General features: G+C 40.1%; 3 protein-coding genes across 4 annotated transcripts in view; 2 read left to right on the top strand and 1 right to left on the bottom strand.

Moving 5' to 3' along the window:
- The window catches only part of polq (polymerase (DNA directed), theta), a 73890-nt gene extending 46774 nt beyond the window's left edge, over window positions 1–27116 (bottom strand). Inside the window, exons 1-14 of one of the 2 annotated variants that reach the window (XM_062027211.1) lie at window positions 26649–27116; window positions 26503–26572; window positions 21090–21370; window positions 20804–21018; window positions 18137–18313; window positions 15519–15649; window positions 8756–8912; window positions 8583–8694; window positions 6578–6779; window positions 6359–6500; window positions 4618–4764; window positions 2368–2580; window positions 2152–2294; window positions 1892–2081 (exon numbers count right to left, since the gene is read on the bottom strand). In XM_062027211.1, coding sequence (XP_061883195.1) covers window positions 1892–2081; window positions 2152–2294; window positions 2368–2580; window positions 4618–4764; window positions 6359–6500; window positions 6578–6779; window positions 8583–8694; window positions 8756–8912; window positions 15519–15649; window positions 18137–18313; window positions 20804–21018; window positions 21090–21370; window positions 26503–26572; window positions 26649–26719 — 2251 coding nt within the window. In that variant the 5' untranslated portion in view covers window positions 26720–27116. Of the gene's footprint in view, window positions 1–1891; window positions 2082–2151; window positions 2295–2367; window positions 2581–4617; window positions 4765–6358; window positions 6501–6577; window positions 6780–8582; window positions 8695–8755; window positions 8913–15518; window positions 15650–18136; window positions 18314–20803; window positions 21019–21089; window positions 21371–22881; window positions 23163–26502; window positions 26573–26648 lie in introns of those variants that run through there. The other variant, XM_062027212.1, reaches the window with a different exon arrangement.
- A 12092-nt stretch (window positions 27117–39208) lies between these two features.
- Window positions 39209–79133, top strand: ptpn9b (protein tyrosine phosphatase non-receptor type 9b). Its single transcript, XM_062027217.1, has 13 exons — window positions 39209–39365; window positions 51918–52061; window positions 54518–54607; window positions 54726–54850; window positions 54937–55042; window positions 55107–55217; window positions 59827–60698; window positions 63419–63515; window positions 63595–63664; window positions 63769–63847; window positions 70497–70647; window positions 71765–71972; window positions 76456–79133. The coding sequence occupies exons 1-13, from the start codon at window positions 39333–39335 to the stop codon at window positions 76677–76679; spliced, it is 2310 nt and encodes a 769-aa protein (XP_061883201.1). The 5' UTR covers window positions 39209–39332; the 3' UTR covers window positions 76680–79133.
- Window positions 79134–89601: 10468 nt separating this feature from the next.
- melk (maternal embryonic leucine zipper kinase) lies at window positions 89602–121158 on the top strand. Its single transcript, XM_062026201.1, has 18 exons — window positions 89602–89801; window positions 89967–90066; window positions 94457–94542; window positions 98072–98188; window positions 98264–98407; window positions 98493–98561; window positions 101096–101188; window positions 101320–101418; window positions 107401–107469; window positions 107547–107645; window positions 107759–107845; window positions 109477–109608; window positions 109696–109845; window positions 110546–110834; window positions 117262–117358; window positions 117440–117593; window positions 120534–120637; window positions 120714–121158. The coding sequence occupies exons 2-18, from the start codon at window positions 89988–89990 to the stop codon at window positions 120889–120891; spliced, it is 2046 nt and encodes a 681-aa protein (XP_061882185.1). The 5' UTR covers window positions 89602–89801; window positions 89967–89987; the 3' UTR covers window positions 120892–121158.
- The last annotated feature ends 4631 nt before the right edge of the window (window positions 121159–125789 follow it).

A 125789-nucleotide genomic window follows, 5' to 3' on the forward strand; every position in this document is an offset into this window, starting at 1 on the left:
CTTGTTCAACAGCCACACAGCTTACACTGACGGTAGCCGTACAAAAACAACTTTAACACTGTTACGTTACAAATATGCGCCACACTTTGAACCCACACCAAAAAAGAATGACAAACACATTTCTGGAGAACATCTGCACTGTAACACAACATAAACACAACACAACAAATACCCAGAATCCCATGCAGCCCTAACTCTTCCGCTCAACCGACGCACGGAGAGGGGGGGGTTGATGTGTGGGGGGGTTTGGTGGTAGCGGGGGTGTATAATGTAGACCGGAAGAGTTAGGGCCGCATGGGATTCTGGGTATTTGTTGTGTTGTGTTACGGTGCGGATGTTCTCCAGAAATGTTTTTGTCATTCTTTTTTGGTGTGGGTTCACAGTGTGGCACATATTTGTAACGTAACAGTGTTAAAGTTGTTTTATACGGCCACCGTCAGTGTAAGCTGTGTGGCTGTTGAGCAAGTATGCCTTGCTGTCACCTACGTGTGCAAGTAAAAGCAACATATAACATGTGGCCGGGCTGGCACGCTGTTTGTAAATGCTATAGAGGACAATTAATGCAGTGCCATTAGGGCATGCCCTTGATTAAGTAATTAGAGTGAAAATAGGATAATATTTGCCCTGGGAGATTTCTAGGAAAGGCAGTCTCCTGGGAAAATCGGGGGGGTCGTTAAGTATACTGGGAAAACCGGGAGGGTCGGCAAGTATGCAGCTGAGCCGCATCAGAGTGGTCAAAGAGCCGCATGCGGCTCCGGAGCCGCGGGCTGCCGACCTCTGCACTAGGAGTACCGAAAATTCCAGACAATAAGTTGCTATTTTTTTCCCTACACTTTGAACCCTGCGGCTTGGAAAGCGGTGCAGCTAATGTATGGATTTTTTCCTCTGACGTCCATAATTCAAATAGTTTTGATTAAACAGATGGTGTGTTATTGTCTGTGCTATGGAGCCATCTCTTGGATGAGTTTGCTCACTGCAGGTGCTGCGGGGCGAATGCCAAAAAGTAGAGATGTCCGATAATGGCTTTTTAGTTGATATCCGATAGTGTCCAACTCTTAATTACCGATACCGATATCAACCGATACAATATATACAGTCGTGGAATGAACACATTATTATGCCTAATTTTGTTGTGATGCCCCGCTGGATGCATTAAACAATGTAACAAGGTTTTCCAAAATAAATCAACTCAAGTTATGGAAAAAAAATGCCAACATGGCACTGCCATATTTATTATTGAAGTCACAAAGTGCATTATTTTTTTTAACATGACTCAAAACAGCAGCTTGGAATTTGGGACATGCTCTCTCTGAGAGAGCATGAGGAGGTTGAGGTGGGCGGGGCCTGGAAAATCGAGGCAAATCGAGAATCAATTCGATTTATACCAAATATATCGCAGGAATCTGTTTGAATCGAGAATCATTTTGATTTTTACCAAATACTGTACATTGCGGGAGGAGGCTACGCCGGATAGTCGAACCTCGGATTCAGGAGGAACAGTGTGGTTTTCGTGACCCGACCTCGGATAAGCGTAAGAAGATGGATGGATGGATGGACATTGCGAGAATCAATGTGAATTGAAGAATCGTATTAAATTGAGAATCAATTCGATTTTTACCAAATACATTGCGAGAATCGGTTTGAATCGAAAACTGTGTTGAATCGAGAATCAATTCGATTTTTACCAAATACATTGCGAGAGTCGGTGTGAATGAAGAATCGTGTTAAATCGAGAATCTATTTGATTTTCCCCAAATAATACATTGCGAGAATCGGTTTGAATCAAAATTGATTTTGAATGGAATAGTCATCAAAAGAATCAGATCGAATGGTGCCCAAAGATTCACAGCCCTACAAGCTAGTGTATTGTATTGTAGTTATATCACTGTACCTTCTCCATCTTTCTGCACACTGATGAACTCATTCTCCATCAGCCATTCAACACAAGCCTCAATCGCTCCCTTGCTGGTCCCTTCCTTGGACTCCTCTTTGCTGTTGCCTCTGATGCTGGCAGCCAGAAGTGAGCACGAGGCGTACGTCCTCACATCGCTCGGACTGCTGGCTACACCCCCCACGATGATCTGCCGGTTGTGGAATGACACGACTCAGCATAAAACCATCAAGTGCAACGTGATTTGATGACAAGCCGACCTCCAAAATGGCTCGCAGCATGCTGGTGGTGACGCCTTCTCCCTCCTTTCTCACTAAGCAGCTCCTGATTGGCTGAAGATCACCACTCAGGAGGGTGATACCTTTCTGACGCTCCGCCTCCTTACACACCAGCACACTCTCACCTGGGAAAAGAACAAAATCCTCCAGTTAAATCAATAAGTGGGTACAAAGACTATTTTTCTACAGTTGTCCTACCTGTGGTGTCCACTCCTTTCCTCCCCGCTCGTCCAGCCATCTGTTTGTATGTGAGTGGGTCCAGCAGGTGTCCGTTGAATGTCGGGGTTCTGATGATGACTCTACGGGCGGGGAGATTGACGCCTGATGAGAGGGTCGAGGTGGCGGCCAAGACCTTGACCATGCCCTGACGGAAGGCTCCCTCCAAGACGTCGCGTTCATCAAAGGTGAGACCTTGAAGACACACATACTGTAAGCTACTTGACAAACATTCCGGAGTGCAAACCTTGCATTGTTTGTAGAAGGCATCTTAAACACTTCAATGACCAAGCTTTTATCATGATTTGTCTATTGTGGACTGGGAACATATACACTATATTGCCAAAAGTATTTGGCCACCTGCCTTGACTCACATATGAACTTGAAGTGCCATCCCATTCCTAACCCATAGGGTTCAATATGATGTGGGTCCACCTTTTGCAGCTATTACAGCTTCAACTCTTCTGGGAAGGCTGTCCACAAGGTTGCGGAGTGTGTTTATAGGAATTTTTGACCATTGTTCCAAAAGCGCATTGGTGAGGTCACACACTGATGTTGGTTGAGAAGGCCTGGCTCTCAGTCTCCGTTCTAATTCATCACAAAGGTGTTCTATCGGGTTCAGGTCAGGACTCTGTGCAGGCCAGTCAAGTTCATCCACACCAGACTCTGTCATCCATGTCTTTATGGACCTTGCTTTGTGCACTGGTGCACAGTCATGTTGGAAGAGGAAGGGGCCCGCTCCAAACTGTTCCCACAAGGTGGGGAGCCGTGGAATTGCCCAAAATGTTTTGGTATCCTGGAGCATTCAAAGTTCCTTTCACTGGAACTAAGGGGCAAGCCCAACTCCTGAAAAACAACCCCACACCATAATTGCTCCTCCACGAAATTTCACACTTGGCACTATGCAGTCCGAAATGTAGCGTTCTCCTGGCAACCTCCAAACCCAGACTCGTCCATCAGATTGCCAGATGGAAAAGCGTGATTCATGACTCCAGAGAAGGCGTCTCCACTGCTCTAGAGTCCAGTGGTGACATGCTTTACACCACTGCATCCCACGCTTTGCATCAGACTTGGTGATGTATGGCTTAGATGCAGCTGCTCGGCCATGGAAACCCATTCCATGAAGTTGTCTGCGTACTGTACGTGGGCTAATTGGAAGGTCACATGAAGTTTGGAGCTTTGTAGCAACTGACTGTGCAGAAAGTCGCCGACCTCTTTGCACTATGCGCTTCAGCATCTTCTGACCCCTCTCTGTCAGTTTACGTGGCCTACCACTTGGTGGCTGAGTTGCTGTTGTTCCCAAACTCTTCCATTTTATTATAATAAAGACGACAGTTGACTTTGGGATATTTAGGAGCAAGGAAATTTCACGACTGGATTTGTGTGAAAGTGTGATCTACATCTAACATCCACTGTAATGATAGCACGTACAGTAGCGTATTTAGTCGATACTACAATGATTTTGTGATGTTTTCTAAAATCACAAAAACTTATTTCGTTTAAAAAAAAATTATATTATGTTTATAAACTTAGGAAATATTTACCTGGACACATGAGGACTTTGAATATGACCAATGTATGATCCTGTAACTACTTGATATCGGATTGATACCCAAATTTGTGGTATCGTCCAAAACTAATGTAAAGTATCCAAACAAGAGAAGAATAAGTGATTATTACATTTTAACAGAAGTGCAGATATAACATGTTGACACAGAAAGTAAGCAGATATTAACAGTAAATGAACAAGTAGATTAATAATTCATTTTCTACCACTTGTCCTTAATGATTTTGACAAAATAATAGGTAGATAAATGACACAATATGTTACTGCATGTCAGCAGACTAATTAGGAGCCTTTGTTTGTTTACTTACTACTAAAAGACAACTTGTCTAGTATGTTCACTATTTTATTTAAGGACTAAATTGCAATAATAAACATATGTTTAATGTACCCTAAGATTTTTTTGTTAAAAAAAAACAATAATGACATTTTTTGTGGTCCCCTTTATTTAAAAAAGTACCGAAAAACTTTTGATACCGGTACCAAAATATTGGTATCGGGACAACAATAGTACACACAGACCGAGCACCCACTTGCAGAAATGTAGATCGGCGCCTATGTCCTTGACGACTAATAATCGGTATCGGCCTTAAAAAAAACCATCTCGGTCGATCTCTATTATCTCCTACATCTGTCCAAATGGATCCAAATTGGTTGAGTGTGTTTACCAGCATGGTGGAAGCCCACGCCCCATGGGACAGTGCGTTTGAGGACGGGATCCAGCCCAGCTGGAGTACGACTCAACTGGGCTATGACATCCCCTAGTCGCTGGTGGTCCAGGCACACGGGTGGGGCTTCTGATTCACAGCCAAGTCCTGGAATAAACATAATGCATTAGAATATTTATTTTGTAAAATAAAGTAAACAGTTTTAAGACGATTTATGAAACGCTCTTTTTCAAAACCCTTTTTTTTTTTGTAATAATACTTTTTAAGACAAAAACAAAATACCTCAATTTTCTTAGGTGATGTGTCCGTGTACTTGTATACATTTAATTTAATTTCATTTTTATTTATCTCCTTCATTGATGTGCATCTTTGATCGATAGACAATTATACCTCAATTATTCAATTATACATTTACACACCAATGCCTGAGAAGGAGCAGGATGAAGAAAAATCTTATATTTTCCTGCCCCCTTCAACATAATACGTAGTCTTACTTAATGATATCATATAAACCAACAATTACATTAAAAATATAACGAAAACAAACAAAAAAACACAACAAGTGCAAAACTTCATGATGTACAAACCAAACAAAACAAAAAAAAGAAGTAATATACACCTCACGGGATGATACAATATATATATATATATACAATTTTTCCTTCATCTTAAATCACATGGACACAGATAAGACCTTCTGGAGGAAAGTTCTGTGGTCAGATGAAACAAAAATGGAGCTGTTTGGCCACAATACCCAGCAATATGTTTGGCGGAGAAAAGAGGAGGCCTTTAATCCCAGGAACACCAACCCTACCATCAAGCATGGTGGTGGTAGTATTATGCTGTGGGCCTGTTTTGCTGCCAATGGAACTGGTGCTTTACAGAGAGTAAATGGGACAATGAAAAAGGAGGATTACCTCCAAATTCTTCAGGACAACCTAAAATCATCAGCCCGGAGGTTGGGTCTTGGGCGCAGTTGGGTGTTCCAACAGGACAATGACCCCAAACACACGTCAGAAGTGGTGAAGGAATGGCTAAATCAGGCTAGAATTAAGGTTTTAGAATGGCCTTCCCAAAGTCCTGACGTGTGGACAATGCTGAAGAAACAAGTCCATGTCAGAAAACCAACACATTTAGCTGAACTGCACCAATTTTGTCAAGAGGAGTGGTCAAAAATTCAAGCAGAAGCTTGTGGATGGCTACCAAAAGCACCTTATTGCAGTGAAACTTGCCAAGGAACATGTAACCAAATATTAACATTGCTGTATGTATACTTTTGACCCAGCAGATTTGCTCACATTTTCAGTTGACCCATAATAAATTCATAAAAGAAGCAAACTTCATGAATGTTTTTTGTGACCAACAAGTATGTGCTCCAATCACTCTATCACAAAAAAACAAGAGTTGTAAAAAATGATTGGAAACTCAAGACAGCCATGACATTATGTTCTTTACAAGTGTATGTAAACTTTTGATCGCGACTGTATATGTTATATTTTATATTGCTACTATGGTACATTTTTTAGTGTACTTTATACCTGCATTATCCTTTCCAACCTTACCCTTTCCATCCTTTGTAACTGAGGTACTGTGTGGAACAATTTCCCTTGTGGATCAATAAAGTGTGTCTAACATATTTAATAAAATATGTAGCCAGTAAATGTCGCACTAAAAAATGCTGTCAATAAGCTCATGTCATGACAACATTTCATTAGTATTGTGGGAAAAAAGGAAAACCTACGAGTATGTTTGAGGTTGTAGAATTCCCTGGCGATGCTGTCGGACAGTTTCTCACACCAGTTCTTGGACGGACAGAAGAGCAACACAGAGTGGCCGTCCCGCACCGTCTCGTAGCACAAGCTGACGATGTGTTCGTCATCGCCCTTCACAAATAAACATGGTGGATTAAAATGAAGCTGCGATTGAGCAGCTCGAACGTTGGATCGTTAGTGTCGGTTACCTTAATCTGGAGTGCTGGAGTGAACTGTCGGACCACGGAGAGGCTCCTGTCAAAGATGTCGCGACCCACCTTAAGATGTTCCTGCAAGGGTACGGGTCTGTAGTCGGTCTGGTAGAGCTCTGCGCCTAACCAGTCGGCCAGGAGGGAGAGGTTGGGCAAGGTGGCGCTCATACCTACGATCTGTACGCCCTCAGAGGAGGATCTGTCACAAGAGGAAGGACACAACATTAGGTACAGCGGCGCCTGAACTTACAAGTGTTTTGAGATAATTGTGACAAAAGTTGCAAGGAAACATTTGAGTTACAAAACATCTGAGCTCACTCGCAAGCACTAGCTTATAGCGAGGGACGGACATAACCGTGGGAAGGAAGAGAGTGAGTGTAAAGGGCAGTGCTGAAAAGAAGTGGATTGTATTCATTGAATTTAAAAAAGAAATCATTAAAAACATGGCCAACTATGTTACCAACTCGGCAAAGCCATTTTAGCGTATCGCTGCTAGTCTGCAACGTACTGAAGCAGAATGAGTCTAACCCGAGACAAAAATGCTAAAATATTATCTAAACGACGAACCAGGAAAATTTGGAAAAGCTGCTTATAGTGTGTTTGACAGAGACGCAGCGAGAAGGAAATACATACATTATTATTAATTATTAGAGATGTCCGATAATGGCTTTTTTGCTGGTATATCCGATATTCCGATAATGTCCAACTCTTAATTACCGATTCCGATATCAACCGATACCGATATATACAGTCGTGGAATGAACACATTATTATGCCTAATTTTGTTGTGATGCCCCGCTGGATGCATTAAACAATGTAACAAGGTTTTCCAAAATAAATCAACTCAAGTTATGGAAAAAAATGCCAACATGGCACTGCCATATTTATTATTGAAGTCACAAAGTGCATTATTTTTTTTAACATGCCTCAAAACAGCAGCTTGGAATTTGGGACATGCTCCCTGATAGAGCATGAGGAGGTTGAGGTGGGCGGAGTTGGGGGGGCGGGGTTTTGAGGGGTAGCGGGGGTTGTATATTGTAGCGTCCCGGAAGAGTTAGTGCTGCAAGGGGTTCTGGGTATTTGTTCTGTTGTGTTTATGTTGTGTTACGGTGTGGATGTTCTCCCGAAATGTGTTTGTCATTCTTGTTTGGTGTGGGTTCACAGTGTGGCGCATATTTGTAAAAGTGTTAAAGTTGTTTATAGGGCCACCCTCAGTGTGACCTGTATGGCTGTTGACCAAGTATGCCTTGCATTCACTTGTGTGTGTGAAAAGCCGTAGATATTATGTGACTGGGCCGGCACGCAAAGGCAGTGCCTTTAAGGCACGCCCCCAATATTGTTGTCTGGGTGAAAATCGGGAGAAATTCGGGAGAATGGTTGCCCCGGGAGATTTTCGGTAGCGGCACTGAAATTCGGGAGTCTCCCGGGAAAATCGGGAGGGTTGGCGAGTATGACTGGGAGACGCAACTGCTCTGTACTTCTCCCTACATCCGTGTACCACTCCGTACAGCAGCGTTTTAAAAAGTCATACATTTTATTTTTTGAAACCGATACCGATAATTTCCGATATTACATTTTAAAGCATTTATCCGCCGATTATATCGGCAGTCCGATATTATCGGACATCTCTATTAATTATTATTACATTCCTTCATAAAACTACTACATTATATTGTATAGTTTCTAATACAGCATTTCTTACCTAAACCTTGTAAAAGGCATGTTAAATTTGTGCTGTTTTGGGGACCGAGCATCAAATAAATTGATTTCAATTTATTTCAACTGGCAACAATGATTCGAGATACCAGTGTTTTGAGTTCAAAGCTTTGTAACAGTACCAATTAAACTCTTAAGTCGAGGTACTACTCTACTTATGTAAAAACAGACACAAGGGGATTGTTTCGTCTTGGTGGATGGCTGCAGACTCTGCTCTTGGCCTCAGTTTTTTGTTGCGGCTTTCCATTCAATTGTGCAGTTTTCACAGGCAACGCGGGACACAAACCCAGCAGTGTTGCGCTTCTGCGCGATGTAGCGGATTTTGGTCAGGAGGAGTTCCAGTAGATACCCTCTTCCAGAGTCTCCAACCATGTGCAACTCATCCACCACCACCATACCTAAAACAAAACATATGCAGGATTTCATTTTGAATAATTCCACTGTCTAACGCCCACACACCTAGTGAAGGCATGTTGTCCTCCTCTATTAGCCGGTTAATGAGAGAGTTGGCCTTCTCTATGGTGCAAACAGCCACATCCACAGCTGCCAAGCCTCCAGCTGCTGATGTGCTTCCCATGAAGCCACCCACGCGCACTCCAGCCTCCTCAAATACGCTCTAAAAGGTCAAAAACAAGTCCGTGAATGAGACTTGTCACATGTGGGGCAAGCAATTGAATCAAATAAAATAGACTAAAGGCCAAAACAAGTCTGTGAATGACACTAGTCACATTTGGGGAAATCAGTGGAATAAAATAAAATAGACTAAAAGGCCAAAAACAAGTCTGTGAATGACACTAGTCACATTTGGGGAAAGCAATTGAATCAAATAAAATAGACTAAAGGCCAAAAACAAGTCTGTAAATGACACTAGTGAAATTTGGGGCAAACAGTAGAATCAAATAAAATAGATTAAAGGCCGAATGACACTCGTCACATTTGGGGCAAGCAATTAAATAAAATAAAATAGACTAAAGGCCAAAACAAGTCTGTGAATGACACTTGTCACATTTGGGGCAAGCAATTAAATTAAATTAAATAGATTAAAGGCCAAAACAAGTCAGTGAATGACACTAGTCACATGTGGGGCAACAGTAGAATCTAATAAAATAGACTGAAGGCCAAAAACAAGTCTGTGAATGACACTTGTCACATTTGGGGCAAGCAATTAAATTAAATAAAATAGACTAAAGGCCAAAAACAAGCCTGTGAATGACACTTGTCACATTTGGGGCACGCAATTAAATTAAATTAAATAGATTAAAGGCCAAAACAAGTCTGTGAATGACACTAGTCACATTTGGGGCAAGCAATTGAATCAAATAAAATAGACTAAAGGCCAAAAACAAGCCTGTGAATGACACTAGTCACATGTGGGGCAAGCAGTAGAATCAAATAAAATAGACTAAAGGCCAAAAACAAGTCTGTGAATGACACTTGTCACATTTGGGGCAAGCAATTGAATCAAATAAAATAGACTAAAGGCCAAAAACAAGTCTGTGAATGACACTTGTCACATTTGGGGCAAGCAATTGAATCAAACAAAATAGACTAAAGGCCAAAAACAAGTCTGTGAATGACACTTGTCACATTTGGGGCAAGCAATTAAATTAAATAAAATAGACTAAAGGCCAAAAACAAGCCTGTGAATGACACTAGTCACATGTGGGGCAAGCAGTAGAATCAAATAAAATAGACTAAAGGCCAAAAACAAGCCTGTGAATGACACTAGTCACATTTGGGGCAAGCAATTGAATCAAATAAAATAGACTAAAGGCCAAAAACAAGTCTGTGAATGACACTAGTCACATTTGGGGCAAGAAATTGAATAAAATAAAATAAACTAAAGACCAAAAACAAGTCTGTGAATGACACTTGTCACATGTGGGGCAAGCAGTAGAATCAAATAAAATAGACTGAAGGCCAAAAACAAGTCTGTGAATGACACTAGTCACATGTGGGGCAAGCAATTAAATTAAATAAAATAGATTAAAGGCCAAAACAAGTCTGTGAATGACAGTAGTCACATGTGGGGCAAGCAGTAGAATTAAATAAAATAGACTAAAGGCCAAAAACAAGTCTGTGAATGACACTAGTCACATTTGGGGCAAGCAATTGAATCAAATAAAATAGACTAAAGACCAAAAACAAGTCTGTGAATGACACTTGTCACATTTGGGGCAAGCAATTGAATCAAATAAAATAGACTAAAGACCAAAAACAAGTCTGTGAATGACACTAGTCACATTTGGGGCAAGCAATTGAATCAAATAAAATAGACTAAAGGCCAAAAACAAGTCTGTGAATGACACTTGTCACATTTGGGGCAAATAATTTAATCAAATAAAATAGACTAAAGGCCAAAAACAAGTCTGTGAAATACACTAGTCACATTTGGGGCAAATAATTTAATCAAATAAAATAGACTAAAGGCCAAAAACAAGTCTGTGAAAGACACTAGTCACATTTGGGGAAAGGAATTGAATCAAATAAAACAGAGGTGCTGTTGATGCCATCTCAACTAGTCTGTAATGTCAAGAATAACATGAGGAATTGAGCAACATCCTCCACCAGGGGTGTCCTAACTTTTTCCACTGAAAAATCAAAACATGCGGGGGAAATTTTGGTAATTTTCATTTTCAAAACCAATACAATATATACCGTATTTTCCAGACCATAGGGTGAACCAGATTATAAGGTGCACTGTCGATGAATGGTCTATTTTTTTATATATAAGGCGCACCGGATTATAGGGCACATTAAAGGCCTACTGAAATGAATTTTTTTTATTTAAACGGGGATAGCAGATCTATTCTATGTGTCATACTTGATCATTTCGCGATATTGCCATATTTTTGCTGAAAGGATTTAGTATAGAACAACGACGATAAAGATTGCAACTTTTGGTATCTGATAAAAAAAAGGCTTGCACCTACCGGAAGTAGCGTGACGTAGTCAGTTGAACATATATGCAAAGTTCCCTATTGTTTACAATGATGGCCGCATGAAGTGAGAGAGATTCGGACCGAGAAAGCGACAATTTCCCCATTAATTTGAGCGAGGATGAAAGATTTGTGGATGAGTAAAGTGCAAGTGAAGGACTAGTGGGGAGTTGAAGCTATTCAGATAGGGAAGATGCTGTGAGACCCGAGGGTGACCTGATATTCAGCTGGGAATGACTACAACAGTAAATAAACACAAGACATATATATACTCTATTAGCCACAACACAACCAGGCTTATATTTAATATGCCACAAATTAATCCTGCATAAAAACACCTGCGTGTTTGTTATGCTAGCTCCTAGCTCCTCTGCTAGCTCCTAGCTCCATAGAACACGCCAATACAATTCAAACACCTGATCAACACACACAATCACTCAGCCCAAAAGACAGTTTACCTAACCCAAGGTTCATAAAGCTTATATATTTTTAAAAAGTTACGTACGTGACGCGCACATACGGTCAAGTTATCGAATGTTTAGCAGCCAAGGCTGCATACTCACGGTACCTGATATTCAGCTGGGAATGACTACAACAGTAAATAAACACAAGACATATATATACTCTATTAGCCACAACACAACCAGGCTTATATTTAATATGCCACAAATTAATCCTGCATAATAACACCTGCGTGTTTGTTATGCTAGCTCCTAGCTCCTCTGCTAGCTCCTAGCTCCATAGAACACGCCAATACAATTCAAACACCTGATCAACACACACAATCACTCAGCCCAAAAGACCGTTCACCTAACCCAAGGTTCATAAAGCTTATATATTTTTAAAAAGTTACGTACGTGACGCGCACGTACGGTACGGTACGTGTTATGCTAGCTCCTAGCTCCTCTGCTAGCTCCTAGCTCCATAGAACACGCCAATACAATTCAAACACATGATCAACACACACAATCACTCAGCCCAAAAGACCGTTCACCTAACCCAAGGTTCATAAAGCTTATATATTTAAAAAAAGTTACGTACATACGCAAAAAAAAGCCAAAGCTGCATACTCACAGTAGCACGTCTGCGTCTTTGTCATCCAAATCAAAGTAATCCTGGTAAGAGTCTGTGTTGTCCCAGTTCTCTACAGGCGTCTGTGTATCCAAATCAAAAGTCCTCCTGGTTAGAGTCTCTGTTATCCGAGTTCTTCCATCTTGACTGCATCTTTCGGGAATGTAAACAAAGAAGCGACGGCTGTGTACTGTTGTGGCTGACTACGTTCGAAAAATACGTCCATTTCGCACCGACAACTTTCTTCTTTGCTTGCTTGGCTTCCTTCTCCATAATGCAATGAACATGATTGAAACAGATTCACGAACACAGATGTCCAGAATACTGTGGAATTATGAAATGAAAACAGAGCTTTTTCGTATCGGCTTCAATGTGGAAGGCATACCCGTGTTCGCCGGGCTACGTCACGCGCATACGTCATCCGCAGAGGCGTTTCGAACCGGAAGTTTAGCGGCAAATTTAAAATGTCACTTTATAAGTTAACCCGGCCGTATTGGCATGTGTTATAATGTTAAGATTTCATCATTGATATATAAACTATCAGACTGCGTGGTCGGTAGTAGTGGGTTTCAGTAGGCCTTTAAAGGAGTCGTTTTATTGTTTTTTTCTAAATGTAAAAGACTTCCTTGTGGTCTACATTACATTTAATGGTGGTTATTTGGTCAAAATGCTGCATGGATGATGTTTTACAGATCATCTTCAAGCCGCTTTCTGACAGTGGCTTCAGGATGCGCCGTTTTGTGGGCGGTCTTATTTACGTGCCTCACTTTCGACAGCGCCTTCTCCCCGTCATCTTTGTTGTAGCGGTGTACCGTGCAAGGATGGGAGTGGAAGTAGTGTCAAAAGATGGAGATAACTGTTTTAATGACATTCAGACTTTACTTCAATTAATAACAGAGCAGTATCTCCTCATCCGGAAACAACAACACTGGAAATGTGTCCCGTGAAAAACCGTCTGACTCTCTAACAACTAAAGTTCCTTGGGTGAATAATGTAAACTCACTACACCGGTATGTTTTAGTGCTTTCATGGCGAGTTTACTGACAGATATAAGTAAGAATTTTACACTACTTTATATTAGAAATGGCAACAGCGGAAGATGATTGTCACATAACAAGAAGATAGAGAAAAAGAAGAAGGTTATCGACTACGGTGTCTCCACGGACTACAAAGGCGGACGCGCGCAATTTTTCAGGATTCATGCAGATCCCAAATACAGATCAGCAGGTACCAGAAGGTAAGATCAGTTTATTTTGCATAATATTGCGAAACAAAACGCCAGATAATATGTCTTACCTTATACACACACCATAATAATACTCCTATGTTGAAGCACATCAAACGGTGCAGCCTACACTTATCTCTTATGTGTGACTACCATCTACTGGTCACACTTATCATTACGCCATGTACCAAATAAAATTGCTTTGAGGTGGGTAAGCTCAACCAAACATATTCCTTACATTAGGCGCACCAGGTTATAAGGCGCACTGTCGAGTTTTGAGAAGAAAAAAAAAAAGATTTTAAGTGCGCCTTATAGTCCAGAAAAAACTGTAGAATTTTTGTTTTGTTTTTTACTTTTAGGGCTCCTCTCAAGTTTGATCCAGGGGACCCAGAAGGGTCTCAATCATATAAATGGTAAAATAAGTCATATAGCTTTTTTTTAAAAATGTCAATATTAACTTCAGATCCTGCTGTTGATATGTTTTATTTTATTTTTTTTTATGTTCTTTTAGTTTAAGAAAGCCCAGTTTTTTGATGGCAAAAACACAAAATAAACAATATTTTCCCCCAATTTTTTCTCAAACTGGAATATTTGCAATGACAGTTTAGAAAAAATCCCCCAAAATGGCCCCACTTGTAAAAGTGTTATAAATAACACTTATTTGCAACACTCAAGTTTCTCGATCAATTTCAGATTTGTTTGTCGATTATACGTTTTTATAATTTTCCTATATGTTTGTTTTATTCCCTATTTTTCAAAGATGTTTTTTTCTTATTTTCATTATATATGGCAAACACTATGCAATATTTTCCCAAAAAAATATTTCCTTTTTGATGTGACGTAATTGGAGCGTTAAATCGGGCAAAAATTGAAGTGAATTATATTTATATAGCGCTTTTCTCTCACCACTCAAAGCGCTTTACATAGTGAAACCCATTATCTCAGTGAATTTTAAACAAAGGTGGGCGGCATTTAACATTGATTTTGATTAATTGTTTAAAAAAAATCCCAATAAAATTATCTAAAAAGTGTTAAAAATAAGTCATATATTGTTTTTTTTCTTTAAACACTAAAACCTCTAGCTCAACTTCAGGTTTTTTAATACCTTTTTATGTTTTTTGTTTGTTTTATGCTGTTTTTGTCATAGAAAACTTTGTTTTTTTATGGTAAACACACAAAATATGCAATATTTTCCCCCGAACAGTATTTCGATTATTGTTTCTCAGAGATTTTTATTTTATTTTTATTTTTAAATTGCAAACAAAATATTTTCTCCAAAAAATATTTCAAAGTAGAATTTTTGATGTGAAGTAATTGGAGCCTTTAATTGGTCCAAAATTCATAACATTGATTTTGATTCATTATTAACAACAATGACAGTTTAAAAAAATCCCACTAAAATTCTCAATTTTTAAAAAAAAATAAGTCTTTTTTTTTTTTTTTTTTACTTTCAACTGTAAAATCTCAAGCTCAATTTTTTTTGTTTGTTTGTTTAATGCTGTTTTTGTCATAGAAAACATTGTTTTTTTATGGTAAACACACAAAATATGCAATATTTTCCCCAAAAAAGTATTTGGATTAAATATAACTTTTAAATGTGTTTGTTTTATTCCCTTTTTTTCCAAAAAAAAAATATATATAAATATATATATATATATATTTTTTTTTTTTAATGGCAAACACACAAAATAATATGTAATATTTTCCCTAAAAATATATTTTAAAGTAGAATGTCTGGTATTTGGAGCCTTCAATAGGCCAATATTTTATAATAACATAAATTTTAATTCATTTTTATTTTCCGAGCAAATATCATTTTCAAAGAAAAGCTTTGGGTTATTAGAGTCAGCATTGCAATATTTCTTTTTTTGCCTGTTATAGTACTTTTAGAATGTGCTGCGGGCCGTTAAAAAATTAGTTCCGGGCCGCAGTTTAGACACCCCTGTCATGGCCATCAATTTATCCATCTCCTGCTCGTCTTCCTCACCTGAAGGTAGTGCATCTTCTCTTTGGCCACAGACACAAAAGGCAAAATAAAAAAGGCTTTCCTTTTAGTCTCTAGGATGCGTTTCAGCATCAGCAGCTCCGACACCAAAGTCTTTCCAGCACTTGTCGGAGCTAAAAATGGCAAAGAAACAAAAAAAGAAACCTCTTTTACCCTTCAAGAGACACATCATATCACAAAAGTGAGTACACCCTGACCAATTTACAGTTTAGTACGTACGTATAGGAGGTCAACTTTAGAGTAGTCAGTGCACAGCTTGAAGAGCATGCGTTAATCACAAAGATTATTATCAAGGCTTCGGGCAGGCTGATTAAAAAAATAATTACTAATTAAATATACTGCAAAAGAGGGGATTCATAAAAACTGATAAAAAAAAATTTTTTTATATACAATTATGCAGTGTTAAAATAAATACGGTACATAATAAATCATGATATATGTTTTTTAAATGAACATCATATAGACTAAAAAAAATAAATGTACATATGTATCAAAATGTATTAAAATTATTTAATACAATTTAAAAACTATGTTGTGCTAAAATAAACAAATGCTAGCTAACTTAAAAAATAAATAAATGATGACATGTGTTTCTAAAATAAACGTGTTGTGTGACTATCAGAAACAAATTAGTCATTGAGAGTAGAAAGCAGGGCTCTGTCTGACACGCTGGGTGCAAAGATGCAACATGAAGCCATTACTGCAGTTTTGAGGGTGATTTATTTTCCAAAATGCAACATGAAGTCATTACTGCAGTTTTGAGGGTGATTTATTTTCCCTTTGAGTAAAAAATAATACATTACATGCAGATGGATTTGCATGACTACATGGAGCAGACTATGATGGAAAAAGAACAACAGAACTAACGGCACCCTACCTCACTCTCTCTCTATACAAAACAAAAAGGATTCACAGGCAGGTGCAGGTGTTATTCATTCAGCACACACACACACGTAGCCACACCCACTATCCCAGGTGACAAAGTGAGAAACAAATCCCTGCCTCTACAAAACGGTTAATAAAATTTAAGTGCAAATGAAAATACAGCTTCACCAATTTGGTCATAATTTTTGCGCTTCAAAAACTTCTCTAAGACTTCAGCTCCAAACTTCTTCTGTTTGTTTGATATTGTCATTACTGCCACAAGTGGTGGACAAGTGAATTACAACTGAGTACAGAGAAACATTTCTTTTTTTACCGGCCCTCTACGGTGCGCTCATGGCCCAGCAATGGTTAAAGGTGCCATAAGTAATAATTTCATGTCAAGTCATCATTCAATGGCCCTGGGATGTCAAAAGGCATTAATAAATCATGTTCTTTTCCAATACCTCTATAACTGATAACGGTAGTTCAGCCGGGATATGCTCATTTCAAAATTAGATTTACAGCCCCAAAATATTGTTATTGTTTTCATTTCGATGTCCCACCCTCCACGGTTTGACCAATTAGAAAGTCTGTGAGTGTGTCACATCCATGTTGCCAGTTACGCACCGCCACCTTCGTCTGGCTACTGCCACTGGTAAAGTTACTAAACATGTCAGACCTTAGTAAATCTAAAAGGCCTCGTTAGGATTCTCAACTTATTCATGACAAAGCTCTTGACTTGCCATCAAAGTAGGCCTATGCGATATATAACATATATTATTAGATAATTATTTTGATGGTGGTCCGTGCAGGCAAACTAGACATTTTAGCAGGGTAATGCCAACAATGTGTCCCGACTAAAATATTGCTGCGTAACTTTACAAATACATTTGGCTAATCGGCAGCACCCCCCGCAACCCCAAAAGGGACAAGCGGTAGAAAATGAATGGATGGATGGACATCAGTAAAACGTGGCATAATTACTCAGTAAACCATCTTGCAAGAAGCATAAACAAAAAAACCCCACAGCCTTGATTGCCATTTGAAGTTCCTTGGAGTAGGATTCGGATTCGATTGCGTATCTGGCAACCTCAGTCATGGAGAGTGGGAGGGGACTATGGAATTTTGACCGGGATTGCAGTACCATTTCTGGCCACATTACTACATATGGCACCTTTAAGAAACACTGGCTTATAGCGAGAGAGCAAGAAAGAACTTGGTCAATCAAGAATGGGTTTAACGCCAGCCAAGAATGTTGAAATAATATCTAAACGGTGAACATTTATCCATGAAAACATGTAAAAGCTGGACGGAGAAGCAGCTGGAAGGAGATACCGTAGATTTCCAATCTCCAAGGTAAACGTTGACATTATTATTACATAACTTACTGTGGTTGTTAGTAGTACATTCCATTGTTTTAATATGTCTTATCTAAATGCTTCTTTTTCTTTTTAAAAACCGTGTGACATGTTGAAATTGAGCCGTTTTAAATTGATTCCAATGAGAAATATTGATTTAAGTGTTTTGAGTCAAGAGCTCCATCACAGAACCAATTAAGCTCGTGAATAAAGGTAATACTGTACAGCTACAAAAGCTGTACACAGATTACTCTAAAAGTATATCCAAGTCATTTCTACAGAAGTATCCCATGAAAAGATACAGTAAACACGGTTGCTGAAACGCTAAAAGGGAGTGTACTCACTTTTGGGTGATACCGTATACATGCAGTTTCTTACCAGAGTAGACCAGGTTGCCTCCCTGCAGAACCCGGCCTTGAGCAAGGCACTGAGCCTGCCAGTCAAACATGTGAGTCACTCTGTGTTTGTGGTAGCACTCCAACACTGCAGCGGGCAAGCCCCAATTCGATAGTAAAAGCTTGTCGGATTGCTCGTCGGGAGCGCGCAAAGCCAGGCCTGTGCAGCGGAGAACATAGAGAAATAATCACATAACTTAATCGATTATCAAATTAATCATTAGTTGCAGCCCTACTTTCAACACTTGCATCTCAAGATCAACTGCAGATTCATCTGTCAATTATACGTTTTTATTATTTTTGTAATGTTTTGTCTTTTTTTTTTTCCAAATACATCTTTCAAATATGCAATATTTCCCCCCCAAAAAATATTTCAAAGTGGAATATTTGATGTGAAGTAATTGGAGCCTTGAGTAGGTCAATAATTTGTAACAAAGCTGATTTTGATTCAGTATTTTTGAGCAATGACAGTTTTAAAAAAAATCTCACTAAAATTATTGGGGACCCAAAAGGGCCTCACTTATAAAAGTAATAAATAAATGATAAATGGGTTATACTTGTATAGCGCTTTTCTACCTTCAAGGTACTCAAAGCGCTTTGACAGTATTTCCTCATTCACACACACATTCACACACTGATGGCGGGAGCTGCCATGCAAGGCGCTAACCAGCACCCATCAGGAGCAGGGGTGAAGTGTCTTGCCCAAGGACACAACGGACGTGACTAGGATGGTAGAAGGTGGGGATTGAACCCCAGTAACCAGCAACCCTCCGTTTGCTGGCACGGCCACTCTACCAACTTCGCCACGCCGTGTGAAAAAGTGTGAAAAATAAGTCAAAGTGTGAAAAATAAGTCATACACTTTTATTTTTTACATTCGACACTTACATTTCTAGATCAACTTCAGATGTATCCGTCAATTATTGGTTATTTTGTTAAGGTTTTTTGTTTGTTTGTTTGTTTGTTTTATTCCCTTTTTTCAAATAAAACTTTCAAATATGCAATATTTCCTTAAAAAATAGTTAAAAGTGGAATATTCGATATGAAGTATTTGGAGCCTTAAATAGGTCAATAATTTGTAACAATGTTGATTTTGATTCATTATTATTTTTTGAGCAACTCATAAAAGTGTGAAAAATAAGTCATGCATTTTTATTTGTTTTTACTTTCAACACTTGAATCTCTAAATCAACTTCATATCCATCTGTCTATTATACATATTTATTATATTTATAATGTTTTTTTTGTTTGTTTTTTTGCCTTTTTTTCCAAATATGTAATATTTCCCCCAAAAAATATTTCAAAGTGGAATATTTGATGTGAAGTAGTTGGAGCCCTGAATAGGTCAATAATTTGTACAGTGCAACTTTTTCTCGTTATATTTCACCTGTCACTCTTTTATTCCACTTTTTTGTTTTGTTTTGTTAATAGTATTTTAGGCCGTACTCTGGCTCCCACACACACGGAGTCAAATATATTGTACATACAAATACACATATACTCACATACACACCGTTATTCACACATACATACAAACATACATACGTACCTACGCTCCCACGTAAATACACAAATACAGTACATACCTACATACTCAAAGTTCGTACATCCACACGCACATTCACTGTACAAACATACATACACATACATGTATATATACATTCACTGTACAAACATACATATACACATACATGTACATATACATTCACTGCACAAACATACATATACACATACATGTACATATACATTCACTGTACAAACATACATATACACATACTGTACATATACATTCCCTGTACAAACATACATACGTATACACATAATGTACATATACAAGTACATATACATACATACACTCATGCACATAATCACGTTTCATCAAACATAAATTAACGTTGTTACCCTAGGGTAAACTGGATAACACATGGCACACTGACAAAGCTTAACTTATTCTTACTATAACAATCTACAAGGTTAATATATGTTGCTTCTCTTTGTTCCCCTCCATTTTTCTGCTTTCTTTTGTATCTCTAGTTATCATTACGTATATGTATTGTTGCATTTGAACAACTGTATTGTTGATAATAAAGTTATAATTGGTATTATTAATTATCAATAGCGCTATTTCTATTGGTATTTGTATTGCTCCATTTGTAGTGTAATAATGCTCATTGTCATTTCTGTATTATTTATTTCCCTAACTGCTTCTTTGCTATCACTTTTACCATCATATTTGTACATATCCTATTTGCTGATGTTGCTCTATTGTTGTTGTTATAGTTGTGTTTGCTGCTGTTATTTTTGTCTGTCTTATCCCCCTCTTGTCCCCACAATTTCCCCCTCTGTCTTCCTTTTTTTCTCTTTCTATCCCCTCCTGCACCAAATGATAATATAAATACATTTAATTAAGTCATATACAAATAAGGCAACAAGAAAAGTATCCTACACTTCTCTTTTGTAAAGTAAATCTGTACAGCCGATATGGGCATCTACATCTACTATATGATTTGCCTGAGAAGCTGGACAGGACAAAAAATAAATAAAAATAGTATTTTTAGAATGCGCCGCGGGGCGTTAAAAAAAATCAGCCGCCCCTTGGACACCCCTGCTCTATCCCTTGTACTGAAAACACCAATAGTGTGCTGCTTCACCTGGCTGAGGTAAGGTGTCAGCGAGCGTGCTGAGCTCTAGGCCGCTGGGGACGGTGAGCACCGAGGCGGACTGATTCTGCAGCGACCGCTGCAGTTTGGACCTCTTCATAGCAGCAGCCACGCGTGTGGGACTAAACAAGATGTAGTCTCTTGAGACGTCATGAGAAGGACCCGGACTCGTATTCCCTTCTGGGTTTCTTGGAAGCTTGTGAATGCTGAAACATAAAAACAGTGAAAGCATGAAGAGCAGACAGTAGGAAGGAGCGGTTATGTCAGTGTGGCTCACCCGGGGAGTATTTCAGCTTGTTGGCCATTTTTTGTTTCTTTGCCAACGCAAGCTGGTATCGTCATGTCGCTTTTCAGGCCCCCAACAGGCTGTTGTGGTTCCTCGCAGTCCTCGCCGAAAAGGAGCCGCTGAGCGAGATCTTTGCAGTTGGCTCTCTTCGATGGTTTCTGTGCGTCCATGCCGCCGACGGTTGCTGCAGGATTCAATGCAGGCTCTGTGGCCTCCATGACCTGCAGTATCTCTTCATCAAGAGCCAGGGTAGATTCTCCCAGCACAACCCCCTGAAGCACAGGTGTCAAACTCCTTTTCAGTCAGGGCCACCTTGCCGTTACGGCTGCCCTCAGAGGGCCACTCGTAATAGTGAAAAATATGTGAAAATAAATGCAAGATATTATTATACAATTGCCAAAAGAAATCTGTAGGTTTTGCGGTCAAAAACTGGCAGCTTAGTCACCATTTTGCCGTAAAATGTATGGTGGTTTTTACAGCATATTACTGGAAATGGAAACACAGTACCACTCCTTTATTACTGTACACTCAATACAATTGACTTGATATTTTTAAAACCATAACATTTATGGTTGTTGTTTTTTTTAAATGGTGTGTTACTGTTAATCATGGGTGTCAAAATGTTTTGACGTGGGGGTCGAATTGGGCTAAAAATTTTTTTGCCAGAGGCCGACTGCATGTAAAGTAACAATAATATATATATATATATTAGGGCTGCAACAACTAATCGATTAAATCAATTAAAATTGATTATAAAAATAGTTGGCGATTAATTTAGTCATCGATTCGTTGGATCTGTGCTATGCGCATGCGCAGATGCAATTTTTTTTTTTTTTTTATTTGTAATTTATTTATTCTATTTTTTTATAAACCTTTATTTATAAACTGCAACATGTACAAACAGCTGAGAAACAATAATCAAAATAAGTATGGTGCCAGTATGCAGTTTTTTTTTCAATAAAATACTGGAAAGGATAGAAATGTACTTTGTCTCTTTTATCCGATTATTAATCGAAGTAATAATCGACATATTAATCGATTATCAAATTAATCGTTAGTTGCAGCCCTAATATATATATATATATATATATATATATACACATACATGAATATACATACATACATAGATATAAATACAGACATGTATGTATGTATATACATGTACACTGTTGGTGTTAACACACTTTTTGTGTCTTTTTACGCATTGAAATCAGAAAGGACGCGCATTTCTGGAAGTCTGCGCGTCCCTGGGACGCAGAGTTTTTATTTTTTCCAGACCCTGCCTACTCCGGTTTGCTTGTTTTTTTTTTGTTTTTTTTTAATCAATTATCGCTTCTCGCTGGTGTTTTGTTTATATCTGCCAAGCCCGTTTATCGCGTTTTTCGGTAGGTAGAGCGGCCGTGCCAGCAACTTGAGGGTTGCAGGTTCAATCCCCGCTTCCGCCATCCTAGTCACTGCCGTCGTGTCCTTGGGCAAGACACTTTACCCACCTGCCCCCAGTGCCACCCACACTGGTTTAAATGTAACTTAGATATTGGGTTCAGCTATGTAAAGCGCTTTGAGTCACTAGAGAAAAGCGCTATATAAATATAATTCACTTCACTTTTTATTGGCCGTCTTCAAAGTAATGAACTTTACGGTACAATTTCTTAAATTTTGATTTGCCGAAAGTTTTATCAATCACAAATACTGCCTCAGTTTGCACTCAGACAGACAACTTTAGCGCGAGGGGCTGTCAAAAGAAAGACTTCATGGTAAACACTAAGGTGAGTGTAAAGTCAACCTTTTCAACTTCATCCTGTGCCATGTCTCCAGTAAATGACTTGTTTTAGTCTTTGTGAGTCCATGGAAACTTCACTTTTATCTCCCGCTGGATCGACATCATTCGAGGATGGAGACAGGCTAGCTGTTAGCTTCAAGCTAACCAGCACCCGACCAGACTCCTCCACCCCAAAAACATACTTTGCAGGTCAACAAATATGTGCCTTTTGAAGTGTTAATGTGCGAGGAGTGTTCAAAAGGAGTCTCTTGGAGAAGTGGCTGACAAGTTAGCATTGCTGACAGTGAAGTCATCACCGTCATTGTTTACTGAAGCAGAGACTGTGCGTTATGATAAACGCGCATGCGTCGCCAGGCTCTGCTTTTTAACATTAGACATATTAGATTTAATTTTTTATTATCTATAGCAGGGGTGTCAAAAGTGTGGACGGTTGATTATAAGTTTTTATTATTTTTTAAATGCTTTTTTTGTTTAATGCAATTTTCATCAAAGAAAACTTAGTTTATACCTGGCAAAAATGTTTCAAAGTGGAATTTTTGATGTGAAGTAGTAGGAGTTGTCCATATGTCAATAATTCATAACACCGTTGATTTAGATTTGTTGAGCAATGACAGCTTTAAAGAAAAAAACAAACCTGCATGGCAGCTTTACGTTATTAGAGTCAAAATTGCAACTTATTTTTATTACAATTCACCTACTTGCTCTTTTATTCCACTTTTTAATGTTTTTTAAGTAATATTATTTGTTTAATGTTCTGCGGACACCTCTGCTATATTGGCTTAAAATAGTATAAAGGTGAACTAAAGGGTGTTATTTCCTGTCTACAGGGCTCTCATAATGTTGAAAACATATTTTACATGTGTTGTTATACACTAGCTATGAAAATATTGTATTTTTACAAAACACAAAACCAGTGAAGTTGGCATGTTGTGTAAATGGTAAATAAAAACAGAAGACAATGATTTGCAAATCCTTTTAAACTTATATTCAGTTGAAAGGACAGCAAACACAAGATATTTAACGTTGGAACTGGAAACTTTGTTATTTATTGCAAATATTAGCTCATTTGGAATTTGATGCCTGCAACATGTTTCAAAAAAGCTGGCACAAGTGGCAAAAAAGACTGAGAAAGTTGAGGAATGCTCATCAAACACTTATTTGGAACATCCCACAGGAGAACAGGCTAATTGGGAACAGGTGGGTGCCATGATTGAGTATAAAAGCAGCTTCCATGAAATGCTCAGTCATTCACACACAAGGATAGGGCGAAGGTCACCACTTTGTCAACAAATCCGTGAGCAAATCGTTTAAGAACATTTCTCAACCAGCTATTGCAACCAGCTATTTAGGGATTTCACCATCTAAGGTCCGTAATATCATCAAAAGGTTCAGAGAATCAGGAGAAATCACTGCAAGTAAGCAGCAAGGCTGAAAACCAACATTGAATGCCCGTGACCTTCGATCCCTCAGGCGGTACTGCATCAAAAAGCGACATTGGTGTGTAAAGGATATCACCACATGGGCTCAGGAACACTTCAAAAACCACTGTCAGTAACTACAGTTGGTCGCTACATCTGTAAGTGCAAGTTAAAACTCTACTATGCAAAGCGAAAGCCATTTATCAACAACACCCAGAGACGACGCCGGCTTCGCTGGGCCCGAGCTCATCTAAGATGGACTGATGCAAAGTATAAACGTGTTCTGTGGTCTGACGAGTCCACATTTCAAAATGTTTTTGGAAACTGTGGACGTTGTGTCCTCCGGACCAAAGAGGAAGAGAACCATCCGGATTGTTATAGGCGCAAAGTTCAAAAGCCAGCATCTGTGATGGTATGGGGGTGTATTAGTGCCCAAGGCATGGGTAACTTACACATCTGTGAAGGCACCATTAATGCTGAAAGGTACATATAGGTTTTGGAGCAACATATGTTGCCATCCAAGCAACGTTATCATGGACGCCCCTGCTTATTTCAGCAAGACAATGCCAAGCCACGTGTTACAACAGCGTGGCTTCGTAGTAAAAGAGTGCGGGTACTAGACTGGCCTGCCTGTAGTCCAGACCTGTCTCCCATTGAAAATGTGTGGCGCATTATGAAGCCTAAAATACCAAAACGGAGACCCCGGAATGTTGAGCAAGAATGGGAAAGAATTCCACCTGAAAAGCTTCAGAAATGTGTCTCCTCAGTTCCCAAACATTTACTGAGTGTTGTTAAAAGGAAAGGCCATGTAACACAGTGGTAAAAATGCCCCTGTGACAACTTATTTGCAATGTGTTGCTGCCATTAAAATCTAAGTTAATGATTATTTGCAAAAAAAAAATTACATTTCTCAGTTGGAACATTAAATATCTTGTCTTTGCAGTCTATTCAATTGAATATAAGTCGAAAAGGATGTGCAAATCATTGTATTCTGTTTTTATTTATGAATTACACAGCATACCAACTTCACTGGTTTTGGGTTTTGAACATAATGATTCCTACTTTGCCATCGTGCCCCAACTCTGCCAGAGCTGCCTTTTGTCACCGATTCTGTTCATAACTTTTATGGACAGAATTTCTAGGCGCAGTCAAGGCGTTGAGGGGATCTGGTTTGGTGGCTGCAGGATTAGGTCTCTGCTTTTTGCAGATGATGTGGTCCTGATGGCTTCATCTGGCCAGGATCTTCAGCTCTCACTGGATCGGTTCGCAGCCGAGTGTGTAGCGACTGGCATGAGAATCAGCACCTCCAAGTCCGAGTCCATGGTTCTCGCCCGGAAAAGGGTGGAGTGCCATCTCCGGGTTGGGGAGGAGACCCTGCCCCAAGTGGAGGAGTTCAAGTACCTCGGAGTCTTGTTCACGAGTGAGGGAAGAGTGGATCGCGAGATCGACAGGCGGATCGGTGCGGCGTCTTCAGTAATGCGGACGCTGTATCGATCCGTTGTGGTGAAGAAGGAGCTGAGCCGGAAGGCAAAGCTCTCAATTTACCGGTCGATCTACGTTCCCATCCTCACCTCACGCATGAGCTTTGGGTTATGACCGAAAGGACAAGATCACGGGTACAAGCGGCCGAAATGAGTTTCCTCCGCCGGGTGGCGGGGCTCTCCCTTAGAGATAGGGTGAGAAGCTCTGCCATCCGGGAGGAGCTCAAAGTAAAGCCGCTGCTCCTCCACATGGACAGGAGCCAGATGAGGTGGTTCGGGCATCTGGTCAGGATGCCACCCGAACGCCTCCCTAGGGAGGGCACATCCGACCGGTAGAAGGCCACGGGGAAGACCCAGGACACGTTGGGAAGATTATGTCTCCCGGCTGGCCTGGGAACGCCTCGGGATCCCCCGGGAAGAGCTGGACGAAGTGGCTGTGGAGAGGAAAGTCTGGGCTTCCCTGCTTAGGCTGCTGCCCCCGCGACCCGACCTCGGATAAGCGGAAGAAGGTGGATGGATGGATTCCTACTTTGCGTACATTATTTAATCACGGTCATGTCTGAAACCAATTAACAGGATATACGAGCCATTACTTTGGTATGAAAAGATAGGTGTGCTTTTTTGATTATTTGTGGCGGGCCAGATCTGGTCCCCGGGCCTTAAGTTTGATACCTGTGCCCTGTGACAGGGTGTGTCTTCAAAAGGTGAAAAACTGTCCAACTCACCATTGTGACGCCTGTGTTTATGGTCCCCGATCCGTCTGCCTTTTTTGACACCTTGTCTATTAGCTCGTCGCTGTTAAATGAGGAGTGCGGCACTTGGTAAGAAAGATGCAAATGGTTACATTCCAGGACTATTGAAGAGAACTTACCATGTTTTCTTTTTGATCTGGTGCTGCCCCATGTAGCTTTTCCTTTTCGAAGGATGGCAGGGGGCACTCATGTCGTAAATGTGCGGCTTTTAACAAACGTCTTCTTGGGAGGTTGTCGTTACTTAACATGACATCGGCTTGAATCTTGTCGCGGGTTGATAAAACTATTCTAACGACGCTCGGATAAAGTCAAGAACATGAACAGTGAACTATTAACATTGGTGAGAGTAAAAAAAATTCGTTTGACAATCAAAAATTCCGCCATTAAGGCTGACGGTGCTTCACAGAAAACAGTCCGTCGGGAAATAGCGGCACCGCAAAAACGTGTCTGGGTAGCAAAAAATATCATCTTTGCATTTTAAATTCGTAGATACATTACGAACAACTTAAAACAACATATTTAAATTTAAAATAATTAACTATATGGACATATACACATTCTATTTGACGTTTACCTACAAACAAGGTGACGGTCAAATCAAATGTCAGTCCAAGTACGTTATTGTCGGGCGGACCTACGTCACTTCCGCCTACCAATCCCCTAGCAACCGGGAATTCGTTGAAAACAAACCAGCTCACAGCGAACACAGCATTGACAGAAAAAGCATTTAACGAGCGTTGTGGCTTGGAAGTCGGCGTTAAATCCTTCATTTACGCATTTTTACTTATTCGCATATCGTGTGAAAAAACGAAAATGTATTATTTGCGTCAGACTCGTCTCAGTGAACTTTAAAGCTTCTCAGGCTTAGCTTAGCTTGCTAGTTAGCTTAGCCTGCGCGCTACTAAGAAAGAGACGCGGAAGTTATCAACAACAAGATCAAGTGTTAGTGTATAAAATATTGAGAGATTTGAGGGCTACATGTATTGTTTAAGTACAACAAAGAAGAGTTTAAACAGAGAAGGGGGAGGTGGCAAAATAACCTAATAAGGAAAGTAATACCAAGATTACGGGTAAATAATACTGGAATGTCCGGCAAAAAACCCCAAAAGAAAGCAGACTGACCCCTAGTAGCCTGGTCCTTGTAAGTTGTAGCCTTATGAAGGCGCAGTACAGCAGGCGAATAATGTACAAAATATATGTCTTTGTATTGAAAATTCTTGCAGACAGCATTTTGCAACTGTCTTGAAAAGTTGATTAAATGGCAAAATGAAAATTATAGGGTTTATTGGTTTTTAAAAACCCAACTGTTAAGTGCAAATTTAAACGAAACCGGTTTTCGAAAATAGCCAGCTACGCTATAGACTATATAGTATATACCGCATGTTATTTTTGTACAACAACAACTTCAGCTGTCGAACGTTATAAGGTACAAATTCAACAAGTACAACATTAGCACGGACGGTATAGCCAGGTTAAGAAGGTGGATTTTTGTTCCTTATATTTACCAGAAACGAAGTGATCCGAACACACGACCCAGGACTTTGGGGGACTCCAGTGAGAACCGTCCTTGTTTTCCCGGTGTAAAGCTGCGAGCCATTTGTCTCGTCTCTGTGGGCTTTTATCACGCTTTGGCAGAACAAAATACAACCTTTGTTTTCCCTGTTTCCAGTTGTGGTTAGCACAACCAAAAACAACACAGTTTTTCGGCATTTTGGAGGCAGAATGACGGGTTTAACCAGCATAGGTCGACAGGTTAAAGAGTAATGGCAACGGTTTGTTTTCAACGCCAGTCTGGTTGCTATGGCTCGAAGAACCCGTATGTAGCTCAGTTGCCCAGATGTCGGCCCTCACCTTTAAATACCTATACAACAATGTTAAATATGGAGGCGTATTATATAATTTTCATGAATTGATCGATTGTATCAACTACAGAAAAGAGCTATAAGGATTATTCATAAAGCAGATTATCTAGATCAGTGGTTCTTAACCTGGGTTCGATCGAACCCTAGGGGTTCGGTGAGTTGGCCTCAGGGGTTCGGCAGAGCCTCCGACGCGGAGGTCAAGACACGCCCGACTCATCGTGTAAATAAAAACTTCTCCCTGTCGGCGTATTATGAACACCCCCAAACAATGTTCCCTCTAATTTTCCATATGTGTGAGCAAACGCAAAAACTCCTTGAGCATTCAGTATAGCACATGTGAGCGACGTCAGACCTGCAGCACACCCGTCCCAAACCTGACTAAATAACAAGCTCAATGTTTTATTATTGTAATCAAATGACAGCAGTCATTTCCATGAGATTATTTTCTAATATAAGTGTTTTGGCCCAGTTACAATGACTATAACATATTGTTTTTCATGAGCTGTGTACTAGTATTATATGTATGGGTGGGGGTCCTGCTTTGGAAATAATATGTATCCTTTTCAGATATCACATTTAGTTCCCACTAAAACACACATGTTGCACAATGAGATGTAAACATGGGATCATGTGTACATTCCTGTAACTTTGTTTGTAAAATATATCTTTATTAGTATTTCTTTAATATAATAACATCATTTTATGATTACGGTTCGGGTTCGGTGAATGCGCATATGAAACTGGTGGGGTTCGGTACCTCCAACAAGGTTAAGAACCACTGATCTAGATTATATATTACCATGAATTGATTTACGTGGACCCTGACTTAAACAAGTTGAAAAACTTATTCGGGTGTTACCATTTAGTGGTCAATTGTACGGAATATGTACTGTACTGTGCAATCTAATAATACAAGTTTCAATCAATCAAACAATAGAACAGTGTTTTTCAACCACTGTGCTAGTGTGCCGCGAGATCCAGTCTGGAGTGCCGTGGGAGATGATCTAATTTCACCTATTTGGGTTAAAAATATTTTTTGCAAACCAGTAATTATAGTCTGCAAATGATGTGTTGTTGTTGAGTGTCGGTTCTGCCCAGACCTCGGCAGAGTAACCGTGTAATACTCTTCCATATCAGTAGGTGGCAGCCGGTAACTAATTGCTTTGTAGATGTCGGAAACAGCGGGAAGCAGTGTGCAGGTAAAAAAGATGTCTGATGCTTAAACCAAAAATAAACAAAAGGTGAGTGCCCCTAAGAAAAGGCATTGAAGCTTAGGGAAAGCTATGCAGAACGAAACTAAAACTGAACTGGCTACAATGTAAACAAAAACAGAATGCTGGACGACAGCAAAGACTTACAGCGTGTGGAGCAGACGGCGTCCACAAAGTACATCCGTACATGACATGACAATCAACACCAAAATAGGAGCGTAAGACAAGAACTAAAACACTACACTCAGGAAAACACAGAAAAACTCAAAATAAGTCACGGCGGGATGTGACAGGTTGTGACAGTAGACCTAATTTGAGACAAGTGCTATAGTGATGCATGCTTGGTTATGGTTTTAATTCATATCCAACAATTGCGACAACGACTTTTTACTGTCAACTGAGTTGAAATAAACAAATTATCCAAATATGTTGGGCTGTTCTTTCACCTTCATCATTATCTTCCTCTTTATGCTCTACTTACTCTATATAAAACTCTCTTTGAACCACATCTAAACTACTGTAATGTCATCTGGTGTAACACCTTCCCTACCTACCTTCACAAATTAGAATCCATGCAAAAGAAAATCATACGGGCCCTGTCATGGTCCAAGTTTAATGCCCCCACTCGACATCTATTCCATAAATATCATCTCTTAGGACTGACAGAGTTCAATATTTATCACAATGCTTGTCTAACCTATCAAGTCATCCACAGGCTGAATCTTAGGCTCTGTAGCTTGGTTCCTATCTACTATCCCCAGCATGCCCACAACACTCGTAACTTAGATCTGATATCAGGTAAACATCGTCTACTGGCTTGTACTGCTCAAAGTGTTGTATGCAGGGGACCAAAGATTTGGAACCGGCTTGATGAGAGCCCCAGGATGCTGTATTCATTCTCCAACTTCAAAAAGAAACTGAAAACTTACCTATTAACCACCTATCTCTAATGCCTCATGTGGGGTAGACTACTGTTGGGTTTTGCATGGTTGAATGAATGTATGTGTGTATGTGAATGCTTGCTTTAGTATTATTATCTTGTGTTTATCATATAGCGTTGTTTTTTTGTTGTTGTTTTTTTGTGCTTGCCACCATGTTTCATCATTCCATGTATATACTGTCCTCTGGACCCCCTGCCAAAAGCTTCTTCTAGCTTATTTGGGGGACCCTTTTACTTACCAACATCCTTAAATGATATTCACTACTATTGTAATTGTTCTATGGTATTGTGAATAAAACTTGAATTTAATTGAGTTTCGTTTTTTAACGATTTCTGCTGGTGGTTATGCCTCCGCATTTTTTTAACGCAAAAAATGTTCCTTGGCTCAAAAAAGGTTGAAAAAAACTGATCTAGAACACACTAACATCCATCAATCCGAAATTAGACAAATCAATATCCAAATTTTTATGGGGGGCCGGATCGGCCCGAATCCGCAAGTCGGTCCTACAATCTCTCAAATCTGAAGGAGGGCTTGCACTCCCCAATTTTAGACAATACTATTGGACGGCTAACATACAGAAACTCCTATACTGGATGGATGGAGGCTCTCAGACCCTCCCGGCCTGGGTATCCCTTGAAACGGCGATCCCACACTCCTCATTGCATTCTTGCTTATGCTCATCACTCCCTTTCCCATTTAAACTTGAAGGCGCAAACACCATTGTATCGATCTCCATTAAAATATGGAACCACCTACGTAAACACTTGGGTTTTCAGGGCCCATCTATATTGACCCCGCTACTTAAAAACCAATTATTTAAACCTTCCCGTACTGACCCCGCGTTCATGACTTGGCACGATCATGGTATCACCACTGTGAAAGACCTCTATGCAGACGGAGTGTTCTCATCCTTCACTGAACTCTCTTCCAAATACGATCTGCCGAACTCCCACCTTTTTCGTTTTTTTCAGGCGAGGGACTTCGTAAAGAAACAGTTCCCACACTTTCCGAATCGTCCTCCGGAAACTCTTATGGATACATTGTTATCTTTGAGCCCTAATCATAAAAAATGTATCTCTGTGTTGTATACCTCTTTAAGTTCAGTTGCTCCAAACTCTCTATCAGTGATAAGAGCCTCGTGGGAGAGCGATCTTAATACCAACATATCCGATCAACACTGGGACTCTGCCCTGAAACTGGTCCACTCCTCCTCAATATGTGCCCGTCATAGTCTCATCCAAGGCAAAGTAATCCATCACATTCACTACACTAATTCAAAACTATCCATAATCTACCCCACTGTTAGCAATACCTGCAATAGATGCAAACAATCTCCGGCCGATCATGTCCATATGTTCTGGTCCTGCTCTAAACTATGTTCCTTTTGGGAGGACATTTTTGACACCATCGGAAAAGCATACGGTCAAAACTTCCCCCCCAACCCATTATCAGCCATTTTTGGCGTATGCCCCGATAACATGTGCCCGGTATCACTAAAACGCGCTGTTGCTTTTACGACCTTGCTGGCCAGGCGATTGATCTTGTTTAATTGGAAGCTGGCTCGCCCCCCATCACACGGCCGTTGGATTAGAGAGGTTCTCACAATCTAAAACTGGAAAAACTTAGGTTTTCGCTAAAGGGCTCGGCTCAAGCGTTTGAAAGCTCATGGAGTCCTTTTTTGCTGTATGTCAACTCTCTTGATTTATCCCCAGACGCAGATGAGGAATAATCTCGCTTTTATTTATTATTATTATTTTATTTTAATTTAATTTAATTTTAATTAGTAAGTCGGACACGTTTCCAGTGAGAGTTGGACTCCGCCAAGGCTGCCCTTTGTCACCGATTGTGTTCATAACTTTTATGGACAGAATTTCTAGGCGCAGTCAAGGCGTTGAGGGGATCTGGTTTGGTGGCTGCAGGATTGGGTCTCTGCTTTTTGCAGATGATGTGGTCCTGATGGCTTCATCTGGCCAGGATCTTCAGCTCTCGCTGGATCGGTTCGCAGCTGAGTGTGAAGCGACTGGGATGAGAATCAGCACCTCCAAGTCCGAATCCATGGTTCTCGCCCGGAAAAGGGTGGAGTGCCATCTCCGGGTTGCGGAGGAGACCCTGCCCCAAGTGGAGGAGTTCAAGTACCTCGGAGTCTTGTTCACGAGTGAGGGAAGAGTGGATCGTGAGATCGACAGGCGGATCGGTGCGGCGTCTTCAGTAATGCGGACGCTGTATCGATCCGTTGTGGTGAAGAAAGAGCTGAGCCGGAAGGCAAAGCTCTCAATTTACCGGTCGATCTACGTTCCCATCCTCACCTATGGTCATGAGCTTTGGGTTATGACCGAAAGGACAAGATCACGGGTACAAGCGGCCGAAATGAGTTTCCTCCGCCGGGTGGCGGGGCTCTCCCTTACAGATAGGGTGAGAAACTCTGCCATCCGGGGGGAGCTCAAAGTAAAGCCGCTGCTGCTCCACATCGAGAGGAGCCAGATGAGGTGGTTCGGGCATCTGGTCAGGATGCCACCCGAACGCCTCCCTAGGGAGGTGTTTCTGGCACGTCCGACCGGTAGGAGGCCACGGGGAAGACCCAGGACACGTTGGGAAGACTATGTCTCCCGGCTGGCCTGGGAACGCCTCGGGATCCCCCGGGAGGAGCTGGACGAAGTGGCTGGGGAGAGGGAAGTCTGGGCTTCCCTGCTTAAGCTGCTGCCCCCGCGACCCGACCTCGGATAAGCGGAAGAAGATGGATGGATGGATTTATTTTTTTCCCTTTTCTCTCCTTTCAGCCTGTTTGTCTGTCTCTGGGCTCGTATGTGTGTGTGTGTGTGTGTGTGTGTGGGAATGTCTGTCTTTGTCGTCTTACTTGTTATATGATTGTGCCATATGTCCCTTGTTAGTGTGACCTGAGTGAGGTGGGAGGGTGGGTGGGGGATTTGGGTTTTAAAGGCCTACTGAAACCCACTACTACCGACCACGCAGTCTGATAGTTTATATATCAATGATGAAATCTTAACATTATAACACATGCCAATACGGCCGGGTTAACTTATAAAGTGACATTTTAAATTTGCCGCTAAACTTCCGGTTCGAAACGCCTCTGAGGATGACGTATGCGCGTGACGTAGCCCGGCGAACACGGGTATGCCTTCCACATTGAAGCCGATACGAAAAAGCTCTGTTTTCATTTCATAATTCCACAGTATTCTGGACATCTGTGTTCGTGAATCTGTTTCAATCATGTTCATTGCATTATGGAGAAGGAAGCCAAGCAAGCAAAGAAGAAAGTTGTCGGTGCGAAATGGACGTATTTTTCGAACGTAGTCAGCCACAACAGTACACAGCCGGCGCTTCTTTGTTTACATTCCCGAAAGATGCAGTCAAGATGGAAGAACTCGGATAACAGAGACTCTAACCAGGAGGACTTTTGATTTGGATACACAGACGCCTGTAGAGAACTGGGACAACACAGACTCTTACCAGGATTACTTTGATTTGGATGACAAAGACGCAGACGTGCTACTGTGAGTATGCAGCTTTGGCTTTTTTTTGCGTATGTACGTAACTTTTTTAAAATATATAAGCTTTATGAACCTTGGGTTAGGTGAACGGTCTTTTGGGCTGAGTGATTGTGTGTGTTGATCATGTGTTTGAATTGTATTGGCGTGTTCTATGGAGCTAGGAGCTAGCAGAGGAGCTAGGAGCTAGCATAACACGTACCGTACCGTACGTGCGCGTCACGTACGTAACTTTTTAAAAATATATAAGCTTTATGAACCTTGGGTTAGGTGAACGGTCTTTTGGGCTGAGTGATTGTGTGTGTTGATCAGGTGTTTGAATTGTATTGGCGTGTTCTATGGAGCTAGGAGCTAGCAGAGGAGCTAGGAGCTAGCATAACAAACACGCAGGTGTTATTATGCAGGATTAATTTGTGGCATATTAAATATAAGCCTGGTTGTGTTGTGGCTAATAGAGTATATATATGTCTTGTGTTTATTTACTGTTGTAATCATTCCCAGCTGAATATCAGGTACCGTGAGTATGCAGCCTTGGCTGCTAAACATTCGATAACTTGACCGTATATGCGCGTCACGTACGTAACTTTTTAAAATATATAAGCTTTATGAACCTTGGGTTAGGTGAACGGTCTTTTGGGCTGAGTGATTGTGTGTGTTGATCAGGTGTTTGAATTGTATTGGCGTGTTCTATGGAGCTAGGAGCTAGCAGAGGAGCTAGGAGCTAGCATAACAAACACGCAGGTGTTATTATGCAGGATTAATTTGTGGCATATTAAATATAAGCCTGGTTGTGTTGTGGCTAATAGAGTATATATATGTCTTGTGTTTATTTACTGTTGTAGTCATTCCCAGCTGAATATCAGGTCACCCCCGGCTCTCACAGCATCTTCCCTATCTGAATAGCTTCAACTCCCCACTAGTCCTTCACTTGCACTTTACTCATCCACAAATCTTTCATCCTCGCTCAAATTAATGGGGAAATTGTCGCTTTCTCGGTCCGAATCTCTCTCACTTCATGCGGCCATCATTGTAAACAATAGGGAACTTTGCGTATATGTTCAACTGACTACGTCACGCTACTTCCGGTAGGTGCAAGCCTTTTTTTTATCAGATACCAAAAGTTGCAATCTTTATCGTCGTTGTTCTATACTAAATCCTTTCAGCAAAAATATGGCAATATCGCGAAATGATCAAGTATGACACATAGAATAGATCTGCTATCCCCGTTTAAATAAAAAAAATTCATTTCAGTAGGCCTTTAAGGGAAAGGGTGTGAAGAATTTTCTGACTTTAAAATTGTACTGTTTCGACTTGCACTTTTTTCTGTATTTGAAAATGCCAATAAAAAAAGTTGGATTAACATCCATCAATCCATCCATTTTCTACCGCTTGTCCCTTTCGGGGTCGCGGGGGGTGCTGGAGCCTATCTCAGCTGCATTCGGGCGGTAGGCGGGGTACACCCTGGACAAGTCGCCACCTCATCACAGGGCCAACACAGATAGACAGACAACATTCACACTCACATTCACACACTAGGGACCATTTAGTGTTGCCAATCAATATACTATTTATTAATTCTCGTTTATTGAAACTGCAGGAGATACCGATATGGAAGAGTATTACACGGTTACTCCGCCGAGCTCTAGGCAGCACCGACACTCAACAACAACACATCATTTGCAGACTATAATTACTGGTTTGCAAAAAATATTTTTAACTATAGAGATGTCTGATAATGGCTTTTATGCAGATATCTGATATTCCGATATTGTCCAACTCTAAATTACCGATTCCGATATCAACCGATACCGATATATACAGTCGTGGAATTAACACATTATTATGCCTAATGTTGGTGTGATGCCCCGCTGGATGCATTAAACAATGTAACTTTACCATGAATTGATTAACGTGGACCCCGACTTAAACAAGTTGAAAAACTTATTGGGGTGTTACCATTTAGTGGTCAATTGTACGGAATATGTACTGTACTGTGCAATCTACTAATACAAGTTTCAATCAATCAATCAAAAACAAGGTTTTCCAAAATAAGAGAACAACTTCAAGTCAAGTTTTGGAAAAAATGCCAACATGGCACTGCCATATTTATTATTGAAGTCACAAAGTGCATTATTTTTTTTAACATGCCTCAAAACAGCAGCTTGGAATTTGATATACAGTATGCTCTCCCTGAGATAATCCTGATACCCACTACAACTATGGGAAATACTATACTTTTGACTTTCACAAAGTGCATTATTTTTTTAAATTTTTTTAAACATGCCTCAAAACAACAGCTACAAAAACAATGAAGGCACACAGCTTCAGTCCAGAGTATACCAGCCTACGTCCGTGCTTACTTGCCAACCCTCCCGATTTTCCTGGGAGACTCCCGAATTTCAGTGCCCCTCCCGAAAATCTCCCGGGGCAACCATTCTCCTGATTTCCACCCGGACAACAATATTGGGGGCATGCCTTAAAGGCACTGCCTTTAGCGTCCTCTACAACCTGTCGTCTCGTCCGCTTTTCATCCATTTAAACAGCGTGCCGGCTCAGGCTCTCAATATGTGCGGCTTCTACACACACACACTCAAGTAGGGATGTCCGACAATGGCTTTTTGCCGATATCCGATATTCCGATATTGTCCAACTCTTTAATTACCGATACCGATATCAACCGATACCGATATCAACCGATATATACAGTCGTGGAATTAACACATTATTATGCCTGATTTGGACAACCAGGTATGGTGAAGATAAGGTACTTTTAAAAAAAATTAATAAAATAAAACAAGATAAATAAATTAAAAACATTTTCTTGAATAAAAAAAAAAGTAAAACAATATAAAAACAGTTACATAGAAACCAGTAATTAATGAAAATTAGTCAAATTAACTGTTAAAGGTTAGTACTATTAGTGGACCAGCAGCACGCACAATCATGTGTGCTTACAGACTGTATCCCTTGCAGACTGTATTGATATATATTGATATATAATGTAGAGAACCAGAATATTAATAACAGAAAGAAACAACCCTTTTGTGTGAATGAGTGTGAATGGGGGAGAGAGTTTTTTTGGGTTGGTGCACTAATTGTAAGTGTATCTTGTGTTTTTTATGTTGATTTAATAAAAAAAAATTAAAAAATGATACCGATAATTTCCGATATTACATTTTAACGCATTTATTTACATCCCTACACTAAACAGAATGCAAGCATACTTGGTCAACAGCCATACAGGTCACACTGAGGGTGTCCGTATAAACAACTATAACACTGTTACAAATATGCGCCACACTGTGAATCCATACCAAACAAGAATGACAAACACATTTCGGGAGAACATCCGCACCGTAACACAACATAAACACAACAGAACAAATACCCAGAACCCCTTGCAGCACTAACTCTTCCGGGACGCTACAATATACACCCCCGTTACCATCTCCCAAATTCGGAGGTCTCAAGGTTGGCAAGTATGCGTCCGTGTTTTACCGGATAGTAGGGCTGTGAATCTTTGGGTGTCCCACGATTTGATTCAATATCGATTCTTGGGGTCACGATTCGATTCAAAATGGATTTTTTTTCAATTCAAAAGGATTCTCGATTCAAAAACGATTTTTTTCCCGATTCAAAAGGATTCATTCGATACATAGGATTTCAGCAGGATCTACCCCAGTCTGCTGACATGCAAGCAGAGTAGTAGATTTTTGTAAAAAGCTTTTATAATTGTAAAGGACAATGTTTTATCAACTGATTGCAATAATGTACATTTGTTTTAACTATTAAATGAACCAAAAATATGACTTATTTTATCTTTGTGAAAATATTGGACACAGTGTGTTGTCAAGCTTATGAGATGTGATGCAAGTGTAAGCCACTGTGACACTATTGTTCTTTTTTTATTTTTTTTTAATATAAATGTCTAATGATAATGTCAATGAGGGATTTTTAATCACTGCTATGTTGACATTGTAACTAATATTGATACTGTTGTTGATAATTTTCTTTTTTGTTTCACTACTTTTGGTTTGTTCTGTGTCGTGTTTGTGTCTCCTCTCAATTGCTCTGTTTATTGCAGTTCTGAGTGTTGCTGAGTCGGGTTTGGTTTTGGAATTTGATTGCATTGTTATGGTATTACTGTGTATTGTTTTGTTGGATTGATTAATTTGAAAAAATAGAAAATAATTTTTTTTTTTTTTTTAAATAAATAAATAAAAAAATCTATTTTTTTCAAAATGAGATTAGATTCTGAATCGCACAACGTGAGAATCGCGATTCGAATTCGAATCGATTTTTTCCCCACACCCCTACCGGATATGCTGCTCCTCCACATGGAGAGGAGCCAGATGAGGTGGTTCGGGCATCTGGTCAGGATGCCACCCGAACGCCTCCCTAGGGAGGTAGGAGGCCACGGGGAAGACCCAGGACACGTTGGGAAGACTATGTCTCCCGGCTGGCCTGGGAACGCCTCGGGATCCCCCGGCAAGAGCTGGACAAAGTGGCTGGGGAGAGGAAAGTCTGGGCTTCCCTGCTTAGGCTGCTGCCCCCGTGACCCGACCTCGGATAAGCGGAAGAAGATGGATGGATGGATGGATGGATGGATGGATGGATACCGGATATGTACCGCTCCGTACAGCGGCGTTTTAAAAAGTCATTAATTTTACTTTTTGAAACCGATACCGATAATTTCCGATATTACATTTTAAAGCATTTATCGACATCTCTATTTTTAACCCAAATAGGTGAAATTAGATCATCTCCCACGGCACACCAGACTGTGACTCACGGCACAGTGGTTGAAAAACACTGGTCTATTGATCAAAAATGCACATCAATGAAGGAGATAAATTTAAAAAAATGAAAAGAAATGATATTAATTGGAGCAGTGGTCCCCAACCTTTTTGTAGCTGCTTGAAAATTTGTCCCACGGACCAAGGGGAGGGGGATTTTTATTTTATTTTATTTGTTGTTTTTTTTCATAAAGAAATACAATCATGTGTGCTTACGGACTGTATCCCTGCAGACTGTATTGATCTATATTGATATATAATGTATTTTTGTGTTTTTTTACGTTGATTTAATTAAAGAAAAATATGTATCTATTTTTTTTTAATTTTTTTTTTACATTTCTTGTGCGGCCCGGTACCAATTGGTCCGCGGTCCGGTGGTTGGGGACCACTGAATTGGAGTGTGTATGTATGGACCGGGCCTGGGACAAGGACGAAGGCGAGCGGTTGGTGGGCGCGGCCGTCGCGAAGTGGCTGCCGGGGCGTCAAGATGGCGGAAGCCCTGACAGCTCAGGAGCACCTGGTAAGCGCGTCTTGACCGACGTTTTATCTTGTTTTTTTTAATCCTCTCTATATCATCTTGTTGCCGTTCATTTAGTCCCTAACCTTGCCGTAAAAAATATTAGGTGATGAATAAGTCTGTGTGGCCCCACTCGGACCCTCCTGGAGGGGCGATAGACTCCCGTGTGCCTTTAGCATAACGGCGCTTCGCTAATACAAGCCGGGGACGGTAAACCCAGCGTGAAATCATTCTAATAACACTTGTTAAACCCCTCCAACTTAATAAATCCAGATAGTCCTACTTATGTCTTCCATATTTACTCATAAACGCCTTCATTTGGTAAGCAAGTCTACCAACGTTGATGAGTGGCTATCGTTAGCATTTAGCTACCACATGCAAGTTAGCATCTAGCAAATGCAAATCGCTATCAGCAAGGATATTCATCGCCGTCACGCTTTTATAAAACACAATGAACTACGCTCCAACAGCGCGAAGCTTCTATTCGAGTGTCGCTCATATATATATATTTTTTTTTTTCAAACCGTGGCTGCTAGTGTCATATTTACTAACGAGAGTTGTGAAGTGAATGGATGACTAGATTGTGGGTATCTATATCCGTATCGCAAGTGGATCGATAGTAAACCGATAATCTGATAAACCTCATTTAGAATCCACACTTTGTTCGGTCTAGGGATGATGTTTGATAAGAAATTATCGAGTTCGAGCCTATTATCGAATCCCCTTATCGACCCGATTTGATTGATTGATTGAGACTTTTATTAGTAGGTTGCACAGTGAAGCACATATTGCGTACAATTGACCACTAAATGGTAACACCCGAATAAGTTTTTCAACATGTTTAAGTCGGGGTCCACTTAAATTGATTCATGATACAGATATATACTATCATATATATACTATCATCATAATACAGTCATCACACAAGATAATCACATTGAATTATTTACATTATTTACAATCAGGGGTATGGAGGGGGATTGGGGGGGTAGGATATGGACAGCAAGTAGTGGACATAGAGAGAGAGAGATCAGAAGGCATAAGAAAAAGTATCTGCATTTGATTGTTTACATTTGATTATTAGCAATCCGGGGAAGGTGTTAGTTTAGGGTTGTAGCTGCCTGGAGGTGAAATTTTATTGCGGTTTTGAAGGAGGATAGAGATGCCCTTTCTTTTGTACCTGTTTGGAGCGCATTCCACATTGATGTGGCATAGAAAGAGAATGAGTTAAGACCTTTGTTAGTTCGGAATCTGGGTTTAACGTGGTTAGTGGAGCTCCCCCTGGTGTTGTGGTTATGGCGGTCATTTACGTTAAGGAAGTAGTACTTCGGTATCAGGGAGGTGTAGTGGATTTTATAGACTAGGCTCAGTGCAAGTTGTTTAACTCTGTCCTCCACCTTGAGCCAGCCCACTTTAGAGAAGTGGGTAGGAGTGAGGTGGGATCTGGGGTGGAGGTCTAGAAGTAACCTGACAAGCTTGTTCTGAGATGTTTGGAGTTTAGATTTGAGGGTTTTGGAGGTGCTTGGGTACCAGGAGGTGCATGCGTAATCGAAAAAGGGTTGAACGAGGGTTCCCGCCAGAATCCTCAAGGGGCTTTTGTTGACCAGAGAGGAGATTCTGTAGAGAAATCTCGTTCGTTGGTTAACCTTTCTGATTACCTTGGTTGCCATTTTATCACAGGAAAGGTTAGCCACTAGAATGGAACCTAGGTAGGTGACCTCATCTTTCCTGGTGATAACAATGTCACCCACTTTTATGGTGAAGTCATTGACTTTCTTAAGGTTGATGTGGGACCCAAACAGGATGGATTCTGTTTTACCCAAGTGTATGGATAGCTTGTTGTCAGCGAGCCAGGTGCAAGTTCTACACAGCTCAGCACTGAGGGTTTTCTCCACCTGTGATGCAAGTATCGCAAGTGGATCGATAGTAAACCGATAATCTGATAAACCTCATTTAGAATCCACACTTTGTTCGGTCTAGGGATGATGTTTGATAAGAAATTATCGAGTTCGAGCCTATTATCGAATCCCCTTGTCAACCCGATTCCTTATCAATTCTCTTATCGAGTCCAGATAGGTTGTTGAAATGGAAAAAAACACAATATTTGGTTCAACAAAATCACTTCACATTCTCTACTGTTCGCTACTATAGTATTACCATATCTGAGTTATTGTGCAGAAATGTGGGGAAATAACTACAAATGTGCGCTGCATTCATTAACCGTGTTACAAAAAAGATCAATTAGACTGATACATAATGTTGGATAGAGAACATACAAACACTGGATAGAGAACATACAAACACTATTTATTGAGTCAAAAATATTAAAGTTCGATGATTTGGTAAAATTGCAAACAGCTAAAATTATGTGGAATTAAATGATGGAATGGATTAAGTCAAGGGTGTCCAAAGTGCGGCCCGGGGGCCATTTGCGGCCCGCAGCTAATTGTTTACCGGCCCGCCACACATTCTGAAAATGCTATTGCAGAAATAAAAAAAAAACATTAAAAAAAAGTAGGATGAGATGAAATCTGACTAGAAAAAGTTGCAATGTTGACACAAAGCTGCCATGCAGGCTGTTTTTTTTCTTTTGTCTATATTTTTCTTTTTTGCCATTGCTCAAAAAAACAAAAAAAAGTCAATGATATAATGAATTATTGACCTATTCAAGGCTTCAATTATTTCAAATATTTTCCTTTAAAATGTTTTATGTGGAAAATATTGCATATATTGTGTAGTTGCCATACAAAAACATTGTTTTCTTTGACAAAAGAGCATGAAACAAACAAAATAATAGTTCAAACGTAAAATCGACAGATATATCTGAAGTTGATTTCGTAACTTAAGTGTTGAAGTAAAAAAAACAAAAACTAATACAAATGTATCACTTTATGAGTGGGGCACCTTTTGGATCCCAAATATATTTCATGGGATTTTATTTATCTTTTCACTGTGATTACTCAAGAATAACAATTAATTAAAATCAATGGTGTCCTGCATTATGGATCTTTTTAAGGCTCTAATTACTTCACATCAAACATTGGTTTATGAATGTTTTGGGCAGTGGGGCAAATACTGCATATTTCAGTTTTATTATAAAAAACAAAGTTGTCTTGACAGAAAAGGCATAAAACCTTTTTGTTTTTTTTAACTTTATATCAACCTGAAGTTGATATACTGTAGAGATTTACTGTAAGCGTTAAATAAATAAATACAAAATAATAATTTGACATGTTTTTAACATTTTAATGACTTAGACCCTTTATGGTCCCTGGGAGCCCTAAAGATAAAAAAAAAACCCCAAAATCCATATATTTTGTTATGATTTAAAAATGTAAACTATCAAAATGGCCCCCGCATGCTTTAATTTTTCCGTGTGCGGCCCTCAGTGGAAGAAGTTTGGACACCCCTGGATTAAGTAAAGAAGTGAAACATTGTACTTATATGATCCAGTTTAAGAGGTTGTTCAAATGAATAGTGCTTTCAAAGTACAAAGAAGAAGAATTATGAGAAATACTTTCAACCTTATTGAAAATAAGATATTCTTCATCTCAGTATATTAATAATGACTGAATTAATTAATTACATATTACAAAACTGTTGTATATACTAATTCACAGAAAATTTATAATAAAAAGGTCAGTAAATGATGTATATATTTGTAAACGCTATGAAGTGGTAAAGGGGTAGGATTAAATAAGCTTTACTTCTTCCTACTTCTGTAAAGTGAAATGATATGAAACTGTGATGTATTATGATGTGGTCGGATCATGTTTTGTTTAATTATGTTCTGTTAGTTTTGGACTTCCTTAGTTGTTTTGTGCACTTCGGGGGTTTGTTTTAGTCACCATGGTTACTGGTTATTTTCACCTGCCTTGTACGCGCACCTGTTGCCCATCAGAGACTCTATTTAAGCCTGCCTTTTCCGGTCACTCGTCGTGGCTTCATTGTTTGCATTTACAACAGTTACGTTGGCATTGTAGTTTTCGAGCTTATAATTCCTGTGCTAAAGTTACCTTAGCTTCTAGTATTTCTGTGCTAAGTAAGTTTTTGCTTTAGCTTCTCGTGCGAACGGCACGCTTTCCTTTTTGTTTCGTTCCTGTGTGTTGTAATGTGTATGATTTATGAGAAATAAATCATCTCCTACCTGCATGCTTTCGTCCGGAGCCGTCAGTTTTGTGTCCCGGGAGAACGAACCGCAGCACGCTGCACCCCACCGTGACAAATGACTGAGCTACGTGACGTAATTTCTTGTGATGTCCCACGGGGCATTTCTTGTCGGGACGGGATTCGTTCCCAGGGATTCGAATAAAAAACAACTCTTTTTCTTTACTATAGTGGTCTCGATAACGGGTAACGGTTCTCAAAAAGGGATTCGAGTCAGAGGACTCTGTTCTTTTCTTATCGAACAACCGGGAAAAACGGTTTCGAGCATCATCCCTAGTTCGGTCGCCATCAAGCTTAGACGTGAACAATTTACTACGAAACTGTAATATCTATTGCACCATCTGCAAAACCAGTGAAGTTGGCACGTTGTGTAAACCGTAAGTAAAAACATAATTTAATGATTTGCAAATCCTTTTCAACTTATATTCAATTGAAGAGACTGCAAAGACAAGATATTTAATGTTGGAACTGGTAAGCTTTGTTATTTTTTGCAAATATTAGCTCATTTAGAATATGATGCCTGCAACATGTTTCCAAAAAGCTAGTACAAGTGGCAAAAAAGACTGAGAAAGTTGAGGAATGATCATCATACACTTATTTGGAACATCCCACAGGTGAACATGCTAATTGGGAACAGGTGGGTGCCATGATTGGGTGTAAAAGCAGCTTATTCGACTCCGCTCCCCTAGACTGGAGTGTGATCTGCATGCTTTTCTCGTCGTGGTTTCGTAAAATTTTTACTCTCCCGCCCTTCTTGATTACCTCTTGAGGAACTCTGAAGAAACGTTTAAATTTTTCGTGATTTTAAACTATTGGTGCAGACAAAAACAACGCCAGCATAGTGTATTTTTCTTCGAGAAAGTGTGAGAGAGAGAGATTTAGCCTAAGTCGTTTAACCCCTTAAAAGAATAATTATTTAGCCTAAGCCTCGTTTCAGCCACACTAAACCAGCGTTTAAAGTCCCCCTCCTCGGACAAATTGTATTTTATTTTATTATTCAACAACATTATTTTATTATTCAAGAATTACACGGCAGACTTACCCGTGTAATTCTTGAATAACAATAATACATTTTATTTGGTATAGCCCTTTCTAGAGTACTCAAAGACGCTTTACAGGATAAAAAATTAAAATATAAAACGGTTCAAAGTAATAATATAAAATACAGGAAATATAAAAGCAGTACATTGTAAAATTCATAATAATACAAGACAGGACATTACAAGACACAGAACACTAATCACTGCTTAAAAGCAGATCTGAAGAGGTGTGTTTTGAGAAGGCTTTTGAAGGTAGGAAGGTCTGAGCAGTCACGGATGGGTTTGGGAAGAGTTCCAGAGGGTGGGAGCAGCGATGGAGAAGGTTCTATCACCCCAGGTCCGGAGCTTGGTTCTGAGTGGTGGGGAGAGGAGGTTGGCATCAGAAGAGCGGAGGCTGTGTGAAGGGGTATGGTGGTGAAGCAGGTTGGTGAGATAGCAGGGGGCCTGGTTGTGGAGGGCTTTGTGGGTGAGGAGGAGGATTTTAAAGTGGATCCTGGGAGCCAGTGGAGTTTCTGAAGGACTGGGGTGATGTGCTCACGGGAGCGGGTGTGGGTGACCAAGCGGGCGGCAGAGTTTTGAATGTATTGGAGTTTATTGAGAATTTTGCAAGATGAGCCGTAGAGGATGCTGTTGCAGGAATCAAGTCTGGAGGTGATGAAGGCATGGATCAGGGTTTCAGCGGCAGAGAAGGAGACGGATGGACGGAGACGGGCAATATTTTTGAGGTGGAAGAAAGCAGTTCTTGTAATGACTCCGAGGCTGCGAATGTGAGTGGATCTCAGGCCCTTAGCTTTGTATGGCCTCATTGATAGTTTACAAAGTGAGTTCGGAGAGGAAGTGACACCAGAAAGACCCCGCCCACACGGGAAGTGAGGCCAGAAAGCCCACGCTCCACACGGGAAAAGACATCAGAAGGAACGCGCCACAGGCAGCTTCATAACAAAGATGGAGGCGGATCATCCGGACATGCCTGTGTTTCTCCATCTTCTAGATCAGTGGTTCTTAACCTTGTTGGAGGTACCGAACCCCACCAGTTTCATATGCGCATTCACAGAACCCTTCTTTAGTGAAAAATAAAAAAATTTTTTTTCAAATTCAAGACAAAGTTAAATGTTTTTGGTAACACTTTAGTATAGGGAACATATTCTAAGTAATAAAGACTTATTTTAGAGTTATTTGGTTAGGGTTAGGGCATACTTGCCAACCTTGAGACCTCCCAATTCGGGAGATGGGGGGGGGGGGGGGGGGGTGTATATTGTAGCGCCCCTGAAGAGTTAGTGCTGCAAGGGGTTCTGGGTATTTGTTCTGTTGTGTTTATGTTGTGTTACGTTGCGGATGTTCTCCTGAAATGTGTTTGTCATTCTTGTTTGGTGTGGGTTCACAGTGTGGCGCATATTTGTAACAGTGTTAAAGTTGTTTATACGGCTACCCTCGGTGTGACCTGTATGGCTGTTGATCACGTATGCATGGCATTCACTTAAGTGTGTGTAAAAGCCGCAAATATTGTGCGACTAGGCTTGCACGCTGTTTGTTTGAACAGCGGACGTGAAGACAGGTTGTAGAGGACGCTAAAGGCAGTGCCTTTAAGGCACGCCCACAATATTGTTGGCTGGGTGGAAATCGGGAGAATGGTTACCCCGGGAGATTTACGGGAGGGGCACTGAAATTCGGGGGTCTCCCGGTAAAATCGAGAGGGTTGGCAAGTATGGGTTAGGGTCAGGGTTAGAGTGTTAGGGTTATAATAAGGCCATGCCGAATAAGTACTTAAAAATGACTAGTTAAGAGCCAATATGTTACTCATTTGCATGTTAATAAGCAACTAATTAATGGTGAATATGTTCCCCATACTAAAGTGTTACCATGTTTGTTTTACTGGTGCATAAAATGAACCGTGCATGAACAACAAAACCAACACAGTGCATACACTCACAACAAATTACAAACTTGCAAATCAGTCAGCTGTTGCCGTATGCGTAATACGCCGATAGGGAGAAGTTTGTATTTACACGATTAGTCGGGTGTGTTTTGACCTCCGCCGAACCCCTGAGGCCGACTCACCGAACCCCTAGGGTTAGATGGAACCCAGGTTACGAAACACTGTTCTAGATGTACAGGCGCTTTGGGAAACCACAAATCAATACCTTAAGAGAAGACGAACGTGCGATTGCAGCTATTTCAGATACAACACTTCTCAGACGCAAGAGAACTTTCAAATGTCCGCGTCACCTGTGATTTTATTTACTGAAAAACGCTGTCCCTTCCTCCCGTGGATGTGATCGGGATAGCTAGTGTGTGACTAGAAGATGATCCGCTCCCTGTTTTTCTTTGGGGTGACCCAGCTTATCCCCTGACGCCATATCTCACAAAAGAATACTCCAACGGCGGAGTCAACCCACAACAACAATACTTTGGGTATTCTCTGTCTAGATTGTTGTAAAATGTTCTTTATCACATTGTTTACGTGTCCAATAAAGATTTGATTAATTTACGATGTCTCAGGTGTGATTCACTACAATAGACACACTGGATTCTAGTTAGTTGAAATACCACAACACTTGATATTTTTCAAAGGAGATACATTTTAATTTAATAAATTGCACACAAAACACCGCAAACTATTTACAATATAGCTCTTTTAAATAACTTCACAGTGAAGTAAAGTCATCTACTGGAGAGCAGATTTTTTTTCGCACATGCGTACTAGGTCGCGTTGCGCCGGTGGACGGAGGGTTGCGGGGGTCTTAAACGGTGGCATTGTTGTGTATGTGGACACAGATAAGGTTAGGTGGGATTTACTCTGGATAACTTTAGCCGGCTTAGTGTAAACGGGGCCTAAAAAGCTGGCACAAGTGGTAAAAAAGACTGAGAAAGTTGAGGAATGCTCATCAAACACTTATTTGGAACATCCCACAGGTGAACAGGCTAATTGGGAACAGGTGGGTGCCATGATTGGGTATAAAAGCAGCTTCCATGAAATGCTCAGTCATTCACAAACAAGGATGGGGCGAAGGTCACCACTTTGTGAACAAATGCGTGAGCAAATTGTTTAAGAACATTTCTCAACCAGCAATTGCAAGGAATTTAGGGATTTCACCATCTACGGTCCGTAATATCATCAAAAGGTTCAGAGAATCTGGAGAAATCACTGCACATAAGCAGCAAGGCTTGAAAACCAACATTGAATGCCCGTGACCTTCGACCCCTCAGGTGGTACTGCATCAAAAAGCGACATCAGTGTGTAAAGGATATCACCACATGGGCTCAGGAACACTTCAGAAAACCACTATCAGTAACTAGTTTGTCGCTACATCTGTAAGTGCAGGTTAATTCAATTGAATATAAGTTTGAAAAGGTTTTGCAAATCAATGTATTGTGTTTTTGTTTACCATTTACACAACGTGCCGACATCACTGGTTTTGGGGTTTTGTACATGTCAGTAGGTAATCAAGACCCAAAGGGGAACTGCACTTATTTTTGGAATTTTGCCTAGTCAGCTAACAATGAGCCTATAAAGCGCTCTAAAAATATATTTCCCAAAGCCTCCATCGTTGTATATACCTGCTGTAAGTATAAATGTAATGTAGTAGCAACCATAATAAAATCAAATATTTACCTATTTTGCTGATTTTAAGCATACAGTGGCGTATTGGTTTCACCTAGGCATCACAACGTTCGCTTTCCCATTCAACAACACTACTAATCATGTCAGACTTCATAAGAGACAAAAAAGGCTACTTTGGGACAAATGATTATACAAACTATGAACACAATACAACAGTCACTTACTGTACAATGTCTGCTCTCACTGGGATGTTTATATCTTCCCATTTAGACGAAGAATTGATTATAAGGTTCCGCAAACGAGCGTCTTTTTGCTACTTTCTCGCCTTCTACGGGTCTAAGTTGGATGTCAAAGTTGACCAACTTCTCGGTTTATAAGCACAACCTTGTACTATCCAGGTGAGAGGCATGATTTTAAAAACCCAAGAATTGACTTTCACCAACTCCGAGGCGATGCAGCAGCTCAACATGTCAATATAGCAGCATAAGCTAGTTAGTTAGCTCTCTGTTTGTCTGCGTTTGCACTTATAACAACAATATCGCTAATACTTGGTGATATTAAAAAAAAGTTGAGTATTTTTGGCGTTTTTGTGGATGTTTTTCAGAGGGCTTTATGGGAGCGCGATAGTGTACTCTAGTTGTTAGCTGACTTTGAAATGCATAAAAAGGGAAAACCTAAGCGTTCTGGTCGAACATAAGGATTGTGAATGATAAGCAAAATTCCAAAGAAAGTGCAGTTCCCCTTTTAAAACTTTATCTTGCCTCGGGTAGTTTCCTGTTTTTCAGCGCAGCCTCGCGTGTGTGACTGTACAGTTTTGTTTTTAGTAGTGTACAACACATCACTCTAAAATCAGGGTAGGGATTTTATTTTAAATTGTAAAAATGTCTTAAGCAGGGCTGGCCAAATTTAGTCTCCCAAGGGCCAAGGTGAAAATGTGCCAATAAGCCACAGGCCAAGCAGACTGATTTTAAGCATGAAACACAAATAGTCTTAACTGTAAATAATACAGTTATTTTAATTAGTGCAAATAACATGTTACATTTGCACTGTTGTTGTAACGCACTTTTTGTGTATTTTTACGCATTGAAGACCGAAAGGATACACATTTCTGGAAGTCCGCGCGTCCCCGGGACGCAGATTTTTTATTTTGTATTTTTTTTTAACGACCCTGCCTTCATCCTTCCATCTTCTTCCGCTTATCCGAGGTCGGGTCACGGGGGCAGCAGCCTAAGCAGGGAAGCCCAGACTTCCATCTCCCCAGCCACTTCATCCAGCTCTTCCCGGGGGAATCCCGAGGCGTTCCCAGGCCAGCCGGGAGACATAGTCTTCCCAACGTGTCCTGGGTCTTCCCCGTGGCCTCCTACCGGTCAGACGTGCCCTAAACACCTCCCTAGGGAGGCGTTCGGGTGGCATCCTGACCAGATGCCCGAACCACCTCATCTGGCTCCTCTCCATGTGGAGGAGCAGCTGCTTTACTTTGAGCTCCTCCCGGATGGCAGAGCTTCTCACCCTATCTCTAAGGGAGAGAACCGCCACCCGGCGGAGGAAACTCATTTGGGCCGCTTGTACCCGTGATCTTGTCCTTTCGGTCATAACCCAAAGCTCATGACCCCATAGGTGAGGATGGGGAAGTAGATTGACCGGTAAATTGAGAGCTTTGCCTTCCGGCTCAGCTCCTCCTTCACCACAACGGATCGACCCTGCCTTCTACGGGTCAAAACTCATGTTTACTTGTTTTTTTTATCGATTGTGGCTTCCCACCTGTGTTTTGTTTTATTTATATGTGCCGAGTCAATTTCCGTCCCCGTTTATTGCGTTTTTATTGGTGGACGAAGTTGGTAGAGTGGCCATGTCAGCAATCGGAGTGTTGCTGGTTACTGGGGTTCAATCCCCACCTTCTACCATCCTAGTCACGTCCGTTGTGTCCTTGGGCAAGACACTTCACCCTTGCTCCTGATGACTGCTGGTTAGCGCCTTGCATTACAGCTTCCGCCATGTGTGTGTGAATGTGGAAATACTGTCAAAGCGCTTTGAGTACCTTGAAGGTAGAAAAGCGCTATACAAGTATAACCCATTTATCATTTATCATTTATAATGAACTTTCCTCTGCAATTTCTTAAATTTTGATTCGCCGAAAGTTTTATCAGTCACAAATACTGCATTTCCGGTATTATGACTCCTGCGTGTTATTGTTTTGGTCATGGCGAGCAATAAACTCTAGAAGCTTCAATGAAAAGTGGCTTCAGGAGCCAGTTTTCTGCAAATGGCTCACTTATGAAGATGCAAATGGTTTTGCACGCCATGTAAACGGGCTAATTAAAAAAAAACACCTTTACGACCGGGTGCACTGGTTTTCAAAGATCCAGCCTCACCAGGCACCAAGAAACATCATGTTACACCTTTCCTGCTTGTCTGCTCCCAGACCGTGGTCGAGGAGCGCAGGGGAGACGTTCCCTCTAGTGTCGGGGGTAACACCCTCCACTTTACCCGGCAGTGGGTCCCTACAGTTCCGATCTTAGGTCGGAATGACAAGGCCGTCTATTTGTTACAACTCTTTATTTATGTTTTCCACAATGCCAACCAGACATTCACCATGCTATTAACACTTCTGAACATGCTAGTGCTCCCTCTCCTAACTTGCCCGCTCACTACCCCACATACTGCCATTCTTAAAGGGGAACACACAGCTTATGGCCATCACCAAGCCAGAGATGAAATGCTAGAGGCATTGAGTGCCATTCTATTAAATGATATTGAAACTAACTTGCCAAATTCTAAGTTTGTTGGCAATATTTGCCATGAAAGTGTAGATGTGGTGGGTTGTAAACGACCGATCTACATACAGGTGAGAATAATCAATTTAATTTGTCATGTGTGCCCTGGCACACCATTGTCATTTCATAACCGAAGCAGAAAACTTTGTACACTTTTATACTGAAATAAATACACTTGCAACTTATTAAATGACAATATAGAAAAAAATACAGGGAACGGTAATGTTTACCCCATTTTTATGACTTGATGGGGTCTCTGGGACCCCATTTAAAAAAATTCCTAGCGACAACACTGCATTTAATCATAAATATAGTGAGACGTGTGCAATGAAGTGTATATTGTCAAACAGCAGCACACACTAACATTTATTTTTATTTTTTTTAGTCGCTTGTAAAACCCAATGTACAAAAATGGAACCATTAAAACCATTAAAAACATGAGATAATGCTGCACTTTTTCGTATCCAAACCAGCTGACTGCCATTGGCGCTGGTAGGAGTGTTGCAAAACCCATTTTGATGGGTCCTTTTTTTTTTTTATCAATGTAGAGTGAAAATAGCAACATGTTTACATTCAAACCAGGCTTAGGCGATATATCGATTTCTGGGGAGGCAGGATCTCCTCCCCAACTCGCGGATGGCACGGCACCCTTTTCCGGGTGAGAACCATGGACTCGGACTTGGAAGTGACGATTTTCGTCCCAGTCACTTCACACTCAGCTGCGAATGGATCCAGTGAGAGCTGAAGATCCTGGCCAGGTCAACCCAGCAGGACCACTTGACCCGCAAAAAGCATAATTTTGCAATTAAAAACATCACTTTTGTTTGGAATTCTATGAACCCCCCCGGGGGGCCCACCCACATACACTTTAAGACCAGTTAGCATGGATGTAGCCTTATTGGCATGTTTAACTGTCTGTTGATCTTAAATATGACCGACTGTATCATTTTCCAGGCATTGGGTTATGCTCTTTTTGTTTTTAATCTGTCTTTATATCTCCGTCTCCTGCTAGGCTGTGGAGGAGTTCCTGAGTGAGGTGCGTCTCAGAGAGCAGCCTCACAGCGCCGGGCTCGTCTCCCGGCCCACAGCCGTCAAGTTTCTCATGGCCCGCAAGTTTGACGTCTCTCGTGCCATCGACCTCCTTCAAGCGTACAAGGTAAACCTGTCTTTTTTTTCGTCTGCTGAATTGATGCAAATATATGTATTGATTAGAGATGTCCGATAATGGCTTTTTTGCCGATATTCCGATATTGTCCAACTCTTGATTACCGATTCCGATATCAACCGATACCGATATATACAGTCGTGGAATTAACACATTATTATGACTAATTTTGTTGTGATGCCCCGCTGGATGCATTAAACAATGTAACAAGGTTTTCCAAAATAAATCAACTCAACTTATGGAAAAAAATGCCAACATGGCACTGCCATATTTATTATTGAAATCACAAAGTGCATTATTTTTTTTAACATGCCTCAAAACAGCAGCTTGGAATTTGGGACATCCCTGAGAGAGCATGAGGAGGTTGAGGTGGGCGGGGTAGGGGGTGGCGGGGGATGTATATTGTAGCGTCCCGGAAGAGTTAGTGCTGCAAGGGGTTCTGGGTATTTGTTCTGTTGTGTTTATGTTGTGTTACGGTGCGGATGTTCTCCCGAAATGTTTGTCATTCTTGTTTGGTGTGGGTTCACAGTGTGGCGCATATTTGTAACAGTGTTAAAGTTGTTTATACGGCCACCCTCAGTGTGACCTGTATGGCTGTTGACCAAATATGCCTTGCATTCACTTGTGTGTGACAAGCCGTAGATATTATGTATAGTATATATTACTCCAAAACCTGTATGTACTTTTCAGCATTAGTGGTGCCTTCACAGATGTGTAAGTTACCCATGCCTTGGACACTAATACACCCCCATACCATCACAGCTGGCTTTTGAACTTTGGGCCTTTAACAGTCCGCATGGTTCTTTTACTCTTTGTTCCCAAGGACACAACGTCCACAGTTTCCAAAAACAATTTGGAAATGTGGACTCGTCAGACCACAGAACACTTTTCCACTTTGCATCAGTCCATCTTAGATGAGCTCGGGCCCAGCGAAGCGTTTCTGGGTGTTGTTGAAAAATGGCTTTCGCTTTGCGAAGTAGAGTTTTAACTTGCACTTACAGATGTAGCGACCAACTGTAGTTACTGACAGTGGTTTTCTGAAGTGTTCCTGAGCCTATGTAGTGATATCATTTACACACTGATGTCGCTTTTTGATGCAGTACCGCCTGAGGGATCGAAGGTCCGTAATATCATCGCTTACGTGCAGTGATTTCTCCAGATTCTCTGAACTTTTTGATGATATTACGGACCGTCGATGGTGAGATCCCTAAATTCCTTGAAATAGAATGTTGAGAAGTGTTTTCTTAAACTGTTGGATGCTTGTTGCTAAGCTTGCCGCTAGTCCATCTTGAAACAAAAGAAATAGGTGCTAAATAAACTTTAAGAAGTGTAGATGGAACAGCGTTACAGCAGAAAACATGCAGATATTAATAAGTAGATTATTGAGAGGCTAATATTACAGCAACCTATTGTGCTCTGTTGGAATGTCTGCACTGTTGCAGCCAGGAGTAGGCAAGGGGGGTGGATCGATCCCTAAATAGGTGGTGCCGATACCATGGGTACTATGAGTACATGATCAATACTATGATTGGATCAATATATTTTATCAAAATAGTTTTTTTTTGTTCTTATTTACAAAATCGGGGAATAAATTACTGGACACAAGTGGACTTTGAGGGCAAAATCCAAATGATTTGAATAAGTATAGATTGTAGTTTTTTTTTAAAAATATTGTGTGCTATTTTGTTTTGCTCTAACAACTGCATATGATAAAGGAAAATAAGGAACTAGTTCAAATATTAGTTGATATTGTTACACCGTCAATTGCACCCACTGTAAATTCATTAAAAAATTTACCAATTTCACTCCTGGATGATGGGTGCTAGGGATGTAACGATAAACGGTATAATGAGAAACTTCCTACAGTTACTATAACCGGTTTAAATTAAAATGATCATGAATGGATTGATAAAACTTTGATGAACTCATGGACCGGTAACACTGCTCATTTACTGAAGAAGCAAACCAGCGCTAACTAGCTTAAGTGCTAACATGAAAGCAAGAGACAAAGTATTCCTCCATCCCCCATTCTAAACTTGTACAGACACATTACTGTCTGAGCAAACACTGCCTTTGGTTGCAGAAGTGACAGTAAAAAAGTAGAAGTCTCAGAAATAGCTTCAGGCAAATGACAAAAACTTGCCACATGATTTGTGCTGTGGAGGCTTACATAACATGATGCACCCAGCAAATGAAAAACCGCCTGATTCAGCACTTTGCCTCCGTCTCCAAGATGTGACGTGTATTGCTAATCCACTTACGAAGGTGGAAACACAAGCCAGATCATGGTTTACACTTTGGAACAGTATCATAATTGTAATTTGAAGACGATATTTTGTTTTAATCGACATGACTTGACGCTGCTCTTTTTTTGCGGCTGTGTGAGTAGTGTAGTAAATGTTGGTTTTACGACATGCTGCTCACCAAAGACTCGCTCGTTCCCTCAGAACACAAGACTCAAAGAGGGGATCATCAATATCAATCCAGACGAGGAGCCCCTCTGCTCTGAGCTGCTCGATGGAAAATTCACAGTCCTGGTGAGTAGTGCAGACCTGAATATCATTTTTACAATTGTCTACCTCCGGTTAGATACTATTTGTATATTACGCGTGCGTGATTTGCTTGCCATTACCAACGGTGACGTGTTTCCTCCAGCCTGGGCGTGACGCAAATGGTGCCGCCCTAGCTCTTTTCACAGCTCGTCTCCATCGGCCAGACGTAACCACGCACAAAGCGGTGCTGCAGGCCATCATCTATCAGCTGGATAAAGCCATAGAGAGGTGATGCACCCGTTGAGTCTGCTTTTATGCTGATGAAGTCTTCAACCTCTTGCTCATTTCCTAATGGTCTTTGTTTTTCTTGCCAGTGTTCAAACCCAGAGAGAGGGACTCATATTTATCTATGACATGACCAACTCCACCTATGGGAATTTTGACTACGAGCTCTGTGTGAAGATCCTCAATCTGCTCAAGGTTCATAACATTAGGGTATTTATTATAAGACGGCTTACTCATGCTTACCATTTGCTTCTTCCAGGGGGCGTTTCCTGCTCGTCTAAAGTGTGTCTTCATCGTATCATCGCCTCTTTGGTTCCGAGCACCGTTTGCGGTGCTCCGCCTCTTTGTGCGGGAAAAACTGAGAGAACGGGTTTGTCTGTTTTCAGAACATTATGTTTTAGAGATCGACTGAAATGTTTTTTTTTAGAACTGATACCTATTACTGATACGTATTAGTAGTCAAGGAGTATGATAACCCATATTTGGAGCCGATAGTCATTTTGTAGTAATAACATGAATATTATACGTCAGTAAACAGCTGGACTAGGCTTTAAGTTAAAAAAAATAAATAAACAAAAATGATTACGTGTCTAAAAGGAGCATCAACATTTGTATTTTGAAATATAGAACATTTCCTGGGAAAATTGGTAAAAAAAAATTGGCATTTCTCTACATCACAATAACTGACTCAATTTTATAGCAGGTTATGGATTTATTACATTGTAAGGTTTTCTCGTGAGGAATCCTGAATTATTGTGAAAAATCCTGGGCTCCTTCACGTAGATTACAGTTGAGACATTTATCAAGCTGGCTGACTTTCTTCCTGGCTGTTACAGAAAGTATGAGAATGTGTAAGCTGCGGCCTGTTCTTTACTTATATAAAACCTCCTATTTGTCAAGATATTTACACAAAGTTTGGATTTTTGGTACCGTATTTTGCGCACCATAAGCCGCCCCGTGTTGTAAGCCGCACCTTCAATGAATGGCATATTTCAAAACTTTGTTTACCTATTAGCCGCCCCGTGTTATTAGCCGCACCTACGCTACGCTAAAGGGAATGTCAAAAAAACAGTCAGATAGGTCAGTCAAACTTTAATAATATATCACAAACCAGCGTTCTAACAACTCTGTTCACTCCCAAAATGTAATGTGCAAATGTGCAATCACAAAAATAGTAACACTCAAAATAGTGCAGAGCAATAGCAACATCAATAACTCAACGTTGCTCATACGTTAGTGTCACACAACACACAAAATAAACATTTAAAGCTCACTTTCTGAAGTTATTACTCATCCACAAATCCCTCGAATTATTCTTCTTCGGTGTGCTTCACTTGTTTTTTGACACCATCTATGATGTGGACGCGCATGCAGTCATAGATCAACAGGGACAGAGCTGCGTGAAAAAAGTCACCCGGTGTCTTCGCTCATTTTTCCTTCATCCATCCATCCCTTCGAGTTAGCTTTTATGATGACGCCGGCTGGAAAGTTCTCTTTTGGCAAGGTCTTCCTTTTGAATATCACCGTGGGTGGAAGTTTCTGGCCGTTAGCATGGCAAGCTAGAACCACAGTGAAGGAGGACTTCTCATTCCCTGTGGTGCGAATATTCACCGTACGTGTTCCCGTTGTATCCACGGTGCGGTTCACATGAATATCAAAAGTCAGTGGAACCTTGTACGCGTGTCTCTTAGTAGGAGACATTTTGTGGTCTTTACAGAAACACACAAATGAAATGAAACGAAACGTAATATCCGCGCGCTTCTTCTTCTACGGGGGCGGGTGCTCACCTTGGCGGTTGCTTACAGTAGAAGAAGAAGCGCTTCCTCTTCTATGGAGGCGGTTGCTTACCGTAGAAGAAGAAGCGCTTCCTCTTTTACAGGGAAAAAAGATGGCGGCTGTTTACCGTAGTTGCGAGACCTAAACTTTATGAAAATAAATAGTAATATTAATCCATATATAAGGCGCACCGGGTTATTAGCCGCACTGTCAGCTTTTGAGAAAAATTGTGGTTTTTAGGTGCGGCTTATGGTCCGGAAAATACGGTATATCTTTTTTGTAGTCCTTATGTCCATCCATCTCTGTCGCGTGACTTTATTCAATCACGGAACGTGAAACTCGCCACATTGCTTTAATGAGTCCACGTTCCGAATGTTGCGGACTGAGGGTTGTCGAGCGACTCCCATCGCTGCAGTAGCGAAAACAACCAAAACGGGAGCAGGAACGAAGGAAGAAAAACCTGGATTTCCATGCAAATGAGGAGGTTGGAGGTTTGGACAGTTAAGGAGAGATGACGTACTGTAGGCGGCTAGCACTGCAGGAGGGACAAAAGGGGGGGGGGGGTGTGGCAGCTTAGCAGAAGAATTCTCACCAGAAGACAAATAAATGCTATTGTCAGATATCAGAACACATTTGTGGAGAATTACTGACAGAGTCATTTTTATTCTTAAATAAAAACAAACATTTTTATGGAACTCTAATGCAGGGTAAAAGTGCTGGTGCTTGAGCAGTGGTTATAACTATACACTTCACTAATTATTTTTTAAATACTCGTATATGTGTATAGGCCTGGGCCCATCTTCGATAAGTCAATTAACTGCCGATAAATGAAAATTAAAGTCGATTAGTTTTCCAGCGTCAATAAATCACCATGTGCATGCTTCAAGAGCATTCACACTTTTTGTAGCTTTTAGAGGCTACGCTCGTTTGGGCCATAGCGAGAAGAAGGGGGTGAATTATCTTGTCCTCATGAAGTGTCTTTGACTCTTTGTTCAGTGACGCGGAGCGCTTACCCGGTAGCATCACACAGTGCAACTAGTTAGCATGTAGCAGCTAACATGGACAAAATGATCACAACACCAAACGCCACCGCACCAGTGTGGGAATATTTCGGTTTAAACCTTTGGAACGAGATGAGACTATCAACACCGAGAAGCCAGTCCACCCTTACTTTGTACTCACTTTGCGTTTGGTGAAAAAGCCTGGTCAGTGTCAACAAAAATGGGGTGCGTTCACAGAACGTGTGGTTAAATACATCTCCAAAGACATGCTGACATTTAATACTAGAGCATTTTTAAAAGTACTGTCATGTCTGTGTTCCTCGGTTGGAATCTGCAAAACTCAATTTTGTTTTGCATGTGACCTGTTTTTACATCTGTTTAAACTGTAGTGTTTATTTTGTTACGCTACACTTTTGTTTAAGAAGGTCCTAACTTGCTTGTCAGTTAAGTAACGTACAACTCTGCCTACACGTTCAGTATTGAAGTGCAACTTTGTTTGTCAATACTATATACAGCTTTTTTTGGTATTATGATTGTGTATATTTGACCCCCCCCAATCCCCTCAAGATATTTTTTTGCTTTTGGTTGTAATTTTTATTCAAGTGCAACATTTTGCAAACAGACTAAATATGTAGAGATGTCCGATAATGGCTTTTTTGCCGATATCCGATATTCCGATATTGTTTAACTCTTAATTACAGATTCCGATATCAACCGATATACAGTTGTGGAATTAACACATTATTATGCCTGATTTTGTTGTGATGCCCCGCTGGATGCATTAAACAAAGTAACAAGGTTTTCCACAATAAGAGAACAACTTCAACTCAAGTTATGGAAAAAAGTGCCAACATGGCACTGCCATATTTATTATTGAAGTCACAAAGTGCATTATTTTTTTCAACATGCCTCAAAACAGCAGCTTGGAATTTGGGACATGCTCTCCCTGAGATAATCCTGATACCCACTACAACTATGGGAAATACTTGACTTTGACTTTCACAAAGTGTAATTTAAAAAACATTTTTTAAACATGCCTCAAAACAACAGCTACAAAAACAATGAAGGCACACAGCTTCAGTCCAGAGTATACTAGAGTAATAAAGTAAACAATAACATAGTCCTCCTTTAGTAGACTGCCTGGCATACTGTATAACAGGGAATAAACTGGGCTCAATCTGCCCTGCTCTTAACGTATTTGTATGAGTAACACAAATGTGCTGCAAGCTAGTGGTGAGTGCTTGAAGTGGCCTACCAGTCAGTCAGAGCTTCTGAAATGCTGCGTTGAGACAGGGCACCTCCGCTCACTGCAAGCTGCTTTCGGTGTTTGCTTTTCGTCCATCTTCCGCTTGTATTCATCGTGTATCTCCTTATTATTCTTGAAGAGGTGGGAGATCAAAATGCTTGTATTAAAGGAAGACGTCTTGGTTCCTCCTCGCATAACCAGTTTTTTATCCGTCAGACACACTTTAAAATAATCCCAAACCATAGACATGGTGTCATTAGTCAGTCACCGAGCGAGCTCGCTTGTTAGCCAGGCTACAGCACCGGCAACAACACACTCTTGTTGTTGTCATGCTGCAGTCGTCAACTCCTGTGTTGTGTGTGGGAGAGGGGAGAGGGGAGGGGCTGCTGACTGGAAGACGCAACTGCTCTGTACTGCTCCCTACGTCCGTGTTTTACCGGATATGTACCGCTCCGTACAGCGGCGTTTTAAGAAAGTCATTAATTTTTACTTTTTGAAACTGATACCGATAATTTCCGATATTACATTTTAAAGCATTTATCGGCCGATATCGGACATCTCTATAAATGTGTTTTATTTAACTTGGAGATTTAAACATTTTCATTCCAATTACAATATTAAAATACATGAGAAATACACATTTATTGAATGTGAAAGGATATATACATGCATTATGTATTATCATTACATCAGTGTATAACTTGGTGTAGTAAAAATAATGGCAATAAGATCGTTCATTGGCAATAATTCGTAGGTCAATATATCCACCCGACCTTTATGTGTATATATTGTATCTGCTGATAAAGCTCTGTTGTAGTTGCAAACAAAAACAAAAAACGATTGATCTAAGTGAAAGTGCCAAATATCGGCGCTGATAATCGGTCGATCTCTACAATGTAGAAAAGATTGTGATCTCTTCTCCCGTCAGTCAACTAAAAATGTTTTCCATCTGCCAGGTTTGCACCGTGAAGGCTTCCGAGCTGGCCACTCATATCCCAGTCTCCTCCCTCCCGGAAAACCTCGGCGGGACCTCGCAGTGCAGCCACGTGGCTTGGATCCAGTCCTGCGTCAACGCAAACACAGTCGAGGGGGACACACAAGTGCATGACCCCCACGACTGCGTGGGAAGCCTCCTGCGCTCTTACAGCCAGGACTGTGGCGACCCGAGCATCGGTGCTACACTGTCACACACCCATTCGAATACGCAGCTGGGCTCAGAGCTCGCCGCGGCGAACTCTAATTGCTACGGCGATAACAACGCCAACCCACACAACCCCTGCGGTGATGAGGAAGGCAGGACTGGAGGAAGTCCTCAGCACAGCCCTGCAGCCAACAGGCTACAGGGGAACTACAAACACTGGAACGGATCGGCTGTGAGCGGAACCAACATGAGCCCGAATTCTAACATGAATGGTCGTGGCCACCAAGCACCGCCCCAGTCAGACACGCCGCCTGACACCCCCCTCTCTCACAAAGGCGACGACGACGCAGCACGCGGCACAACCACAGACTATGAACATAGACATCTGAATGAGGATATAAAGGAGGTGGATGAGGAGGGCGAGGGAGATGAGGGAATCCCGCCGTTGCCCCAAAAATCTTTGCCTCGACCACCCCACCAGCCCACCTCACAGTCACCACCCTTGACCTCGTCTTGGGGTCCCGATGAGGACTGCTGCATGGAGGAGTCCATTCACGTGCCCGAGCAAGGGGGAATGGCGGTGCGGGAGCTGGTGGAGCACATAAAGAGGAAGAAGAAGAGAGGGATCTATCAGGAATATGAAGAGATCCGCAAGGAGCCGCCAGCAGGCACCTTTGACTACTCCAAGTAAGATATTTCAGTGTTTCCCATAAACTGTCAAGATACCTGTGGCGGTGGGGGCGTGGCTATGGGCGTGGTTACCATGACATCATCGAGTAATTTGCATAATTTACTACAATGATATGATTTTCTCTAAAAAGGCTCAAAAAATGTATACTTACTAATTAATAATAACAGTTTTGTTTTAAAGGTCCATCCATTCACCCATCCGTCCATTTTACAATATGATTACAACACTTTATGTACATATTTATATACAGATTTGAACAATAAGTTATTCACTGAAATATATTTATTAATTGTGGTTCTTACAAAAAATATATCTTATAAAATATAAAAGCTAAAATGTCTCTTAAAGCTCTGCCCCTTTAATTAGTGCATTCTAAATAATTTAACTTTAGTCTACTACTACAACCATATTATTTACCAGCAACATAAAGTGAAACAGAGGCAGAGGTGTCCTGCCACAGTCAGTAACAAATAAACAGAAAACAGTAGTGGTCAAATACAAATAAGGCAACAAGAGAAGTATCCTACACTTCTCTTTTGTAAAGTAAATCTGAACAGCATATATGGGCATCTACATCAACTATATGATTTGCCTGAGAAGCTGGACAGGACAAACCAAAAAAAATTGTTTTTTTAATTTTTTTATTTTATTTGTGGCGGACGTAATTCTTTCGTGGCGGGCCGCCACAAATAAATGAATGTGTGGGAAACACTGTATTTTGTCAAACTACGGCTGGGTAGTAATAATGCAAATTATGTAATCGCCACATGTATATTTGCAAGCTGGGGGGAACCATGCCGTGTGTACATATATGCCAGTGATTCCCCCAGAAAATGTGTTAGTTAAGGTGGTGTCTCTCCACGGGGAAGGGGGTGGGTGGGCGTAAGGAACAGCGTAACTCGGCCTGTCTCCATCTCATCGCTGTAGTAGGCCGGCTTCGTTGCGTGAGTAAGCCTACAGTTGTTGGCGAGCTTGTTTCGGTGCTCCTGGTCGTCTCCCCGTCCTGGAAATCAGTGCAGCGTTTAAGCAAGAGGAACAGTGCGTACCTGCGGCTGAGGCAAACATACTTCATCTACGTTCCGCTTGGTTGTGTTTTCCGCTTCATATGCTGAATGCCGATATACTATATATATCTCGATATTTTTTCCGTAAAGTAAAAACAATACACAAAACAGTCCTAGTTACGAGATACTATGTCATTATTATGACTTAGTAAGTCAATATTTTGACTTAGTAATTTACTAAGTAAAAAATATGACTAAATAATGACTTACTAAGTCAAAATAATGACTTAAGTCAAATTAATGACTTACTGTAAGTAAGCGTTTGCAATAAGCGTTTGAAAAAAGAGTTAAAAGTGGGGCCACATGCTGACATATGCTCAACTCATCATGCTTAATTTATTACAGCATTTGGGAAGCCTGTAGTTGATTTTTATTATGTAAATGTTATATTTTTATCAACATGTGATAGCAGGGACCCTGTCATTCAAAACTAGGCTGCTACATTACTAATGATTAATGTAACTGAAAAAATAGTACAATAGCAATAGAAGAGACTATTCATCCCTGTATACCATGGAGTTCATGTAGGCTTTATGATGCAGTTACATTATTATATCAACTATCAGAGACAGCTTTGTTGTTGAGGTGGCCGCCTTAACAACAGAACGCTGCGGGAAACCCTATATACTGTGTATATATCTATATTAAACCAACATAACAATGGAGTAACAGCTCAACAATCTGTTTTTTGTATCCAAACAACACAAAATTGGAGAAAACTTAAATGTCAACACTGAGCACACACACACACACACACACACACGTCAGTTCATCTCAAAAACAAAAAAGAAATATAATTTTTACCTTGTCTGAGAATATTTGTGGTATTGTTTAACACTATAGAAGTGATAAACTAGCAGTGGTTTCACGTTAGCACAAGCTGGCATTGTGAGGCGATCCTTCATCTGCTTGTGTCCCGGTAGTGCCTTCTCCTTCGCTGTAATAAAGGTCCGCTGCTGTGTCTTTTTAAAATCATCAAAAGGAAGGTGCTGCAAGCTGCAAGCAAACAACGTAGCTAAAATGCTACGTCAGTGGTTGTCCAACAACCTGACACAATAAGGCGAGACAGAGTCTGGACACATTAAAAGCGTTTCTGATAACACAAAGTGATCTCTAAGACAGACTGACACACCTCTGAGCGGCGCAAGGTACAACAATTGTGGAAATAAACTCGTCAGAAGTGCCGCTAGCTTCGAAGATGTTCGAAATGGCCGTGTTGGTGTGTACAGGATGCAAAAAGGATGTGACATAGGGGGCCCCGCCTCTTCAAAATAGCGGTGTGCGTGTGTACAGGAAGTGATAGCAGCAAAATGGCAGCCCCAATAAGGCTTCCAGCGATACACAAAAAAATAAATGACTGAAGCGTTTATACGCTGAGACATGGTCCGCACACGGAGGTCTATTTGGCGCAATGTAAAGATTCGCAGACCGAAAAGGACGCAAATAGAAGCGCTTGTATATCGAGGTTCCTTTGTACTTTTTGGGGCAATTTTCTTCACGATCTCAGACCCGTTCTAACTCACCACTTTCAATTGGACATTTTAAATTGGCTGCTCATATTTCTGATGTTCCTCATTCTGTGTAACGTCCACACAGTGCCACCAGCGGTTGACAGCTGATGTTTATTCACTTATTTCTATCTTTCTGCTCAGGAAACTGTCCAATCAGCTGAAGAACCGGTACAGCGATGTTCTCTGCCTCGACCAGTCCAGAGTGCGTCTCTGCGAGCTCAGTGACAACGAGGACGAGGTAATGATGAATCCGTCCAAGCAAGTGATTCACTGCCAAGCTAGTACATCACCCACCCTTCTGCTGCTGTGTACCGCAGACCTCGGATTACATCAATGCCAGTTTCATGGACGGCTATAAGAGGAGAAAGGCGTACATCGCTACTCAGGGTGAGCACCACAGATTCTACTCTTCATTAGCTTAATGACATTCTGCAGTGCAAACACTTGCTGGCTCAGCCCGATTTCAGAAACTGACAGTATTTGTGCCTCAGGTCCTTTGCCCAAAACATTTGGAGACTTTTGGCGCATGGTGTGGGAGCAGATGGTTCTTATTATTGTAATGACAACCAGGTACGTTTTCTTTTAACACCTGTGCACTGCTTGGGTTCAAAACAGCCATAACATGGATTTGCTTATGTGATATGACCATTCAGTTTGAAGTAGGGCTGGGCGATATGGCCTTTTTTTTAATATCTCAATATTTTTAGGCCATGTCACGATACACGATATGTATGTCGATATTTTGCCTTAGCCTTGAATGAACACTTGATGCATATAATCACAGCAGTATGATGATTCTATGTGTCTGCATTAAAACATTCTTCTTCATACTGCATTAATATATGCTCATTTTAAACTTTCATGCAGAGAGGGAAATCACAACTAACTCAATTTAGCAAAAGTGTATTTATTAAACAGTTATTAAGCAGTGGCACAAACATTCATGTCATTTCCAAAACAGAAAGTGACAAACAAGCTATTAGTGCACTTTTGTGCATGATGTCACTAAGATGACATTTCAAAACAACACTAAATTAAAGTGCACTTTTTGTACAGAACGCCACTACAATAGTTAAAAACAAATAAAGCGCACTTTTGTGCATGATGTCACACAAGATATTTCAATAACTGTCAAATAAAAATGAGCTGCATATCAAATAGTGTATGTCCTACGGTGTTGATGTGGAAATAGTTGCTTCGGCATTTAATTCCCGCTTGAAGCCAAACCACCGTCAGACGATGAACCCCGTGCTGTTTTTCTTGGGAATTAATTATTCCTCCATTTGTTACCAGATTCGCACCTTCTTTCTCTCGTATTACCACTCGCACCACACCGTTAGCTGTTAGCATCACAGCTAACGTTACCATGTCGCTACCTGTCTGCTCCGCGGGAGCGTGTGACGTACAGTGGGGCAAAAAAGTATTTAGTCAGCCACCCGGGTGGCTGACTAAATACTTTTTTGCCCCACTGTATGTAAGAAGGTGCGCTTGTTTAAGTCTCTGTGAGAAGGAGAGACAAGAAAGAGTGAGAAACGCATGCAGTGTAATGCCCCGCAGCTAAAAGCAACTGCGTGAGAACGTATACTCGAATATCACAATATAGTCATTTTCTATATCGCACAGAGACAAACCCGCGATATATTGAGTATATCGATATATGGCCCAGCCCTAGATTTAATACAATGTAAAATTTCCTCGTGAGGAACCCTGAAGTATTGTGAACATTTAAATAAAAAACATTCTGGACTCTGTCACGCGTAGATTACAGTTGAGACATTTTTAAAGCTCGCTGACATAATTTCTTCCTGGATGTTACAGAAAGTATGAGGATGTGTGAGCTGCTGCCTGCTCCTGTTTAATTATACATTAATGTCCTATTTGCCAAAACATTTACGCAAAGTTGGAATTCGCAAAAACTCTAGTGTTGCGGATGGAGGCTTGTCGAGCGACTTGATCGCTGCAGTAGCGAGAACAAACAAACAAAAGGGAACCGGGAAGGCACAAGGAAAGAAGGACAAAAACTAACTTCCTGGCAACATTTTTTTAGTTTTGACAGGTCATCAGAAGAGACGTACTGGAGGAAACCAGCAATGCAGGAGGGAGATAAAGGGAAGGGGGTGGAGGGTTTAGAGGAGGGGGTGTGGCTGTGTGAGTGTTGCAGAAGGGAACTTCTTCATGCGGGGCAGACGGGCTGGTGCTTGAGCAGTGGTTATTAATGTAAAAAAAACTAACAAAAAAGGGCAGATACGATGATATAGGTCAAAATCTGCACCGAGAATCGGTTGATCTCTAGTACAGTGTTTTTCAACCTTTTTTGAGCCAAGGCACATTTTTTGCGTTGAAAAAATGCGGAGGCACACCACCAGCAGAAATGACAAAAAAACGAAACTCAGTCGACAGTAAAAAGTCGTTGTCGCAATTTTTGGATATGACTTTAAACCATAACCAAGCATGCATCAATATAGCTCAAAGTATTTGTACTGTCACCACCTGTAACATCACGCCGTGACTTATTTGGTATTTTTTGCTGTTTTCCTGTGTGTAGTGTTTTACTTCTTGTCTTGCGCTCCTATTTTTTTTTGGTATTTTCCTGTAGCAATTTCATGTCTTCCTTTTGAGCGATATTTCCCGCATCTACTTTGTTTTAGCAATCAAGAATATTTCAGTTGTTTTTCCGAATCGGAAAATTGAAAGATTTGGAACAACAACATAAAACAGTGGGAACCTCTGAGATAATGGATCAGATTAAAGACATGAGAAAAAAAGTAAACGAAATGCTTATGGATGAGGTCGAAAAAAAGACCAGGTTTGTGAAACAAACATACTACGAGGGAGGCTCTAAAGCAACAAAGATGTTAGCTAGGAGACTGAAAAAACAACAAACATTAAATAATATTCACAAAATAAGGGACCCCAAGACCAACAACCTATTATACGATCCAGAAGCGATTGAAAACGTATTTGAAAATTATTATCGAACACTATATACACAACCAGTTGCGGCAAGAGAGGAGGAAATGGAACTTCTCTTAAATTCATTGGACCTGCCTTCATTGGGAGTTAGCCAAAACAAGATGCTAAACGCTAATATAACAATTGGGGAAATTGAAGAAGCAATACAAAGGACCAAAAATAACAAATCCCCGGGGACAGATGGCTTTAGTGCCGAATTTTACAAGACATTTAAAGAAGAGTTGATTCCCTTATTACAGACCTCCTTTAATTACACCCTTAAAAAAGGAAAAATTCCCCCCTCATGGAAAGAAGCGATTATATCAGTAATACATAAAGAAGGTAAAGATAAAGAAGACTGTAACAATTATAGACCTATTTCGCTACTGAATGTGGACTACAAGTTGTATACATCTATTATTTCAAAAAGGTTTGAAAACTTTATGTCGGATCTAATAGAGGACTGCCAAACTGGATTTATTAGGGAAAGACAAACTCAGGATAACATAAGGAGAGCCTTACATTTAGTTGATGAAATACAGAAGACAAAAACAAGTGCTATGCTCGTGAGTGTTGATGCTCACAAAGCATTCGACAGTGTAAATTGGTTATACCTGTATAAAGTAATGGAAAGACTAGGCTTTAACAAAAAATCAGTACAGATAATAAAGTCACTATACCAAGAACCATCAGCTAGAGTCAAAATAAATGGAAGTCTTTCGAAAAGCTTCAAATTGGAGAGGTCTACCAGGCAGGGTTGCTGTTTATCCCCGACGTTATTCGCATTATTTATAGAACCTTTAGCCCAACTGATTAGAGAAAACAAGGAAATTAAAGGTATACAGATTAGACATAATGAACACAAGGTGGGGCTTTTTGCAGACGATGTACTGATCTATCTCCGAGATCCAGAAGAAACATTCCCTAGATTAATGAGAACCCTCGAAGATTATGGACGATATTCGGGGTATAAGTTAAATGTCACAAAAACACAAATATTATTGTTAAACTATAACCCCTCATTAGAAATTAGAGAGACGTATAAACTAAATTGGGACCTGGAAATGGTCAAATATTTGGGAGTTAATATAACAAAGGAAAGAGATAAACTATATGAAGCCAACTATGGGTCGATAAATCTGAGGCTTAAAATGGATCTGGAGAGATGGTCAGTGCTGTGTCTGGACTTAAGCTCAAGAATAGAAATAATCAAGATGAATGTGTTGCCGAGACTCTTGTACTTGTTTCAATCCCTACCAGTAGCAGTACCACAAATACAATTTGATGAGTGGGATAAAAATATATCGAGATTCATATGGGGGGGTAAAAGACCCAGAATTAGGTTCGAAACTCTCCAGCTGCCCAAGGTAAAAGGGGGAATGGCATTGCCAAATCTGAAAGAATATTTCCATGCAGCCCAACTTCGGTATCTAGTATGCTGGTGTAGACCAGAATACGAAGCGAAATGGAAGGGAATTGAATTAGACCAGGGGAGAGATCTTATCCAAAACTTGTTGGCAAATAAAACAATAGAAAAGAGAGTAGAGGCAGAACTGAGTCCGATTACTAAATTTACAATTGGAATTTGGAATAATATCTCAAAAAAATACAAATTAGAGGATGAAAGAAAGATACTAGGATGGTTGACACGTGATCCCAATTTCAAGCCTGGGTTCGAAGATCATGGGTTTAAACAGTGGGAACGAAAAGGCTTGACGGCAATGTGCACACTGTTGGAAGATGGGCAGATGAGGAGTTTCGAAGACCTACGGGCGACATATGATCTAGACAAACATGAGTTCTTCCGGTATTTACAGATAAGGGACTACTATATTAAAAAAATTAAAAGGGCATCAATGAACCCGCTAATTAGAATAATGGTACAAGCTTATAATAATAAAAAATGTAGAGTGATCTCAGCTGTTTACCAGGGATTGATGACAAGCAAGGGGACTTCAACCATGTACATTAAAGAGAAATGGGAAAGAGGATTTGGGGAGCAGATCACTGAAAAGGACTGGTATAATATTTGTAAAACGCAGTGCACGGCCACGAGTTCTAGGGTATGGAGGGAGTTTTGCTGGAAAAACATGACTAGATACTTTATAACTCCAAAAATAAGCGGAAGAGTCGCAGCAAAGAAACAACCATGTTGGAGGCTATGTGGAAATATGGACGCTGACCACGAACATGTGTTCTGGAACTGTCCCAATATTGAAAAATATTGGTATGACGTGTGGTCAGTGATAAAAGAAGTACTACAATATGACATTCCAAAAACAAGTATGATACTATACTTGGGAAACTTGACGCAGGAATATATGCAATTCGATGATTTCTATTTAGTCAAGGTTTTGTTAGCAGCCAGCAAAAAGGCAATTACAAGACTGTGGCGTAGTAGCGGCTCACCGACCTGTGAACAGTGGCTGTGCATTGTGGAAGAACTATATGTAATGGAAAGATTTACACATAGACTCAGAATACAGGAGGAACTATTTCTTGAGAAATGGACAAAATGGACTGAATACAAAACTCAGGAAAATGACACCACAAATGCTTGATATGGAATATAAATTGACTATGTATATATTGTAAGATGTTGACCCTGTTGATATATGTATGCATGTGACAGAATAAAAATTTAAGTTTAAAAAAAAAAAAGAATATTTCAGTTGTTTTTATCCTTCTTTGTGGGGACATTGTTGATTGTCATGTCATGTTCGGATGTACATTGTGGACGCCGTCTTTGCTCCACAGTAAGTCTTTGCTGTCGTCCAGCATTCTGTTTTTGTTTACTTTGTAGCCAGTTCAGTTTTAGTTTCGTTCTGCATAGCCTTCCCTAAGCTTCAATGCCTTTTTTAGGGGCACTCGCCTTTTGTTTATTTTTGGTTTAAGCATTAGACACCTTTTTACCTGCACCCTGCCTCCCGCTGTTTCCGACATCTACAAAGCAATTAGCTACCGGCTGCCACTTACTGATATGGAAGAGTATTACACGGTTATTCTGCCGAGCTCTAGACCGCACCGACACTCAACAACAACACATCATTTGCAGACTATAATTACTGGTTTGCAAAAAATATTTTTAACCCAAATAGGTGAATTTAGATCATCTCCCATGGCACACCAGACTGTATCTCACGGCACACTAGTGGTTGAAAAACACTGCTCTATTACACACACTATCTCTTTTGAACTCGACTGCTGGTATAACTGCTATTTTTACCAGAATGTAATTCTTGTTTAACTTTCTTTTTCCATGAAAACGGAATAAATCTCGCTCTTGCCAATCGGCAAAACAAATATTGTGTGGTGTAATTGTGCTCCTTAACCACCGGATGGCGCCAGAAATCCATGAGCATAATTCTCTGAGCTTTGATGAGCGTAAATGGGGGTTAGGGTTAGGTCATTTGTGAAAGACTTGTGTGAACCAAGTGCTGCCTGCTTTCTCTCTCATTCTAGCACATTAGGCACTGTAAAAATACTATTTTCTGTCTCCTGTAACCAAATAAATGTCATGATTTACTGACCTATTCAAGGCTGGAAATCCCAACCTCAAATATTCTACTCTGAAGCTCTTTTGTAGAAATATTGCGTATTTCACCTTTTCCCACTATAATAATCTTTTTTTTTTTTTTGACAAAAGTCCATGAGTTATAGGAAACTGTGCAAAATAATAAAAACTATTTGATTTGATAGATTTTTATTTCAAATATGCAAAAAAAACAAGAGCAAGCCTGATCCAATACAGTGCTATAGCCTTAGCAGCCATTATAACAAAATCAAAACAATGGAGAATAAAAAAACGAAAAAAATAGAGCAATGGACTTTCTTTTATTTTTAAACTTTTTTTTTTTTTTTTTACAGGAGTGAGAAGAAGTTTACACTTATTTAATCCCACCCCTTTTCTTTAAATCATAAATTACTCTGAGCTACAACTACCTGTTCACTCTAAGTACAAACTTAATGAACTTGTATATACATGTTCATTAAGTTTGTACACAGAGTGAACAATATATCAATAGATCGATGTAGAGGTGCAGTAAGTTTTCAATCATTGAAAGTAAAATAAATAAATTATTGCTGACTTATGACACCTTTTTTGAGCGGGTCCCTTTTGGGTCCGAGGAGTAAGTGTGTCTAGTCAGTCTTAGGTTTGCTGAAGGCGTAATGTGCAATAGATGCACACATCATGCATAAAGATGTAATTATATTCACAAAGGTAGTGGCAATGTGGTCATATGTGTATACATTATTTCCGTTTCAGAGTAGTGGAGCGAGGGCGTGACAAGTGCGGTCAGTACTGGCCGATGGAGGAAGGCAGAACCGAGCAGCACGGATGTTTCCTGGTCAGGAACACTCACATCCAGGTGTTCCAGGACTTCAAACTCTCCCATTTGGAACTCTACAATACTCAAGTGAGTTAGTACTTCTGCATCATTTTATTTTTTTATTTAGCCTTTATTTAACCAGGTAAAAATCCCATTGAGATCAAAGATCTCTTTTCCAAGGGAGAGCTGGCCAAGAGGTCAGCAGCGAGGTTACATTAAAAACGGTAAACACATAAAACATCAAATTTACAATATTAAAACTTGCTCACATGACACATGTGCATACAGACAAGGTAGACTGCAGTCCTTTCACAGAAGCTTTAAACTCATTCAATGTAACAAGGGTTTGAAGTTGAATATTCGATTGTAGGTTATTCCAAGCCATCGGCGCTGAAAACCTAAATGCTTTCTTGCCCAGTTCAGTTCTTACTTTGGGGACGACAAATTGCAGAACATTCATTGAACGAAGATTGTGACTTCCTTGTTTCTTTGTTAAAAGACAAGACAGATAAGATGGAGTGATACCCAGAATGGTTTTGTAGATGAAAATATACTAATGATTGAGGCGTTGAGCACATATAGATGTCCAATTTACCATTGAGTATAACACACAATGATGAGTAAGGGGAGCGCAGTTGGTGATGAATCTCAGTGCACCGTGGTACACACTATCCAGCTTGTGGAGACAACCAGCAGTAGCATTCACGTACAACACATCTCCATAGTCCATAACAGATAAAAAGGTTGTTTCCACCAATTTCTGTTTTACAGTAAAAGAAAAGCAAGACTTGTTTCTATAATAAAATCCCAGTAAATGTTTGTTTTCTTACAACATACTGAATGTGCTCCTTAAAACTCAAGTGGTCATCAATTAAAAATCCTAAATATTTAAAAGCAGATACTAACATAATTTGTTGCCCATTTCTTGTTAAAATGTTCTCACACAGTGCTGATCTTACAATTTTTGATGTGGTAAAGAACATACACTTTGGGCAACCATCCGCTCATTATTGTATTTGGTAGTGTTAATTAAACCGTCACTTATCAAAAGAAAAGAACATACTTGTTATATATGAGAATAATGTACACTCTCACACTGTATTGACGAGCTTGGTAATAATCTACCTTTTAGTTGGGTAACCAAACAAAAACATTAATATCGCTGTCAGTGAATATTAATTGTCGGCTTTTCTTTTTGTCTTAGTCTGGGGAGAGACGAGACGTCTGCCACTACCTCTATGTCAGCTGGCCAGACTTCGGGGTGCCCAAAAGTGCGTCCGCCATGTTGGACTTTCGCGAGCATGTACTTCAGAGGCAGGACGCCGCCGTCCAGAGTCTGGGCTCCGATTGGAACGGGGATCCGGGGGGCCCTCCTGTGGTGGTACACTGCAGTGCCGGCATCGGCCGTACAGGTAACATAAATTGTGCAAGTCTTGTGGAAATCTTTTGCAAGCACTCAGAGGGCGGCGTGTAATGGTTAACGATATATGAATATACCGTATTTTCTGGACTATAGAGCGCACCAGTATATAAGCCGCGCCCACTATCTGCTGTAGGACACGGGCATTAAAAGGGTAGTAAAACATGAAATTACCATATTTTCTGGACTATAGAGCACCGGTATAAAAGCCGCACCCACTAAATTTTAGTAAAAAAATGTTTCCATATATTAGCCGCACCAGACAATAAGCCGCAAATATATACGTTGTGAAATTAGTTATTTACACAGAAAAATTCTGTACATGTTTATTTAAATACTTTAAAGGCATACTGAAATGAATTTTTTTTATTTAAACGGGGATAGCAGATCCATTCTATGTGTCATACTTGATCATTTCGTGATATTGCCATATTTTTGCTGAAAGGATTTAGTATAGAACAACGACGATAAAGTTTGCAACTTTTGGTCGCTGATAAAAAAAAGCCTTGCCTATACCGGAAGTAGCGTGACGTCACAGGAGGAAGGATTCCTCACAATTCCATGTTGTTTACAATGCAGCGAGAGAGATTCGGACCGAGAAAGCGACGATTACCCCATTAATTTGAGCGAGGATGAAAGATTCATGGATGAGGAACGTTAGAGTGAAGGACTAGAGTGTAGTGCAGGGTGTATCTTTTTTCGCTCTGACTGTAACTTAGGTACATTGGATTCCACACTTTCTCCTTTTTCTATTGTGGATCACGGATTTGTATTTTAAACCACCTCGGATACTATATCCTCTTGAAAATGAGAGTCGAGAACACGAAATAGACATTCACAGTGACTTTTATCTCCACGACAATACATCGGTGAAGCTCTTTAGCTACAGAGCTAACGTGATAGCATCAGGCTCAAATGCAGATAGAAACAAAATTTAAAAAAACCCTGACTGGAAGGATAGACAGAAGATCAACAATACTATTAAACCATGAACATGTAAATACACGGTTAATAATTTCCAGCTTGGCGAAGCTTAACAATTGAAGCTAACATAGCTACGGAGCGGCGGCGGGCGTTGTAGCTTTCGACGACACCCCGGCCGCCATCAGAGTCGGCAAGAAACATATATTTCCCCAAAGTTACGTACGTGACATGCACATAGCGACACGCACGTACGGGCAAGCGATCAAATGTTTGGAAGCCAAAGCTGTACTCACGGTAGTGCGTCTGCTATCCAGCTCAAACACAACACAACCACCTGGTTGTGTTGCTGTAGTCCGCTGCTAATACACCGATCGCACCTACAACTTTCTTCTTTGCAGTCTCCATTGTCCATTAAACAAATTGCAAAAGATTCACCAACACAGATGTCCAGAATACTGTGGAATTTTTCGATGAAAACAGAGCAGTTTGTATGGTGACACGTTGGGTACGAATACTTCCGTTGCCGTCGTGACGTCACGCGCATACGTCATCATACATAGACGTTTTCAAGCGGAAGTTTCCCGGGAAATTTAAAATTGCACTTTATAAGTTAACCCGGCCGTATTGGCATGTGTTGCAATGTTAAGATTTCATCATTGATATATAAACTATCAGACTGCGTGGTCGGTAGTAGTGGCTTTCAGTAAGCCTTTAAGTAAAGAATGTAATACAAAATATCAATAGCTAACTAGACAATCAGATGGACAGTGGCTATACAGTATTATACAAGTCTAAATTTAGTCTAGCTTCAAGTAACAATATTCAAATACTAACATTCTTGGGTAAGACAGAATTTGGTTTTATTCTGAATCCAGTGAAACAGATTGGTGGTTTTAGCTGATATAAAGACTTTCAGGTGTTTATATATGTTTATGTTGAAGTATTTGGCAGACGCTTTTATTCAAAGCGACATACATAAAAAATACATATAAAACAATCACTGTAAACATTATCATTTAAGTAAAGAATGTAATACAAAATATCAATACAAAGTGTCAAGACAGAATAAACTCTCTGCTGCTGCAGCAACAGAGATACAGTCTATAAGTCCCTAAGATATATACCGGTAGATATCTAATGTATTCATACATTGTTTATGTAGGATATACGCATGTATAAATAACCTAATCATATTGTTTGTTCAATTTAAAAATAGTTGACCGTTTTTTCCCCCCTTCTCTGGGATTATATTCCCAGTTTTGATCTTGGACGTCTGGTCACTTATAGCATATAAGAATATTCTATTACTGTTAAGCAAACTATGAATAATAAAACATGTGTCCTTTATCATAGCTACACGTATGACAAAAAAACGTGTGAAAATCAGTGGTATTCAGTGAGGTAAGATGAATTAAATGCGCTGACCGTTCATTGCTCCTGCCAAATGAATTGCACTGAGTGGAGCGGATCACCACTCCAAGATGGCGATGCTGCGTCTACTTATAAGATGTCTATGGATATGGACCCACTAGCTGCGGAAGCTGAACAGACTCAATAACTCCACGGTGACGTTTTGGTGAATTCACTGAGGAATTTGGGAAACTGAAACAATACAAAAAGAATGGCATTGTAAGTTAATAACACTAACACAGACACTCAATCATGTTAGCATATTAGCTAATGCTAACGACACTGACGTTATTACATTACGATAGCCCGTACAAATATGCATGAAAACATTCCTGCAGACATCACACATGGGACGGTTTAGTAAGTAGCTATTGTTTTAGTTATATTGTAAAACTTACAAACGTCGCTTGGAGTGATGAATGAAGAATCCACACGAGTAGAAACTCTATGGACGGCTAGAAGACGGAACGGCATTTTTACTTCCGGTGGAAATTACTAAATGAAAGGACACTCCAGCACCTGCAGTGAGCAAAGTCGTCCAAAAGATGGTGCCATAGCGCAATAAAAACAACACATTTTCAATGTATTTGATCTTTTTTTTTCCTTTTTCTTTTTTTTAACTATTTGCATCATGGACGTCAGTAAAAAAAAAAAACATAAATTAGCCGCACGGTTTTATAAGCCGCAGTGTGCAAAGCGTAGGAAAAAGGGTAGCAGTTTATAGTCTGAAGCTTTTTGTTTACATGCTTTTTTAATTTCTCTTTGCTATTTGGGCTTATTGGACCCTAATTACAATAAAAAGTAAGAATCATCTTTTTTTTTTTTTAAATAATTTATTAATCAAACAAAACAATACACAACAATACCATAATAATGCAATCCAATTCCAAAACCAAACCCAACCCAGCAACATTCAGAACAGCAATAAACAGAGCAATTGAGAGGACACACAAACATGACACAGAACAAACCAAAAGTAGTGAAACAAAAATTAATATTATCAACAACAGTATCAATATTAGTTACAATTTCAACATAGCAGTGATTAAAAATCCCTCATTGACATTAACCTTACAGACATGAGTAAAATAATTGAAAAAAAAAGAAAATTAACAATAGTGTCACAGTGGCTTACACTTGCATCGCATCTCATAAACTTGACAACACACCGTGTCCAATTTTTTCCACAAGGATATAATAAGTCATATTTTTGGTTCATTTAATAGTTAAAAGAAATTTAAATAATGGATCCCATATTCCAATATATGACTCATTATTATCTAAACTAAATGCAGTTTAAAAAAGAAAAAAAAAGGAATCATCTTTTGATATGATGTCCATAAGTAACAAACGTTTACCGTATTTTTCGGGGTATAAGCCGCTCCGGAGTATAAGTCGCACCGGCCGAAAATGCATAATAAAGAAGGAAAAAAAACATAAGTCGCATTTTTTGGGGAAATTTATTTGATAAAAGCCAACACCAAGAATAGACATTTGAAAGGCAATTTAAAATAAATAAAAAAATAGTGAACAACAGGCTGAATAAGTGTACGTTATATGAGGCATAAATAAGCAACTGAGAAGGTGCCTGGTATGTTAACGTAACATATTATGGTAAGAGTCATTCAAATAACTATAACATATAGAACATGCTATACGTTTACCAAACAATCTGTCACTCCTAATCGCTAAATCCCATGAAATCTTCTTCCTCGGTGTCGCCTCTAAACAACTCTGCCAACTCCTAAGGTAGACAATGCGCCGTAATGTATTAATCATTTCACACATAAGTCGCTCCAAAGTATAAGTCGCACCCCCGGCCAAACTATGAAAAAAAATCTGCAATTTATAATTTGAAAAATACGGTACTTCATGTTTAGTGACATGCTAATTCTTATTTTTACACTTTTTTTTCCAAATTCCATTGTATGTTGTACTCTTCTGACACCACCAGATGGCAGTATAAATGTCCACATAAGCGGCCATAAGACCCCAATTCAGTAGTGTACACAATTTTATGATAGATTTTGCTGACACCAGCTGAAACCCTGAATTGGCTAATGAAAGTATCTCTTTTACCGTTTTTTTTCCCCCCGCCGATATGGACTTCCTCTCCTATCCCCGCCTCCTGACCGGCTCAGGCACCTTCTGCACACTGGACATCTGCCTGTCCCGGCTGGAGGACATCGGCACAGTGGACGTGCGTCAGACAGTGCGGCGCATGCGCACGCAGAGGGCCTTCAGCATCCAGACCTGGGACCAATACTACTTCTGCTACACCGCCGTCATCGAGTACGCCATGCGCCGGGGCAAGCTGAGCCCGGTGCAGTGGTCCGACTCGGACATAGAGACGGACAGCGAGTGAGTGACGCGTTCCCAAACGGAGTGGTCCGACCTAAGCCATTAGCGCGGACGTCGTGTTTTTGCTCCGGATGCTGCGATACTTGCTCGTCACTCACGCCAACGCAGAGAGAGACAGACAAAGTGCTTCCTGGGAGTGGAAATACAGGAAGTGGAGAATGCGCGCTGCATCTGTGATCAATTCCTGCCAATTTCCGAGTCAAAGCGCAGGGGAGCTGGGCCCGACCTGCACTTGTCTTCTTGACAAGAACCTTGTAGCATTTTTCTATTGACTTGCACATGAGGAGCGGCAAACTTGAAGCCGCCATGACCCTCATCCAGGTTCCTCTCCGCATCCTTCTCAGCCTCAAAACTATTCCTCCACGTCTCAGATCGTCTGGATTTTTATTGGATTATTTGATTTTCGCCCCGTGTTTTTCCTTCATATGGTGTGCATATGTAGACTAGACTTCGCAAAGCCAAAGTCATCCCCTCCAATGGTTGGATGTAGTCCTTACTCAGACTGAAACATGTATATTCTTGTAACATACAGTCCGTTTATACGCCGTTGTGCAGAATAACCTCTTGGAAGAAGTGCAGAAATGCCTTGTTTTAGGCCGTAAGAAAAAGAGTTGTATTGAAAGTGATGTCATGCCAAGTCTGACATTTTTACTCTTTGTTCATTTCACATCATTTGGCCTAGAAGTGTTTCTCCTCTTTCTGCATTGAGACATTTTGCCTCAGATAATTGTGCCTTCAAATTTTTATTTTTTAATGTTGCTGTTCAACAGGTATCTAACCGCCCGTTGGTCACGGTTTACCTGACACATGAAACGTGACAAATTAGGAGGTGGATACCTTTTGCCTTCAGTGCTGCCGCTTAAGAGTAATAGGACATACAGTAGGAAGGGGATTCATATGGCCTTGTTTGTCACGGTTTACCTGACACATGAAACGTGACAAATTAGGAGGTGGATACCTTTTGCCTTCAGTGCTGCCGCTTAAGAGTAATAGGACATACAGTAGGAAGGGGATTCATATGGCCTTGTTTGTCACGGTTTACCTGACACATGAAACGTGACAAATTAGGGGGGAGGGGGGCATGTTTTGCCTTAAGTGCTGCCACTTAGAATAGAACATACAGTAGGAAGGGGATTCATATGGCCTTGTTTGTCACGGTTTACCTGACACATGAAACGTGACAAATTAGGGGGTGGATACCTTGTGCCTTCAATGCTGTCGCTTGGAAATAATAGGGCATACAGTAGGAAGGGGATTCATATGGCCATGCTTGTCACGGTTTACCTGACACATGAAACATGAACAATTAGGGGGTGGATACCTTTTGCCTATAGTGCTGCCGTGTATAAAAAATAGGACATACAGTAGGAAAATGATTCGTATGGTCTTGTTTGTCACGGTTTACCTGACACATGAAACGTGACAAATTGGGGGTGGGCATGTTTTGCCTTCAGTGCTGCCACTTACAAAAGAACATACAGTAGGAAGGGTATTCAGGTGGGCCCGTTTGTCACAGTTTACCAGACACATGAAACGTGACAAATTAGGAGGTGGATACCTTTTGCCTTCAGTGCTGCCGCTTAGAAGTAATAGGACATACATTAGGAGGGGGATTCATATGGCCATGTTTGTCACGGTTTACCTGACACATGAAACGTGACGAATTTGGGGTGGATGCGGTTTACCTGACACAAGAAACGTGACAAATTGGGGGAGGACATGTTTTGCCTTCAGTGGTGCCACTTACAAAAAACATACAGTAGGAAGGGTATTCAGGTGGCCCCGTTTGTCACAGTTTACCAGACACATGAAACGTGACAAATTAGGAGGTGGATACCTTTTGCCTTCAGTGCTGCCGCTTAGAAGTAATAGGACATACAGTAGGAGGGGGATTCATATGGCTATGTTTGTCACGGTGTACCTGACACATGAAACGTGACGAATTTGGGGTGGATGCGGTTTACCTGACACATGAAACGTGACGAATTTGGGATGGATGCGGTTTACCTGACACATGAAACGTGACAAATTGGGGGAGGACATGTTTTGCCTTCAGTGGTGCCACTTACAAAAGAACATACAGTAGGAAGGGGATTCATATGGCCATGTTTGTCACAGTTTACCTGACACATGAAACGTGACAAATTAGGGGGTTGATCCCTTTTGCCTTCAGTGCTTTCGCTTTGAAGTAATAGTACATACATTAGGAGGGGGATTCATATGGCCATGTTTGTCACGGTTTACCTGACACATGAAACGTGACGAATTTGGGGTGGACACGTTTGACCTTCAGTGCTGCCGCATAAAAGTAATAGGATATATAGTAGAAAGGGGATTAATTTCGTCTTGGCTTACCTGACTCATGACAAATGAGGGCTGGACACATTTTGCCTTCAGTGCGGCCACTTAGATGTAATAGGACATATAGTAGAAAGGGGATTCACTTCGTCCTGGTTTTTTACCTGACACATGAAACGTGACAAATTGGGACGATGGCGTTTTACCCTCAGTGCTGCCGCTTAAAAGTAATAGGAGATACAGTAGGGAGGGGTATATAGTTTCATCCCGTTTACCTGACACATGAACCGTGACAAATTGGGGGTGGATACCTTTTGCCTTTCAGCACTGCCACGAGGAATAGGACATACAGTAGGAAGGGGACTCGTCAGGGTTGACCCGACACATGAAACGTGACAAATTTGGGGAGGTTTCTATCCACTTTAGCCGGCCATAGAACGTTGAATATCCTAAAAATGTGTTTCATGGCAAGTGCTACGTGGAGTGGTGCTCTCCATCATTTTCGGCAGACTAACTCCTCCTCTCTTCCTCTCGCGCGAGACCCGTATGAATCCCTTCCCTGCGCCACAGCGAGTGCTTCCTGTTATCATTTGACCTCAGGGTGCAATTGTGTTTTGTTCCTCAAAGATCCGTTACTGCACTGTGCATCTCAATGATCATAAACCATACGTCTTTGTTTTGTTTTTTTTGTCCTGCTATATTTATGTCTTCGTAAAAAAAAAAAAGAACAGTATCCAAAAAAAAACAAACCCTGGAATGTTGGTACGGACCCCAAGAGAATCATGTGACGAGCTGAACAAATGGGACGTCCACTGGCCCAGTATTTTCACAAGAGACATGAGACCCAGGAAGTCTGTTTGTTTGCATGGACCAGAGAGCCTTGAATGTTCTAAAGGGGACTCTTGCTGGCTTCATATTTGTAACGCCAAAGCCCCAGACTCGCCCTCCATGTCCCCCAGCATGGACCTCCCAAGTCCCGGCCTCACTTCCCTCACAGTCTCAGGAGCATAACAAAGGACACGCTACGTGCGTTTCTTTAATGCGTCACACCAACAAAGATCACGGTCACCATGGATGTTCTTGTGACTGAATGGTTTTACACCCTGTATGCCTGGCTGGCCCATTAAAGCAACGCTCTCACTAAAAGTCTCCTCTTCGACCTTTTTATGGAAGCCAAGGGACGATATTGGATTGAAGTATTTATTTCAAACCTGCACAATACAACACTTTTTACATCTTGGCAGAGACATTTATGCAAGGCTTGAAAAGGGGTTGGATGAAGCAGATGCTTATAATATCCCAACCCTCTCACTCAAGCCACATTTAACATAAACAATATACAAACCCCGTTTCCATATGAGTTGGGAAATTGTGTTAGATGTAAATATAAACGGAATCAGGCCTGGCCCTAACCAATCTGGCGCCCTAGGCAAGATTTTAGGTGCCCCCCCCCACATCGGCAGTGAAGTGTATAGCAAATTAACATATTTTATGAGAATGTTATGTTATGATTATCTTTAACCGAATCACAGCAGTGCTCAAATTAAAAAAACAGCATTCCCTCTCATGTGATATTGCTTAATCAACATTACTGATGTGCATTTTAACAACTAGGCTTACAACTATACCTAATATATGAAGGGGTGGAAAAGTGACTATTACCTGCAGGGCAAACATTAGCTAACCAGAAGGCAATAACAATGTAAACAAAAAACACCTGCTTAAAAGATCTAATACAAATGTCCCTGAGGAATGTAAGGTGGGAGTACTGTAATTACCTAACGTTACATTATTATTTTCTATAACAATTTAGCCCCCTCCACAATATTAACCCGACGTTAAAACAGAACTAGCTATTTATTGATTAGCAATTGCCGAATCATGTAACATTAGCTTAATGCTAAAAAGCCAGGTTACTATCACATTCTGTAACAGACAAATAATTCCATGTAGGCTAAAGTTACCTCCCTGCTACCTCTGTCTTTTTCTCGTTTCTCCTCCTCTTCTTTTCTCTTCCCTGGGCACCTGACAGTTTTGGCTGTTTGACATCTTGTGTTGATTTTTTGATGTGGTGACATCCAAAAAAAGTCATGATACGGGAAGGGAGGGGGCGCACCGTGCGGGGGGAAGGGGGGCGTGATGTTGTAACAAATAATATTTCTATTAAATGGGCTTTACTTTGCATTTTAATTAACGTGGGATTATTTTTTGTATTTAGAAATAATAGTACCAACTTTATTTTTTTTTTTTTCCTCCAACATTTCTGGCACTGGCGTGGCGCCCCCTGATGGACGGCGCCTATAGCATTTGCCTATACAGCCTATGCCACGGGCCGGCCCTGAACGGAATACAATGATTTGCAAATCATTTTCAACCCATATTCAGTTGAATATGCTACAAAGACAACATATTTCATGTTCAAACTGATAAACTTTTTTTTTTTTTGCAAATAATCATTAACTTTAGAATTTGATGCCAGCGACACCTGACAAAGAAGTTGGGAAAGGTGGCAATAAATACTGATAAAGTTGAGGAATGCTCATCAAACACTTATTTGGAACATCCCACAGGTGTGCAGGCCAATTGGGAACAGGTGGGTGCCATGATTGGGTATAAAAACAGCTTCCCAAAAAATGCTCAGTCCTTCACAAGAAAGGATGGGGCGAGGGTCACACCTTTGTCCACAAATGCGTGAGCAAATTGTTGAACAGTTTAAGAACAACGTTTCTCAAAGTGCAATTGCAAGAAATTTAGGGATTTCAACATCTACGGTCCGTAATATCATCAAAGGGTTCAGAGAATCTGGAGAAATCACTGCACGTAAGCAGCATGGCCGGAAACCAACATTGAATGACCGTGACCTTCGATCCCTCAGACGGCACTGTATCAAAAACCGACATCAATCTCTAAAGGATATCACCACATGGGCTCAGGAACACTTCAGAAAACCACTGTCACTAAATACAGTTGGTCGCTACATCTGTAAGTGCAAGTTAAAGCTCTACTATGCAAAGCGAAAGCCATTTATCAACAACACCCAGAAACGCCGCCGGCTTCTCTGGGCCTGAAATCATCTAAGATGGACTCATGCAAAGTGGAAAAGTGTTCTGTGGTCTGACGAGTCCACATTTGAAATTGTTTTTGGAAATATTCGACATCGTGTCCTCCGGACCAAAGGGGAAGCGAACCATCCAGACTGTTATCGACGCAGGAGCGCAGGCTGAGCAGTCTAGGAGCCAATTCTAGGTAGAAGGAGTTGACGCAACTCAACCGGGGGTATAAAGTTGGGTGTTTGGGGGCATCTTGGGAATCTTTGTTCAGCGATCCACACCGGCGTCATCCTTCATCCCTTCACACATCCACACCGCCCTTCAGCCTGGGAGAAGGGAGCAAGGCCAGAGACAAAGAGTTCTGTCACATCATAGACAAAAGGATCACGAGTCACCTGCGAGCGTAGATCTTTTGAAAGGAGTGTGGGTAAGTGCTGGGTGCTCGGCTGCACGAGGCGCAGCGGACGCTTTTGTAGTAGGAATAAATGCAGAGGCGGGCTTGGGTCGCCACCATGCAGTTGGGGTACTTACTGGTCGCTGCAGGACGGCTCTGCAAAAAGGACAACATAGAAAAGTGAGGAGGGGCCTTGGTCAAGTTGGCCCCTCTTTTTGCAAATATTTAAATAACACTGCTATTACAAAACCAGGGAAATGGTAAATAAAAAGACAATACAATGATTTGCAAATACTTTTCAACTTATATTCAATTGAATAGACTGCAATAATAGTTAATAACATAAAAACTATAATCATTATTAATATACAAACTATAATAGTTAATAACATTACAACTATAATAGTTAATAAAATACAAACTATAATAGTTAACGTAGAAACTAATAGTTAATAACACACAAACTATAATAGTTAATAACACACAAACTATATTTAATGACCTCAAAACTGTAATATTTAATAACGTCAAAACTGTAATATTTAATAAGATACAAACTATAATAGTTAATAACATACAAACTATAATAGTTAATAACATAACTATAATAGTTAATAACACACAAACTATATTTAATAACGTCAAAACTGTAATATTTAATAACATACAAACTATATTAATTAATAACATACAAACTATAATAGTTAATAACATACAAACTATAATAGTTAATATAACTATAATAGTTAATAACATAACTAATAGTCAATAACATAACTAATAGTTAATAAAATAACTATAATAGTTAATAACATAATTATAATAGTTAATAACACAACTATAATAGTTAATAACATAACAACTATAATAGTTAATAACATAACTATAATAGTTAATAACATCCATCCAATCCATTTTCTACCGCTTATTCCTTTCGGGGTCGCGGGGGGTGCTGGAGCCTATCTCAGCTACAATCGGGCGGAAGGCGGTGTACACCCTGGACAAGTCGCCACCTCATCGCAGGGCCAACACAGATAGACAACTATAATAGTTAATATAACTAATAGTTAATAACATAACTAACAGTTAATAACATAACTAATAGTTAATAAAATAACTATAATAGTTAATAGCATAACTATAATAGTTAACATAATTATAATACTTAATAACACAACTATAATAGTTAATAGCATAGTTATAATAGTTAATAACATAACTAATAGTTAATAACATAACTACTAGTTAATAACGTAACTATAATAGTTAATAACAAAACTATAATATTTAATAACATAACTATAGTATTTAATAACGTCAAAACTATAATTGTTAATAACATACAAACTATAATAGTTAATAACATTACAACTATAATAGTTAATAAAATACACATTATAATAATTACACACAAACTATAATAAGTCTATAACATACACCTTATAATAGTTAAATAACATACAAACTATAATAGTTAATAAAATAACTATAATAGTTAACATACAAACTATAATAGTTAACATACACACTATAATAGTTAATAAACTAACTATAATAGTTAATAACATACAAACTATAATAGTTAATAAACTAACTATAGTAGTTAATAACATACAAACTATAATAGTTAATAAACTAACTATAATAGTTAATAACATACAAAACTATAATAGTTAAACTAACTATAGTAGTTAATAACATACACACTATAATAGTTAATAAACTAACTATAATAGTTAATAACATACAAACTATAATAGTTAATAACATACAAACTATAAAAGTTAATAACATACAAACTATAATAGTTAATAAAGTAACCATAATAGTTAATAATATACAAACTATAATAGTTAATAACATACAAACTATAATAGTTAATAACATACATACAAACTATAAGAGTTAATAACATACAAACTATACTAGTTAATAACATACACACTATAACAGTTAATAACATACAAACTATAATAGTTAATAACATACATACAAACTATAATAGTTAATAACATACAAACTATAATAGTTAATAAACTAACTATAGTAGTTAATAACATACACACTATAATAGTTAATAAACTAACTATAATAGTTAATAACATACAAACTATAATAGTTAATAAAGTAACCATAATAGTTAATAACATACAAACTATAATAGTTAATAACATACACACTATAATAGTTAATAACATACAAACTATACTAGTTAATAACATACACACTATAACAGTTAATAACATACAAACTATAATAGTTAATAACATACATACAAACTATAATAGTTAATAACATACAAACTATAATAGTTAATAACATACACACTATAATAGTTAATAACATATAAACTATACTAGTTAATAACATACACACTATAACAGTTAATAACATACAAACTATAATAGTTAATAACATACATACAAACTATAATAGTTAATAACATACAAACTATAATAGTTAATAAACTAACTATAGTAGTTAATAACATACACACTATAATAGTTAATAAACTAACTATAATAGTTAATAACATACAAACTATAATAGTTAATAACATACAAACTATAATAGTTAATAAAGTAACCATAATAGTTAATAATATACAAACTATAATAGTTAATAACATACAAACTATAATAGTTAATAACATACACACTATAATAGTTGATAACATACAAACTATACTAGTTAATAACATACACACTATAACAGTTAATAACATACAAACTATAATAGTTAATAACATACATACAAACTATACTAGTTAATAACATACAAACTATAATAGTTAATAACATACACACTATAATAGTTAATAACATACACACTATAATAGTTAATAACATATAAACTATACTAGTTAATAACATACACACTATAACAGTTAATAACATACAAACTATAATTGTTAATAACATAACTATAATAGTTAATAGCATACACATTATAATAGTTAATAACATAACTATAATAGTTATTAAGATAACAACTATAATAGTTAGACAAAAACATGTTTACAACACAAAGTGTTATTTCTATATTTGCAACAATAAGGAGGGCCAACTCAGTGTGTCAGACAACACACCTCACGCACGCTACTCTCCATTGCAGGAGCGGGAGTACTGTCATTGCACCAAACTATATTTGTTTACTTTATACAACATGATGCATGTACAGTCCTGGTCAAAAGTGGACATACACTTGTAAAGAACATGATGTCATGGCTGTCTTGACTTTCCAATCATTTCTACAACTCTTATTTTGTTGTGATGTAGTGATTGGAGCACATACTTGTTGGTCACAAAAAAACATTCATGAAGTTTGCTTCTTTTATGAATTTATTATGGGTCTACTGAAAATGTGAGCAAATGTGCTGGGTCAAAAGTATACATACAGCAATGTTAATATTTGCTTACATGTCCCTTGGCAAGTTTACCTGCAATAAGGCGCTTTTGGTAGCCATCTCACACACGACTGAAATGCTCTCATACTCACGACTGAAACGCTGTCATACACATAACTGAATTGCTCTCACACACACGACTGAAACGCTCTCATACACAAGACTGAAACGCTCTCGAATACACTACAGAAACTCTCTCATACACACAACTGAAACAGTCTCATACACACGACTTTAACGATCTCATACACACGACTGAAACGCTCTCATACACACGACTGAAACGCTCTCATACACACGACTGAAACGCTCTCATACACACGACTGAAACACTCTCATACACACGACTGAAACGCTCTCATACACACGACTGAAACGCTCTCATACACAAGACTGAAACGCTCTCGAATACACTACCGAAACGCTCTCATACACACGACTGAAACAGTCTCATACACACGACTTAAACGATCTCATACAAATGACTGAAACTCTCTCATACACACAACTGAAACTCTCGTACACACAACTGAAACTCTCTCACAGACGACTGAAATGCTCTCATACACACTATTGAAACATGACAAATTGTGACGTATCATGTTGTATGCATGCAGGTTCGAAATAAAAACAAACTCAACTCAACCCTCATACACACGAATAAAACGCTCTCATGCACACTTTTGGAACACTGTCATAGACACACAACTGAAACACTCTCATACACACGACTGAAACACTTTCATACACCCATGCACACTATTGAAATGCCCTCATACACACTATTGAAACACACTCATACACACGACTGAAACGCTCACATACACACGACTGAAACGCTCTCATACACACAACTGAAACACTCTCATACACACGACTGAAACACTCTCATACACATGACTGAAAAGCTCTCAAACACACAACTGAAATGCCCTCATACACACTATTGAAACACTCTCAAACACACAACTGAAACGCTCTCATACACATGACTGAAACACTCTCATATACACTACTTAAACTCTTTCATACACATGACTGAAACACTCTCATATACACTACTTAAACTCTTTCATACACATGACTGAAACACTTTCATACACATGACTGAAACAATCTCATACACACAACTGAAACTCTCTCATATACACGACTGAAACGCTCTCATACACCCAACTGAAACGCTCTCATACACACTATTGAAACATGAGAATTGTGACATATCATGTTGTATGCATGCATGTTCGAAATAAACACAAATTCAACTCAACTCTCATACACACTACTGAAATGCTCTCATACAGTACACACTACTGAAAGTATGAGAGGTCGGGACTTTGCCAAATAGTGTACCGACAATGATGCAAATAGTGCATGAAAGACATAAATCATGCGTTGGAAGAGCGGACATCCTACCTTGGCTACGGGAGTGTTCCAAGGACCACCAACACCTGCTGTTGGCTGGATACACAAAAGGTCTGGAGGAGAACCAGCTGCAAGGAGCAAACGTGCTGCCACCATCCAGCCATGGAGAGACTGAGGGAAGGTACACACACACACACACACACACACACACACACACACACACACACACACACACACACACACACACACACACACACACACACACACACACACACACACACACACTCGTGTTTCTTACCTTCTTGAGGCCTGAGGAAAATGCCTCCCTCTTTAGGACCACCCTTTCTAGATATATAAAGATGTGTATTGACAACATTAATAATATATACATACTATGCAAATATAAAAAGTTTGTTGTGAAAAATTTGTTGGAATTTCACAAGAAAAACTTTTGGCAGTATTATAATAAAAGTCGTCATTTTACTCAACGCAAGTCCAAATTTGACAAAAAAGGTTTCACAAACTCAAAATAATGTTTCACAAACTCAAAATAATTTTTCACAAACTCATAAAAAGGTTTCACAAACTCAAAATAATGTTTCACAAACTCAAAAAAAGGTTTCACAAACTCAAAATAATGTTTCACAAACTCAAAATAATGTTTCACAAAGTCAAGAAAAGGTTTTACAAAGTCAAAAAAAGGTTTCTCAAAGTCCAAAAAAGGTTTCACAAACTCAAAATAATGTTTCACGAACTCAAAATAATGTTTCACAAACTCAAAAAAATGTTTCACAAACTCAAAACATGTTCTATAAACTGAAAAATGTTTCACAAACTCTAAATATTGTTTTACAAATTTAAAAATGTTTTTCACAAACTGAAAAAAATGTTTCACAACCTCAAACAAGTGTTTCACAAACTCAAAATAATGTTTCACAAGCTCAAAATAATGTTTCACAAACTGAAAAATGATTCACAAACTGAAACAAATGTTTCACAACCTGAAACAAATGTTTCACAAACTCAAAATAATGTTTCACAAACTCAAAATAATGTTTCACAAACTCAAAAAAAGGTTTCACAAACCCAAAATAATGTTTCATAAACTCTAAATGTTTCACGAAGTCAAAATAATGTTTCACAAAGTCAAAATAATGTTTCATAAACTAAAAAAAAAGTTTCACAAACTCAAAATAATGTTTCATAACTCAAAAAAAGGTTTAACAAATTTTAAAAAAATGCTTCACAAACTCAAAATAATGTTTCTCAAACTTAAAAAAAAAGGTTTCACAAACTCAAAAAAAGTTTTCACAAAGTCAAAATAATGTTTCACAAAGTCTAAAAAAGGTTTCACAAAGTCAAAAAAAGGCTTCACAAAGTCAAAAGAATGTTTCACAAAGTCAAAAAAAGGTTTCACAAAGTCAAAAAAAGGTTTCACAAACTCAAAAAAAGGTTTCACAAACTCAAAAAAAAGTTTCATGAACTCTAAATGTTTCACGAAGTCAAAATAATGTTTCACAAACTCAAAATAATGTTTCATAAACTAAAAAAAAAGTTTCACAAACTCAAAATAATATTTCATAACTCAAAAAAAGGTTTAACAAACTTTAAAAAATGCTTCACAAACTCAAAATAATGTTTCACAAACTTAAAAAAAAGGTTTCACAAATAAAAAAAAAGGTTTCACAAACTCAAAAAGTTTTCACAAAGTCAAAAGAATGTTTCACAAACTCAAAAAAAGTTTTCACAAAGTCAAAAGAATGTTTCACAAAGTCAAAATAGTGTTTCACAAAGTCAAAATAATGTTTCACAAAGTCTAAAAAAGGTTTCACAAAGTCAAAAAAAGCTTTCACAAAGTCAAAAAAAGCTTTCACAAACTCAAAAAAAGGTTTCACAAACTCAAAATAATGTTTCATAAACTCTAAATGTTTCACGAAGTCAAAATAATGTTTCACAAAGTCAAAATAATGTTTCATAACTCAAAAAAAGGTTTAACAAACTTAAAAAAAATGCTTCACAAACTCAAAATAATGTTTCACAAACTTAAAAAAAAGGTTTCACAAACTCAAAAAAAGGTTTCACAAACTCAAAAAGTTTTCACGAACTCAAAAGAATGTTTCTCAAACTCAAAAAAAGTTTTCACAAAGTCAAAAGAATGTTTCACAAACTCAAAATAATGTTTCACAAAGTCAAAATAATGTTTCTCAAAGTCTAAAAAAGGTTTCACAAAGTAAAAAAAAGGCTTCACAAAGTCAAAAAAAGCTTTCACAAAGTCAAAAAAAGCTTTCACAAAGTCAAAAGAATGTTTCACAAAGTCAAAATAATGTTTCACAAAGTCAAAATAATGTTTCACAAAGTGAGTTGCAACATTTAATCCTTCATTGCTTCATGGCTGCAGTACCTATGCCCACCAATAGGCGGCTGGGGGCGTGACCTTAAGCGGAAGTAGGAAGTTAAGGATGACGCCGTGCGAAATTCAAATTAGTTTGACAAACCATTTCGGACAAAGTGACTTTTTGTCAACTGTTGCTTCACCGAAGACGGATTCCATCGCTTTTTAGGCGTCTTGTGCATCCTCTGGCATATTTATAACTCCAACAAACGCCATCTGTTGTAAGTTATGTTTCTTTGAATCTTTTGTTTACGCGCCTCACCGGGACGAACCTAGCAGAGCTAATTGGTGTTAGCTGCTGGTCCTGACATTTTAGCAACGCACTGGTTTATAAAGGCAACTATTTATCATGTCTCTGCTTTAATATCAGTGATTTGTCCCCCCAGCGAGCGGCTGGAGAAGCGAGGATGCCGGTGGAAAGGAGCGAGCCCCGCTCGGCCGAGGAGCTTCACAAATACTACGAGCTTTATGAAACTATCGGCTCGGGTAAAGTTTGTTGATGCAACAAATGCTGTTATTGCCGGTGTAAATGTAACATTACAATAGTTTTGTTCATAGACATGTTATAAGTAGACACAGCATTGGCTGCTGTGACGCGAGAAATTGGGCCGCCATCTTGAAGTGGTGATGAGGAGCCGGCGAGCAGCCTAAACTGACAGTTGACAGCTAGAAAACAAAGATGCTAAACTGACAGTTGACAGGTAGAAAACAAGATCAAAATCAAGATGCTTTATTTTTGTCCATTCTTTAACATGTACAAGACACATAAGAACTGAAATGTCATTTTCGGCACAGTCCCACTAAGAGCAGACATACGTTACAGGGAGACAAGACGGGACCGCCAACGGATCAGCCACTTATGGCGCTCCTTAAAAAAGGTGGGAAGAAGGTGATATTGGGAAAAGGGGGGAAGAGTAAAAAATATCAGTCAAAGGCTGGACCCTCGGGAAGGGGTCCAGACTGAGTCCAAGGAAAAAAAACTCATTTAGCATAGCACACATAAACATGTTACATATAATCACAGCAACTCGCAACAGAGGGGGGGATTTGGGGCCATGGAGGCCGGCCTGCTGCTATTAAAGCGCTACTAGCCATCCATAACCCCGGAGGAATTAAGCAGTGGTGGTGAGGGGCGTTGGATGGGGGTGGGGAGTGTGTTTGTATATATGCCCGTTGTCTTTAAGTGAAGTGTAAATGTTCATAAGCCCAGAGTCGTTCTCATGCAATGCAAGCAAAGTTCGATTCCCAGGTGTCGTTGAGGAGGGAGGGAGGTCAAAAAGCGTCCATCTTTGAAATTCCTCAGGGGATGATTACAGAACAGCCTGTTCTTGTCTCAAGGCCATTCAGGGGAGTCAAATCGTAGATAAGCATTTTTGTTTTTTCTCAAACAAGCATTAACAATGACTTGTCTGTTGTATTCGTCCATGCTGTCTCTCATATCCAAACCTTCCTTTATAGCAAGCTTTTCCATGATGTGATCCATTTTGCGATTCAGTTCAGAAATCGCCACAGACTGTGTTCCTACAGCCCGGCCCAATCCGTCCATTGCGACGAACAGCCTTTGGGCTCCTTGAGTGGCTGCCATCGTCTTACGAATTTTACGATACACCAGAGCAAAGCCCAGCCCAATCAGCAGGTGCCCCGCGATCATGGTTCCAAATAGGTAGATGTCTTCCACGTCCTCGATGGAAAGGACTGAGAGGCACATGATTCTCCATTTGTCCCAGGAATCTCTCATGTACCCCGCAGCAATGGTTCCATCAGGGCAGCCAGGCTCCCCAGAACCTCTTTTCCTCGTTGAAAAGATTGTGTCAATAGAGTCGAGAGTCCAGCTAATCAATTCCATGTCTGATGATTAGATTTAGAGGACAGCGCAAAGAAAGAGGCTTCCAAAAAAAAGTTTAAACAAGACAAGACAAAAAGAGAGAGCAAGCCAGGAAAAGACGGGAGGAGTTGACAGGTAGAAAACAAAGATGGTGTTCAGCGTTTTCCTGCTCAAATGAGCGCATTGATGAAAATAGGAATCGGGAGATTACTTTTCACAAGTAAGATTTAACATTAACGTACTATTGGTTGTATTTTGTGAAAAGAATATTACCACAGAGTTGAGAAGGAGCAAAGATCTTCAATAGTACTGAAATCGTAGCCGCTAACAAACAAGAGTATGACCATAAGAGAATTGCTTGTCAATGAAATTAATCAAATTTTAAAATGTCATACTTGAATGACATAAAGTTGAAACCTATGGTGGCATCATGCCTTCAGTGTGCATATTGTATATAGTTCTCTGCAAACCTATATAATGTTCTATTTTGTCTTCATTATTTTGTCAGAATGCTTCATTTGTATGTGAAAATCACAAAGAAATCTTCTGGTGGAGGATGACCCCCCCCTACAGGGGTTTGGTTTACAAACTTTCAGCCCCACCTAAAATAAAATTCACCGGCCGGCACTGATTATGATGCATTCTCATTTTAGGCAAAGTATAAGACAATACTTTCTTAACAGTATAATTGTAACCAGGAATAAGTCTTCAAGTAACAATATTCAAATACTTACATTGTTGGGTAAAACAGAATTTTGTTTTATTCTGAACAGAGATACAGTCTATAGGTCCCTAAGATATATAGATATCTAATGTATTCATACATTGTTTATGTAGGATATACGCATGTATATTCTGTATAACCTAATCATATTGTTTCTTCAACTTAAAAATAGCTGACCGTTTTTTCCCCCCTTCTCTGGGATTATATTCCCAGTTTTGATCTCGGACGTCGGGTCACTTATAGCATATAAGAATATTCTATTACTGTGAAGCAAAACTGTGAATAATAAAACATGTGTCCTTTATCATAGCTACACAAAAAAGCGTGTGAAAATCAGTGGTATTCAGTGAGGTAAGATTAATTAAATGCGCTGACAGTTCATTGCTCCTGCCAAATGAATTGCACTGAGTGGAGCGGATCACCACTCCAAGATGGCGGCCCGCGTCTCGTCAGCGCCAGTAGGCAATAGCACTCGATGCTGCGTCTACTTATAAGATGTCTAAGGTTTTGTTGATGCAACAAATGGTGTTATTTCCGGTGTGAATGTAACATTACAGTGGTTTTGTTGATGCAACAAATGGTGTTATTTCCGGTGTGAATGTAACATTACAGTGGTTTTGTTGATGCAACAAATGGTGTTATGTCCAGTGTAAATGTAACATTACAATGGTTTTGTTGATGCAACAAATGGTGTTATTTCCGGTGTAAATGTAACATTACAGTGGTTTTGTTGACGCAACAAATGGTGTTATTTCCGGTGTGAATGTAACATTACAGTGGTTTTGTTGACGCAACAAATGGTGTTATTTCCGGTGTAAATGTAACATTACAGTGGTTTTGTTGATGCAACAAATGGTGTTATTTCCGGTGTAAATGTAACATTACAATGGTTTTGTTAATGCAACAAATGGTGTTATTTCCGGTGTGAATGTAACATTACAGTGGTTTTGTTGATGCAACAAATGGTGTTATTTCCGGTGTAAATGTAACATTACAGTGGTTTTGTTGACGCAACAAATGGTGTTATTTCCGGTGTGAATGTAACATTACAGTGGTTTTGTTGACGCAACAAATGGTGTTATTTCCGGTGTAAATGTAACATTACAATGGTTTTGTTGATGCAACAAATGGTGTTATTTCCGGTGTAAATGTAACATTACAGTGGTTTTGTTGATGCAACAAATGGTGTTATTTCCGGTGTAAATGTAACATTACAATGGTTTTGTTAATGCAACAAATGGTGTTATTTCCGGTGTGAATGTAACATTACAGTGGTTTTGTTGACGCAACAAATGGTGTTATTTCTGGTGTGAATGTAACATTACAATGGTTTTGTTAATGCAACAAATGGTGTTATTTCCGGTGTGAATGTAACATTACAATGGTTTTGTTAATGCAACAAATGGTGTTATTTCCGGTGTAAATGTAACATTACAATGGTTTTGTTGATGCAACAAATGGTGTTATTTCCGGTGTAAATGTAACATTACAGTGGTTTTGTTGACGCAACAAATGGTGTTATTTCCGGTGTAAATGTAACATTACAATGTTTTTGTTGACGCAACAAATGGTGTTATTTCCGGTGTAAATGTAACATTACAATGGTTTTGTTGACGCAACAAATGGTGTTATTTCCGGTGTAAATGTAACATTACAGTGGTTTTGTTGATGCAACAAATGGTGTTATTTCCGGTGTAAATGTAACATTACAATGTTTTTGTTGACGCAACAAATGGTGTTATTTCCGGTGTAAATGTAACATTACAGTGGTTTTGTTGATGCAACAAATGGTGTTATTTCCGGTGTAAATGTAACATTACAATGGTTTTGTTGATGCAACAAATGGTGTTATTTCCGGTGTAAATGTAACATTACAGTGGTTTTGTTGATGCAACAAATGGTGTTATTTCCAGTGTAAATGTAACATTACAGTGGTTTTGTTCATGCAACAAATGGTGTTATTTCCGGTGTAAATGTAACATTACAATGGTTTTGTTGATGCAACAAATGGTGTTATTTCCGGTGTAAATGTAACATTACAGTGGTTTTGTTGATGCAACAAATGGTGTTATTTCCGGTGTAAATGTAACATTACAGTGGTTTTGTTGATGCAACAAATGGTGTTATTTCCGGTGTAAATGTAACATTACAGTGGTTTTGTTGACGCAACAAATGGTGTTATTTCCGGTGTAAATGTAACATTACAGTGGTTTTGTTGACGCAACAAATGGTGTTATTTCCGGTGTAAATGTAACATTACAATGGTTTTGTTGATGCAACAAATGCTGTTATTTCCGGTGTAAATTTAACATTGCAATGGTTTTTAGGCGGCTTCGCCAAAGTGAAGCTCGGTCGACACATCCTGACAGGCGAGAAGGTGGCCGTTAAGATCATGAACAAGAAGGACCTCGGGGTAAGTCTACAAATTATGGATCATTTGTTCATTGTTGGGCACCCACTCTGATGAGTTAAGCCGCAATAATATTACCTTATCAATCAATCAATCATTGTTTACTTATATAGCCCTAAATCACGAGTGTCTCAAAGGGCTGCACAAGCCACAACGACATCCTTGGCTCAGGACCCACATCAGGGCAAGAAAAAACTCAACCCAATGGCATGACAATGAGAAACCTTGGAGGGGACCGCAGATGTGGTCGGGAAAATGCTGTTTCTCAGAAAAGTTAACAGTTTAACTTTTAATAATGTAAATGCCTCACAAACTGATGTTTAGCTTCAATGGTTTCAAATATCTTTTCCGGGTGACGGTTTATGAGGAGGCGACTTGTCTGCCTTTTGCCCGAGAGCAGCTGGATAGGCTCATTAAGAGAGACATGCGGTGGAAAATAGATGGATGGACGGATCGAGGATATTTCAAATAGTTTTTGAGTTTAGTCATATCTCCCGCGCTGTATGTCGACTTGGAAACGCTCAAGACGAAGGTGGTGCGCTTTGCTTTGCAGAACACAGACTTTCTTACCTCCGCCAAAGAGGTTATGTTTTTGCCAGGGTTTGTTTGTGTGTTTGTTAGCAACATAACTCAAACCGTTATCGAAGGATTGGATTTTGATGAATTTTTCAGAAAAAGTCAGAAAAAACAGTTCCTATCTACTACGAACACGCTCCACTTTCTGCTTACGGCGTCCCACGCAGAGCCGGGTTATGCACCCCACCAAGATTCTGGCAGATGTAGTTCATTTTCAGACCCGGCCAACGCTAAAGCGCCACACATAAGACTAAAAACCACGTTTTTGTTTGATACTGTCACACATCACAGCATTATTGTGAAGACTTTGAAACAGCAATACCGTGGTATCTATCTATTGAAACGCCCACCCTCTCCAAAAGTTTCCGAACATATCTTTTGAAAATGTACGATGTTTAAATATATCTTAAAGACGAACATCACATTAGTTAGACCTGTCCAGTCTGGGATCCACACAGAGCAGCATTAAAAAAGTGGATGTTGCACTTTATCCTGCCTTCTCTTTTGTTTCCTCAAACTAAAAGCTAATGTCGCAAAGGTGCCGACGGCTTTAAGCGATAATCCAACTTGGTACTTACTGGTCCATGTGGTAGACAAAACAGTCCCGTTTAAAATGTAGTGGACAGGGCGGCACGATTTTGATACAAAAAAAACCTAGTCACGATTTTTCTCTTAAATTGTTATTCGATTTTTATATTTCATACATAAAAATGCATAAACTGCGAGAATAACGAGTAAAATAAAAAACATTTGAACCTTTTTACTCCACTTTTTGTTTTGAATGGATTGGAAGAACTTTGCAAATGTTTGTTTACTGTAAAAAATGTCCAAGAAAAGACATACATTATGTCATTACCATGAATTGATTTACGTGGACCCCGACTTAAACAAGTTGAAAAACTTATTCGGCTGTTACCATTTAGTGGTCAATTGTACGGAATATGTACTGTATAATCTACTAATACAGTGACAGGTTAGACCGGGGGTCGGCAACCCGCGGCTCTAGAGCCGCATGAGGCTCTTTAGCGCCGCCCTAGTGGCTCTCTGGAGATTTTTCAAAAATGTATGAAGAATGGAAAAAGATGAGGGGGAAAAAAAAAATATTTTTTTGTTTTAGTATGGTTTCTGTAGGAGGACAAACATGACACAAACCTCCCTAATTGTTATAAATCACTCTGTTTATATTAAACATGCTTCACTGATTCGAGTATTTGGCGAGCGCCGTTTTGTCCTACTAATTTTGGCGGTCCTTGAACTCACCGTATTGTTTGTTTCCATGTATAACTTTCTCCGACTTTCTAGGACGTGTTTTATGCCACTTCTTTTTCTGTCTCATTTTGTCCACCCAACTTTTAACGTTGTGCGTGAATACACAAAGGTGAGTTTTGTTGATGTTATTGACTTGTGTGGAGTGCTAATCAGACATATTTGGTGACTGCATGACTGCAAGCTAATCGATGCTAACATGCTATTTAGGCTAGCGATATGTACATATTGCATCATTATGCCTCATTTGTAGCTATATTTGAGGTCATTTACTTTCCTTTAAGTCCTCTTAATTAAATTTATATCTCATGACACATGAAATATGGCTTTTAATTTGTTGCGGCTCCAGATCGATTTGTTTTTGTATTTTTGGTCCAATATGGCTCTTTCAACATTTTGGGTTGCCGACCCCTGGGTTAGACAGAACAGGAAGACTGATGGGTCGCCCGTAAAAAAAGGTAGGAAAAAAGTTAAACATGGGGTCAGGCGAATGGGGAGAAAAAAGCAAATCCCAATTTAAGCTCCTATAGGGGGCTTAGTTTGAGACCAGGAAAAAACCTTGAACAAAGCATATATACACATTACAACACACAAAACTCAAGATTTGCAGTGGGGGCAAGAGGACCGGCATCAGGCCCGGATTTGCTGCCACCAGGGGGCACACTGCTCCCTTCATCATAACACAGGGGTGAGCGGCGAAGGCGTGGGATGGGGGGTGGGGTGTACTGTATGCGTGCGTAACTGTGGAGGTCGTCCATGGGTGCGTGTTTGTCCGTATGCCTGGAAGTCGCTCCGTTCGGCATCACGGAACAGAGTCAACATTCCAGGTGTCTTTGAAAAGGGGGAAGGGATTTAGGGGGTCTTTCTGCGGTGTTTGCTGCCAAGGCCAATGCCTAGGGAGCTAAATTGTAGATAAGGATTGTTTTGGTTAGGGCAAACAAACACATTCCAATGTTTTTTGTGCGTTTAGTTATTTGTTCCGGCTGTCAAATTATAATAATTTCGCTTCGCAGAGCTTCTCGAAGGTGTTATCCAGTTTGCGATTTAGGCCAGAAACCACAAAAGTCTAGGTACCCAAAGCTTTGACCGTTTTTCAATCGTTTGTAGAGTATCGTGAACGACTGCTAGCATCTTCCAATTCATCGATACACCAATGTAAGGCTTACTCCAATCAACATATGTCCTGTTATCATGGTTACAAATAGGTTTGATTGATTGATTGAAACTTTTATTAGTAGATTGCACAATGCATATTCCGTACAATTGACCACTAAAAGGTAGCACCCGAATACGTTTTTCAACTTGTTTAAGTCGGTGTCCACGTTAATTAATTCATGGTAGATGTCTTCAACGTCCTTGACTGAAAGAATCACCAGGCTCACGACCCGCCACTTCTCCCAAGAGTCCATTGTGCGTCTAACAGACACTCTGTCAGGACAAGCGGGTCGAGAAGATCTTGTCAATTTAGTTGAGAGAGCAGTTGATCAATTCCATTGTTTAGATTTTGGAGAGGGGTGTGAAAAGAGGGTACAAGAAAGTTAAGACAAGACAAAACAAAGTTGCAAAGCGGGAGAGATCAGGGAGAGGGGAGGGAAAGGGAAAGTGTCCACCTAAGTTGAGAGCCAGATTGAAGCACAATTTATCCCAGAGTTTTAGATATATCACACTGTATTGCTGACTGTCTTTCCAGGATGATTTGCCTCGTGTGAAGGTGGAGATGGAGGCGATGAAGAACCTGAGTCATCAGCACATCTGCCGTCTCTACCAAGTCATTGAGTCGCCCACCCAGATCTTTATGATACTAGAGGTGAGCATCCATGCTGTCGTAATAAACACCCCTGTCCTGTATGTCTTCTCTTATGTTTCTTTTTGTCTCTTGCAGTACTGTCCTGGGGGAGAGTTGTTTGATTACATCATCGCCAAGGACCGGCTGTCAGAAGAGGAGACGAGAGTGTTTTTCAGGCAGATTGTGTCTGCCATGGCCTACGTTCACAGCCAAGGTTACGCGCACAGAGACCTGAAACCGGTAAAAGCAGCTGTCATGTTGAGACAGAACTAGGATTTATGGGCCTGCTCTGCTGTCTAAAACCTGCTGTCCTTCTGAACTTTAGGAAAACTTGTTGATAGATGGAGACCACAACCTGAAGCTTATAGATTTTGGCCTTTGCGCCAAACCCAAGGTTGGTCAACATATTAGGGATGTCGCGGTATGAACATTTCTTATCACGGTTATTGTGACCAAAATGATCACGGTTATCATTATTATAGCAGTCATTATAAATGTGCTAAACATTTTCAAAAACTACTTATACTGAAATCCTTTAACCACGTTTTGTTTAAAATAAACACAACACAATCAAAATGTATATATGTACCTCAAGTAGAAAGTTGAATGTGCACATGAAAGCAACACAAGCATTATAAACAAAGTAATATGGCAGAAACACAATAATACTAAAAATAAACGTGAAAATTTCGCAAGATGGCACCATTTTGACATAAGACGTAACTGCACTTGTTTTCCATATAGATAAAAATAGTGTTCATATATGAGGTCAAGTCTTACACATAGGACTGCACGATTATGGGCAAAATAATAATTAAGAATGTTTTTTATCAATATTGAAATTACTATAATTAAACAGTGTTGGGATGTGAACGCGACGCCATCATGTCATTTGTAGTATCTAATAAAAATGATCTAGATAAACGTTATCTATATGTCAGGTTCAAACACTGATGACATCTATTAAACAAGACAAGAAGCAAGGAATTAAATAGACAGAATGAAATTTGGCTCAATTGAGGAGAAACGTCTGGGCTGTACTCTTGAACAGTCTCCACCACGCTCTGACGAAAGATTGTACGCCTCTTCTTTTATTTGGACTTTCTCTGATTATCAATCAATCAATCAATCAATCAATGTTTATTTATATAGCCCTAAATCACAAGTGTCTCAAAGGGCTGTACAAGCCACAACGACATCCTCGGTACAGAGCCCACATACGGGCAAGGAAAACTCACCCCCTTACATGGCAATAGCTGTTTCTAAGGGAGGGGGGTCTTAAACAGCCATCGCCTTTGATTAAAAACAGTTCAAAGAAAAGGTGCCTGGAGTGGAGTCAGGCCCTGCCCCCTCTCCGCTTTGTAGATCTCGGGTCAAGACAATATCTTTCTGTGTATTACAATACATCAAAGAAACCGACGCCTTCATGTCGCTTCCATCGTACACAGTGGAGTTTTACAAGCCTTTTGCTTGGTAGGATCAAAGACAGCTTTTGTCCTCTCGCAGGCCGAGCTGAACTCAATGTAACACAAAGTTTTGTGATAACTTGTATACAATTATTCTGACACTATGTATTTAAAGACAAATATTTGTGTTTTTGTTCGTTAATAGTATCAGCGTGTCAGCTTTTTTTTATTACATGATATCTTTATCTCTATTTCCAAAATTTCATAGAAAGAGGTAATTTTCAAGTTATTTACACACACATTTACATGTACTAATGTGTGTGCATGTACATGCTGTATCTGGACAGTCCCATTGAGAGTTTGGGCAGGAATCAGCCCACTTCTCTAAAGTGGGCTGGCTCAAGGTGGAGGACAGAGTTAAACAACTTGCACTGAGCCTAGTCTATAAAATCCACTACACCTCCCTGATACCGAAGTACATGTCAAACTACTTCCTTAACGTAAATGACCGCCATAACCACAACACCAGGGGGAGCTCCACTAACCACGTTAAACCCAGATTCCGAACTAACAAAGGTCTTAACTCATTCTCTCTCTATGCCACATCAATGTGGAATGCGCTCCAAACAGGTATAAAAGAAAGGGCATCTCTATCCTCCTTCAAAACCGCAATAAAAGTTCACCTCCAGGCAGCTACAACCCTAAACTAACACCCTCCCCGGATTGCTAATAATCAAATGTAAACAATCAAATGCAGATACTTTTTCTTATGCCTTCTGATCGCTCTCTCTCTCTCTCTCTCTCTCTCTCTCTCTCTCTCTCTCTCTCTCTCTCTCTCTCTCTCTCTCTCTCTATGTCCACAACTTGATGTCCATATCCTACCCTCCCCCCCACCCCTGATTGTAAATAATGTAAATAATTCAATGTGATTATCTTGTGTGATGACTGTATTATGATGATAGTATATATCTGATAGTATATATCTGTATCATGAATCAATTTAAGTGGACCCCGACTTAAACAAGTTGAAACACTTATTCGGGTGTTACCATTTAGTGGTCAATTGTACGGAATATGTACTTCACTGTGCAACCTACTAATAAAAGTCTCAATCAATCAATCAATCAATGTAGGTATTAATTATACACCATAAACATTACCCAAATACTATGTCACATGAATGGTCATTGAATTAATTACTTTGCGGAATGAAAAAAACACAAGAAATGTCAAAAACCTGGTGTTTACTTTTTGATATCGATATAAAACACAAAGCAGTTTGGCTAATGAAGATAACGTCAAATAAACAAGTTAAAACAAATTGAAATAATGGATCCCATATACAAATATTCCATTATTATCTAAACTAAATGCAGTTTTTTCTCCTGATATCATCCCCATAGCTTGTGTATACCAGTCAGTATGAGTTGGACTATCAACATCTATCCATTTTTTTAATATTACCCCAGTCTGTGTTTTGCGTTATACATGGTGTGTGTAGTAACGTTTCTGTCTGCCACAGGGAGGTCTTGGCTACGAGCTGATGACATGCTGTGGAAGCCCCGCTTACGCTGCTCCAGAGCTCATCCAGGGAAAAGCTTACATTGGTTCCGAAGTAAGTGCCGCTTTTGGGCCTTCACCTTTCAGCTTCTTTGCAATTCACACAGGCTGAATTGTCGTCGAGTGGTTTGTGAATTGTAAAAGCTATTCTCCTACAGATTTTGACTTGTAACATTTGTCTGGCAGGCTGACGTGTGGAGTATGGGCGTGCTGCTGTTTGCTCTGCTGTGTGGCTATCTACCCTTTGATGACGACAACTGCATGGTCCTCTACAGGAAAATTACTGTAAGTTTTTTATGCTTTTCATCAGACTTTAGTTTTCTCTTGAGAAAGGGCATTGGGGCCTCCACTACTATCAGAAAAACTGATTTTCTGGAGCTTATTTTGTGCCATTTTTGCTCAGCCTAGACTACTTACTAGGGGTGGGAATCTTTGGGCACGATTCCCATTCTTGGCGTGACGATTCAATTCAGAATCGATTCTCGATTCAACGCGTAATGTATTATTTGGTTTATGAAATATAACAAAACATTTTCAAAACAGGTTACAAAAGGCCCTCTTGGCTGCTGACTTACAACTTAAAGGCTTCAAAACGTCTTTTGAAAAATGTATTTTTACAAAAATCACGGAATAGAAAAACTACAATAAAAAAATAATAAAAAAAGAGCAACTCCAAACCTATCCTTGCTTAACAATATTTAGGAAATAAATTCACAAAGCAATTGAGAAGACATATACAAATACAATACAAAAAAATAAAAAATAAAAGCAACAGTATTAATAATGGTAACATCAATAATTGTTTTTTAATATTTTTAATCCAAAAATGGTTTCTTTAAAAAAACTCAGAAAAAAAATGTAACTTAAAAAAAAACATTCTCCAAAATTATGAATTGATTTAGAATCAAAATAAACAAAAATCGCAATTTGGATGTAAATCTATTTATTTTTTTGGAGCACCCTTACTGTTTCCATTTTCATTGTAAGGATAAAAAATCTATTAATTTTGCCTTTTAACATAAACGTTGTAGTAGTTCTAGTATTTCTTTGGACATGTTCAAAACCAAAAATAACAATAAAAAGACACATTAACAGCAAAACAAACAAATACTTCACAATAAAAAACACATAAGGTTTAGGTTTATCATTACTAAAAGGGAGTGGGAAGAAAGTTGTAAAGTTAAAGTACCAATGATTGTCACACACACACACTAGGTGTGGTGGAATTTGTCCTCTGCATTTGACCCATCCCCTTGTTCACCCACTGGGAGGTGAGGGGAGCAGTGAGCAGCAGCGGTGGCCGTGCCCGGGAATCATTTTTGGTGATTTAACCCCCAATTCCAACCCTTGATGCTGAGTGCCAAGCAGGGAGGTAATGGCTCCCATTTTTATAGTCTTTGGTATGACTCAGCCGGGGTTTGAACTCACAACCTACCGATCTCAGGGCGGACACTCTAACCACAAGGCCACTGAGTAGGAGAAGTCAAACTCATTGACTTTCACCCGTTATGTATGAGTCTTACACCTAGTTTTCTTGTTGTTATCATCTATACCAGGGGTGTCAAACTTGTTTTCACAGGTGTTGGGATTTTTGGAATAGGTTGAAAAATGTTGACGAAGTAACAGTTTGAATTGACAATGGGTATTTTCGAATTTTGGAAAAAAACGGGAAATTGTAGGTGGAAAAAAAAATTGTAGCATTTGTTGTCCCAACTAAAAGGAATGTTTTGAAGGTGGAATGGTCATAAACGGTTGAAAAATGTGGACTGTGAAAAGTTTCCAGGTGTAAATAGGGCTTTGGAAAACTGGGAATTCTGGGAAATCCCTGAATTTTTTTTAACTTGAGGTGAGTGGGGTGTGTGCATGGTGGAACAGCTCAAATCGGGTGAGAAATGTGGGAGCATGTTTGAAAATTGGCCCGTTCATTTTCAATGGGCTAAATGTCCCGGAAAACCGTGGATTCTGGGTAGTCCGGGATATTTTACTAAAGATGTTTACGGGAGCTCACAATTCCCGGGCGAGCCAAACGTTTTTATACTTGAACGGTTCCGATTGGATGAAGACTGTGGGCTGTGGTACGCCCCAAACTTTTGCGGTGGAATAATAATACATGGATGATTTTTTTGGTGTAGAATCTTATTGTGTGAATGCTCTTACACTCACACAAATATACACGTACTGTACATAGGCACATACAAGTACTTTGTAACTGTAACACCAACAAATGAGTAATTACCCAAATAATAAAATTGATAATAGTAATGTGAACACCAAATACCGTATTTTTCGGACCTTAGGGCGCGCCGGATTATAAGGCGCACTGCCGATGAGCCGGTCTATTCAGGTCTATTTTCATACAAAAGGAGCATATGAAAGGGTTCACATTATGATTTTTTTCTAAATTGTAAAGACTCTACATAACATGTAATGGTGGTTCTTTGGTCAAAATGTTGCATAGATGGAGAATGAGGGAGGACCCGCTGTGCAGGTTGTGTGGCGGTAAAGGAACTATGGCGCACATTCTTTCTGGGTGCAAAACAGCATTGACCCAGGGAAGATACAGGTGGCGCCATGACAGGGTGTTGGCAATGCTCGCAGACATCTTAGAGCAAGAGAGGAGAAAGAAACACCCGGCCAAAACTAAGCCACTGCTGAGCACCATCACCTTTGTGAAAGAGGGTCATAGACCAGTTATCCAAGGCCAAGCCAAGCAAAACTTCCTGCAGTTGGCCCAGGGTTGGGAGATGGAGGTCGACCTGGGGAGGAAGCTCCTCTTCCCAGAGGCGGTACTGTCCACCACTCTAAGACCAGACATAGTTATGTGGTCCCCAGAGGGGAAGAAAATCATCCTGGTGGAACTTACTGTCCCATGGGAGGAGGGATGTGAGGAAGCGGCAGAGAGGAAGAAAACAAAGTACCAACAACTTGTCCAGGACTGCCGGGACAAGGGGTGGATGGCATGGCTGATGACAGTGGAAGTTGGATGTCGAGGATTCCCTGCTCAATCTGTGTGGAATCTGATGACAAAGGTCGGATTGAGAGGTCACTCGAGGAAAACAGCCGTTCGTAGGCTGGGAGAAACGGCAGAGAGAGCCTCCTGTTGGCTCTGGCATAAAAGAGAGGACAATAGCTGGAAGCCTGGATGAGAAGGGCAGTGATCTGGCCAATCACTGCTGACCCACCAACCGGAGAGTGTTGTGGTTAAGGGTCGAAACACTCGGTGAACGTTGGGGACCACCTGATGACCTCTTGTCCAGGCCAAAGCTTTATCCATTAGAAATGGATTAAAATAGCATCTTTGATGTATTTGCAAACAAAATGTTTTACAGATCATCTTCAAGCCGCTTTCTGACAGTCGCTTTAGGATGCGTCGTTTTGTGGGCGGCCTTATTTACGTGGCTCACCTTCGACAGCGTCTTCTCCCCGTCATCTTTGTTGTAGCGGTGTAGCGTGCAAGGACGGGAGTGGAAGAAGTGTCAAAAGATGGAGCTAACTGTTTTAATGACATTCACACTTTACTTCAATCAATAACAGAGCGACATCTTCTCATCCTTGGCTCAATAATGCAACAACAACGGCGGAAATGTGTCCCGTGAAAAACCGTCTGACCGGAGCTCTCTAAAATAACTAAAATTCCTCAGGTGAATAATGTAAACTCACTACACCGGTATCTTTTAGTGCTTTCATGGCGACTTTACTGACAGATATAAGTAAGAACTTTACACTACTTTATATTAGAAATGGAAACAGCGGAGGATGAATGTCCCATAACAAGAAGATAGAGGAAAAGAAGAAGCTTATTGACTATGGTGTTGGCACAGACTACAACGGCAGACTTGCGCAAATTTTCAGAACAATACAGATCAGCAGGCACCAGAAGGTAAGAAAAGTTGTTTTTGCATAATATTGCGAGACAAAATGCCAGATAATGTCTTCCAATGCAGTGTTTTTCAACCTTTTCTGAGCCAAGGCACATTTTTTTCCATTGACAAAATTCTGAGGCACACCACCAGCAGAAAACATTAAAAAATTAAACTCACGAGCCGATATTGACAATAAAAAGTCATTCTCTCAATTGTTGGATATATTAATTCAAACCATAACCAAGCATGCATCAATATAGCTCTTGTCTCAAAGTAGGTGTACTGTCACGACCTGTCACATCACCCCGTAACTTATTTTGAATTTTTTGGTGTTTTCCTGCGTGTAGTGTTTTAGTTCTTGTCTTGCGCTCCTATTTAGGTGGCTTTTCCTGTTTTGTTGGTATTTTCCTGTAGCAGTTCAATGTCTTCCTTGAACGCTATTCCCCGCATCTACTTTGCAATCAAGATTATTTAAGTTGTGCGGATGCTATCCTTCTTTGTGGGGACATTGTTGATTGTCATGTACGGACGTACTTTGTGGACGCCGTCTGCTCCACACGCTGTAAGTCTTTGCTGTCGTCCAGCATTCTGTTTTTGTTTACTTTGCAGCCAGTTCAGTTTTAGTTTTGTTTAGCATAGCCATCCCTAGGCTTCAATGCCTTTTCTTAGCGACACTCGCCTTTTGTTTATTTTTGGTTTAAACGTTAGATACCTTTTTACCTGGACGCTGCCTCCCGCTGTCGTCTGCATATTGTGATCACGACAAACCATGTTCCCGACATCTACAAAGCAATTCGCTACCTGCTGCCACCTACTGATATGGAAGAGTATTACACGGTTACTCTGCCGAGCTCTAGACAGCACACACACTCAACAAGGGCACATTTTCGAATTATAAGTACTGCTTTGCAAAAAATATTTTTAACCCAATTAGGTGAAATTGCATAATCTCCCACGGCACACCAGACTGTGTCTCACGAGTGTGCCGCGGCACAGTGGTTGAAAAACACTGTTCTAATGGGTTGCGGTCCTTATACACACACGACATAATAATACTTGAATGTTGAAGCACAATTCGTCTGTCTACGGTAGTCGTAATGCTCCCACAATCCATCAAGCGGTGCAGATTTATAGCTTACAAAAGTCGTACTGAAGCATTTTGACAGATTTTTGAGCGCCGTGTGTAATGTTCTATATTCTCAATGGAACATTTTAAAGTTTTGGTGTTGTTTACTGGCCTCATCTTGCAGTCGACACGTATCTCTGACTGACATGTACTGGTCACACTTATCATTACACTATGTACCAAAATAAAATATCTTTGAGGTCGGTAAGCACAACCAGAATTATTCCATACATTAGGCGCACCGGTTTATAAGGTGATACTGTCGATTTTTGAGAAAATGAAAGGATTTTAAGTGCGCCTTATAGTTCAAAAAATAGGGTACCGGTATGTATAATGTACCGCAAGAAGGAAATGTCAAACTATAAAAATGTACCTAAAACTCACTTTGTATCTTTTTTGTACCTTTTTTGAGGGAAGGAACATGCAACCGAAATACACTATATTGCCAAAAGTATTTGTCCACCCATCCAAATGATCACAATTATTGGTGTGGGGTTGTTTTTCAGGAGTTGGGCTTGGCCCCTTAGTTCCAGTGAAAGGAACTTTGAATGCTCCAGGATACCAAAACATTTTGGGCAATTGCATGCTCCCAACTTTGTGGGAACAGTTTGGAGGGGGCCCCTTCCTCTTCCAACATGACAAGGTCCATTAAGACATGGATGACATAGTCTGGTGTGGATGAACTTGACTGGCCTGCACAGAGTCCTGACCTAAACCCGATAGGACACTTTTGGGATGAATTAGAACGGAGACCGAGAGCCAGGCCTTCTCCACCAACATCAGTGTGCTTTTGGAAGAATGGTCGAAAATTCCTATAAACACACTTTGCAACCTTGTGGACAGCCTTCCCAGAAGAGTTGAAGCTGTAATAGCTGCAAAAGATGGACTGATATCATATTGAACACTATGGGTTAGGAATGGGATGGCACTTCAAGTTCATATGTAAGTCAAGGCAGGTGGCCAAATACTTTTGGCAATATAGTGTATGTTGCCATCCAACCCTACTTCTGACCACAAATCACGAGCCTGACACTAACAAGCAACTGTCAAAAAGCGTGCGTCCATATTTACTGTCAAACTGCTCTTTCACCATTCGGAGCAGCAAATAATTCAGTTGTCAGGATGAGAGAATAAAACACGTTCTTGCTTGAAGGACCACCTAAGAAATGTTGTCGCCCACCTTCATTTGCTTAGACTCAACCTAACGAGCTCATCTGGAAATGCAGCACTACGAGTTGATGTTTCAAGTGTTGGGAAGACAAATGTCTGTACTTGCAGAAAGGAAAATATGACAACCCCAACTGGCTCTCCCCGGGCAGCGTCCTCCTGCTCAACCAAATGATGCAGGTACCACCAAAACATGTTTGAGAAATAAAGGTGAGTGGGATGTATTTGTAGATGTAGTTACCATTTGTATCCTGCAGGTGGACCCCAAGCGGCGTGTGACAGTGCGCCAGCTGCTGGACCACCCGTGGGTGACCAAGGACTACAACAGCCCCGTGGAGTGGTACAGCCAGCAGCCGGTACTCCCTAAAAGTCGACTTCAGACCGAATTCAATCAAATACTTTACTGAAGATGCATTTTAAGTTGGGGAGTGTGCAGTTTTGGATTGATGCCAAGTGTCTTGTTTTGTAGCTGGGTCACATAGATGAGGACTGCGTCACAGAGATGGCTGTCAACATGAAGCGATCCAGAGAGAGCACCACCGCGCTCATCAGGGAGGTAGGGCACATTGTCGCTGAAAAAGTGGAGGGCTCTTAACCTTTTTCACCTCGGGGCCCAACCTTTCCAATACAGGGGGGCCCACTCAAATATAAACACTGAGCTAGTAATCTTACTCTTGATTTTAATCATATTATTTAATAATTATATCGAACCTCCTTGGAGTTTAACTGGATAAAGTAAGTAAGTAAGTACATTTTATTTATAAAGTGCTTTTCACAGATAAAATCCCAAAGGTCTGTACAAAACATAGGTGAAGTAAAACAACAATTCAATTCAAACAACAGGATAAAATCATAAAAAGTAGAGATGTCCGATAATGGCTTTTTTGCCGATATTCTGATATTGTCCAACTCTTAATTACCGATTCCGATATCAACCGATACCGATATATACAGTCGTGGAATTAACACATTATTATGCCAAATTTTTGTTGTGATGCCCCGCTGGATGCATTAAACAATGTAATAAGGTTTTCCAAAATAAATCAACTCAAGTTATGGAAAAAAATGCCAACATGGCACTGCCATATTTATTATTGAAGTCACAAAGTGCATTATTTTTTTTAACATGCCTCAAAACAGCAGCTTGGAATTTGGGACATGCTCTCCTTGAGAGAGCATGAGGAGGTTGAGGTGGGCGGGGTTGAGGTGGGAGGGGGGGTGTATATTGTAGCGTCCCGGAAGAGTTAGTGCTGCAAGGGGTTCTGGGTATTTGTTTTGTTGTGTTTGTGTTGTGTTATGGTGCGGATGTTCTCCCAAAATGTGTTTGTCATTCTTGTTTGGTGTGGGTTCACAGTGTGGCGCATATCTGTAACAGTGTTAAAGTTGTTTTTACCACTACCCTCAGTGTGACCTGTATGGCTGTTGATCAAGTATGCATTGCATTTACTTGTGTGTGTGAAAAGCTGTAGATATTATGTGATTGGGCCGGCACGCAAAGGCAGTGCCTTTAAGGTTTATTGGCGCTCTGTACTTCTCCCTACGTCCGTGTACCACTCCGTACAGCGGCGTTTTAAAAAGTTATACATTTTACTTTTTGAAACCGATACCGATATTTTCCGATATTACATTTTAAAGCATTTATCGGCCGATAATATCGGCAGTCCGATATTATCGGACATTTCTAATACTAATCAAACATACTGCAAAGGAACTGATGAAAAAAACCCATTAAAATACAATTACACAGTGCTAAAATGAATAAACTCCAACAAAATGTATGATAGAAAATAATTTAGGTTTCTTAAATAAACTGTCAATAAAATTTAAGTGCAAATAAAAATTCACCTTTATCACATTAGTCATAATTTTTGCGCTTAATAAACTTCTTTATGACTATAGCTCCAGACTTCTTCTGTTTGTTTGAAGTTGTCATTACTGCCACAAGTGGTGGAAAAGTGTATTACAACTGAGTACCGCTGCGGCCCATACGGACCACAGCTGAGAAACAGATATTTTTTAGCGGCCTAACAATGGACCCTCCTCCTTATGGTTAAGAAAAAAAGTCTGCAGTGCACTATTTGCCCCAAAACCCTTTTTATCGCTCCAATTAATATTCATTGACTCTGATTGGGCTGCTTTTCATCAAGTTGACAATGCAGTGATGTAGGTGCTCTGTCATGTGTTCAGTGGCACTACGACCACCTCACGGCCACATACTTGCTGCTCCTGTCAAAGAAGCAGAGGGGCAAGCCTGTGCGTCTCCGCCGCGAGCCCCTCGCCAGCGAAGACGCCGTCTCTCCACTACATGGGCGATCACAGGTCACTCTCCCAGCATGCTTTGCTACACTGCCTTTTTTCAGCTCAGTGCAGAGTATTTAATTTTTTGAAATTTTTTTTTCTTCCCAGACTAAAAAAACTCTTCATTTCACCGATGACGACGATGCTGTCGTTCTGGGTTGCGTGGACCTTTGCTCAGACTACATGGACGACTGCCCGTGGGTATCTGTCACCCCCAAAGGAGCGGGAGAGAAAACACAGCGCACTATAGATGATAAGGTTGGTGCGAGTGTATGTTTTTTTTGTATGTTCTAACGTTTTCCAGCCAGGGCTGCATACCGTATTTTTCGGACTATAAGTCGCTCCGGATGTTAGCATTCTCCGGTTAGCATGCTAACATTACCATGCTAACTATTTTTTTTTGCTAATTTGCAGCTGAACATTGCCGAGTCATATAACTTGGGAATTAACGCATGCTAAATGTTAGCATGTTAACCATAGCATTTTGGAATGCCAACGTTAGCATGCTGACTTTCTTTTAGCCAATTTTGCATGTGTACGTTTCCTAGTCATAACTGTGCACTTGATGCATTAGAGCTGTTAGCATGTTAAGGTTAGCATTTAAGATCACCTTACGCATTTCAGCATTTGCATGCAATTTGTTCGGAAATGGCATATACTATTTTTTTGTGTTGTTTTTAACCCTTGATGTGTTTATTTTCTCTTTAAATGTTAAATTAAAGTACCAATGATTGTCACACACACACACACACTAGGTGTGGCGAAATTATTCTCTTGATCACCCCCCGGGAGGTGAGGGGAGCAGTTAGAAGCAGCGGTGGCCGCGCCCGGGAATGATTTTTGGTGATTGAGCCCCCAATTCCAACCCTTTAAATGTGTTGTAGGCCACGTAAAACAAAAATGTCCCGCAGCCATTTGTTCTAAACTAATCTCAACCTCCATCTTGTCTTTCCCAAAGAGGCTGGCGTCGCCCCTCGTGGACAACAGATGTGTTCAGACCACGACCCCTGAAAAGGGTCACGCCCCGGCGCAGCACCGCCAGGAGAGGAAGCGCCGAGACCGCGACCCGACCTGCGAGAACAAGGAGAATGTGGCCCTGCAGGAGACTGACGTGGAGATATTTGCGCTGCCTCCGCCTCGCACTCCCGCCTCTGGCAAGAAGCACCCGCGCCCCGGCAGGAGTGTGCTGACCACGCCCAATCCAAGCTTGTCCAATGGTACCAGAGGCACTGCTCTGACACCTAAAGGTAGGAGGAAGACTACTGTATCTGTCATCGGGGCGCACTTAAAATCATTTTTTCCCCCTCAAAACTCAACTGTGCACCTAATGTACGGAATAATTCTGGTTTTGCTTACCTCGAAGCTATTTTATTTGGCACTTGCTGAAATAATAAGTGTGACCAGTAGATGGCAGTCACACATAAGAGATACGCGTAGACTGCAATATGACTCAAGTAAACAACACCAACATTTGATACTATGTTCCATTGAAAATATAGAACATTACACACGGCGCTTAAAAATCTATCAAAATGTTTTAGTAGGACTTTGGTAAGCTATGAAGCCACACCACTTGATGGATTGTACTGTGCTTCAACATAGGAGTATCATTATGGTGTGTGTATAATGTAAGACATATTATCTGGTGTTTAGTTTCGCAATATTATGCAAAAGCAACTTTTCTTACCTTCTGGTACCTGCTCATGTGTATTTAGGATCTGCATAAGTCCTGAAAATTTCCACGTGTGCCGACACCGTAATCGATAAGCTTCTTCTTTTTCTCTATCTTCTTGTCATGGGACATTCATCCTCCACTGTTGCCATTTCTAATATAAAGTAGTGTAAAGTTCTTACTAGAGATGTCCGATAATGGCTTTTTTGCTGATAACCGATATTCCGATATTGTCCAACTCTTAATTACCAATTCCGATATCAACCGATACCGATATATACAGTCGTGGAATTAACACATTATTATGCCTAATTTTGTTGTGATGCCCCGCTGGATGCATTAAACAATGTAACAAGGTTTTCCAAAATAAATCAACTCAAGTTATGGGAAAAAATGCCAACATGGCACTGCCATATTTATTATTGAAGTCACAAAGTGCATTATTTTTTTTAACATGCCTCAAAACAGCAGCTTGGAATTTGGGACATGCTCTCCCTGAGAGAGCATGAGGAGGTTGAGGTGGGCGGGGTTGAGGTGGGGGGTAGCGGGGGATGTGTATAGTGTAGCGTCCCGGAGGAGTTAGTGCTGCAAGGGATTCTGGGTATTTGTTCTTTTGTGTTTATGTTGTGTTACGGTGCGGATGTTCTCCCGCAATGTGTTTGTCATTCTTGTTTGGTGTGGGTTCACAGTGTGGCTTATATTTGTAACAGTGTTAAAGTTGTTTATACGGCCACCCTCAGTGTGACCTGTATGGCTGTTGACCAAGTATGCATTGCATTCACTAATGTGTGTTTAAAAGCCGCATATATTATGTGGCTGGGCCGGCACGCTGTTTGTACGTCCGTGTTTTACCGGATATGTACCGGTTTGTACAGCGCCGTTTTAAAAAGTCATTCATTTTACTTTTTGAAACCGATACCGATAATTTCCGATATTACATTTTAAAGCATTTATCGGCCGATAATATTATTGGCAGGCTGATAATATCGGACGTCTCTAGTTCTTACTTATATCTGTCAGTAAACTCGCCATGAAAGCGCTAAAACATACCGGTGTGGCGAGTTTACATTATTCACCCGAGGAACTTTAGTTATCAACGGCGTTGTTGTTGCACTAGTGAGCCACGGATGAGGAGATGTAGACCACAAGGAAGTGTTTTCAATTTAGAAAAAGCAATTATAATATGACTCCTTTAATGCGCCCTATAATCCGGTGTGCCTTTATATGTGAAAAAAGATCAAAATAGACCATTCATCGGCAGTGCGCCTTATAATCCGGTGCGCCCTACGGTCCATACTTTTGTTCATACTACCAGTTGACATAGTAATCACGTCGTCCATTTATGGGTTGTTATAAATTCAGTTTTTGAAGCAATCAAAACAAAATTGAGTGCGCTACTTGTTGATTCACTCTCAACTTGTTTGCTGTCTTTGGCCGTGTATTTCTGCTCCAAGGAAACAGGAGGCCAGAACATTCAGAAAACAATCCTCCAGTCCCCAAAATAAACAATTAAACGCCCGTTACTTCTCCCCAATATGGTCCATGTGTTTGTGCTAGCGGTCCCTCCTCTCTCTCTCGCCGCCTTTGATTATTTGTCTCCTCGCCGTCCTAATGGCAACAGCGCCACAAACCACATGACACGTGTTTGCAAGGAAATTATGTTATTATTGAGTCATTTATTACTGGACTGGTGTTTTCGCCACTCCGTCCAAAGCCGTTTTCTTTTTCGCTGATTCCTCCCTCATTATTTTCCGCTTTAAAATGAACACACACACACACACAAACACACACACACACACACACACACACACACACACACACACACACACACACACACACACACACACACACACATGTCACTGTCAACCCGGCTTATCTGGAGCTAATTCTGCTGGCTCAAGTAAAAGAGACGACTAGAAGTGGAGTGTTGGTGAAGACTTAATTAGGAAAGTGATAGTGACCCACTCACCTCTGGCGTTCCTGGTAATGCATATCCAAACTACTGGAGAGATGACCACATTATTGGCGCTGATATTTGGCATTTTAATCTATATCATTATCTGCCTTTTTAAGTATTTATTTTCTTTTCTTTATATTCTGAATTTGATAAATAGTGTTTGAATGTTCTCTATATCCAACATTATGTATTATAATAACTAGAGATGTCCGATAATGACTTTTTTGCCGATATTCCGATATTGTCCAGCTCTTAATTACCGATTCCGATATCAACCGATACCGATATATACAGTCGTGGAATTAACACATTATTATGCCTAACTTTGTTGTGATGCCCCTCTGGATGCATTAAACAATGTGACAAGGTTTTCCAAAATAAATCAACTCAAGTTATGGGAAAAAATGCCAACATGGCACTGCCATATTTATTATTGAAGTCACAAAGTGCATTATTTTTTTTAACATGCCTCAAAACAGCAGCTTGGAATTTGGGACATGCTCTCCCTGAGAGAGCATGAGGAGGTTGAGGTGGGGGGTAGGGGGTAGCGGGGGGTGTATATTGTAGCGTCCCAGAAGACCTAGTGTTGCAAGGGGTTCTGGGTATTTGTTCTGTTGTGTTTATGTTGTGTTACGGTGCGGATGTTCTCCCGAAATGTGTTTGTCATTCTTGTTTGGTGTGGGTTCACAGTGTGGCGCATATTTGTAACAGTGTTAAAGTTGTTTATACGGCAACCCTCAGTGTGACCTGTATGGCTGTTGACCAAGTTAAAAGTTAAAGTACCAATGATTGTCACACACACACTAGGTGTGGCGAAATTATTCTCTGCATTTGACCCATCACCCTCGATCACCCCCTGGGAGGTGAGGGGAGCAGTGGGCAGCAGCGTTGGCCACGCCCGGGAATCATTTTTGGTGATTTAACCCCCAATTCCAACCCTTGATGCTGAGTGAGGAGGTTGAGGTGGGCGGGGTTGAGGTGGGGAGGTAGGAGTTAGCGGGGGGTGTATATTGTAGCGTCCCGGAAGAGTTAGTGCTGCAAGGGGTTCTGGGTTTTTGTGCTGTTGTGTTTACGTTGTGTTACGGTGCGGATGTTCTCCCGAAATGTGTTTGCCATTCTTGTTTGGTGTGGGTTCACAGTGTGGCGCATATTTGTAACAGTGTTAAAGTTGTTTATACGGTCACCCTCAGTGTGACATGTATGGCTGTTGACCAAGTATGCATTGCATTCACTTGTGTGTGTGAAAAGCCGTAGATATTATGTGATTGGGCCGGCACGCAAAGGCAGTGCCTTTAATGTTTATTGACGCTCTGTACTTCTCCCTACGTCCGTGTACACAGCGGCGTTTTAAAAAGTCATACATTTTACTTTTTGAAACCGATTCCGATAATTTCCGATATTACATTTTAAAGCATTTATCGGCCGATAATATCGGCAGTCCGATATTATCGGACATCTCTATTTTTAACCCAATTAGCTGTAATTACATAATCTATCACGGCACTCTAATCAAAACTCAGGAGTGTTATTTTCATGCCACCTGTAGGAGGCAGCACTTGCTCTAAAGCCGGGGTCCACACCATGTTAGACAGAAGACCACTGGACTGCTCAATCGTCATCGACAGGTTGATCTCAAGTATATTCCCAGCTTGCAAATTGCCCCACAAAATGAAGTGCGGTAAAGTATGGCTAGTTCTCTAAGGTACACTATGGGTATTTTTGTACACACACACACAGAGAAGGGATATATGTGTGTGTGTGTCCCTGGACATGCTGTGTGACAGGTGTAGCTGTCTCCTTCCCCCCACTCTCTGTCCCACGTGGGCTGTAGTGATGTGCTCCCTGAGCTCTTCCTCTGACTCGGTGTGTGCGTTCCCAACTTTGCTGTCAAATATCAGAGACGAGCACATTAAACCACACACAGTGTTCCTCTTTTGCTTCCCCTACGAGTCACTCCAAGGTCGACTTGATCTCGTCCGCAAACAAGCATACAAACAATACATTAAGGGCGGACTCTACAGCTTTTTTGGACTATAAGGCGCACTTAAAATCCTTTCATTTTCTCAAAACTCGACAGTGCGCCTTATAACTGATGTACGGAATAATTTTGGTTGTGCTTACCGACCTCAAAGCTATTTTATTCGGTACATGATGAAATGATAAGTGTGACCAGTAGATGGCAGTCAAACATAAGAGATATGTACGTGTAGGCTGCACTATGATGGCAATATGACTGAAGTAAACAACAACACCAATCAAAGCGTGTCCAATGGTACCAGAGGCATTGCTCTGACACCTAAAGGTAGGAGGAAGACTACTGTATCTGTCATCTGGGCTTTCTTGAAGTGTCCCAAAACCGTTTTTTCCGGACTATAAGGCGCACTTAAAATCCTTTTTTTCCCTCAAAGCTCGACAGTGCGCCTTATAACCCGGTACGCCTAATGGTCCGGTGGCCATGGATGAAGTGCTGGCTGTCCACAGTCGGGACCTGTGCTCGCCTGTGCATCGGTTGGGGACGTCTCTGCGCTGCTGACCCGTCTCCGCTTGGGATGGTCTCATGCTGGCCCCACTATGGACTGGACTCTCACTATTATGTTATATCCACTATGGACTGGACTCTCACACTATTATGTTAGATCCACTATGGACTAGACTCTCACTATTATGCTAGATCCACTATGGACTGGACTGTCACACTATTATGTTAGATCCACTATGGCCTGGACTCTCACTATAATGTTAGATCCACTATGGACTGGACTCTCACTATTATGTTAGATCCACGATGGACTGGACTCTCACTATTATGCTATATCCACTATGGACTGGACTCTCTCACTATTATGTTAGATCCACTATGGACTGGACTCTCACTATTATGTTAGATCCACTATGGACTGGACTCTCACTATTATGCTTGATCCACTATGGACTGGACTCTCTCACTATTATGTTGGATCCACTATGGACTGGACTCTCACACTATTATGTTAGATTCACTATGGACTGGACTCTCACACTATTATGTTAGATCCACTATGGACTGGACTCTCACTATTATGTTAGATCCACTATGGACTGGACTCTCACACTATTTTGTTAGATCCACTATGGACTGGACTCTCACACTATTATGTTAGATCCACTATGGACTGGACTCTCACACTATTATGTTAAATCCACTATGGACTGGACTCTCACACTATTATGTTAGATCCACTATGGACTGGACTCTCACACTATTATGTTAGATCCACTATGGACTGGACTCTCACAATATTATGTTAGATCCACTATGGACTGGACTCTCACTATTATGTTAGATCCACTATGGACTGGACTCGCTATTATGTTAGATCCACTATGGACTGGACTCTCACTATTATGTTAGATCCACTATGGACTGGACTCTCACACTATTATGTTAGATCCACTATGGACTAGACTCTCACACTATTATGTTAGATCCACTATGGACTGGACTCTCACACTATTATGTTAAATCCACTATGGACCGGTCTCCCCTAGAGGGACTGAAATGGTTTTCACCTCACAGGTGTGCTTGAAGCTCATCGACTATATATATAAAAGGACAGATTTTTAAAAAATAATAATACAAAAATAATTATTTTTTAATTTTTTATGTTGTGGTAGAAAATGAACTTGGGACTTCCCGCGGGCTGGAGTTTGGATGCTGGCGGGCCGTAATTTGGGGACCCCTGGTCTAAAAGTTTGTAAATCGAGGTTCTACTATTTATAATACTTGCAAATGAGGCACAGAAGTGTAGGAAAACAAAATAACTGGACACTGTTAAATAAAAGAGTGAGTTTTTTCGTTAAAAAATTGACATTTATTAACACATTTGAACACACTGAAAAATAATACCGATATTGATTCCTGGGTACCGGGAACCGATAGTCAATTATGAAAGGTACCCACCTCTGATCCTGTGTGTGTGTGTGTGTGTGTATGTGTGTGTGTGTGTGTGTGTGTGTGTGTGTGTGTGTGTGTGTGTGTGTGTGTGTGTGTGTGTGTGTGCTGCAGTTGGAGGCAGCGGTTCTAAAGAGCTCGTTAAGAAGAAGGCAGCAGAGAGCAAAGAGTCGACGAACCTGGAGATCCTCGCTTTTAGCCCTGAGCGAAGGTGAGCCCCATCCTGGTTCAAGACGAGAACTATCAGCAGGTTTAAAAACCAGGACCACCTGCTCTCCATGTCCCTCCACAGGTCTCGCTCCCTAGACATGCCGGCTAGCGACAGCGGCAAGAAGAAGAGAGCAGGCCGAGTGTTCGGCTCCCTGGAGCGAGGCCTGGACAAGGTGATCACCATGCTCACCCCCGGCAAGAGGCGGGCGCTGCGCGACGGCCCGCGCAAGATCAAGGTAGGTTGAGGAACGTGGCACGTTTCCTCCCGCGGTTGTGGTGGAATGTCCGAATCTTAAACAGCAACAAAAGTGAATTTAGTACAAAAGTTTTATTTACCCATAATCAAATAGTACAAGGTTGGATTGAATTGCCATGCAAACAGACAAGGTCTCCGGAGACGCTGGACGAATCGAGAATCATGCGAATCATACATAGACTTGGTCTACTTGGCCATTTATGTGTTTCCTTCGTGTGTCAAGGTCCAGTTGTTTTGGACCTGTTTGTTCTGCAACATCCTTGAATCCCTTAGTCATAATAAACAATCAAAACATTTTGTACAATGGTCAACCGACCATATGTTATACTCTAACCCACATATGCTCTTCCAATGGTTCAGAATAGAAAAAAGAGAAACAAGCAGACGTGTCTTTCATAAAGGCATACTGATATGAATTTTTTAAATTTAAACGGGGATAGCAGATCCATTCTATGGGTCATACTTGAACATTTCGCGATATTGCCATATTTTTGCTGAAAGGATTTAGTAGAGAACATCGACGATAAAGTTCGCAACTTTTGGTCGCTGATAAAAAAAAGCCTTGCCTGTACCGGAAGTAGCGTGACGTCACAGGTCGAAAGGCTCCTCACATTTCCCCATTGTTTACACCAGCAGCGAGAGCGATTCGGACCGAGAAAGTGACGATTACCCCATTAATTTGAGCGAGGATGATAGATTCGTGGATGAGGAACGTGAGAGTGAAGGACTAGAGTGTAGTGCAGGACGTATCTTTTTTCGCTCTGACCGTAACTTAGGTACAAGGGTTCATTGGATTCCACACTTTCTCCTTTTTCTATTGTGGATCACGGATTTGTATTTTAAACCACCTCGGATACTATATCCTCTTGAAAATGACAGTCGAGAAAGCGAAATGGACATTCACAGTGACTTTTATCTCCACGACAATACATCGGCGAAGCTCTTTAGCTACGGAGCTAACGTGATAGCACATCGGGCTTAAATGCAGATAGAAACAAAAAAAAATAAACCCCTGACTGGAAAGATAGACAGAAAATCAACAATACTATTAAACCATGGACATGTAAATACACGGTTAATGCTTTCCAGGCTGGCGAAGCTTAACAATGCTGTTGCTAATGACGCCATTGAAGCTAACTTAGCAACGGGACCTCTACAGAGCTATGCTAAAAACATTAGCTATCCACCTACGCCAGCCCTCATCTGCTCATCAACACCCGTGCTCACCTGCGTTCCAGCGATCGACGGAGCGACGATCGTAGATGCGGTCGGCGGCCCTGAGACGGAGGAAGTCAAGGTGAGGTCGCCGGCTAGCGCGTCTGCTATCCATCTCAAAATCCTCCTGGTTGTGTTGCTGCAGCCAGCCGCTAATACACCAATCCCACCTACAACTTTCTTCTTTGCAGTCTTCATTGTTCATTAAAGGCCTACTGAAATGAATTTTTTTTATTTAAACGGGGATAACAGATCCATTCTATGTGTCATATTTGATCATTTCGCGATATTGCCACATTTTTGCTGAAAGGATTTAGTAGAGAACAACAACGATAAAGATAGCAACTTTTGGTATCTGATAAAAAAAGGCTTGCCCCTACCGGAAGTAGCGTGACGTAGTCAGTTGAACATATACGCAAAGTTCCCTATTGTTTACAATGATGGCCGCATGAAGTGAGAGAGATTCGGACCGAGAAAGCGACGATTTCCCCATTAATTTGAGCGAGGATGAAGAAAGATTTGTGGATGAGTAAAGTGCAAGTGAAGGACTAGTGGGGAGTTGAAGATGCTGTGAGAGCCGGGGGTGACCTGATATTCAGCTGGGAATGACTACAACAGTAAATAAACACAAGACATATATATACTCTATTAGCCACAACACAACCAGGCTTATACTTAATATGCCACAAATTAATCCTAATGCTAGCTCCTAGCTCCTAGCTACTAGCTACTAGCTCGAGCTAGTTATAGCAAGCGATCAAATGTTTGGAAGCGCAGCTGTGTACTCACGGTATCGCAACTGTGTATCCAAATCAAAGTCCTCCTGCTAAGAGTCTCTGTTGTCCGAGTTCTTCGATCTTGACTGCATCTTTTGGGAATGTAAACAAAGAAGCGTGTGTACGTGTTGCTGCTGACTTCCCTCGCAAAATAGACGCTTCGCACCGACAACTTTCTTCTTTGCTTGCTCAGCTTCTTTCTCCATAATGCAATGAACAAATTGCAACATATTCACCAACACAGATGTCCAGAATACTGTGGAATAATGAGATGAAAACAGAGCTATTTCGTATTGGCTTCAATGGTGTCCGAATACTTCCGTTTCAATGATTGACGTCACGCGCATACGTCATCCTCAGAGGCGTTTCGAACCGGAAGTTTAGCGGGAAATTTTAAATTGCACTTTATAAGTTAACCCGGCCGTATTGGCATGTGTTGCAATGTTAAGATTTCATCATTGATATATAAACTATCCAGACTGCGTGGTCGGTAGTAGTGGCTTTCAGTAGGCCTTTAAACAAATTGCAAAAGATTCACCAACACAGATGTCCAGAATACTGTGGAATTTTGAGATGAAAACAGAGCTTTTTTGTATTGGATTCAATGGTGTACCAATACTTCCGGTTCAACGATTGACGTCACGCGCATACGTCATCATACATAGACGTTTTCAACCGGAAGTTTAGCGGGAAATTTAAAATGTCACTTTATAAGTTAACCCGGCCGTATTGGCATGTGTTGCAATGTTAAGATTTCATCATTGATATATAAACTATTAGACTGCGTGGTCGGTAGTAGTGGCTTTCAGTAGGCCTTTAATGCTTTTCGACCTCGCTCTCTTTCCGGACTTTGATAGACACAAAATATGGTACAAAAGGTCAGAAATGCCACCACGCAGTGTCTTGAGTGCCGTCCTCTACCTTCCCAGGCTCAGTACAACGTGACGCTGACCGGGCAGACCAACCCAGACCAGGTGCTCAATCAGATCCTCTCCGTCCTGCCATCCAAGCACGTGGATTTCAGCCAGAAAGGGTACGAAAAGGCGTCTCCGTCTCCAAGCAGAACACAGGTCCACATCACATCACGCGCCCTCTCCGGTCTCCTCCAGGTACACGGTGAAGTGTCGGACCTGGGACGACTACGGCAAGGTGACCATGGCCTTTGAACTGGAGGTGTGTCTGCTGCACAGGCCGGAGGTGGTCGGGGTGCGTCGACAGCGCCTGAAAGGAGACGCTTGGGTCTACAAGCACCTGGTGGAGGACATCCTCTCCACATCCAGCATCTGAGCAACAACCCGCTCCTTTTTAAACCCTTCATGTACAGGTAGTCCCTTTTTAATATACATTATTGCTACATTTAATGTACAATTATTTCTGCATCTCTCAAAGTCTGCTTGACTTATGAGCACGAATACGCTTAATATACTTGCTGTCTCGTCTTTTTCATGTGCATTAGGCGAATATTTGTATCAGTATATGTATGTCTGACCTGTTGGTCACCAAATATGTTACATCTACGGATTGAATAATAGTACATTTTAATAAAAAACATTAAATATTTGAAAACGGGCCCCATTTGTTCTTTGAGTTTGTGGTTTCTTCCAGTGATATTTAAAGTGGATCATCTTTAAATTTAGAGATGTCCGATAATATCGGCCCAATAAATGCTTTTAAAATGTAATATCGGAAATTATCGGTATCGGTTTCAAAAAGTAAAATGTATGACTTTTTCAAACGCCGCTGTACAGTGCGGTACACGGACGTAGGGAGAAGTACAGAGCAGTTGCGTCTCCCAGTCATACTTGCCAACCCTCCCCATTTTCCCGGGAGACTCCCGAATTTCAGTGCCCCTCCCGAAAATCTCCCGGGGTAACCATTCTCCCAAATTTCTCACGATTCCCACCCAGACAACAATATAGGGGGCGTGCCTTAAAGGCACTGCCTTTGCGTGCCGGCCCACTCACGTAATATCTACGGCTTTTCACACACACAAGTGAATGCAAGGCAATTGCCAGAATTTTACTGTAAATTTTTTTTTTTTTTTTTTACTGTAAATAAAAAAAAAAGAAGCAATTTTACAGTAACATTTTGGCATCTGAGCTCCCACTTTGTTTTTCTTTTTTTTTTACCGCAAATCAACAAGTGTAGATTTTTCGGTGTATTGCTGTAAATGTCAAGACATCCACAGTTTATTACAGTAAAAAAAGTATTTTTTTTTAGTTTTGAGAAAAATGCTGTAAAAAAAACACAGTAAACTTCACAATTTTACCATGAAATCTATTGCTAGTTTTACATTGCACAATTTGACGGATAACTTGCTTTGAAATCATCATTATTAGCATTTATTTCTATTTAAAAAATGGTTTTAATGTTTTATAATATATTTTTGCATAATTAGACAATATTTGCGATCACATGGAGCACATATATATATTTTTTCTCCCAAAATAGAAAGAAAGAATACATTTAGTAAGAAAAGTTACAGTACTTTATTGATACATATTATTTCCAGGCTTTCAAGGGCCAAATAAAATGAAGTAGCGAGCCACATCTGGTGCTTTATGACATAATTTGTAGTTATATTTACTGCTGCATGTTTACCATGAATTGATTAACGTGGATCCCGACTTAAACAAGTTGAAAAACTTATTGGGGTGTTACCATTTAGTGGTCAATTGTACGGAATATGTACTGTATTGTGCAATCTACTAATACAAGTTTCAATTAATTAATCAAAGCCATTTCATTATTGTTTGTTTTGTTATACAGATTGTTCTGTGACATACTGCAATGTTTAAAACGGTCAAAATGAACGCGTTAACTCGTGATTAATCACACAAAAATTACCGCATTAATCATGAACGCGCTTAGATTAATCATGCATTTTGTTTTGACTCCACATGAAACGGTCAGTGATCAGGTCAATGCATGTCAGTACAAAAGTGAGTGACTGGCAAATGTCACTCCAACATACACGCTGAAGGAACTTCAGATAAAACTTTTCCCAAGTTTTGGGCAAAAAAATGGCATGCGTTCGAGTAAAACATTTTAAAATGTTCCTGGGTGAAATTCTGACGATACAATTGCAATATATGTGCAAATATTGGGGTCTTTAGCAGATTTGAATTATGCAAGCGAGTGATCACCTGTGATTAATCATGATTTATCCAAAATGTGATTTTAAAAAAATCATTTAAAAGCCCTAATATATATATATATATATATATATATATAAATAAATAACCCAAAACCAGTGAAGTTGGTACGTTGTGTAATTCGTAAATAAAAACAGAATACAATGTTTTGCAAATCCTTTTCAACTAATATTCAATTGAATAGACTGCAAAGACAAGATATTTCATGTTCGAACTGAGAAACTTAATTTTTTTTCACTTCTAACAACACTCAGTAAACGTTTGGGAACTGAGGAGACACATTTTTGAAGCTTCTCAGGTGGAATTCTTTCCCATTCTTGCTTGATGTACAGCTTAAGTTGTTCAACAGTCCGGGGGTCTCCCTTGTGCTATTTTAGGCTTCATAATGCACCACACATTTTCAATGGGAGACAGGTCTGGACTACAGGCAGGCCAGTCTAGTACCCGCACTCTTTTACTATGAAGCCACGTTGATGTAACACGTGGCTTGGCTGAAATAAGCAGGGGCGTCCATGATAACGTTGCTTGGATGGCAACATATGTTGCTCCAAAAGCTGTATGTACCTTTCAGCATTTATGGTGCCTTCACAGATGTGTAAGTTACCCATGTCTTGGGCACTAATACACCCCCATACCATCACAGATGCTGGCTTTTACACTTTGCACCTAGAACAGTCCGGATGGTTCTTTTCCTCTTTGGTCCGGAGGACACGACGTCCACAGTTTCCAACAACAATTTGAAATGTGGACTCGTCAGACCACAGAACACTTTTCCACTTTGCATCAGTCCATCTTCGATGAGCTCGGGCCCAGCGAAGCTGGCGGCGTTTCTGGGTGTTGTTGATAAATGGCTTTGACTTAGCATAGTAGAGTTTTAACTTGCACTTACAGATGTAGCGACCAACTGTAGTTACTGACAGTGGGTTTCTGAAGTGTTCCTGAGCCCATGTGGTGATATCCTTTACACACTGATGTCGCTTTTTGATGCAGTACCGCCTGAGGGATCGAAGGTCCGTAATATCATGGCTTATGTGCAGTGATTTCTCCAGATTCTCTGAACCTTTTGATGATATTACGGAGCGTAGATGGTGAAATCCCTAAATTCCTTGCAATTGCTGGTTGAGAAATGTTGTTCTTAAACTGTTGGACAATTTGCTCACGCATTTGTTGACAAAGGGGTGACCCTCGCCCCGTCCTTGTTTGTGAATGACTGAGCATTTCATGGAAGCTGCTTTTATACCCAATCATGGCACCCACCTGTTCCCAATTAGCCTGTTCACCTGCAGTGGGATGTTCCAAATAAGTGTTTGATGAGCATTCCTCAACTTTCTCAGTATTTTTGTGCCAGCTTTTTTGAAACATGTTGCAGGCATCAAATTCCAAATGAGCTAATATTGGCAAAAAATAAAGGTTACCAGTTGGAACATGAAATATCTTGTCTTTGCAGTCTATTCAATTGAATATAAGTTGAAAAGGATTTGAAAATCATTGTATTCTTTTTTTATTTACCATTCACACAACGTGACAACTTCACTGGTTTTGGAGCAACGTATTTGGTACATACAGGTTTTGGAGCAACATATGTTGCCATCCAAGCAACATTATCATGGACGCCCCTGCTTATTTCAGCAAGACAATGCCAAGCCACGTGTTACATCAACGTGGCTTCATAGTAAAAGAGTGCGGGTACTAGACTGGCCTGCCTGTAGTCCAGACCTGTGTCTCATTGAACATGTGTGGTGCATTATGAAGCCTAAAATAGCACTTTATTGCCACTGGACACCCCTGTTATTTGGAGAACAATTTTTTCAGAGGTATATAATAGCAGTGTGCACAAAAGCAGCAACAATAAAAGACTATACACATTTGAAAATGATGCCAATGTAAATAAAGCATGAGGTCCTGCTGTCACAGTGGTGAACCTCCACTCCAACAGGAGGCGCTCTAACACCAAGCCTGGAGCTGAGCCTGTCAGATAAATGAAGGAGAAAATAGCTTTGGTTGGTCAAGAGCTGAAACCTTTCAAACTTTTGTTGTTTTGAAGTAAAAAGTTATTTGCAGCGGGTTAGAAAAAGATGAGGCTCCTGCTGGCAGTCGCTCTCATGTTGCTCTTTTTATGTAAGTTTGCATGGGTTTTATACAGGTTTGAATGTATTTTATACAAGTTTGCATGTGTTTTATACAAGTTTGCATGTGTTTTATACAAGTTTGAATGTATTTTATACAAGTTTGCATGTATTTTATACAAGTTTGCATGTATTTTATACAAGTTTGCATGTATTTTATACAAGTTAGCATGTGTTTTATACAAGTTAGCATGTTCTTTATACAAGTTAGCATGTTCTTTATGTTAGTTTGCATGTCTTTTATTGAAGTGTGTGTTTTTATATAAGTTTGCATGTGTTTTATGTGAGTTTGCATGTCTTTTATACAAGTTTGCATGTCTTTTATACAAGTTTGCATGTGTTTTATTTAAGTGTTTTATATAAGTTTGCATGTGTTTTATTAATGTTTGAATGTATTTTATATAAGTTAGCATGTTCTTTATGTTGGTTTGCATGTCTTTTATACAAGTTTGCATGTGTTATTGAAGTGTGTTTTATATAAGTTAACATGTGTTTTATTTAAGTTTGCATGTGTTTTATGTGAGTGCATGTGTTTTATTGAAGTGTGTTTTATATAAGTTTGCATGTGTTTTATACAAGTTAGCATGTTCTTTATACAAGTTAGCATGTTCTTTATGTTAGTTTGCATGTCTTTTATTGAAGTGTGTGTTTTTATATAAGTTTGCATGTGTTTTATGTGAGTTTGCATGTCTTTTATACAAGTTTGCATGTCTTTTATACACGTTTGCATGTGTTTTATTTAAGTGTTTTATATAAGTTTGCATGTGTTTTATTAATGTTTGAATGTATTTTATACAAGTTAGCACGTTCTTTATGTTGGTTTGCATGTCTTTTATACAAGTTTGCATGTGTTTTATTGAAGTGTGTGTTTTATATAAGTTAACGTGTGTTTTATTGAAGTTTG

This window comes from Entelurus aequoreus, linkage group LG18 (genome assembly GCF_033978785.1).
Source record: "Entelurus aequoreus isolate RoL-2023_Sb linkage group LG18, RoL_Eaeq_v1.1, whole genome shotgun sequence".
Classification (NCBI taxonomy): domain Eukaryota; kingdom Metazoa; phylum Chordata; class Actinopteri; order Syngnathiformes; family Syngnathidae; genus Entelurus; species Entelurus aequoreus.

Coding starts and splice junctions, on each gene's coding strand:
- ptpn9b (XM_062027217.1), top strand. CDS start 39,333: ATGGCGGAAGCCCTGACAGCTCAGGAGCACCTG. Junction 54,851..54,936: donor CTGGATAAAGCCATAGAGAG/GTGATGCACCCG, acceptor TTTTCTTGCCAG/TGTTCAAACCCAGAGAGAGG. Junction 55,043..55,106: donor AGATCCTCAATCTGCTCAAG/GTTCATAACATT, acceptor TGCTTCTTCCAG/GGGGCGTTTCCTGCTCGTCT.
- melk (XM_062026201.1), top strand. CDS start 89,988: ATGCCGGTGGAAAGGAGCGAGCCCCGCTCGGCCGAGGAGCTTCACAAA. Junction 101,189..101,319: donor AAGCTTACATTGGTTCCGAA/GTAAGTGCCGCT, acceptor TTTGTCTGGCAG/GCTGACGTGTGGAGTATGGG. Junction 107,646..107,758: donor AGTGGTACAGCCAGCAGCCG/GTACTCCCTAAA, acceptor CTTGTTTTGTAG/CTGGGTCACATAGATGAGGA.